At 49.2% G+C, this 135,936-nt stretch overlaps 42 protein-coding genes across 42 annotated transcripts; 19 read left to right on the plus strand and 23 right to left on the minus strand.

Annotated features, from left to right (window-relative positions):
- Positions 1-2,573: 2,573 nt before the first annotated feature.
- LMH87_000466 (uncharacterized protein) lies at positions 2,574-3,044 on the plus strand (the record flags this gene model as incomplete). The annotated part of the gene is made up of 2 exons (XM_056198378.1): positions 2,574-2,832; positions 2,893-3,044. The coding sequence occupies 2 exons, from the start codon at positions 2,574-2,576 to the stop codon at positions 3,042-3,044; spliced, it is 411 nt and encodes a 136-aa protein (XP_056055334.1).
- A 1,167-nt stretch (positions 3,045-4,211) lies between these two features.
- LMH87_000467 (uncharacterized protein) lies at positions 4,212-4,540 on the minus strand (the record flags this gene model as incomplete). Its single annotated transcript, XM_056198380.1, has 2 exons — positions 4,212-4,268; positions 4,343-4,540. The coding sequence occupies 2 exons, from the start codon at positions 4,538-4,540 to the stop codon at positions 4,212-4,214; spliced, it is 255 nt and encodes an 84-aa protein (XP_056055335.1).
- Positions 4,541-4,944: 404 nt separating this feature from the next.
- LMH87_000468 (uncharacterized protein) lies at positions 4,945-5,797 on the plus strand (the record flags this gene model as incomplete). The annotated part of the gene is made up of 3 exons (XM_056198381.1): positions 4,945-4,954; positions 5,123-5,430; positions 5,537-5,797. 3 exons carry the CDS (start codon positions 4,945-4,947, stop codon positions 5,795-5,797), a joined length of 579 nt encoding a protein of 192 aa, XP_056055336.1.
- Positions 5,798-6,534: 737 nt separating this feature from the next.
- LMH87_000469 (uncharacterized protein) lies at positions 6,535-8,959 on the plus strand (the record flags this gene model as incomplete). The annotated part of the gene is made up of 6 exons (XM_056198382.1): positions 6,535-7,059; positions 7,116-7,331; positions 7,385-8,061; positions 8,115-8,825; positions 8,877-8,891; positions 8,950-8,959. The coding sequence occupies 6 exons, from the start codon at positions 6,535-6,537 to the stop codon at positions 8,957-8,959; spliced, it is 2,154 nt and encodes a 717-aa protein (XP_056055337.1).
- A 160-nt stretch (positions 8,960-9,119) lies between these two features.
- On the minus strand, positions 9,120-10,086 carry LMH87_000470 (uncharacterized protein; the record flags this gene model as incomplete). The annotated part of the gene is made up of 2 exons (XM_056198383.1): positions 9,120-9,701; positions 9,826-10,086. The coding sequence occupies 2 exons, from the start codon at positions 10,084-10,086 to the stop codon at positions 9,120-9,122; spliced, it is 843 nt and encodes a 280-aa protein (XP_056055338.1).
- Positions 10,087-10,760: 674 nt separating this feature from the next.
- Positions 10,761-11,476, minus strand: LMH87_000471 (uncharacterized protein; the record flags this gene model as incomplete). Its single annotated transcript, XM_056198384.1, has 2 exons — positions 10,761-10,853; positions 10,928-11,476. The coding sequence occupies 2 exons, from the start codon at positions 11,474-11,476 to the stop codon at positions 10,761-10,763; spliced, it is 642 nt and encodes a 213-aa protein (XP_056055339.1).
- A 1,207-nt stretch (positions 11,477-12,683) lies between these two features.
- On the minus strand, positions 12,684-13,548 carry LMH87_000472 (uncharacterized protein; the record flags this gene model as incomplete). The annotated part of the gene is made up of 2 exons (XM_056198385.1): positions 12,684-12,764; positions 12,823-13,548. The coding sequence occupies 2 exons, from the start codon at positions 13,546-13,548 to the stop codon at positions 12,684-12,686; spliced, it is 807 nt and encodes a 268-aa protein (XP_056055340.1).
- Positions 13,549-15,746: 2,198 nt separating this feature from the next.
- On the plus strand, positions 15,747-17,163 carry LMH87_000473 (uncharacterized protein; the record flags this gene model as incomplete). The annotated part of the gene is made up of 4 exons (XM_056198386.1): positions 15,747-16,031; positions 16,101-16,286; positions 16,374-16,901; positions 16,972-17,163. 4 exons carry the CDS (start codon positions 15,747-15,749, stop codon positions 17,161-17,163), a joined length of 1,191 nt encoding a protein of 396 aa, XP_056055341.1.
- A 675-nt stretch (positions 17,164-17,838) lies between these two features.
- Positions 17,839-23,931, minus strand: LMH87_000474 (uncharacterized protein; the record flags this gene model as incomplete). Its single annotated transcript, XM_056198387.1, has 1 exon — positions 17,839-23,931. The coding sequence occupies one exon, from the start codon at positions 23,929-23,931 to the stop codon at positions 17,839-17,841; it is 6,093 nt and encodes a 2,030-aa protein (XP_056055342.1).
- A 2,213-nt stretch (positions 23,932-26,144) lies between these two features.
- LMH87_000475 (uncharacterized protein) lies at positions 26,145-26,969 on the plus strand (the record flags this gene model as incomplete). The annotated part of the gene is made up of 1 exon (XM_056198388.1): positions 26,145-26,969. One exon carries the CDS (start codon positions 26,145-26,147, stop codon positions 26,967-26,969), a length of 825 nt encoding a protein of 274 aa, XP_056055343.1.
- Positions 26,970-27,595: 626 nt separating this feature from the next.
- Positions 27,596-28,516, minus strand: LMH87_000476 (uncharacterized protein; the record flags this gene model as incomplete). The annotated part of the gene is made up of 3 exons (XM_056198389.1): positions 27,596-27,913; positions 28,069-28,252; positions 28,389-28,516. The coding sequence occupies 3 exons, from the start codon at positions 28,514-28,516 to the stop codon at positions 27,596-27,598; spliced, it is 630 nt and encodes a 209-aa protein (XP_056055344.1).
- Positions 28,517-28,842: 326 nt separating this feature from the next.
- Positions 28,843-29,286, plus strand: LMH87_000477 (uncharacterized protein; the record flags this gene model as incomplete). Its single annotated transcript, XM_056198391.1, has 3 exons — positions 28,843-28,845; positions 28,940-29,201; positions 29,267-29,286. 3 exons carry the CDS (start codon positions 28,843-28,845, stop codon positions 29,284-29,286), a joined length of 285 nt encoding a protein of 94 aa, XP_056055345.1.
- Positions 29,287-29,942: 656 nt separating this feature from the next.
- On the minus strand, positions 29,943-31,034 carry LMH87_000478 (uncharacterized protein; the record flags this gene model as incomplete). Its single annotated transcript, XM_056198392.1, has 5 exons — positions 29,943-29,972; positions 30,028-30,034; positions 30,453-30,567; positions 30,681-30,793; positions 31,012-31,034. 5 exons carry the CDS (start codon positions 31,032-31,034, stop codon positions 29,943-29,945), a joined length of 288 nt encoding a protein of 95 aa, XP_056055346.1.
- Positions 31,035-31,661: 627 nt separating this feature from the next.
- Positions 31,662-33,029, plus strand: LMH87_000479 (uncharacterized protein; the record flags this gene model as incomplete). Its single annotated transcript, XM_056198393.1, has 4 exons — positions 31,662-31,697; positions 31,966-31,987; positions 32,082-32,158; positions 32,220-33,029. 4 exons carry the CDS (start codon positions 31,662-31,664, stop codon positions 33,027-33,029), a joined length of 945 nt encoding a protein of 314 aa, XP_056055347.1.
- Positions 33,030-33,498: 469 nt separating this feature from the next.
- On the plus strand, positions 33,499-33,996 carry LMH87_000480 (uncharacterized protein; the record flags this gene model as incomplete). The annotated part of the gene is made up of 2 exons (XM_056198394.1): positions 33,499-33,879; positions 33,949-33,996. The coding sequence occupies 2 exons, from the start codon at positions 33,499-33,501 to the stop codon at positions 33,994-33,996; spliced, it is 429 nt and encodes a 142-aa protein (XP_056055348.1).
- A 2,118-nt stretch (positions 33,997-36,114) lies between these two features.
- LMH87_000481 (uncharacterized protein) lies at positions 36,115-36,893 on the plus strand (the record flags this gene model as incomplete). The annotated part of the gene is made up of 3 exons (XM_056198395.1): positions 36,115-36,166; positions 36,228-36,579; positions 36,644-36,893. The coding sequence occupies 3 exons, from the start codon at positions 36,115-36,117 to the stop codon at positions 36,891-36,893; spliced, it is 654 nt and encodes a 217-aa protein (XP_056055349.1).
- A 214-nt stretch (positions 36,894-37,107) lies between these two features.
- LMH87_000482 (uncharacterized protein) lies at positions 37,108-37,931 on the minus strand (the record flags this gene model as incomplete). The annotated part of the gene is made up of 2 exons (XM_056198396.1): positions 37,108-37,602; positions 37,677-37,931. The coding sequence occupies 2 exons, from the start codon at positions 37,929-37,931 to the stop codon at positions 37,108-37,110; spliced, it is 750 nt and encodes a 249-aa protein (XP_056055350.1).
- Positions 37,932-38,556: 625 nt separating this feature from the next.
- LMH87_000483 (uncharacterized protein) lies at positions 38,557-41,045 on the plus strand (the record flags this gene model as incomplete). The annotated part of the gene is made up of 3 exons (XM_056198397.1): positions 38,557-38,808; positions 38,860-40,815; positions 40,863-41,045. The coding sequence occupies 3 exons, from the start codon at positions 38,557-38,559 to the stop codon at positions 41,043-41,045; spliced, it is 2,391 nt and encodes a 796-aa protein (XP_056055351.1).
- An 864-nt stretch (positions 41,046-41,909) lies between these two features.
- On the plus strand, positions 41,910-43,728 carry LMH87_000484 (uncharacterized protein; the record flags this gene model as incomplete). Its single annotated transcript, XM_056198398.1, has 4 exons — positions 41,910-41,991; positions 42,078-42,294; positions 42,355-43,595; positions 43,646-43,728. The coding sequence occupies 4 exons, from the start codon at positions 41,910-41,912 to the stop codon at positions 43,726-43,728; spliced, it is 1,623 nt and encodes a 540-aa protein (XP_056055352.1).
- Positions 43,729-44,131: 403 nt separating this feature from the next.
- LMH87_000485 (uncharacterized protein) lies at positions 44,132-44,891 on the plus strand (the record flags this gene model as incomplete). Its single annotated transcript, XM_056198399.1, has 2 exons — positions 44,132-44,579; positions 44,668-44,891. The coding sequence occupies 2 exons, from the start codon at positions 44,132-44,134 to the stop codon at positions 44,889-44,891; spliced, it is 672 nt and encodes a 223-aa protein (XP_056055353.1).
- A 396-nt stretch (positions 44,892-45,287) lies between these two features.
- LMH87_000486 (uncharacterized protein) lies at positions 45,288-46,623 on the plus strand (the record flags this gene model as incomplete). The annotated part of the gene is made up of 3 exons (XM_056198400.1): positions 45,288-45,424; positions 45,513-46,153; positions 46,229-46,623. The coding sequence occupies 3 exons, from the start codon at positions 45,288-45,290 to the stop codon at positions 46,621-46,623; spliced, it is 1,173 nt and encodes a 390-aa protein (XP_056055354.1).
- Positions 46,624-46,780: 157 nt separating this feature from the next.
- On the minus strand, positions 46,781-50,586 carry LMH87_000487 (uncharacterized protein; the record flags this gene model as incomplete). The annotated part of the gene is made up of 4 exons (XM_056198402.1): positions 46,781-50,072; positions 50,360-50,372; positions 50,432-50,486; positions 50,560-50,586. 4 exons carry the CDS (start codon positions 50,584-50,586, stop codon positions 46,781-46,783), a joined length of 3,387 nt encoding a protein of 1,128 aa, XP_056055355.1.
- A 424-nt stretch (positions 50,587-51,010) lies between these two features.
- LMH87_000488 (uncharacterized protein) lies at positions 51,011-52,613 on the plus strand (the record flags this gene model as incomplete). Its single annotated transcript, XM_056198403.1, has 3 exons — positions 51,011-51,164; positions 51,243-51,452; positions 51,508-52,613. The coding sequence occupies 3 exons, from the start codon at positions 51,011-51,013 to the stop codon at positions 52,611-52,613; spliced, it is 1,470 nt and encodes a 489-aa protein (XP_056055356.1).
- Positions 52,614-52,836: 223 nt separating this feature from the next.
- Positions 52,837-53,819, minus strand: LMH87_000489 (uncharacterized protein; the record flags this gene model as incomplete). The annotated part of the gene is made up of 2 exons (XM_056198404.1): positions 52,837-53,006; positions 53,063-53,819. 2 exons carry the CDS (start codon positions 53,817-53,819, stop codon positions 52,837-52,839), a joined length of 927 nt encoding a protein of 308 aa, XP_056055357.1.
- A 1,489-nt stretch (positions 53,820-55,308) lies between these two features.
- Positions 55,309-55,929, minus strand: LMH87_000490 (uncharacterized protein; the record flags this gene model as incomplete). The annotated part of the gene is made up of 2 exons (XM_056198405.1): positions 55,309-55,704; positions 55,774-55,929. The coding sequence occupies 2 exons, from the start codon at positions 55,927-55,929 to the stop codon at positions 55,309-55,311; spliced, it is 552 nt and encodes a 183-aa protein (XP_056055358.1).
- A 603-nt stretch (positions 55,930-56,532) lies between these two features.
- LMH87_000491 (uncharacterized protein) lies at positions 56,533-57,097 on the plus strand (the record flags this gene model as incomplete). The annotated part of the gene is made up of 2 exons (XM_056198406.1): positions 56,533-56,832; positions 56,897-57,097. The coding sequence occupies 2 exons, from the start codon at positions 56,533-56,535 to the stop codon at positions 57,095-57,097; spliced, it is 501 nt and encodes a 166-aa protein (XP_056055359.1).
- A 627-nt stretch (positions 57,098-57,724) lies between these two features.
- Positions 57,725-60,196, plus strand: LMH87_000492 (uncharacterized protein; the record flags this gene model as incomplete). The annotated part of the gene is made up of 2 exons (XM_056198407.1): positions 57,725-59,946; positions 60,022-60,196. 2 exons carry the CDS (start codon positions 57,725-57,727, stop codon positions 60,194-60,196), a joined length of 2,397 nt encoding a protein of 798 aa, XP_056055360.1.
- Positions 60,197-60,483: 287 nt separating this feature from the next.
- LMH87_000493 (uncharacterized protein) lies at positions 60,484-64,990 on the minus strand (the record flags this gene model as incomplete). The annotated part of the gene is made up of 3 exons (XM_056198408.1): positions 60,484-62,093; positions 62,148-64,701; positions 64,769-64,990. 3 exons carry the CDS (start codon positions 64,988-64,990, stop codon positions 60,484-60,486), a joined length of 4,386 nt encoding a protein of 1,461 aa, XP_056055361.1.
- A 2,804-nt stretch (positions 64,991-67,794) lies between these two features.
- LMH87_000494 (uncharacterized protein) lies at positions 67,795-73,422 on the minus strand (the record flags this gene model as incomplete). The annotated part of the gene is made up of 10 exons (XM_056198409.1): positions 67,795-69,412; positions 69,517-69,600; positions 69,654-69,884; positions 70,212-70,260; positions 70,315-70,376; positions 70,431-70,481; positions 70,532-70,603; positions 70,652-70,757; positions 70,809-73,311; positions 73,369-73,422. The coding sequence occupies 10 exons, from the start codon at positions 73,420-73,422 to the stop codon at positions 67,795-67,797; spliced, it is 4,830 nt and encodes a 1,609-aa protein (XP_056055362.1).
- A 14,841-nt stretch (positions 73,423-88,263) lies between these two features.
- LMH87_000495 (uncharacterized protein) lies at positions 88,264-92,796 on the minus strand (the record flags this gene model as incomplete). The annotated part of the gene is made up of 5 exons (XM_056198410.1): positions 88,264-89,603; positions 89,656-90,297; positions 90,349-90,511; positions 90,568-92,547; positions 92,599-92,796. 5 exons carry the CDS (start codon positions 92,794-92,796, stop codon positions 88,264-88,266), a joined length of 4,323 nt encoding a protein of 1,440 aa, XP_056055363.1.
- An 810-nt stretch (positions 92,797-93,606) lies between these two features.
- On the minus strand, positions 93,607-93,906 carry LMH87_000496 (uncharacterized protein; the record flags this gene model as incomplete). Its single annotated transcript, XM_056198411.1, has 2 exons — positions 93,607-93,737; positions 93,831-93,906. 2 exons carry the CDS (start codon positions 93,904-93,906, stop codon positions 93,607-93,609), a joined length of 207 nt encoding a protein of 68 aa, XP_056055364.1.
- A 6,212-nt stretch (positions 93,907-100,118) lies between these two features.
- Positions 100,119-104,782, minus strand: LMH87_000497 (uncharacterized protein; the record flags this gene model as incomplete). The annotated part of the gene is made up of 7 exons (XM_056198413.1): positions 100,119-100,770; positions 100,841-100,930; positions 100,986-101,601; positions 101,666-102,295; positions 102,352-102,514; positions 102,567-104,534; positions 104,588-104,782. 7 exons carry the CDS (start codon positions 104,780-104,782, stop codon positions 100,119-100,121), a joined length of 4,314 nt encoding a protein of 1,437 aa, XP_056055365.1.
- A 1,137-nt stretch (positions 104,783-105,919) lies between these two features.
- Positions 105,920-107,579, plus strand: LMH87_000498 (uncharacterized protein; the record flags this gene model as incomplete). The annotated part of the gene is made up of 2 exons (XM_056198414.1): positions 105,920-106,078; positions 106,131-107,579. The coding sequence occupies 2 exons, from the start codon at positions 105,920-105,922 to the stop codon at positions 107,577-107,579; spliced, it is 1,608 nt and encodes a 535-aa protein (XP_056055366.1).
- Positions 107,580-108,854: 1,275 nt separating this feature from the next.
- Positions 108,855-110,004, plus strand: LMH87_000499 (uncharacterized protein; the record flags this gene model as incomplete). The annotated part of the gene is made up of 2 exons (XM_056198415.1): positions 108,855-109,193; positions 109,282-110,004. The coding sequence occupies 2 exons, from the start codon at positions 108,855-108,857 to the stop codon at positions 110,002-110,004; spliced, it is 1,062 nt and encodes a 353-aa protein (XP_056055367.1).
- Positions 110,005-111,034: 1,030 nt separating this feature from the next.
- On the plus strand, positions 111,035-112,444 carry LMH87_000500 (uncharacterized protein; the record flags this gene model as incomplete). Its single annotated transcript, XM_056198416.1, has 1 exon — positions 111,035-112,444. The coding sequence occupies one exon, from the start codon at positions 111,035-111,037 to the stop codon at positions 112,442-112,444; it is 1,410 nt and encodes a 469-aa protein (XP_056055368.1).
- Positions 112,445-112,915: 471 nt separating this feature from the next.
- On the minus strand, positions 112,916-114,460 carry LMH87_000501 (uncharacterized protein; the record flags this gene model as incomplete). Its single annotated transcript, XM_056198417.1, has 1 exon — positions 112,916-114,460. One exon carries the CDS (start codon positions 114,458-114,460, stop codon positions 112,916-112,918), a length of 1,545 nt encoding a protein of 514 aa, XP_056055369.1.
- A 516-nt stretch (positions 114,461-114,976) lies between these two features.
- On the minus strand, positions 114,977-115,980 carry LMH87_000502 (uncharacterized protein; the record flags this gene model as incomplete). Its single annotated transcript, XM_056198418.1, has 2 exons — positions 114,977-115,056; positions 115,122-115,980. The coding sequence occupies 2 exons, from the start codon at positions 115,978-115,980 to the stop codon at positions 114,977-114,979; spliced, it is 939 nt and encodes a 312-aa protein (XP_056055370.1).
- Positions 115,981-117,002: 1,022 nt separating this feature from the next.
- LMH87_000503 (uncharacterized protein) lies at positions 117,003-118,866 on the minus strand (the record flags this gene model as incomplete). The annotated part of the gene is made up of 2 exons (XM_056198419.1): positions 117,003-117,027; positions 117,098-118,866. 2 exons carry the CDS (start codon positions 118,864-118,866, stop codon positions 117,003-117,005), a joined length of 1,794 nt encoding a protein of 597 aa, XP_056055371.1.
- A 386-nt stretch (positions 118,867-119,252) lies between these two features.
- Positions 119,253-120,993, minus strand: LMH87_000504 (uncharacterized protein; the record flags this gene model as incomplete). The annotated part of the gene is made up of 4 exons (XM_056198420.1): positions 119,253-120,026; positions 120,094-120,237; positions 120,301-120,843; positions 120,934-120,993. 4 exons carry the CDS (start codon positions 120,991-120,993, stop codon positions 119,253-119,255), a joined length of 1,521 nt encoding a protein of 506 aa, XP_056055372.1.
- Positions 120,994-124,129: 3,136 nt separating this feature from the next.
- Positions 124,130-125,020, minus strand: LMH87_000505 (uncharacterized protein; the record flags this gene model as incomplete). Its single annotated transcript, XM_056198421.1, has 1 exon — positions 124,130-125,020. The coding sequence occupies one exon, from the start codon at positions 125,018-125,020 to the stop codon at positions 124,130-124,132; it is 891 nt and encodes a 296-aa protein (XP_056055373.1).
- Positions 125,021-126,734: 1,714 nt separating this feature from the next.
- On the minus strand, positions 126,735-127,331 carry LMH87_000506 (uncharacterized protein; the record flags this gene model as incomplete). Its single annotated transcript, XM_056198422.1, has 1 exon — positions 126,735-127,331. One exon carries the CDS (start codon positions 127,329-127,331, stop codon positions 126,735-126,737), a length of 597 nt encoding a protein of 198 aa, XP_056055374.1.
- A 5,001-nt stretch (positions 127,332-132,332) lies between these two features.
- On the minus strand, positions 132,333-135,194 carry LMH87_000507 (uncharacterized protein; the record flags this gene model as incomplete). The annotated part of the gene is made up of 1 exon (XM_056198424.1): positions 132,333-135,194. One exon carries the CDS (start codon positions 135,192-135,194, stop codon positions 132,333-132,335), a length of 2,862 nt encoding a protein of 953 aa, XP_056055375.1.
- Positions 135,195-135,936: the final 742 nt, after the last annotated feature.

The following is a 135,936-nucleotide window of genomic DNA, read 5'->3' on the forward strand; positions in this document are numbered from 1 at the left end:
GCCAGTCTTTCCCCGCTTGGATTATTTGTCGGTGGAGAGAAAAAGTCGGCAGCAAAAAAAGCCACCATGACGCTGCCAATGGAGCGACGATAAGCCACAAGTGGTGCACTTGGGGGGGGCGCTGGGGGGGTTCCGCCAACAGGTTACGACTGTGGCTGGACGCCGATCACTCGACGTCTGTCTTGTCTGCAGCACGTTGCGCGGTATCTTGCAGCAGGCTGGGTAGTGCATGATGATCCATTCTGTTGAAAATAGAGGCAATGACGCAGTGTTTCCCTGGCAGGCTGGGCACGGGCGCGGGAATAGATTGCGCTGCGGGTGCGTTATTTCTGATGTTGGAGCTGGGGGCCTGGCTTGTTATTGTTACGGCATAGCGACTTGTGCCCTTTGTAACGTAGGCATGCTGCCTGATGCTTGAAGACTATCTCGTAGCTTCTTGAAAAAGTCGCGCGGGAAGAAACCCCCTGGCTGCTGCTGCTGCAGAGAATGGCTCGACTTGAGGCTCTGCGACGATCAGCGGGCGAGTTTGTCCTGGTGGCGGCCCTCGTTGAGCTGCTGGTGGTTGTACTGGTAAACGCGGCAGATGGTGGATGATGAATAGCAGCGCAGCCGGACGCAGATCTGTGTGTTTGATGGACAATAATTAGACATGGCATGATGATGCACACGGCACATGCGCACGCACGCACACACACACTGCGCATAGTTATTTACAAGGTTGGCCATGATCGATGGTGGCGGAGCCAAGCTTTTTGGGTTGTCCGTTTGGATGTTTGGATGCCAAGACCGATTGGCCGTTGAGAGTCTCGAGGCCACGAGTCCTTGAAGGTGCTACCAGTAAAAGTTGGGGCCTTTCAGGAGGTGTGCCACGGGGGTTCTAGGGGGTGTGGGCAGCCACTGCACTGGCTCGCAATCCTCATCCTCGCTGCGACAAAACTCACAAAGGACTTGTTTCAATCCTGTCAGACACGGTGTTTCCTGAAGGGGAAGGATGCGGAATTTTATGGCATGCTTTTGTTTCAACGTTATTCGCGGGCAAGACATTTTTTTTTTTCTTATTCTCCCTCTTCTTTTTGCGCAATTCGCGAATGGCTTTTACTGGTAACAGTCGAAGCAAGTCGAGTCGTCTATCTGTGCTTTGTGACCTGGTGATTGCAACAAAGCCGAACAAGTACCTGCTCCGTACCAGTCGCAGTTTTGCAATAGCCCACCCGACATTGGATGATCGCTATTTTAGCAGGGGCAGGGAGGGTCTCCTGTGGTGTGGTACCAGGAGAAGTCGGTGGCCGGGCCGAAAAGGCGAAGGTCGACGAGGCAGAAAAACAGTGAGGTAAACTAACAAGGTACCTACTTGGTATACCGAGTGAATGCAGGCTCTGTGGCCTTTCCAAATCACCTATTTCGTGTACATGCCGACACGTATCCCGTATAGCTATTTTGCTTCTGCCATCCTCGTGACTGCTGCAATGCGACGTCCGTCGAGCTCTCTCGAAATCACCCCGATAAGCCCATCTCCCTTTTCGAACAGCACCCAGTGCACCAGGCAAGGGGGCCTCTGGCGCCTTGCCCTCTTGGAAGAAAAAAGAAGACGGAAAAAATCATCTGCTCCACCTGCACTGGCTGGCGAGTGTTCGTTTCTGGCAAGCCCCAAAAACGCCGCCTACTAAATTAGACGGACGCTAGCAGCTATCAGCCATCGGTGGTGGATAACAAGTATCTCTGCGGTGAAATTGCCATTAAAAAGGTACATGGACTGAAGCGAGCTATGAAAAAAAAACTGTCTGATTGCAGCGGACAGACCTAGCCGCATCGCCACAACCTGTCATCCCTCTCCTGGACTGCCTTTCTCTGTCTGCCTCCTGTCCTGTCCCCCAGCATTCACCTCTTGTCATGTACCTCCATCACCTCCAATTCCTACCAGAAAATAAAAAAGCCATCATTTTACAATTATCCCTCGTCCTCCACCTTTTTCTCCTTCCTTCAAATCCTGACCCAGGCCCCAGGCAAAAGGCCCCTCTGCTGGCGCCACATTTCAACGACCCCTGCTGCGGCGACATCCACCCAACAATCCACCCACATCCATCCGCACTCCTCCCACGCACCCACGCACCCACGCCAGGATACGCACGCCCCGTAGCAGCGAATGCTACGTGCTGCTTCTCGGCTCTCACAGTCCTCTTTTCTACCACCACGTCTCCTGGCCGCAATTACTTGAGATCCTCATTCTCCATTCTCCTCCCCAAATCTTCCCCATTGTCTCCTTCTTCCCTTCCTCCCTCAACACGCCCGCGCTCGCTTCTTCCCAAGCATCTTGACACCAAAACTTACATCAAAAGCTTGTTTTCCTGGCAACGCGCATTCTTCGTCCACCCACCAACAAAAAAAAAAGCTCTCGTGCGACGGCCGGCCAAGCCTTCCTTTCCGTTCGCCTGCTCTCCAACCCCGGACCTCCAATTGAGATCCTGTTCCGCTGCCAAGACCTGTGGGGGGTCCAGCTCAGACTCTTGGACATCACGACTCTGGTCAGCCTTGCAGCTTCTACTCTGCTGCTCGCTCAACCTACACACCACACCATGCGTGTCTCGCAATTCTTCGTCGCCGCCAGCCTGGCCATCGCCGTCAGCGCTGGCATCCCCGGCTCCGGCGACGGCTCGACCCCGACGTCTCTCGACCTCGTCTCCTCGCCGTCCTCGCTGCCGGTAGCTACCGCCGTCGGTGTCCACGGCAGCTCAGAGCAGCCCGCGTCCAGCAGCAATGCCACCGTCGTCGCCTCGTCGCATTCGCTCCAATCGGCTGCTGGCGCATCCAACCACTCCTCGACGCTCACTGCAGGTACGTCTTTGCGCACCACCACCGCGCTTGACCAGGACATGCCGGCTGACACACCTCCAGCGCAATCAACAGCCAGTGCTGACGCGACCTCACACGCCAATGCCACCAGCTCGAAACCTGCCGATGCCACCGGCGGTGCCATCCTGCCCCAAATGCAGGGCTCCATGGCCGGCCTCTTGGGCTTCTGCATCATGAGCCTCATGCTGCTCTAGTCGCGCCCTCTCTTTTACTGCTCGAGACTCGTGGCCGGCCATGAGACGTTGGCGCCTGGTCCTGCCGCCAGCTACTACACTATACCAACACACAAACCTACGAATAATGACCCCGTCCATTCGGGCAACAACAATCGATCCGTATATAATGCCCTTCCACCCTTTGACCATACACGACATTCGGCGCTCGCGTTAATATTTTGACCTTGTTTTTTCGTCCTTTTTTTTTTTTTTTTTTTTTTTTGCGAGCGTCAGCTACCTTGTTCGGATGCATTCACCGTCCCTGGCAGGACGTTGGCGTTTGGAGATACCAACAAACTTCATTTTTTTTCTTTTTCTAAGGGTCTTTTGATCCCTTTTTTTTTTCTTCCTTCTTTTGCCTGCGACATAGAAGATACACCACTCGCATTTAGATTGGCCCTTTTCTTTTTCAAAAGGGAGACTGCACACATACATACACGAGCACGCATCTAGGATGGGGAGAGGATGGTTTTGGTCCAACGTTGCACAATAAGCATAATACATTGGTGGCTTTTTGTGACAGCGGAGGACATGTTTTGTTCTGACTCGGCTCTTTTTTTGGAGGCGAGGTGTCGGACTGGACAGAAACTTGTCTTTGTTTAGTGATTGCGTTCCTAGGATAGATGGACTGCGAAGGCATTGCCTCGCCACTTATAAACTCTGGCATTTGCTTATCAGAGTCACATAAAATTCAAAAACTACTAAAAAAAATGATTCGTCCATGTTGTGACTATATTTGCGCCCAGCATGAATTGCATAGAAATTGGACGAGATGTGAAGAAAAAAAAGATAAACCCCATAATGATCTTTTGGTATCCCAACTCCGATGCAATGCGCCTGTGCCGCCACCAGGCATGGTTCTCTCATTACTTGTCCAAACCCATATATACTCCCCGACGAACCTCCATGCAGAGCCTATTCACTCTTGCTCTTGTCCAAAACCCCTTTGTCTTGTGTGTCCCCACCGTCGTAGCTTCATTTCATTCGTGATATTCTTTGCGACTTTTTTTTCTGTCGCCCGGCATGAGTCACCTGCCTACCGGCGCAGGCAGCAACCGCCTCCGTAATTGCATGATTAGATATTCGAAAGAGAGGAAGGGAGAAAAAATGTGTCTCGTCCTGTATTCCGCAACAATGGTCGGCCTTTTACGCAGCGACAGGAATCGGGTTGGAAGGTCCAGGTGGCGGCCCGGGTAAATCGTCCTGTCTCGTGAAAAAGCAACAAGTTAGCCGACTCGGCCAGAACAGACGAGCGCAGCGAGGCCAGAAAAACGCACCAGGTCAAAGATGACTCGGATCATCAGGCTGCAGCTCGGACACACGGCAATGTCCTGCTCGTCGCGCAGGTCGTCGAGCGCAATCTGGAAGCGGTCGCCGCACGGGCACGGGTAAAAGTACGTCTGCAGGGCGTCGTCAAAGGTCATGTCTTCGATTTCGATTTCGTCGTAGATGGACAGGTTGTCGTCGTCGGACATTTTGGCGGTTGAAATCGTCTCTCGCTCTCTTTGTTTCTGTAAAGTTTTTTGCCAAAAAATGTAGTAAAAATATAAAATGGGCACAAAAAGACAAAAGTTGGAGGGGTAAAATGTTAGATGCAGTTTTTGGAGTCGAATCGCCACAGCGAGTCGGCGGCGGCGGCGGCGCACAGCGCTCCGGGGATGAGCCGGCTCCACCGGTGCGTGGTTAGGTGCCTTGGGCTGCGTTTAATCGAGTTGAACCCTCCGAAACCTTGACCCCTCCAGATCTATCCTCCCCAGTATTTACCTGTTTTTTGTGGTGTTTGCGCATTCCCATGCCGGCGCGCTTATTTGCCAATTCCTTTCCTCGATTCATTTCCGCCCATTCATTACCTCGTCCTTTTCTTCGCAGCGCATCCACCATGGCCACTGGTACGTCTTTTTTCTTCTTCTTCTACTTCAAATCCTTTTGCCCCGCCGTGTCCCCCTGAACAGCAGCCCACCCCGCCAAAACTTTCGTCACCGCCACAATAGTTCGAACAAAGGCCGACAACATTTCCCACAGATGGCTAACTCATGTTTTTTGTGATGCTGGGGTAGACCGCCGACCCGTCGTCATCTCCGGCCCCTCGGGCGTCGGCAAGGGCACCCTCTACAACCTCCTCTTTGAGCGCCACCCGGACGCCTTTTGCCTCTCCGTCTCGCACACCACCCGCGCCCCGCGGCCCGGCGAGGAGGACGGCAAGCACTACCACTTTGTCCCGATGCAGGACTTTGAGCACCTCATCGCCAAGGACGGCTTCGTCGAGCACGCCCAGTTTGGCGGCAACCGCTACGGCACCAGCAAGATGACGATTGAGGAGCAGACGAAAAAGGGCCGCATCGTGCTGCTGGACATTGAAATGGAGGTGCGCAAAACCCCGGCGAGAGAATTGCCCTTTGCTCTTTTGCTTTCTTTTTGGTGGAGGAGGGGGAAAAGGAGAGGCTGGGAACAATGGCTAACAACTTTGGCAGGGCGTCAAGCAGATCAAAAACTCGAGCATCGCCGCCCGCTACGTCTTCATCGCGCCACCCTCGATCGAGCAGCTCGAGAAGCGCCTGCGCGGCCGCGGCACCGAGACCGAGGCCAGCGTCCAGAAGCGCCTCGCCCAGGCCAGCAAGGAGCTCGAGTACTCCCAGACCCCCGGCGTCCACGACCTCATCATTGTCAATGACGACCTCGAGACTGCCTACAAGCAGCTCGACGAGTTCATCCACAAGCCCCTCGAGCAATAGCATTCTCTATTAGAATAGACGGCACGCGCGAATAGAGGGAGAAATCAAAATAGAAATAGAGTAATTGAATATACAACAGGGCGAGCCTGGCCCGTTTACATTGCATTGGCGCGTCATTTGCCCTTTTCGTACATGATGGTAAATACAAAGAACCAGACCGAAAATTGTGCATGGTTCCCATTTAAAGAATACCAATTAATCATCATATGAGGTTACTGCATACATTCGTGACATTTATCTTGTCTTCAAGTATTTCCACTCGCCCATCTTCAATTGTGGCGTGTGGTGTGGCTGGAGGTCAAAATCACATGCTGGTTGCAGCACAAACCTGTGGCGCAGCCGTTGGTGACAAGCACTAGCCCTTCCCCAGTTTCTAGACCAGGCCGAGGGATCCAACCACATGCATTCTATCGTCAGCACTCCTCGTGATCTTTCTCTCCTCTTTTACACATTTTTGCTTCATCACCTTATTCTCGCAATAGATGTGGCGGGTTTGCTTTTTGGTTTATCAATTGCCCTTTGCCTGCCTCTGAGAGATTCGCTTCTGTTCATTCGACAGCGCCCACACATAGATCGGCCGAGGTCCCCATACCAGCAAGCAGCCCGCCGCCCGCTCCACCTGGGGTAGTTGGACCGTTCGAGCCATCTTTCTTTGAACCTTTCACCATCCTCCATCCACCACCAGAGCGCCAGTTGCCCTTGCCAGTTCAGCACCTCCCTGGACGGCTGTGTACGCCATGGCTACGCAATCCAAGTTTGCCCTCCCGGGCAACTTCAACGTCCGGGGCCTCGTCACGCAGCTCATCCAGCTCTACGTCGCCAACCGGTCGCGCATCTCCCGCGCCGTCTGGATCACCCTCTTCGTCGCCCTCGTCCACCGCATCCACAACGCTATTGCCGAGCAAAAGGCCGCCTCGGCCCGCGAGGCCACCCAGCGCGCGTCGCGCCGTGCCACCGTCTCCCAGCCTGGCGACGCCAGCGGGCCCGATGCGCCGCGCAAAAAGGTCGCCCTCGACCGCGAGTTCTTCCGCTCCCTCATGCGCCTGATCCGCATCGTCGTGCCCGGCTGGCGCAGCAAGGAGGCGCGCCTGCTCATCAGCCACAGCTTCTTCCTGGTCCTGCGCACGCTCATCAGCCTCAAGGTGGCCGAGATGGACGGCGCCATTGTAAAGGCCCTCGTGCGCGGCAACGGCAAGGAGTTCCTGACGCGCATCGCCTGGTGGATGATTATCGCGGTTCCTGCTACTTTTACAAACTCCATGGTAAGCCCGATGATGGCGAAAACGCGCAATGGTAACTTGGCGCTAACTGGACCAAGCTTTCATACCACCAAGCAGAGCTGTCGCTCAACTATAGAACACGACTGACCCAGTACATTCACGATAAATACCTCTCTAACCTCACCTTTTACGGCATCTCGGCTCTCGACGACCGTATAAAGAACCCCGATCAGCTCATTGCCGTCGACGTGTCCAAATTCTCCAACAGCTTAGCCGAGCTCTACAGCAACCTCGCCAAGCCCATACTCGACATGGTACGCCCTCCCCCGCCAAGCACACTTTTGACTCCCAGCGCTAACTGATCTAGACCATCTACACCTATTCCCTCTCCAAGAGCGTCGGTGGCGAGGGCGTCGTCTTCATGTCGCTCCTCGTCCAGCTCTCCGCCAACGTGATGCGCGTCCTCACGCCGCCCTTTGGCAAGTACGTCGCCGACGAGGCGCGCCTCGAGGGCGAGTTCCGCTTCCAGCACTCGCGCCTCATCGACTACGCCGAGGAGGTGGCGCTCTACAACGGCCACACGGCCGAAAAGGACACGCTCGACAAGGGTTACTTTACGCTCATCAAGCACGTCAACTACATTCTGCGCCGCCGCTTCTACCACGGCTTCATGGAGGACTTTGTCATCAAGTACTTTTGGGGTGCCCTCGGCCTCGTCCTGTGCTCCGTCCCCGTCTTTGTCAAGCTCCCCGGCGCCCAGCCCGGCCTGAACATGGGCGACCGCACCGAGTCGTTTGTCACCAACCGCCGCATGCTGCTCTCCGCCTCGGACGCCTTTGGCCGCATCATGTTTTCGTACAGGGAAATCATGGAGCTTGCGGGCTACACCTCGCGCGTGGACTCGCTGCTCAACGTCATGGACGATATCCAGTCAGGTCACTTTGAGAAGAACCTGGTGTCTTCGTCAGGCACCGAGAACAACGAGGCTGTCCTAAAGGGCCGTGGTACCATCCTCGAGAGCAAGGACATTACTTTTATCGACGTGTATGTATTCAATGATCCCCTTCATGTTACTCAAATAATACTAACCAGCGCAGCCCCATTGTCTCTCCCAACGGCGACGTTCTCGTCAAGGCCCTCTCCTTTTCCATCAAGCACGGCGACCATCTCCTTGTCGTCGGCCCCAACGGCTGCGGCAAGTCGTCGCTATTCCGCATTCTCGGCGGCCTGTGGCCTGTCTACGGCGGCACCGTCCACAAGCCGCCCTTTACCTCCATCTTCTACCTGCCGCAGCGGCCCTACCTCTCGCGCGGCTCGCTGCGCCAGCAGGTCATCTACCCGGACTCGCTACGGCAAATGCGCCAGCGCGGCGCCACCGACGCCGACCTCCTCGCCATCCTCAAGACGCTCGACCTGGCGCACCTCGTGGACCTGTACGACGAAGGGTGGGACGCCGAGGCCGAGTGGCGCGACGTGCTCTCAGGCGGCCTGCAGCAGCGCGTCGCCATGGCGCGCCTCTTCTACCACCGCCCCAAGTACGCCATCCTCGACGAGTGCACGAGCAGCGTCACCCTCGAGACGGAAAAGGTCATGTACGACCACGCCAAGGCCCTGGGCATCACGCTGATGACGGTCAGCCACCGCCGCAGCCTGTGGAAGTACCACACCCACATCCTGCAGTTTGACGGCCAGGGGCACTACGTGTTTACCAAGCTGGACGCGGACAAGCGGTTGAAGCTCGAGGATGAAAAGGACGATCTGGACCTCAAGCTGCGGCAGGTCCCGGAGCTGGAGAGACGCATGGCGGAGTTGACTGCGTGATCCTCCTTGGGGCTTTGGGTCGAAAACGAAATTTGAAGAAAATTACGTGGAGGGTATGTTGGGATATAAGCAGGAGATACCATATATGCTGAGACCTTTTTTTTTATTTAGATGTATATAGGCGGCAATCTGGCATTGCACGGCGAAGCGCCAGTCTCACTTTTTACGCATTGTATGATATGATGTCTAGTTTTTTTCCGGGGGGCGACACGCTTGAAATTTGGGGTAGACTAGACAACTAAAGCATTCTGCATTCTTTTTCCAGCTCCTGGGAGAGTCAGCTAGACCGTTTTGCTGCTGCTGCTGCTGTTGCTTCTTTCTCTCTCTTTCTTCTTGGCATACGCCTTGGTCATCTGCTCCTCCGCCAGGCGAAGATACTCTCCCTCCTGGTCAAGCTCTGCCGTTTTTTTGGTGAGATCCCTCATCTCGTAATTAAATTCTTCCATCTCCTTGCCAATCTTCTCACTCTCCCGCTCGAGATCGCGGAGCTTCATCTCCAAGCCCTCCGTCTCCGCGTCATACCCGTCCCTTCGCTTGACCATGTCATCCTTTCGCTTCACAAGGTCTTCCATCTTCGGGTCCGTCGCGCCAAGAGCCGCCAAGAGCTCCTCGAGGTCCTCTCTGTCCCTGATCTTGAGGCCAATAAACTTGCCGCAAACATAGTCCAACGTGTCTTCAAGGCTCGACGCCTCGGCCCCCAGAAGGTCCTCTCTCTTTGCAAGGTCCTGCCTCTGTTTATGAAGATGCTGGCGGCGCTTGGCGTGGTCCTCGGCCAGCTGGGCGTGTAGAACCCGCATCGCCACGGCCTCGGCGCCCGGCGGCAAGGGCATCACAGAGAAGCCGGCAATGAGCTTGCGGTCGGCCTAGAAACAAGGCAAACGGCAAGTTAGCACACATCACATACGCACAGACGAGAAAGAGAGAGAGAGAGAAGAAGTCGTGTTGCCACTTGTCGTGAGAAGATTTTCGGTCTCGAAAACAGCATACCTCTTTAAAACAAGCGTAGATCTTGTTCCTTTCCTCACGCGTCATTGTCGCCATCACTGCTTTCAGGTCGGCAAACTTGCCCGTCTTGACTACAGCCTGCAGCGCCTCGAGCAGCTCCATGAGCTGCTCCTCGCTCAGTCCCGAGACTTTCGAATATTGTGCAAGGTGGGACTCTGTCACAAAAATCTTGACAATCCTAAAGGTACCCGGCTCGGAGAACTTGAACAGGTCCGCCCGCTGCTGGCTAGTGTTGTCGCTCATTGTGGAACGTTTTTCCGATATTTTTATAGAAAGTGATACTGGGTTCGGTTTTATGTAGGGATTGGTGGTAAACTTGGTTGGTTTGATGGGATAGAGGATTTCTGCTTCTGCTCATTCGAACCGTCCTGTGCCTCTCCTTATATACTTTTTTCGCGGGCTCGTTGCTTGCACCGGCTCAAACAAGGCCTGGAAAAAAAAGTTTCAAAAGGTCTTCGGCTGAAAGGGCGCCGCGCATGGCCCAGGAGGACTGTTGAACAGGGTGACGAGCCTGCGCACAAGCAATGCAGTTGGCTGTCGCGAGCATTCTTTCTGCATGTGTGGCAGGCAAAACACTAAAGGCCAGTGCGGCTTTTGCGTATTGCACAAATAAAGATGATGTCTTGTTTGATCAAAGGCATGTTTGGTTTGGATAGGTGAGAGTAGGTCAAGTATATCCTTTATCATTCATTCCAACCAAGACATCCTGAGAACCGTCACTGGGTATGTCAGTGCGCCGCCCGAGAAAACAGAACAATAGCCGTAAAGAGGAAAATGGCACGGCGCGCAACCGAAGCTCTGCTTGCTCTAAAATTACACAAAGGAAACAGAGCAATTAGGAGGAAAATAGCACAGACAAAACCTGCCCCCCCCCCCCCCCTTCCCGCTCTCCCAACCCTAACTCACCTTCCCTTTTCCTAGAGACACAGCTCGTGTAACCCCGTCACAACCTGCCCGACCGCAGCCTCTGGGTCGAATCGCTCCCTGAGGATTCGAATCTCTCCACCAGGCTATGGAGAACAAACACAATCAGCAAGGGGTTCTTTTGTTTCCAGATCATTTCGGGGAGAGTCTTTGGTCTTACCTGGGTAATCTGGTCCAGCGCCTCGCGCTCCTCCAGAGTCCTCCCGCGCAGAGCCTCGCACAGCTCGTCAAACGACATGTGCGCGAGGCGTGCCCTGTCCAAGTCGCGCTGCGCATAGTTCAGCGCGACGTTTCCGCGGCGAAACTTGACGCGGATCCCGCGACCGCCGCCGCCGCCAGCACCATGCCTCCGTGCCGCCGCAGCCGCTCGCCCGCGCGCCCGCTGGTCCTCGTCCCACCGGCGGCGGACGCGCAGGTAGATGGCCTCCGCCCGTGCCCGGTGCTCCCGGCACGTCTTCTGGCACGCGCGGGCCAGGGCAAAGATGCGCTGCCGCAGCTCGTGGCGCGGGCGGCCGCGGAGATCAGGCCGAACGCCCGGTCCCGGTGCTGCTGGTTGGTCGCGCCGGCGCCGGGACCGGGACCGCCACCGCTGGCGGTGGGAAACAGCAGCCAGGCGGCGTCCCGCTCGAGGAGGCGCCGCGTCTGGCTGCTGAGGATGTGCGGGTGCTCTCGGAGCAGCTTCAGCCCGCGGGCCGGCCAGCTGTAGCATTGCACAAACTGGTGGGCCAGGTGCCGGGGGGCGGCCGTCGCCGACGAGGCGGCCGTTCCGGTGTTTCTCATGCTTGGGCTTCTAGAGAGAGATTGAAGTTCTGCAAATGCGTTGTGTGTGCGTGTCGTAGATTTGCAGGTCTCTCTTTACAAGCTGGTGAGTGAATGATGCAGAAATGATGTGGGAATCTGGCGAGCTTCCTGCTCCTTATATGAGTGTCTGAAGTTGAACAAGATCCCGTGAAGGAGCCATGCACACAGATCTCGTATCTGTCGTGGAACAGGGCACAAGGAAGGGCGATCTCAAGGCGTGAGCTCACAAAGATTGCACAGTTTCTCGTGTCTGCGGTGAAACAAGGTACGGGAGAGGCGGTCTACAGACGATCGTTCACCAGCCTTGCAGAGATCTGCCCATCTACCATGTGGGTTACAGTTGCTAGAATGACTTGTAGATAAGTCTACGGCCATAGTGCGAAGAGTTGGCCGAAAACCGGCACTGAGCGACTCGCTTCCAGCTCAGGGAGACAGTGGCTTGAAGAGATCCGATGTATAGATCTGACTTTTAGTTTTACTTGAAGAACATCGGTCAATTTAGATTTAAGTACAGAATCCGTGCCTATCTTTGACAAATTTGGATTTCAGTTGGAGCCTCATCCCACCCATGGTGTACAGGACGATGCCCGGAGCAAACAAAAACACACACGAACAGCACGAAGCAGCATTTTCTGGCGAAGGGCGCAATAATTCTAGTACCGGAAAGATATCTTAAGATACTCCTTGCCTTGGGCTTCTTGAATCTGCTACTGTTTTATCCCTTTCTCGTGTGTCTTGTGACCAAAGTCATCACCATGCTTCAAGGTGATACGCTTCGACGGTGTAACGGCGTGCGAGCCAATGCTTTGGCGCCGATCAAGGAGACGCGCTCTGTGCCACGGTAGAATCTGAACATTTTTTTGCTTTTTTCATCGCACTACTAGTCAGATGATTGGTCTTCAGATGGCCACAGTCCATACTCCTTTTGCTACTCCCACCATCAGCTTCAGCTCGGCTTAGACAGCGAGTCGGCCTAGTTCTATTTTCTACGGTCTTGTGACCAGAGTGCTTTTTAGAAAGTTTTTTTAGCGATATACTTTTCAATGTGACGTTTATCTATAAAGAAGGATGACCGCGAAGCTTTCCACGGTCCTAAAGTTGCATGCTCGCGCTCTCTATCTACAAACTAGGTAATGGTGGTTCGAGGTTTCCCATCTATGGCGTTCAGGCCACTCAAGCAACTGTATGTCACCACGCTACACACGTTTGTTTGTTGTTAATAATGAGTGCGTCGTTCGTGGGTACATGACTTACCTTGGCAATGTTTATGAGGAATGTGTAGCGCTCGTCAATGTCCCAGCTTGGCATTACCCTCCTGAGCACCGCGACATTTGCCTCGTTTGCCGCCGCATCTAGCAGAAATTGCCCGTCTGGAGTGAATCTCGCGGCCACCTGATCTCTGCGCAGCCTAGCGACCCCCAACGAACCATAGCCCACCTCCACTGTCCAGTTTGTCAAAAACAAGCCCTTTTCCGCTGACCACCTTGATATGTCTTGCGGGAGCAGTCCGCCGGCTTTTGCGTCGAGCAGCGCGTCCACAATGATGCGCAGTCTATATTCTTGAATCATTTCCTTCACCGAGTGCTGTGTTTGTGACGTCGTGTCGCTGGCCATGCGGTCGAGGGCGGCAGCTAGATTGCGACGCGTGCATGCGCCTTCGGGTATGCGCGCGGTGCAAAGGTCGAGCAGCGCACTCATTTCAACGCAGCTAATTGCCACTGTTGCGCGCTCTCGAGCGCCAGAATCGGGGTGGGTGATGAAGTTGCGCTTAGCCATGGAGAGGAGAGCTTCCGAATCCTGGGCGCCGATCATGGCGGGGTTGGCAAGTATATGCTGCTTGCGCCGCTCCCAGGCTCGTCCTCCTATAACTCGTCCGGTTTCGTCAGAGTACGTAAGGGTGAGGTGCTGAGCCGCGACTGAGGGCATCAGACCGTCAGCGATAGGAATATGGAGGTAGTGCTCGTGTGCGTGTTCTGTCATGTCGATTGTTTGGTGAGTTTTCGCTTTACTATGGCTTGGTATTGGTGCGGGACTTACAGGACAGCTTCATTAATTTATATTCTACGTTTTTTTAAACTGCTGCGCCCATCACGAACTTCATGTCAGTGAATCGGACTAGGACTGGTGCGGAAACATTTGTGATTCACTGCTAGGTCCGCCCATATTCGCAGACATGTAGAGCAAATGAGGCCTGCGCGATGAGACAGATGCAGTTTGCAAGTGATCGAATGGCGATTCATATCGATAGTATAGAGTTTGAGCTTTTTTTCCTCTTGTGGTGTAGCAGATGCAGTGATGAGAACCACGATGCAGTTCGCAACTAAATTAGAAAGACTTCAGGTGCAATCCGTGATGCTTGTATTACATGTAGACGTGATTTGGAGACTTGGGTACTTGAAACTCAAAAACATTTGCTGAAAATTTGTCACCTCTTTCTACTTTTTCCCGTTTCGTCTAATAACTGCAGTAGCTCATCAAGGCCGGCTTTTTCTTCTTTAGCTCGACAAGGTTGTTGGCCACTTGTGTCTGCACCTAATTATCGGCCGATCCGCTTTCTGTCCTCGGTTCGGACTGACCAGATTTAATTACTAAAAGAGTCTAATTCCGTGCTATCGGAGAACCCGGAGAAAGCTTGGAGAAGATCTTGGCGTTCGGTACGTATGGGCCAAGTAAGTCAGTGCTGGCGCCTGTGGGCGACCTGGCTCATCGAGTGCCTTTTTCACTCTAGTCCATCATTCCTCTTGTAGCCGAGAAGATTGATAAATGAGATGTGGTTTCCCCACGTGTGCGTTTCCACTGGCCTCACTCTAACTGCCCGTGATTGATGTCGCAGATGTCGCTGTAGTACAGCACGGCCAAGGCTTCCAAGTTACGGCGGTACAAGTGATGCATCGGTTGCCCTGCTTGCTGCCTAATGAAAAAAAACAGTTCAGCTGCAGAAGTGCGCGTCACATCCCGCTCTCCGGGAGCCGGGTGACCCAAGCTGATCCTCGCGCGTCTTACCTAATTATTAATAGTGCCGTTTACAAGGTTGTATTATCAGTGACGGCGAGCGGCCCTAGTAGAATAAGCATAATCCAACATCCATCAACCTTCTTTCACGGGCGAGTGCAAATCCTCCGGAGGCTTTTTTCCACGGAACCTTGTTCGCGCTCATGATTGTGGCCCTTGCTACATCTGGGATTGCGATGAGAGAGGGAGTGAGGCTAGAAACAACAGAGTAGGTCGCCAACCCGCTTGTGAGCTCATCCTGCCCGATCTGGTAGGTGCTTGATCAACGGCCTGGCGCGCCAAGCCTTGGCGCCATTGAAGTCCCTGCCCTCCCCCAATCACTCCGGCACCGGACTAATCTCAGAGAACCGCAACGGGGGCTATTTTTTCCCCGGTCTCTACGGCAAGTCGCGTCGCGACCATTGTGGCTTTCCACCGAGTTGGTTATGCCAGCGCTGATCCCCAGACCCGACAACGGGGCGGCGCCGGCAGCGGAGGCGCTGGGGGGTCAAGTACGATGTCGACTGGTCATTTGAGCAAGGAAGCAGTCTAATTGGAGGGGACTACGTGCTCGGACTATCGCTGTAGCTACGACCTCGACCTGTCTCGCCGACTGCCTTTTCTGGTCAAGCATCACGTAATCCGCGGCGTACCTCGGTCGTTCGCCTGCGAGAAATAGAAGAACCGGCCAGCCCTGTGCCACTTGCCAACCAGGCGATGTGGTGGCACGCAGGCAAGGGAAGTGAGGCTAATATCGCGGTTGGTCCTTGGTCACAAAAAAATGTGCCGAACTCTCACATTTACGAAAGCCAAGAGGCTAGATTCAAGAATGGATTCTTTGACCTGCCGTTGCGGGCTCTAGCTCGAGCTGGACATGAAATGCCTTCCATGATCTCAAGGTGTCTAGTGCCTAGAACACGACCCGACGGCGAGCTGTGATGTTGAGCGGCAGGCACCGATGAGTTGTAAAGTAATCGTTATCAAACGAAATGACAACTTTCTTAACAATCTTCTCGATAGCATTCTATCGAGCCTTGGCCGAGGGAAGCACGATAAATACTCGAGTTCGCCCCCGTGTAAGTTGTGAGTGATCCAGCATCAATCGCCCTCCTCGAAGCACTCAGCAATCAACTGCCCCCTTCAAAGCATCCAACGGTTTCCGGTCATCTTCTTCAAGACTCTTCACCATGCGTCTGTCATTCCTCCTCTCTCTGCTCCCGCTCGTCGCCGCCTCCCCGGCCGGCAAGCGCGCTGAGCCCGCTCCCATCCTGGCCGCCCGTGGCGAGGCCAACCAGCGCGTCGAGGACAAGTACATTGTCAAGTTCAAGGAGGGCAGCCCGCTCGCCCTCCTCGAGGAGGCTTTCAAGATGCTCGACCAGAAGCCCTCCACCGTCTACTCGGATGGTCCCTTTACCGGTTTCGCCGGCAAGATGAGCGGCCTCGCCCTCGAGGCGATCCGCCACCACCCGGATGTAAGTGCACAAGACTCAGGGGGCGGAACAATGAAGATGAATGCATCCTCTAACAACTGGCTTCTTCAGGTCGAGTACATTGAGCAGGCAGCGGTCATGTCTACTCAGGGCTACGTCACCCAGAGCAATGCCCCGTACGGCCCTGCCCGCATCTCCCACCGCCAGCGCGGCAGCAGCGAGTACGTCTACGACGAGAGCGCCGGCGAGGGCACCTGCACCTACATCATCGACACCGGTCTTGATACCAGACACCCGGTAAGTCTGCCCTTTCTTTCCGCACACACAGAAGAGGAAATATTCTAGACTCGACGCTGACTTTGCCCTTGTGCTCTGTCCGCGCAGGAGTTTGAAGGCCGCGCCACCTACCTCGGCCGCTACGGCCCCGGCCCCGACTACGACGACTGCGGCCACGGCACGCACGTCGCCGGCATCATCGGCAGCCGTACCTACGGCGTGGCCAAGAAGACCAAGATGTACTCCCTCAAGGTCCTCAGCTACGTGCCCGAAAAGAACGGCTGCTACGGCGACAACTCGTACATCATCCAGGCCGTCAACGCCGTCGCCCGCGACGCCGCCAACCGCAGCTGCCCCAAGGGCGTCTTTGTCAACATGTCCCTCGGCGGCGGCTTCTCCCAGGCCGTCAACGACGCCGTCGACGCCCTCGCCGGCCGCGGCGTCTTTGTCGGCGTCGCCTCGGGCAACGAGAACCAAAACGCCGCCAACGTGTCCCCGGCCTCGGCCAGCGGCGGCTGCTGCGTCGGCGCCACCGACATCAACGACTACCGCTACGTAGATTCCAACTACGGCGGCAATGTCGACGTCGCGGCCCCCGGTGTCGACGTCATCTCGACGTGGCCCAACGGTCGCACTGTAAGTTTTGTTTTGCTCCCTCCCTCGCTGCCGTCATGGAAAGCTAATTTTGTGTGTTTTCGCCGTCTAGCAATCACTTACTGGCACGTCCATGGCCACCCCTCACGTCGTCGGCCTCGCCGCCTACCTCGCCGCCAAGGACGGCACCTCCGGCCCTGGCCTCTGCAAGACCATCCAGCAGACGGCCACTGCCAACGCCATCCGCGACCAGATCCAAGGCACCAAGAACTTGATTGCCTTCAACGGCAACCCCCGTGGTTAAGCCAGCGGATAGACAAGGTACAAAGCTTATGAGTTACACGCAATGTTATATAAAAAGTAGAAACAAAACATACATTAGCCAGCTAGCTTGAGGATCTTAAATATGCGAGTGAGTATCTGCATGTTTTTGCGCACGTCCGCCTTCTTCACTCGCCTCTTCGTGATTGCCAAGAACTGTAGCCGATGTATTGCTAAGGATGTGGCTTCAAGATGAACTCGTCTTGGAAGCGGAGGGCAAAAAACATGTTGAGAACACATCTCACACCAAGGCTCGATAAAAGGCATACTTCATGGGTTGTGTAGTACACACGGTAATTATGTTTATATTCTTCTTGGATATAATAAGGAAAATGCCAATATCAGACGCGTGCGGGGAATAAAGAAAAAAATGGGAGTCAGTCCCATCGTACCTGACACAAAGATCCTTGTGACCAGTGGTATCCAGAACACCTAGCCGTACAGAGTAAAAGAACGAAAGAAGAAAAAAGAGTACATGTAGTTGTAAAGGCGAAGAAAAAGCAGTAACAGAAAAGAGAATGGATATGAACATCTCTTGTACAATAATTTGCGATGTAAGAAAAATGGAAAAGGCGAATGCAAAATGTGTTCGCTGATGGATTGCAAGAAAAGGCTGCAACAGTGCTGACATGCAACGGGAATTTATCGCTTTTTCTCTTTATTCTTCGTCAACGCTGCCCATGATGGCGCTGTTCTTGTTCTTGATACCCAGCTTAAGCATGCTGAATCGCTTCCGCACGCTGTTGCCGCGCTTCATCAGGCCGGACTCCTTGGCCGGCGCGTGCTGGTCGTCCTGCGACTCGCGCCTCTCCGTGCTCGTAGAGCTGCCTCGTCGCTCTGCGCTGCTGGCCTCGCTCGAGTGCGATCGAAAGATGGTCTGCCGCATGCCGTTGTCTTTGCTGAGGCTTCGCTTGTGGCCGTGGCTCTTCGGCGACTCGCTGATGCCGGTCAGGTCGGGCTGTTGATCGACACTCTTTTTCTTGCCGCCGAGGAAGCTCAAGCGCGTGCCTCGCGGCTGCTGCAGAGAGATGCGGCGAACCGATGCTTCCTCTAGCTTCGCACCACCATTAGGAGAAACCACCGTTTGCCACCTAGGGCTCTGTTCGATGGAGGGAGAAGTGCCTCTGAAAACTGTCGACGGTGTGGATATCAACTCTTTGACAGGGGCCGGGGGTGCAAAGGTGAGAATCTCGGGAGCAAATGTGCTCTCAAAGTGCCGAAGCAATTCGTCGTGCCTGCCGGCAGCAAAGGGGTCAGACTTGGTCCGCGCAAACAGCGCCAGGCACCTCTTGAGCATCATGGCGTGGTCAATCAGAGCTGTCTTGATAGCCGCATCGCTAGGGCTTAGCTCTTCTTGCTCCTCTTCCTCTTCTTCCTCGTCCTCGTCATCTTCATTCTCATTCTTCGGATTGGGAAGAAGCTTGCGATAGCAAGCTACACTCTGGTCAGAATTGGGATTCACAGAAACTGCGACAGCGTCCAAAAGAAGCTGCATGTTTTGCTCCTCGCCTTCTGAGATGCGACGCTCCAAAGTAGCCATCTCCTGCGTCTTGCGCACAATGCGCTCTAAAGCAGTCTCGTGGGCAAAGAGCTCGAGCTCGTTTACATCAATGATTTCACTTCGGCGCAGAATTGTCGGGAAGGGCTCAGCAGTCGTGAAAACCAACTTCAGAGAATGGTGATCTTGAACAGGTCCGGAAGTTGTACGCTTCGCTGTGATAGAGAAGACTTGCGGGTGAGAGGAGAGCAAGAAGTCACGAATGACCTGAGGAACACGGGTTCGCTGGTAGATCTTGTGAGTCAGATCGCGGTGTGGGGTCACAATAGAAATAACCAAGAACTGTCCTTCGACTTCGTCGCCATCCTCATTAGTGATAATCTTGGCAGATGGATATTGCTCCTGCATTCTGTCCGTGAACGCTGCAGCCCGTTCGCCTGGAGAGCCTTCATAGATGTATTGCTTGTCACGCACGGTGGTTGGGAAGCCAAGACCGCGGTATATAACCTTGAAGTATTTGGGAACGAGCTTTTCGCTTTTCGAGATGGTTTCGTAGATGGTGGCAATGGCGCGCTCGGCCCGAGCAAGCTTGGCGAAATCGTAGATGTTGGTTTCATACTGAGCTTGAAGCTCCTTGTATGCCGTCAACGCATTGCTCCAAGACTCGCCTTCTTCGAAATACTTTATCATGTCAAAGTAGATCCGCTCTTTGCGCTCAAAGTGTGTTTGGGCTGGGTACTCAGGATCAACCATCTCGCTAGTCTCTCGATTCGGATCCCACTCATAGAGCTCAGCGTGCAGCCGCAGTGCAAGACCGGCCTCAGCATGATTGCGTGATTCTGCCTGCAGGTTTGCCAACTGATGAACATATCGCACGAAAATCTCCTCCTTTTGCATGTCTCGAAGGAATTCCATGAGTCGAAGGCGGTTGATGATGTCAAAAGCTCCACTTCCATTGTCGCCGCTGTGGACCGCGACCAAAAGATCCAAGAACTCGTCCAAGGTTCCAGTGAGGTCCTGCAGAGCCTCTGTCAAGGGTTCATCGTCAGTTCCAGCAAGAGCAGCGAATCTCTCCATCAGCCCCCCAAGGAAAAGTTTTTGCAAAACGCTCTCTGTCAGCGGCTTGGTTTTGAAGTAAACGTCGAGGCAGTCAACCATCTCCGTTTGGATGACAGAGAGATCTTCGCTCAATGTCCATTCGCTGACAATCATGGTTTGCAATACTTCAACAGCCATTCTTCTCAAGCCCTCGTGGACACTCAAGCACAGCTCCACAATTGGCCCAACCAGGCCAGGAACATACTGGACTTGGTAGCCGCCCATCTTGGCCAGTCCGTATCTGGTGCGTTCTTCATTACTTGCTTCCCACCCGATAGCCTCCCACGTTCTACGTAGAAGAGCAGCACCATCCTCACGCACATCGCCGGCAATCTTCCAAACAGCTCGTCTCTTCTGCTCAGGAAAAGTCTCCAGCGCAAGCGAAGGGCTGCCGACGAGTTTCAGCAATGTCTCAAAGAACAACCTCCATAGATCGGTATTAAAGGTTTCCGCATCATCGGGGTGAGGTAGGAAGGACTCCAAAAGAATTGTGGCCAAGTATTGAAGGGTGCGCATAGCCGACTTGTGATGATAGATGTGTACACTAAGCCAGCCTTCTGGAAATGCCTCGCCCTTCAAAATGCTCATTTGTACCTGGAGCACGTTCTCCAGCATTGTCTGAACATCGCTGTCTGCCAGTTCCAATTGCATTCCCACTGGTGAGCTTGAGATGGCGGACAGAATAGCGGACAATTCAGCCAAAGCTTCGTCAAAGTCCACATTTTGTGAAGTGGGCTTTGTCGGGAACGGGTACGATGAAGGAAACAAGAGTGACAGCTTCTTTCGTGTTGGTGGGGGCGATGCCAGAATTGACAGGTAGGAGTCAATGACCCTGGGCGCGTGGTCAGGAATTTCGGGACCAATGTAGTCGAGCTGGTTGGCAAGGATAGAGCAGCATAGTCGGATCTGGCTCCTCCACTGGTCAGTCATATCGGGGCAGTGACCCCAATGGGGACTAATCCAGCGGACAGTATTGGCGCTCAGAGCAGATCTCTGGTCAGGGTGGCTGAAAATATCCAACTTGGAATAGTTGATGATGAGAACCAGCTTGTACAGAGTCAACTTGCCCTTGACATCGGTGCAAGAGTCCATAAAGTCAATGGCGATATGCAGAATTTCTTCAGCCGTGAGCATGTCCGTCAGCTCGGGAAGCCAGGTGTGGAAATGCTGCACAACAAGGGTTTGGCTGCCAACCAGAACGGGGGCCGGATTCCGCATCATTTCTTCTAGGGCTTTGAAGATTGATCGGAGCTGCTTGGTGAAGCCCTGCGCCGAGGTCTTGATACCAATCCCTGCCTCTTTGGCTCGCTGCTGGCTGCGCGCTTGTGTGATAAACTTGAGAATGTGTCTTACAATCTTGAAAGTAGATCTCAGCTTGCGAGCAGCCTCTGTTTCTGTTGGATGCTGAAGCAGACGTGTAAGAGCACGAACAAGGCAGGAAGCCGCAAAAGGGTAGTTGAACTGCTTCTCAGCGTACTGATCAACCAGGGGAACCAGGTTAAAACGTCTGTCGTGAACAATACCCAGCACTCTGACCAAGGCCGTAAACACGAGGTCCTCGTATTCATTGTTACCAGAGTGCTCGACCAAGATGCCGAACAAGCCGTCAAGAATATCGCCAAGCAGTTTCACAATCTCAATCTCGGGCACGAAATTGATTTGGCGCAGAACAGCAGCAAGATCTTCTTGTGATAGGTCTTTCCACTTCAAAAGGCCAAGGATGACACGGTCTTGCGAGAAGCGTGTGCTACATAGAAATGTTTCAATGAGCAGCAATGCAAGCGGGCCAGTCACTTCGACTGAGCGCTCGTCTCTGCCCCGTGGTGCCCAAACAGTAGAGAGATATCCACCCTTGCCTGTTGGTCCTGCCTGTGCTGTCGAGGTATGCTCATCTATCTTATAGAGCAGCAAGCCGTGCGGACCATCACGAATGAATGCTTCGCTGTCCCACAGAGGTATGTGTGCGACGGCGAAAGGAGGATTTGGCATGTCGCTCACAAACATGACAACGTGGGCTTGGGCTACTTCATCGGCGGCGAGCGACAGGCGAAGTGTTTGGTTCCATGCCTCACCACGTTCAGTAGCGACAGATTTGAAAGTCGTCACGCCACTGCTATTAGAGGAGGGGAAAATGCAGTTCTCCATCTTGGTACCGGATCGATGCCGAACTTCCAGCGTCACCTGCAAGTTCGATGCCTGCATTCCAGGCGGCATGCTGGTAGCACTTCCCCCGTATCTAGAGAGGAGGTTCTGCTTCGCGAGGGCCGCGGCGTTGATAGTCAGGTAGATGTCGGATCTGGGTCGTGTTGGTGCACCGGAGAAACCGATTCTGCGAGTTTTCAGCACCCCTGACAAGATTGTTGGCGTGGCTTTGATTAGGTCATCGGGATCCGGGTGATCAAAGGCCTTGAGCGAGACCTGGAGTCGTTCGCCACGTCTTGCTCTCTCGAATGATTCTGATGAATGGCCCATAATTTCTCGAATGACTGGATTCCACTCTTCGCCCATTTCTTTGTCGGTCATTGGTCTTGCGGAGGGCGCCCAGATGCTGATAACATGCTCAACTTCTTCCTCTTGCTTCATAATGGCGTTCAATTTCATGACACCGACGCCAACGGTGCGCTGGGCCATTTGAACTTCGTCAGCTACCATGCTAGCTTGAGAGCCGGCAGTGCTGGGTGGGCCGTACTCGCCGCGGCTTTCTGTGCGGTTCGAGTATGGTCGATCTCCCTGCGCCTGCTGCTCATTGACAGCGTCCATTTTGGCAAACGGTGAGCCTCGGGAAAACGTGGATCTCGTAGATTTGGCAGCCCACATGAAGCTTCTCCTTGAGCCTTTGCCTCCGCTAATTGGTAGTGATTTCGTATGCTCTCGAGTGTAGTAGTTGTCGCCCAAGCTGCCCGATCTCGTCTGGGGCGACATCATTTCGATTCTTTGCGGAGACAGAACTTTGACAACTAGATAAAGATCTGACTCGGCGGCAGGGACATCGCCGACATCGAGACTGGACAAGTCGGTAAACAGCGTTCGCGTGGCGCCGTCCTGCATGAGGCTACCCATAGTACGCCCTGCAGGAACGTCGATACTGAAGGGTTCCGAAAGATTGATGGGCTTGTCGTGGTGCGGCTTGCTGGCCAAGTAGGCAACGAGGCAAGTTTCCTCTGTAGAGGCACCAGCAAAACCTTTGACGTCGAGAAGTAAATGGTGCAAGCTGGCAAGCTCAAGTGCCGGCTTTGGGGGCTCGTCAAGGAGGCTCATGCTAGACTGCAGCTCAGTGAGAGCCACCACAGAGTCCTCCCCAGTCAGGATGCGGCCGCGAGCAGCAGGATCACGCACAATGACTTCGCCGCCGCAAAGCTTGTTGACCTGTACCAAGTTCCATACCGTCTTTTCTCGGAGGGCCTCGTACTCGCGCGAAGTGAGGACATTGTATAGAAACTGTTGGCGATGGAGGTTGAGTTTGGTGATGAGCTGGGAGAGCTTGTCGAGCTTGGAGTATTCTCTGGCGAGGAGAAGCTGGTGGAGGTTCTTGGAGTGCCATTCGCGCAGGCAGGATGATATTTCGTCTATTAAGGGTTCGGATGCCGATGTGGGTGTTTCGTCGCCAATTTTGAGCATTGGTACTGGTGCTGGAGGGCGCGGCATCTTTGGATCGCGCTTGATGGGGATCGAGAGCTTGGGACTGGTGCCGTTGGGCAGTTCTCGCAAAGGCGCTCGACTTTTGCGCGGGGACTTGGACTTTGTTTGCTTGTGGATGTTCTCAACGTCGATTTCCAGCCCACCCTTGGCAGAATCTTCAGATCCGTTTCCCTCCTGCCGCCGTTCATTTCTCCTCGTCTGGGTATCATGGTCATCTTCGGTGGTGTGGTCATCTCCATCTTCGGATTCGCCGAGCATTTCTCGAACTTCGACGCAGCTGCGAGGAAAGATACCGCTAAAGACTCTGGCCTCGAGCGTCTGGCCCTGGACAGAGGTGAGACCTGCAAGCAAACTGGGAGGGGCGACGAGATAGCCCCTCAGCCAGTTGCTGTCGGCGGTTTCCTCAATGATGTATAGCTCATCGCCAATTTCGAGGGGGAGGTCGGCAGGTCGTTCGGCGGTGAAGGGAAAAGTTGCAACCGCAAAGGCGATGCGCGGGAGCGGGTGCCAAGGCATGGCAAATATGCTTGCAGCGAGTGTCGACGATGCGACAACTCTGAGAGAAGCGGCTTGGACCAATTGCTGCGCACGAGGCACAAACGGGATTGGCCTGGAAGCCTAGACAGTATCAAGCTTGCCAGCCGGCGGAGACTGAGGTTGCTGGTGGCCGGGGCACAGCGCTAGCACAACATGAAGCTCCGGTAGCCTTTGGAACAGTCGCAAGGTGATTTGTCTTTTTGAAGATTAGCGACGAGGAATGTCGAAATCAGATTCGGGAAGAAAAAAAGCAGCCGCTAAGAAGCATTCGATGTTGGGGGAAAACGTGGGCGGGCAAAAAGTCTCTGGGGGGTCTTGCACACACCCCTGAGTGAGGGACGCGAAATGGGGAAGCTCTGAAGGTGGAGGTTGGTACAGCCGTGGTGGTGCAGCATGGGCATGGGCCATGGTACAGCAGTGTGCGCACATGCGATTCAGCACAATTGGTACCTGTCAAGCTCAGGTTGGCCCCGAGCATGCTACCCAAAAGGAGCACAATGGAACGACATGGAGCATTGTGTCTTGCATCACTGCTACACACAATGCGCAAGGAAAATAAATGTTCGGCATGTGGTGCACGAAGCATACCCAGACTTCAGAGTACCTTGGAGGCGTACGGATACATGAATCGACTGAGACTGTCTGCATTGTCACGACAGCCCAACACCGTCAATTGCATTACTGGTACAACACCACAGGCATCACCACCGCAAATGCTGGTCGCCCTGAAATCACCACCAAAGGTCGCATCCCGCTAAACCGTAGTGTTTTTTTGCTTCTTTGGGCGTGCACAGAGCCACTAGCTCATCGTCAGTGGAGTCCGGTAATGGGGATATCTGGAACCATCCGCGCCAGCATTACAGGGGATAGGTAATTAATAACAGTGAGTGCTGCAACAGGCAGATCAGGGGCATCAACGTCCGGAAGAGCCCTGGCATGGACCGACTGCTTCCTGGGAGACAGGCGCGTAATTATTGCAGCATATGGTACCTTATGCGTACACTGCGAACAAACTTGCAAACTTGTCTCGGGGCAGAAACTGGTAAAAACGAACAGCAAGATTTTTAGTCCCCGACAGCTAAAGACCCTTCGTTCGGTACTTGCTGCCCCTTACATGGCTTGGTATCTGGTCCTGCGAACAACTGCCGCTGTGCCACCCGCAAGCGACTTTGGCACGGGGCGCGCTACAAGTACCTCACTTATCCGGTCCGTGCAGCCACCCAGCTCCCGCATACCATCCAATGTCCATATGCCGCATATCAATACGTTGGACTAGCGCAAGACACGGATATCATTTGGGCTGCCCAAAACCCCTTCTCGATAAGGGGGAACGGCGAAGATGAGGCGACACATGCTCGCAAAGCCAACGTGCAGCCTTATGACGTAGGCAGGCCGCTCGCAACGCTGAATCGTTGCAACCCTCATTTCTGCGATGCCACTTCTACTGCACCACCACACCAAGGGTGCGCCACCTATGTGCATGTTCAACCAGACCCTTACCCACGCACGCGTGCATATATATGATACTTCTCGGCCGGATGAACCCATCACAGTCGCCAATACAACTCTTCGGTGCTTTTATCTCAATCAATGACAGCCTGTGCGATCATGGATGTGTTCCTGCCCAGCCAGGCTCATTCCAGGGTAGCCGCTTGCGACTGGCATGGAGCTAAACCAAAATGGCCGTGGAAAATAGATCGGTCCCTGGGGGGTTGACTCGCCGCAATGATGGCTGCGCCAATCTGGAGACGCAAAACACCTGTTTCAATGTAGTTGGTTTATTGATATCCATTCTGCGCTGGCAGGCGCCCGCAATCCTCACCGCCTCCCGTAGTAAACTGCTCAAGCACAAAACGAAACTCGCTCCATAACTAGCTATCTAACGTGTCTGCCTACCTAGGTACCTACTAATTCAGGTCTGGCCTGGCGCAAGGTGGCCGCCGTTGAAGTGCGCTTGGCGGGGGTCTCTGACTCAACGTCATATCAAGACACTCATTGCTGTTCTTGTCACAACCACACACCACCTCGACCCCATATACCCCCGCCTTGCATTTTGACCGACAACTGAAACTACGACAGTTGTCCATGTCTATGATAAACCCAACGAGCTACTTCGAATCTCGCCATTCTCCCCTCTCCCCTCAGCATACATCATCGGATTGCTAAACGAGCACACGCCCACTCGACCCGCCATGGGAACGCCTTTCATCTCGCTCGTCGAGCCTAGCAAGCTCGAGGGCTACAAGCCGGGCTCCCCGCGCGAGGAGCAGCCCGCCGAAATACCCTCTACCTTTCTCGACGCCACCGAGGTGCGCGAGGACGTCTTCGTCAAGGAGCAGGGCATCGCCATCGAGAACGAGTTCGACGTCGACGACCCGCGCTGCTGCCACTGGGTCGCCTACGCCAGCGTCCACACCACCCAGGAGCACGAGGTCCGCGACGAGACGGGCGCCATCGTCCAACCGCGCAAGAGCTCCACGCGCAGCACCCCCATCGGCACCATCCGTCTCGTTCCCTTTCCGCACAGCCCCCATCCCGTCAGCGGCGGCCGCTACTGGAACAACGTCCTCGAGGGCGACGAGACGGCCAGCGGCTCACCCGAGCGCAATGACAGCAGCAGCGCGCCCACCTTTGCGGCGGACCGGCCAACCACGTACCACGACGGCAGGGAGTCGTACGTCAAGCTCGGCCGGCTGGCCGTGCAAAAGGACTTTCGAGGCAACAGGATCGCGGGCCTGCTGGTCAACACCGTGCTGCAGTGGCTCAAGGAGAACCCGTCGTATTTCGACCCCAGCATCACGGAGCTGGGGCTCGAGCAGGTCGGCGCCAGGCGAGAGACTGAAATTCCATCATGGGGCGGCCTGGTCTGTGTGCATGCGCAGCAAAAGGTGCAGTCCTTCTGGGAGCGCTGCGGATTCAAGGTTGACGAAGGCATGGGAACATGGTGGGAGGAGGGCATAGTTCACGTCGGCATGTTCCAACGCTTGCCTATCGATGAGAAGAAGGTACGAATCTAACGAGCAATGACTGATGCAACCAGTTATGGAATTCTATAGAGCTTATGATTTTAAATGACCTGAATGAAAGCACATATATGACTCTACTAGAGTCGGGCAATATACTTTTTTCGTCAGTTAGAAATAGAATGGCATGGTGCTGCAGCCCAACAAGGTGATAATCTGGGATTCATAATAGTTCAAGAAGATGAAAATACGCAAATATTCACTGCGCAGAACACTTCGTTGCGGTATTCCACCTAGTTGCAGGCCCAGTCCGTAGACCATGGATGCTTTACCGTCAGCATTTGTACTTAGATACCCGGGCTACTGACGTCAATATTGGTCCTGACAAATATGCAGCGAGCGTTTGCACTTATGTGTCAATTGAGAACCAAAATACACCGTCGCAGCAAAATGACCACAATCACAACACTCAACATGCACGCAGCAGACGACTTGCTTCATCTTCATTAGGTCAACGGGCTTCTTTAGAGCCCAGTTTTATTGACTAGAGACATTTTGATAACAATCAGTAGCCGCGTTTCTAGACCCGAAACGCAAAAAATGCAATTCTGTAATATCCCAGAACCACGCAAAAGCCGCACTCCATCCAGCCGTAAATCCAGTTTTTGTGATGAAACCCTCTATCGGTTGCTCTTGGCCACACGCTCCAGCTCGTCCTTCTTCTTGATAGCGTAAGAGTTGCTGCTGCCCTTGGCGGCGTTGATCAGCTCCTCAGCAAGGCACTCGGCAATAGACTTGACGTTGCGGAAGGCAGCCTCGCGGGCACCGGTGGTGAGGAGGGCGATGGCCTGGTTGACTCTGCGGAGGGGAGAAACATCGACGGCCTGGCGACGGACGGTACCGGCGGAACCAATTCGGGTAGAGTCTTCGCGGGGACCGCAGTTGACAATGGCGTCAACGGCGACCTGGATGGGGTTCTGGTCGGTCATGAGGTGGATCTATAAAAATTCCCAAGTCAGTAAATCGACGTCTATTTGAACAAGTCCCATTCGCTGTCCAATTCGCCGTGCGGTGCGTGTCCCGTCTCTGTCGTAGTGGCGTTGTTGAATTTTCTTCGGGTGGAGCAGGGCTCGGTTGGGGAGTGGTCACTCACGATCTCGAAAGCGTGGTCGACAATGCGGACAGCCATAAGCTTCTTTCCGTTGTTGCGGCCGTGCATCATCAGAGAGTTGGTGAGACGCTCAATGATGGGGCAGCTGGCCTTGCGGAAGCGCTTCGCAGCATACTTGCCGGCGGAGTGGGTGACATAGACGGGCTTGCTCAGGTAGATGTAGTCGCTGTATGATCAAATCCGTCAGAATACTCGTTCCAATTCGTTTCCATGGCGCAGGCAAGGGAGGAATTCGTTCGCGTCGGCTCTCGTATCCCTCTCCTCTTGCCCGCGCACACGCAGCACTTCAGATATAAACGTACGTCAGGGAGATGTCGCGAACCTCGACATCGTAGTCCCACTTGTTGAACAACTTGACGTTGCCAACCTCCTTGGCGACGTCCTTGGGAAGGACGTTGGGGAGAACGTCGATATCACCGCCCTCAGACATTTTGAATATAGCAGTCGATGGTTCCGTGGATGGCGGGGGACTGCGGTTAGTATGCTCGGGTTGTCGTGAATGGGATTTTTTCGTAAAGTTGGAGGTCTGGCTCGGCAGAGGAGGGCTTTGGTAAATTTTGGTGGGTGCCATGTGGGCCAATCAGGTGTTGCAAAAATTTAGGTGCGTACCCTACACGCCACGATTGTTAGGGCAAGCCTGCCCTCCCGTGGCCGGTGGTGGGGGACCCATCGCCAAAGTGGTAGTCGACTTCGCAGCTTTGGCGAAAAATCGTTGTTCCTCCACACTCCGTCAACGTCAAATCATATCACATCAAAATGGTACGCCCACACCAGCCTACGACGACAATGCTCGCCGAAACGAACTGAATGCCCAGAGCGCAATAAACTAACATTCGATTTTTTTACGTTGTAGGCGCCTGCTGCTGGAGCTAAGAAGCAAAAGAAGAAGTGGTCGAAGGGCAAGGTCAAGGACAAGGCCCAACACGCCGTCATCCTCGACAAGTCCACCTCCGAGAAGCTCTACAAGGATGTCCAGTCCTACCGCCTGGTTACCGTCGCTGTTCTCGTCGACCGCATGAAGATCAACGGCTCTCTGGCCCGCCAGTGCATCACCGACCTCGAGGAGAAGGGCTTGATCAAGCCCATCACCACGCACAGCAAGATGAAGATCTACAGTATGCGACCCATCCCGAATGTCTGATGACCACCACAAGAACGCAAAACTGACAAACTTTGACAGCCCGTGCCATTGCTGCTTAAGCGAATTTCGATCACGATGTTTTCTGGAAGTTTGGCGTCATAATGGCCTGAATGATATATGGCCGAGGAATGGGGAAAAGATACAAGGCAAAGAACTGCCTGGTTGGGACGCTTTCCATACTCGGTTAAGCATACCTAGAAACCGAATTTGCATGAGCAAACGGCAACGGAATGAAATAAAAAAAACTCTTCATGACAATTGCTGTGGCACCTGTGCGCCGTGACTGGAACGCCGATTCGCCGTTACAACGGGACAATTGGTGACACCAACTAGAAGAAACCAGTGTATGGTCTCGGGATAGGATGCGAGTCGAAAGTGCAAGTACGTTTTTTATAGTATAATCATGCTTTGGGTGGCAAGATCTGTGCCATTACAACTGGTGTGTGCAACAGAGCAGTTGTGGGCAAAATAATGAACAAGATTATCATATTCCAGGAAATGACCGAGTCTTGGGCGTTGGAGTCATAGAGTGACGTGCTCGTACATATTCATTCATTGAGAGGCGACATCTCTGCCAACCTCAAGAGCATGTATATGACATCACGTGACACGACACGGGACCTGGCCCGGATTACCTTGAGGCCGTTGGAGAGGCTTGTAGTTCTATTAGCAGATTAGAATTGCAAGTATAATATCGCCGTCTATTGGGTCTCGACTATGGCCAAGGAAAAAAGAAGCAGTATCCCTGTTGCGCAATTAGGCATGTGATTGCTTGTGGCGGATCGGCCAGACCGGCTCACGCTCAGCCTATACCGTCACGTAGCGTGCAAGTAAAACCCAAGTTTGCTGAGCAGGATGTGGCAGAGAGCTGCAGTCTTGGACAGGTCATGCAAGACTAAAAAGACAGCTTTACAATGCACTGACGAATGGGAGCATTTGCATTTGTTGGAAGACGTTTGCTTGCTGGCGCACGTCCTACTTGGGCCTTGCAAAGCCAGCGGCATGATGTAGCGGCAGCAATCTGCACAAGACCCGGCTAGGTGGGTGCTCGGCTAGCCGGGATTTTGGCGGAATTGAAATAAACGGCCAGGTTGCGATGCGCAATTGTGATACAGACTATATCAACAGCTACGTTGCAATTGGTCTTCCCAGATCTGTCAATGGTTGCACCGTTGTAAAAAGATTTCCACGGTACGCCCTCCAATAGCAATGCCTCTGCACAAACCTCTTGGGTCTGCTCTCTCCGCGAAACAAGACACTGCGCTTGTCCTTCTGGAATTTTAGCGGCTCGCCGGGTGAAAGGGGCTGTAGGGGAGGGAGTCCAGGGACTCGTGGGACTCCTGCGCAGACAGGGGGCCAAGAGGAACCTAGCACGGCTCAACCGCTGCCTGGTGGATCCCGGCCAAAAGAAAAAAATAGCAGCGAGTCGGCGGAGGCATGTAGCTTCATGTACCTCCGATGTGGCGCAGGGAGTAAGAAATTGCGATGAAAACTGCGAAGATGACACGATGCGGAATCCCTTGTAGATATTTCTGCAAAAGATCGATTGTTCCTACGCCGAGGTTCCTAGAGCAACTGAATTGAGTGGATGCCATATTGTTCAAGGATAGTAAGGGGCTGTCTAGCAAATAATAAGAAAGTGAGAGGCGATTGACATGCAGCGGCCCGTCTCAGAAACAGGATCCCGATACAAGGGCAGCACTGGTACAAGGTCTCCTCCGTTGTTGAAAAGCAAGATCTCTCTGGGTGAGGCAAGCACTGAGTGAGGCTCACTATTGGCTTACCTCTGTGTCAGCTGTGGCCACATAGGTACCCAGCTATTACGGCAGTGGGCGGTAATAATCAAGACATCGCGGGAGAGGCTGGCGAGCAGTGCAGATGCACGGCGGCGCCGGGTGCCTGAGAGCGCCGCCCAGATACGAGACAGCGAGACTACTGGCTAAACACCAGAGTCAGCGACAGTGACATCCAGCCTCTCAGGTACCTCGAGCGCATACCAGCCAGCGAAAAGAAACCTCGGGGCGAACCGGTAACTTTGGTCCCGTAGAGACGGCGTGGGCCTTGCCATGGCCTCTCCGGGGGCCCTCCTAGGGGCTCTGGGCAGGACTCGAGAAACTTTTCAGCGCCTGTTGGCCTCAGACCTCCTTCTGGCCTCAGGCGCCAACTCCACTGTTGCCATGGAAAAGTGCATGGGAGGCGCTCAGAGCTGGCTCTAGCGCGGCCCGGAAAGACTCGCTCTAAGAAAACCTGTCCCTTTGGCTGGACCCGCAGCAATTTTTTTTTCGCTCCCCCCAACCCTGCCACCCGGCCAGCGAGCAAGAATTTATTTCACTCGACTTCCCCAGACACACTTCTCTTCCTTTCTTCTCCATCCCCAACTCTCCCCTCAGTCCTTTCTTGTCTTTTTCGGGAAAGCACCAGAACAACCGTCATCATGTCTCAAGAGAAGCCTAAGGTCCTGGGCATGCCCGTAAGTGTTTACAGCTTTTTATTAGTCGCGTCGCCGGAAATGCCGCGTTATGCCGTCGTACAGGACAAAGGGGTTGGCCATTGAAGCTGCAGCATCGTCGGGGGCCAATTGAGCCGCGATGCATTGCCAATGCCTGGCATCAAGATGCTGCGCTTCTCTTGCCTGCTCAAACTCTTTCCCGCACGACGAGCATAACGCGACCGCTTTTCCAGTGCCTCCGGCTACACGCTCGGTTACCCCTGGACACATGTGCTAACTCATATCGCAGCCCTTCGTTGCGGACTTCCTGAGTACGTTTCATCCGCTCTCAATCGCTGCTCGACTCTCGCCATCAATCGAGGCAAAATAATCATGTCCAGAATGGAATACTAACATTTTCTCCAGTGGGTGGTGTTTCCGCCGCCGTCTCGAAGACCGCCGCCGCTCCCATCGAGCGTGTCAAGCTTCTCATCCAGAACCAGGTTAGTTACATCCATCAACAACAATACGATAGTAGCGCAGCCCCCCTAACAGTGCAAACAGGATGAGATGATCAAGTCTGGCCGTCTCGACCGTCGCTACACCGGTATCGCTGAGTGCTTCCGCCGTACCGCTGCTGACGAGGGTGTTCTCGCCCTGTGGCGTGGTAACACTGCCAACGTCATCCGTTACTTCCCTACCCAGGCCCTGAACTTCGCTTTCCGTGACAAGTTCAAGAAGATGTTCGGCTTCAAGAAGGAGCGTGATGGTTACGCCTGGTGGATGGCTGGTAACCTTGCCTCCGGTGGTGCTGCTGGTGCCACTTCTATGCTTTTCGTCTACTCCCTTGACTACGCCCGTACCCGTCTGGCCAACGATGCCAAGAACGCCTCCAAGGGTGGTGAGCGCCAGTTCAACGGTCTCGTTGACGTCTACCGCAAGACCCTTGCCTCTGACGGTATTGCCGGTCTCTACCGTGGTTTCATGCCCTCTGTCGCTGGTATCATCGTCTACCGTGGTCTCTACTTCGGCATGTACGACTCCCTCAAGCCCGTCCTTCTCACCGGTTCCCTCCAGGACAACTTCCTTGCCTCTTTCATGCTCGGTTGGGGTGTCACCACCGGTGCCGGTATCGCTGCCTACCCTCTTGACACCATCCGTCGTCGCATGATGATGACCTCTGGTGAGGCCGTCAAGTACAAGAACTCCTTCGACGCTGCCCGCCAGATCATTGCCACCAACGGTGTCAAGTCTCTCTTCAACGGTGCTGGTGCCAACATTCTCCGTGGTGTTGCCGGTGCTGGTGTCCTGTCCATCTACGACAAGCTCCAGGTCCTCATGTTCGGCAAGGCCTTCTCTGGCGGCTCTGGTTAAACGCCATGGGTCCCAATACCACTGTATAGACTTTGTTTTTCGTTGGGAAAGGATCACTCTGGGGATTTAAAAATGGAGAGCAGGAAAGTTTGACGATTAGGGAAGTTGGGGTAGATACCCTGACACTCTGTCATGTGCAACAGCTGATGCGCGGATTAGATTGGCATTGGCATGGCGCATTTCTCTTTTATGGCTTCGCCAAAGACTTTCTAGTCGCTGTAATTTATACACCTACGCAATTTCCCTTGTTGTTAGATTAAACGAACTTTTGTTCTTAATAATTTCCATGTTCTTTTTGTCCACTCCTTTCATCCTGCCATGCGCCAAATATCCATTTGTAGAGTTCCTGTTTTGCCGCTGGATGACTAACAAAGTCTCTCCACCAGGACGCGGTACAAGGCGCGTATCGACCAGCTCTTCATCCGCTTCTTTGCTGTATACGCCCCGATTGTGATACACGAGAGACAAAATGCCGCCCAAGCAAGCGAGTGGTGCTCGTAGTCGCCCGCAGGCCGGCAGCAGCAGGCAAGCCGCGGCGGCCGTAGGGGAGTCGAGCGACGCTGCTGCCTCCAGTGACCCGTTCGACTCTGACGACGACGACTCGCCTCCTCGCCGCCGCGCCGCCCAGGCCGCCGCCGCGAACCGCGAAGCCAAAAGCAGCGGGGGCGACGCGACTGCCGACAAGTCGATCCCCAAGGACCTGCTCACGCGCATCCTGCACGACCTCTTTGAGAAGGACGCCACTCGGGTCTCGCGCGACGCCAACGCGGCGGTGGGCAAGTACGTCGACGTTTTTGTGCGCGAGGCGATTGCACGCACGGCGGTGGAGAAGAGGTCGGGGTTTCTCGAGGTATGTGCTCTATACGTCCTGGTCTAAATGCGGGTGAGGGTTGGTGGCTGACTTGCCGGTTGTCAATAGGTGGAGGATCTGGAAAAGATTGCGCCGCAGCTCTTGTTGGATCTCTGAGTCGGGTACTGGGCACGAATTCTACGAATGATCTATGAGGATGGGCACTTCTTGATGGCTCTCATTGGTCTTATCATCGAAGGGACATCACGAGAACGACAGCTTTTGGGCGGCAGGGACTGACTCGTGGTGCCGGGGGGCATTGAGCCAGTGACCCTAGCATGACTAGATCCATGAAAGCAAGGCCTGACAGTCCTCGATGGCCTCCTTTTCCCAGAGTCTTCGGCCCCAATACGGCGGGAAAGGGGCGGAATTGCCCTACACTGGCGGTTCAGTTGTCAAGAGGCTGCCACGTCGCGTTGGCACGTTGCGATGGAAGCAGCGCCGATCGGGTCGGCGAGAGCAAGTCTCTACAGACAGCCTCTACTGCTTGTGTAGAGCTTCTTAGTTCTGAAACAGCAGGAAGATCAGGTACTTCACCATCAAATCGAGACGACACGATTGCGAAATAGTGGCCTTGTGAGGGCTGCGCAGAACAGAAGCGCGTGTAAGCAGCCATTCCCATCATCCGCGTATACTTAGGCAAGCACCAGCTCGCATTGAGTTGGCCGGAAATAATATTCAAACTAGGCGCAGAACCGCCCAATAGCACTTGGAACTCTTAATAGCACTTAAACTGCGTGTATCTTCCTTTCCAACTTGCCGCGTCAATCGTGTGGTGTGTGTGAGGATTCGTGCTGAACTCCGGCTTACTCTGGTGCCGCCAAATTACGAATAGATACACGTCATCAGATGGCAATCGCCCAATAAACACGTCTTCGCCACCTGCCGCGGCGTTCTTCCGGGTCAGTTGAATTAATTAAAAGCTGCTGTGACGGCTCTGGGCAGTGCAAGAGACAGCGACAATATGTGCTGTCGGCGGTCCTTGGTCCGGCCGCAAGTACGGAGCTGCGGGGCCGAGTCTGAAACGGGCCCTGTCTCGTCGGCGTCGTAGAGTGCCCAAGGTGCGGCGCGATCAGTACCAGGCTTATGCACGTAGAGGCGTAGCCAGTAAAACCATGGCGTATGCCATCGAGAATTTCACAAGAAATTGTTCGGTTTCCAGCCGCGCACCCGTGCCATCGGGCTGCTGTGCTGGTCGCTACACTGGTAGGTACTGGTCGACGCCGGACTACCACGGCCAGTCCATCTACACCGTGCTGCACCATTGGGTACAACCGATAAGCTAATATTTGTGGAAAGAGAACCCCTAAAATTCCCAATTGAAAAGGATGTCTAGTAGCCCAAGGGCGAATATTGAGATGATGACGGATGTAAATTGGAGGAGACCCTCGCCACGTTTGAGCAGCTCCTCTGACGAGACCTCTAACACCGCCAATCCTCGGGATGGCAGTCCTCCCCCGAACGAACGGCGGCCGAGAGGAACCAGGCACAGGGCCATGTTTCGGGTACCCAAGCAGCCCGTGTTGGAAGAATTCACAGATCCAGGGCAACGCCACGCAAGATAGATGAGACGGCTTGCCACTCTTTCAAACCCCCACGCCCCATAGACCTGCCCCAACCACTGGCAATCTCGGATGAAGAGGGGAGGAGGGAACCGGAAAACGGCACGGCAGCTTGCAATGCAACGCTCAAAACCAATCCTCTGCTATTTTCCCGGGCGCCCTTGGCGACCCAGAGAAACAATGGGAATGCGTAAAGTGCCAAGGGGGACGAAGATGTGGTGGCTGATCCCTCCTGTTTCGACTAACACAATGCCTCGACCTGCTACGGCCGGTGGTTAATCTAGTTCGTTACAGCTCGCTGCTTGCCTTTGGGCTCCCTCTGGTATATGCCCCCCCTGCTGCTTGCTAAAAATCTTTCCCTTTATTTCAGTCATCTCTCTTCCTCTTTTCCTCGCGTCTCTCTTTTCCCTTGTTTCATTATTTCTCTCTATCCTTCTCAACACACATTCTCTCCTTCATTTGCAGAGGCTAGTTCCTTTGCTGTGTGTTATTTTCTAGTCCATCTCTTGTTGGTTAACTACTTGCCTGCAACTTTCTTTGGTCCGATCTCGTTGCCTATTTCACTCGTTTTCTCTCGGCAGCTCTGGTAGCCCTGCCCACCGTCCGGTCTTTACAACGCATTCATACACACGCACAGACATAATACCACGTCAACACAGCATCACCATTCAATATGAAGTTCACCTTTGCTGCTGCCGCTACGGCTTTGATGGGCGCTGCCCAAGGTAAGCGGCTCTGATACCTCTTGGACAAGACGTCCCTCTTCTGACAGCAGAACCCCCGCAGCCATCAACGTCCAGGTCGTCTCCGTCGGCCGCAACCCCGTCAACAACGCCACTGGCCTCAAGTTCTGGCCCGAGAAGATCAAGGCTGAGCCTGGCTCCATGGTCCAGTTCCAGTTCCTTGCTGGTAACCACACCGTCACCCAGTCCGACTTCGACCACCCGTGCAAGCCCATCAAGGAGGTCAACCCCAGCGCCCTGGGTATCTTCTCGGCGTACCAGCCCGTCGCCGCCAGTGTAGCCAAGGGCGAGGTTCCCGTCTTTACCATCATGGTCAACGACACCAAGCCGATGTGGTTCTTCTGCAGCCAAGGCCCCCACTGCGAAAAGGGCATGGCCCTGGTCATCAATGAGAAGTAAGTATATTGCTGTTCCGAGCATCACGCTAGAGCCCAAGATGCTAACGGTATAACCTTGCAGCACCAGCGCCAACTCTTCACGGTCTATTGAGAACTACAAGAAGCTCGCTGCTGAGGCTTCTCCTTCCACTGGTGGCACGACAGAGAGTGGCTCCAACACTGGCAGCGGTACCTCTCCCGAGTCCAACTCCGGCTCTTCCACGACTCCTGCCGGTGCTGCCTCGAGTACCCCGACGACGGCCGGCGCCTCCATTGCTGGCGCATCTAGCTCGATGCTACTTGCTCTTGGTGCTGTCTTTATGCTCCTGTAGAATGAATAGCACCATTTTCTTTTAGTAGTGTCGTGTCGATTTGTTATAATGATATCAAGCAGAGGTCGCTAGGGCAGGAATTTATTTTTTATTTTTGAGATGTACTATATGCAGCATAGAACAGTCCTTGGCATATATTTTGTTCGCTCTTTACAATATTCACTGCACGTGGCATGTGCAAAAGCTGTGGTGGTGCTTCTTGGCCGCTTCATTTTTAATCCCGAGGAACTCTCTTCTTGCGCTTTTGCTGATTCGATTTGCAGAGCTCAGGAACAGGGAGCTTCTCCAGCCAGTCTTCCTCGCGCTTCACGTAGCCAACCTTTTGGTACTTGGGGCTGTTGGTGAAAAAGTCAACCCAGTGCTTCAGGCCGCTGTACACTCTCTCCTTCGCTTCTGCGAGCTCTTTCTCTTTGAGCTCCTTCATCTCGGCCGAGGTCCATTTGGAATCGATTTCGGGATCGTCGATGGGGAGGTACATGTCTTCGAGGCCGCGCATGTCAGGGGTCAAGTCTTCCTGGAAGCAACCGCTGACGTAGGCACGCGACGCATCCCGACCGGCAAAAAAGTGGTAAGAACCGCCAATGCCGTACATGTTTAGGCCGTTGGAGACATCGAAGATGGTGCCATTGACAGCGAGGTACAGGGGCTTGCCCTTCTCGTAGCCGTTGTATTGTGCGAGTTCGTCCGGGGTTAGATAAATTGGTCCGCCCTGTGAACAAAAGAAGCAAGGTTAGTTAGACTGGAGAGGATCTGGTTATGTGCCCGCTTTGGGTGGTTGCATACAAACTTGGCCTTCCACCAGTCAGGCTTCAGGTAATAAGGCTTATTCTGCATGCCCCAGAAGAAGCTCTCGCCGGAGCTGATGACGTAGCTGAGACCGCATGAAGCGATGAACAAAAACGTCAAGACTCGCAGGATATCCAAGCGGAGCGAGCCTGACTCATCATCCTGCTGGGCTTTGGCGCGGAGCTTTGCATTCTCCTTTGCGTTGCCATCATCGGCCTTGGCCTTGCGCTGGCGGAGCTCGGTGTCGGCCATGATGGGTTGATGTGGGTTTCAAGAAGCGAGGCACTCGTCCAATATCGCCGGCGCGAAGCAATAAATACACAGGAATGCAGAGACACTCGCACAAGAACCAAGACAATCGAACAATTAAATATGATCGTCTGATATGCAGGTCTGAGTCTCCAATTTCCGTCCAAAACAGGTAATCAGAGCCAATGGGGTCCCTTGCAGCATAGCGGGACAGCGGGAAGTGGTAGATGCAGGCCCGCCACAAAACACTCGATCCTGGAGCGGTCACATGACCCGCCCGTCACCACAGCAACAGCGACCCAATGTGGCCCCAGTTTGCGTTACCGGCTTTTGGGGTCAGGCACCACAGTAAACAGACTTTCGTGAATATCAACGCACAATACCTCGACTCAGCCGGCGAGCGAATCCATTTTGCGACCACTTTACGACCACCATTCTTGGTGAGATAGATAGCGGTGGTTTCTTGTTGACGAGTCTCTTTTTCACGAAGCCTCAAAACACGCGGAGAAAATTCACCTTCGCCATGGATATGGACGAGAGCTTGAGCTTGAGCTTGACGCCGACAGGGCCACTTAGCCCGCTTCAGACGTCAACGCCAGATCGTATTAACCAACGACGCGAATCCCAAATGACGCCATTCAGAACCGATGGCTACGACAGTCCAGTTCTCGAAAAAATCAGCCAGTTCAACAACATGTCTGGGCAGTCGAGGCAGCAGGAGCGCAGAACGACTGACGCGCTGAGGAGAGCTGTTCTCGGGCGTGAAGAGGCTGAAGTGGAGATGGAGCGTATGAAGAATGAGATCAATCAGCTTCAAAGTGCCGTCGAGCAAGGCAAGGAACGAGAACGCAAAGTCGGCGAGCGGCTAGAAACTGTCATGGTACGCCACCAAACAGAAGCAGGATACAGATCACGGCTAACACCCAAACAGGACAGCTACGGCCGCGCAAAAGAAACACACGCACACACCCAGGCCCTCTGGGAAAAGGAAATTCGACGAGCGAGAAAAGAAAACTTCAAGTCGCAGTCTACGATAGTCAAACTGCAAGAGGAGCTCAAGACGGCTCGCACAGCAGCCAAGATCAACGAAGAGTGCTTGCAGCGCGAAAAAGAAAGAAGCCAGACGCGAGAACAAGAAGCCTTCACTGCTCGCTACCAAATAGTAGGCGTTCAAGAGCAACTCGACAAGGCCCTTGAACGCGTAAAGGTGGTCGAGCAGGAGCGTGATGCGTACAAGACTGCCGCTAAGAACGAGGAGGTTGCACGCATCGCTGCCGAGGGCCGACTACCCTTACCCATTGGTGACGAAACAGGCGAGTTCTCGTCACCAAATAATGTGCAGAAGAAACGCAAGCGTGATTCTGCCAAGGATGGTGGCCGTCTTTCTCTGTCCGCCATGGATTTGGTTGGCTCCGCTGCTACAGAAATCGAAATTGAAGAGCTTGCTTTGCAAGTTGCCTGGGAGAAACATAGAGCTGAGAGAGCCCAGGAGATGGTTGAATTTCTACAGGCCGAGTGTCGGATGCACTCCTGCGCTGGCGCAAAAGAAAGTCGCCAACTTCATCAAGTTACCCCAAGGAAGAGCGATGAGCCAACGGAATCGACTACGCCTGCAGACATCACTACTGTGGCAGCTACCGATGCAACAGATGATGTTTTTGCTGCTGCCGAGGAACTGATCAAGGAGGAAGTCTCAACTGAGCCTGTCCACCTCCCCGAGCCAACGATTGGCGAGCCTGAGCCAATGGCGGACGTTCAAATGACACCCAAGGAAGAGGAGATTCAGCACCAAAGCCCAAGCCCTGCAGCTGAGGAAGCAGCTGAAGCTATGGACGAAGATCAGCTGGATGAAGAATCAGAGGGCGAAGGTGACATGCAGCCAGGAGACATTCTCGCAATTGAATACCACGAGCCGACAATTCAAGAACCAGCTACCGAGGAGCCCCAGCAGGAGCCCCAGCAGGAGATCGTGCATGTTCCGAAGCCAGCTCAGGCACATGAGCCTATTATGGAAGCACCCAAGCCGAATATTGGAGAATGCACCGACGAGACCATTGCACCGCCTGCTGATGCCGTGCCGGAGCTTGAGCCAGAGTTTGCTGCTGGCCATCACGACGAGGGTCACCACGAGTCTGATGCGGAAGAGCGCCGAGAGTCACTTCCTGAGCCCAAGTCTCTTGGCGAGCATGAGCTGATCATTGTAAAGTCGAAGAAGGAGCGGACGAGCACAATCTTCTGCCCCAAAGAAGGGGTTTTTCGTACAGTCTCGGAGCAGGAGGCTGAAGCCGCAGCTTTGGAAGAGCGGTTCCAAACAGAATCTGTTGCTGATGAGAATGATGATAATGTTGACATCATCCTCCCCGATGCAATCGAAGAGCCGAGAAGCTCTCGCATGTATGCTAGGACACCATCAGTGGAGCCCCCAGCATTCGCCATCATGTCGAGAGAGCGTGTCGCCAGAGACCGCACTTCTCTTCAATCTCTGCTAAGCGCGCCTCACAGCGAGGAAGAGTCGTCGATCCCCAATACTTTCAATATCCCGACTGTGGAAGATACCGAGTCAAGGAATCAAGCCGCTGCTGAGTTTGTCCCCGAGGAGGCCGTCGTCGATGACGACGAGGCTGGTCAGACTCCGGAGTCGCCCACGCCTACGATGTACTCATCGACAACTCGATTCAAGGTGACAACAACGACTGTCCCAGTACGGGACGAAACCTCCCAGCACAGCGCTTCGTTCAACGAGAAGCTTCGAACTCCCTCTGCAAGCAGCAGTGCCAGCTTTGATCTCACAGACCCAGCTCTTACGCCGACCATGACGCGGGAACAGGCGCTCGCCAAAATTCGAGAGAGGAGAGGACGCGCGCGAAGCATTGCCCAAGCGACTGCGGTGCCGCCTAAGAAGCTGGCACCGACCGGTGCAAAGCGCGACATTAGCTCGTCATCTACCAAAGCACCTCTCAGCAAGACGACTCCAAAGACCATCTCCAAGACGACCACTACGGCGACGACACGCACCAGACCCGCAGCCAAGCCTGTGACGAAGCCTATCAGCAGGCCGACAAGCAGGGCTGCGAGCAGGGATACCAGCCGAACCGCAACCACCAGCCGTACCACTAGCCGCACCACGAGCAGGACACGATGAAAGCATGACAGGGAGTGATACCCTCGAGCGAGTACTGCTTTTGATGATTTGAATTTTTTACTTGCATGGAAGCCCGGAGTATTTATTTTTTGGGGACTCCAGTAACGACTGCATCTGGACATGTTACGTACATATGTTTGAGCCTGGAAGAGGCTTGTATATTGCAATTGTGGAGGTTGGTGCTGTCTTCTTTGCGGGGCAGCACAGGATGCTCGGCGCCTTGGGAGTTTTTTTTATTTATACATTTGTTTCATTGGGCCATTGCGGGTTTCTTTTCGCATTGGATAATAATAATACTGATTTCTTGAAGACTTTCCGCGAAGCGACTCTTTGTTGAACGCTTATGTGATGTCCCCCTGCATAGGTACCTAGGTAGGTATGATGTCAAGGGGTTCAAAAGGGCTGTGGAAGCCGCTACATCGCCGTTGCCCCTGCCCACTGGACTCGGCCTGGAATAGCGCCCAATAGCTAGCTAAACAAGTGCAGGCGGCCAGCTGCCCCGGAAACTGCCCCCACCATGCAGATGCCAGGCACAAGGACCCGAGGTCCTCCGCTTTCAATCTCTGTGACAGAACTCCATACATTTGCCAATTCATAATCCATTCGTCGCCCGAGGCGCAAGGCTCTGGCCAATCCACTCCTTTCAGTGCTCTTTTGCTTTTCTCGCCCATTGTGCCCATTTCCGCTCCTCAGTTGCCTTTCTTGCCAGGGCTCCATCATCGTCCGAGAGCCCTCTCCTTGGCTTGTTTTGTTTGCGACGGTTATACAGGTAATTTTTGCCGCGAGCGAAACCCCGCCCACCAGCAAGAAACGCGCGAGACTACAACACGCTTAATGCCATGGGTGGAAGCACGCGAAGCCCCGGTGCGTCGCACGAGAACGGCAATGCACCTGACGCTGGGCTGAGGAGCTTGGATCATTGTAAGCAAAACCGCAGCCCCCCTATTCTGTCGTGGTTTTGCGCCCAGAAGGCTAACAACACGGCCCGCCGCTGTCGCGCAAACCAGACAAGAGAGCTCTTCCGCCATGGCGATACCGACTACGACAGCAGGCGCTGCCCTTGATTCGATGGGAAACGCCGTACCTTGCGTGGATGCAGGAGAAGCTGCGCACGCCGGCGCTGGATAGCTACTTTGCCATTACGGCGAACCTGGGCACGCATACCTTTTTCATGGTCTTTCTGCCCATGTGCTTCTGGTGCGGCCAGGCTTGGTTTGGGAAAGGGTAAGAATAATGATGGGAGCCGTGGTGAGATTTTGGGGATAGGGTGCTGATGCATTGTAGGCTTGTGCATATCCTCGCCCTCGGCGTCTTCTGGACCGGCTTCATCAAGGACTTTTACTCGCTGCCCCGACCGCTCTCCCCGCCGCTGCATCGCATCACCATGTCCGGATCGGCCGCGCTCGAATACGGGTTTCCCTCGACACATAGCGCGAATGCAGTCTCCGTCGCCGTGTACGGCCTCCTGCTTCTGAAGAGCCCGGAGAATACGCTACCGCCCACCATGAAGCTGTTTTTGGAATGCTTGTCCTACTTTTATGCCGTGTCCATTGTCTTTGGACGGCTGTACTGTGGAATGCATGGATTTCTCGACGTCATTGTCGGTTCCGTCACTGGTGTGGCGATTGGGATGCTCGAATTTTACTACGGCCCCGCGTTTGACGCTTACATGCATTCGAGTTCTTGGGTCGCGCCTGTGGTTGCGTGCTTGGTCGTTGTCGTCCTTGTGCGCATTCACCCGGAGCCTGCCGATGATTGCCCCTGCTTCGACGACAGCGTTGCGTTTGCAGGCGTCGTTATTGGTCTCGAGTTTGGATCCTGGACATATGGCAAGATTCCCTGGGACCCCTGGGTGTCCAACGCCTACTCTGGAGACGGCACCGTCGACGTTACTCCTCTTGGCTGGGGTTTGAATATTGTACGAATTGTCTTCGGCGTGCTCATTGTCTTTGCCTGGCGCGAGACCATGAAGCCGCTTCTTCTCAAGGGCCTGCCTCACCTGTTCCGTCTCATCGAGTCGTGCGGATTTACTCTGCCGCGTCGCTTCTTCACCCCTGCCAGCGAATACAAGTCGGTGCCTCCCGGATCCCGCATCGATACCTTGTTCCCTACCGCATCCGACTTTCCTCGCATGGTGGCGGGTATTCGTCACCCAACCACGCGTGGTCGCTCCGTATCCATTGGTCCGCAGAGTGCCGCGGACGCGTACGAGACGCTGGCCTACCGCGAGCGTCAGCGCCGAGAGAGCATCAGTAGCAACCACAGCCTCAAGAGCAAGTCCAGTAACCTTGACATCCTCGGCAAGTCGGAAGACCAGGCCGGCAGAGCGCTGGCTTCGGGGGCCCAAAAGCCGTCCGCGACAGGATATGAAAACATCATTGCTGATAATGAAGCTGTGGTCGCTGGAGACGAGCCTACGGAGCAGCAGAGCCGAGCGGTCGACGAGAAGGAAGTTTTCGCGCTACTCGTCAAGCCGCGTGTACGGTACGATGTTGAGGTTGTAACAAAACTAATTGTCTATACGGGTAAGACTCGAAATATTATGGACGCTCGGGCGGACGCTAACTTGGGACAGGAATTGCATGGTTTGCTGTCGCATTGATTCCCATCATTTTTGAGGTGGTTGGACTGGGGACAAATCATTTACGAACGCATTAAACAAGGAACTGGTGGGAGCAGAAAAGGGCAGACCCTTTCCACAGCATTAGACATTATGCGGTACATTTGAAAGCATCACGGCGTTATGATGATGGATATTGAGTAACACGGTGCGATCGAAGCGTGCGACAATGACATATCGTTCGTTTTGTACATATGTGAATTATAGTTTATCATTTGAAGCAAGGAGTGTCAGGCTCAGCCATTCCGCGAAAGCAGAAGCATCTAAAGGCGCACCTGAAGTAGACGGAGCCTTGAATGAAGCGACACGTCAGCCTTACTTGGTAGTGGCGCTACTCAGTGGAGAGGTATTCCCAAGTAGCCTTTTTGCCTCAATATACAGACTTGTTTCTTTCATCTTTCTACCGTTGTCAAATTTCAGCACTCAAGAAACATTGCAGAAATGCCGCTTTCCATTCGCCCTGCCACCGAGGCAGATGTGCCCCGCATCGCCGAGATTTCCATGGCGGCCTTTGACCCGGCCACCGACGCCGTCTCGCGGAACCTCTTGCCGGCCGCTAGGCGCGAGGACGGCAGCCTGGGCGATGACTTTCGCAACTGGAGCGTCATGCGCAAGTCGGCGCGGCTCAAGGCCGCCCGGAGCGTCATGCTGGTTGCCGTAGAAGATGCCGCCGCGGAGAGGTCGGAGCAGCGAGAGGGTCAGGAGGTTGTCGGATATGCGCTCTGGTTTCGGCCGCTGGAGGAGGGCGAGGAGGAGGACGGCCAAGGGCCGACGAAGAATAAGGCGCCGGTGGCCGGGCTGGATCCGGACGCTGTGGCGGCTCTGCGCGAGGTCATGATGAAGGAGGAGCGGGCGTCCTTTGGCGACAAGGGAGCGAGGGATGTATGGTGTAAGTATGCTTTTTTTCCTGATTTGAGATTTATCTTCTCGGTCATGTTTGGGGACTTTTTCTTTTCTCTAACTCCTTGATACGAAAGCGTTGGACTCGCTTGGTGTTGATCCGAAACAACAGAGGAGGGGTATTGGAAGGATGCTCGTCAACTGGGGCATACAAAAGGCCGAGCAGCAGCAGAGGGATTGTTATCTGGTTTCTACGCCGTCCGGGCTGCCGTTGTATGAGTCGGTTGGGTTTGAGACGCAAAGAGAGGTATTGATGTTTGGCGTGCCGCACATGTCCATGATGAAGTGGCACACAAAATAGTGTGTGCGCACCAGCATGATGGTGCGGACATTACTGATCGGCACCCGTGATGAGCGGGTTTTAAAATAAAAGAAGACGAGACAAGACTCCAGCAGACACGAATTTAAAAGCAAGAACTCGTAACAAGGAAAACAAAGCCCTAATGACGAACTTACCAAGTTTGAAAGCCCGTATAAGTCATACAGGGTATGCTGCGATGCCAGGCTGCAAAGTGGAGGCAGTTTAATGGGTTCACGTCGCCGGCGCGTGGCGGCGCGTCTTCCCAGCTTCACATCCTGACGGCAGATTTTCGACGCACTGGCCAAACTGCTGCAGCACCCTCCAAACGCCACTCAATTGCTGCATACAAACCAACTGAACGAAAGCATCGATACTATAGCATAAAAAACCGCCACAATGTCCGACTTTGAAGACGAAATGGACGTGGACTCTGCGCCCGCCCAGAGCAAGGATATCGTCTTTTCCGCCGAGGCCAGCAAAGGCAAGCGAAGCACAGCAAACCTGCCCGTCGAGGCCGAAGACACCCTACCATGGTTAGAATTGCCTTTTCTCTTTATAAAAACAAACAAACGAACATCTCTCCTTTGAAATGTCCAGCCACTGACGCAAGTCCCTCTGCAGGATCGAAAAGTACCGACCAGAGTCCCTCGACGACGTCGAAGGCCACCAGGACATCCTCGCCACCATTAACAAGTTTGTCGACTCCAACCGCCTGCCGCACCTGCTCCTATACGGCCCGCCCGGCACGGGCAAGACCTCGACCATCCTGGCCCTCGCGCGGCGCATCTACGGCGCCTCCCAGGTGCGGCAGATGGTGCTGGAGCTCAACGCGTCCGACGACCGCGGCATCGACGTGGTGCGCGAGCAGATCAAGACGTTTGCCTCCACCAAGCAGATCTTCAGCATGGGCGGCGGCTCCAAAACATCCATGGCGGGGTACAAGCTGATTATCCTCGACGAGGCCGACGCCATGACCAACACGGCGCAGATGGCGCTGCGCCGCATCATGGAAAAGTACACGGCCAACACGCGCTTCTGCATCATTGCCAATTACGCGCACAAGCTCAGCCCCGCGCTGCTGAGCCGCTGCACGCGCTTCCGCTTCAGCCCGCTAAAGGAGGCCGACATCCGGCAGCTGGTGGTCAAGATTGTCGACGAGGAGAATGTGCAGATTGGCGCCGAGGCGGTGGACGCGCTGGTCCGGCTGAGCAAGGGCGACATGCGCCGTGCTCTGAATGTCCTCCAAGCATGCCATGCATCTAGTAAGTTTCTTATTCTTCTTCCTCTTACCTACAATCTCGTTTCGTTTTGCATGCTAAGAGGGAAAAAAAAAACAGGCACCCCTCTGCGAGCCCCCGGCGCCGCCAAGGTCCCCGACGGCGAGATCCAGCGCGAGACCATCACGACCGAGACCATCTACACCTGCATCGCCGCGCCCGCGCCCGACGCCATCCAGCAGATCATGGCGACGCTGCTCGGCACCGCCGACGTCACCAGCTGCCTCACCACGATAAACTCCATCAAGCGCCTGCAGGGCCTCGCCCTCGCCGACGTCATCACCGCGCTGGCCGAGGAGCTCGCCAAGCTCGACGTCGCGCCCGAGGTCATGATCACCTGGCTCGAGGGGCTGGCCGAGATTGAGCACCGCGTCGCGGGCGGCGGCAGCGAGGTGCTGCAGACGGGCGCCGTGGTCGGCGTGGTGCGCAACGGCGTGGAGCTGATGAGTCGGTGAAAGGGAGCTTGACATACTGTATGAAAATAATGAAACGAAAACAATTTAATGATGAATAACACCGAATTCAAAAGATCGTATCGCACTGTGTAAAGGATAAATGTAGAATGGAATGAATCGTAATTGTATTTGGGGTATCATGGTATTTGCTAGCCTTCTAAAGCTCATCATCGTCATCGTCGTCTATCAAAAAGATGGACACTCTCTTGCTTTCGCCTTCCGTCTTGGCATCTGTCATTTTTACGTCTTCAAGTTCTGCCTTTGCGCAAGTTTCGTGCTTGACGCCAACAGGTTCTCTCTTCATCTCCTCTTTGACTCTGTCTTTGGACTCGTCTTTGACCTCATGCTTAACCTCGGGTTTGACTTCACCTTTGACCTCGGGTTTGACTTCGGCCTTGACCCCAGGTTTGACCTCAGACTTGATCTCATGCTTGATCTCGTGCTGAAGTCTAGGCTTGGTTTCATCCTTGACTCCACCCTTAACCTCATTCTTGACTTCGCCCTTGACTTCAGACTTGACTTCGCCCTTGACTTCACGCTTCATAGATTCCCGCTTGACGCCTGGCTCTGTCTTGACGATCTCACTCTTCACCTCGACGCTGGGCAATATCGACCCATCACCAGCCTCTTGCTTTTTTACCTCGACACCCCCCTCGTCCAGAATTCTCTCCGTCTTCTGTGCAATCTTTCCCTGGCGCCTCTTGTAGAAAGTCTCCAGGCAGTTGCGTCGCTCCTCCTGCGTCCACCCCTCCACGACGAGCGCAAAGTCCTGGGCATTGGCAAAACCAAACTCGCGCGCCATTTCGCAAAATTGCCGCAGCCGAACATCCGCGGGAGGATTATACACACTGTGCAGGGCCTCCAGGTCTTGGATATCGTCCTGGCTCCCGGCAAACAGTGCGCTTTGACCATGCGCGTCGTCTTGCCAGGAAGTCATGGCGGCGCGGCGTGACAACTGCTCCTCAATCTTCGAGGTACCAACGACTTCGGCATTGTCGTGTGTATACTCTACGCCTGCGGATGCGAGAATGGCCTGGATGGCGTCGCTCTTACGCGGTGTCCCACTCTGACCATCTGGCTTGGGCTTCTTGTCCTCCGCTGTGAGAAGCGCCGCCAACTGGCCAACGCCGTTGTCGTCATCGCCGTGCTCGGCCTTTACAGGGACCAAATCGTCGTCTTCTTTCGCTGCTTGGTCCACGTTTACTTCCGCGAGCGTCACACCGACTTTGGCTTCTGCAATGTTGGTCTTGTTGACAATGTCACGCAGCAGGCCACTATCGCTATGGAACGTGAAAATGTTGGAGAGACCAAAGATTTCGCCCTTGCGATCCGCGTCTTGCTGTACGCCACGAAAGTAACGACGCTCTGATGACGCAGTGTAGCCAATATTGGCCTGCTGCTGCTTGTAGACTTGGCGTGCGTAGACAATTTCTTCCACGGTGCCGAGAGAAATGAGCCGAAATACTTCGACATCGCGGGTCTGACCGATGCGGTATGCCCTGTCTTGCGCTTGCAGATCGTAGGAGGGATTCCAGTGCGGGTCGACAATGACAACCTTGTTGGCTGATGTAATGTTGAGACCAACACCGCCCGCCCTGGTTGAGATGAGGAAAACAAACTGCGTTGGGTCGGAATTGAACGTGTCGACGACTTCCTGTCGCTGCTCGTAGCTCAAGCTACCATCGAGATAGCTCACCGTGTAGCTAGTGTTGGTAAAGAGATGTTGCAAAATCCGCAAAAGACGGACGCTATGAGAAAAGACGAGCACCTTGTCACCACTGCTGTGCCAAAACTTGAGCAGCTTCTTCATGACCTTCCATTTTCCGCAGAACTCGGGGTTAACGAGATTGCCAATCTGGTCGCGGTGCGCATACAGGCTCTGCCATCTATCTGGCACGCAGATTTTGAGCGTATTAAGCTCTGAATCTTGCTTGCCATCGAGGTCAGTCGCCGAGGGCACGAGAAGCGTCATGTGGTTGGAGAGCTTTTGCAGAGACATCATGCTGGGGAATACGGCGCTCTGCCAGGCCCGGCCGTTGCTGAGATATCGCCCGCAGCACCAGCCCCGTTTCTTCTCATGCTGACACGTCTCTGAAATGTTACGTATCACAGAAATATCATCGCTCCCCAAAAAGTTATCGTATGCCTGCTTCTGAAGGTCAGTCAATGGACAGAAGACGACGCGGTCCGTCTTTTTGGGTAGCTGGTCGGCAATGAGGCTCTTCATTCGCCGTAGAAAGTAGCGAGGAAGTAAATTATTGACGAGCTTCTGCGCCGTCTGTCTTGCGAGACTCAGCTGGGCCAAGGTGGCTTCGTGAGATTGACCGACGGTGAGTGGCTTGCTGATTGTCTGGCTCCATTCTGCTCTGGTGCCGAAATTGCCCGGGTTGGTCCAGTCAAGCAATGTCCAAAGCTCTTCGTACTTATTCTGGATGGCCGTGCCAGTTAGTCCGATGCGACATAGCGCATTGATCTCGTTCATGGCCTTGGTCGTTTCTGAATTGTGTCCCTTGAGCCTGTGGCATTCATCGGCGATAACGGCGTCCCACTGGACCATGTTGACGGCGCTGCGGCTATTCTTGTATGTATCGTATGTTGTAATCATGATTTCTGACATGCCCCCTCTCATGGTACCGAGGATGTCGTCCTTGTTTGGCCCATGGTAAATCTCTGCTTGCCACCAGCCCCATCGGTCCAGTTCATTCCTCCAGTTCACGAGCAGCGACCCTGGACAAATGATCAGAATGCGCGGATACCACCGATCGGTGCTATACCAGCGCATCTGTCGGAGCCTTCGCTTATCTCGCTCATCGCCTGTCTTGCCAAATGCTGCGGTCAGAAAGGCGACTACCTGTACTGTTTTGCCGAGGCCCATGTCGTCACCAAGAATGCCGCCCTCTTGGTAGACAAACTTGCGATGTAAAAACTTGACGCCTTCGATTTGATAGTCGCGCAAATACTGGGCGATGGAGGCTGGGATGAGGCCTGCGGATTGCGGCAGCTCAATATCCTCGTACGCTCGTACAGGGCGAATACCGCTACTAGGAGGGAAAGTAGGGCGCTCGCTGAGATTTTCAATGCCATTGCCGTCAACGAGATCTACGCCAGTGTAGTCTGGTGGCAGCATGAGTGCAGCTTCATGATGTCTCTTCCTGTTGGCGTCAAATTCCTCTCGCCGCTGAATCAAATAATCGGGCAGTTCAGGCTGCCAGTCATCTTCGAGGACAACATCGTCGGCATCCGTTGCTGGCCCATCGGCGCCAGTGCTTCTTCTTTTTGGCGCTGATTTTCTCTTGGGGCGCTTCTTTTTTGGTTTGGCGACTGGCACAAAGTCGGATTCATCCGTCCATTCTACCTTTTCGGAGAATGTGGGTTCAGCCTTTCGTTTTTTATCTTCTCCTTTGAGTTGAATATCTGGATTCACATGACTCTCTGGATCGTCATCGTCACTGTCTAATATTACAATGGGTGGTGCGTCGCCGGTCGGGGCCATTGTCGCTGGCCTGCATCCTTGATGCGCTGGTGGTGGAGTTCATAGACGACGCGCACTGGAGCGCGTAAGGTGGAATGGCTGAGGAGCGTCGCCACGTGATACAGTTTTTAGGCAGCACCGCACTCAATTTAATCGCGTGTAGAGCAACCTTTGATGACGGCTGACGGTTTCTGAATTTCTTCTTTTCAGTTTCAAGCTTCTAGCCTTGGGCTAGATTTAATGTCTCGTAGGCCCTTGCCTTACCGGTCGGTACGCACTAATGGATCGGTGCACTGGTCAGCAATAAAACTCCGCCGAGCGGCGCGGATTCCGCACAATTTCCCATGAATCTTGATCCCAGGATATCAAAGCCAAACTCTGTACAAGATACCTGGAAATCTTGAGTAGAAACTCGAGTACTGACGGCGGAGACGTGCTTGAGCGGAGGACATCAATGCACTTACAAGCCGCTTTACTATCGTCGGGGCCATGATTTATGTCAAGAGACTTTTTGGACCAGAAGCTCACAAAACAGATACGCAAGTCTTTCCATAATCTTTCTCGGACTCATTATTCTAGTTTTTCTCTCAGTCCCTGTATTTTGTCGGTCGAAGGGAATTGATCAAATGAAGCCTGATGGGGTCCCGGGTTAAATTGCGGTGGTGTATAACTAGTAATGCACAGTCCGGCCGTACCCCCGGATTTGTGATGCCCCACCACAGCTCAGTCAGGATCCGGGCTATGCGAACGCAATAGAGCCGAACTTGCGACCGCCAACACAAAAGTTCTTCCTCTTTTTAGCGAAAGTTTAGCGACAAAACTACACTCCAACAAGCAACGATTCTTTTTGGTCTTTGATCTTCAGATCCTGTGCCGACAAACCCCGAGGCAGGCCACGCTGTACGAGCGGGCATCATGGCTTCCTCGACTCCAGCCGCTGCGAGCGACAGAAGCCAAACCGAGTCGACAATACACAAGATACCCGACATCCTTCCTCGCGAGCGAGTGTTTCCGATACAGATTGGCGGCGAGCTGTTCAAGCTCTCTGGCGCGTCCATCTCGTCCGACGGTGAGTAGGAGTCGTGGCGCATTGCGCAGGGTGATTGCTGGCAAAGCAACGTGCCACTAATATGAGCTCGGACGACAGCGCCGTCATACTTTTCGCAATACTTTTTATGCCAAATAAAAAAGGCAGAAAGAGATGGCGAAGACATTTCCTCGGGCATCCGCACGCTGTACATCGATCGCGACCCCGTCACCTTTGGCGACATAGCGCTGCACTTGCAAGGCTACCATATCCAGCCGCGCGACGGCACCCATTTTGTCCGCCTCTTTTCTGACGCGCAATTCTACAACTGTAGGTCGATGAATGGCGCTGAAAACGGTTGCAAGTGGCTGACCCCGGATACTAGTGCCCAGGCTCATGTCCCAGTTATACGAGGAGAGCATCTTTATTTCCATCGGCCATCGCGAATTCCAGATTCCGCGCGACGTTCTTACCGACCCCGGCAACTCTCCAAATTACTTTTCGCTAGGCTTTGGGCTCGTGTTTGGTCGACGCGACGAAGCATATCCTGGGCTCGACCGCGAAGGGCTGATTAGGCCGCCGTCCATTCTCCCGCCATGCGTCCCAACCCGAAGCGCCGATACCTTCGCTGAATTGCTGCGCTTGCTCCATGGATATCCAGTCAACATCCGAGACGAGACTCATCGCGATGAGCTGCTGCGGGACGCCCGATACTTCCATTTCAAGGGTCTCGAACAGAAGCTGCTTCCCCACTCCATCAGCTTCAACTCGCTGAGGCAGCGCAACGAAATCGTTCTCCGGCTAGAGAATGTGCAAAAAAGCGGAATACACATTGTTCACGACCGACCCGAAGAGGCCATCGGGGACCACGGCATGGCCGAATTCGAGACAACCCTATCAGGCTGGGTCAACTACGCGCGGCCCTATGTAGACGACCTTCCTGCAGAGCTTGTTCTTGAGATTGGAGGGGAAGCAGCGCGCATTCATTTTACGGCCGACGGACCGCGGGCAGAATTCTTTGGCGACACACGCACCAGAGTGGCCAAGCTCTTTGAAGTCATCGCGACGAAGCTCGGCTTGCCGCCGACGACGCAGCCTTTGGGCTTGCTCATGGCGTCGGGCGGCGCCCGGTCCATGCCAGCTGTGCCGGGCAACACACCGCTGAGCGAGGACCTTGTCATTGTCAAGTTTGGACCGGAGGCTGCGGTGACGCTGGACGGGAAAGACTATGAATATCCTCAACCGCAATCGGCTGACAACGCAGACTCTGCTGTCGCAAACTCGCGCAAACGCCGGCGCACAGACACGACATCTTCTGACGAGTCGCCAGAGGTAGAAAACTGGACGATAAAACGAGGGCAGTGGAGGCTGCGTATTCAGCGCGGCACGCATGGAAAGAGTAACCATGAGTGCGCCATGGAGGTGGTGTGTCTGGATGCCCTCAGCTCTGAGTTGGGGCGAAACAAGACGAGGGGCTTTTTGAGGAATTAAAACTAAACAAGAAGGCATTTTGGTAGATTGGAGCTTTGGCGCATCTTGGATTGCGAAATTACGTTGGACACACGCGTACTTGGGTTTAATGTTTAAATCGTTGTTAGCGTAAATGACACTTATTGTGCTCTGTACTCCTGAAAGACGCTATTGCCTCGTCAATTTTACAACCTCGACACTCCGACGCCACTGCTCAGATAATTCTCCAATCGACTGTCTCCTATTACTTCTTGAGGACACCCATGACCCAGGGAATCACCTCATATGGGGTATCGTCTGCAGCGGAGCTGACATTGACCTCGGAGAACGGCCCCGCAGCCAGGATATTCTTGAGTGTAGGGCGACAAAGTTGACAGCCTCCCATTACCAGACCGTGGAAGAATCCAACATAAGCTATAGAGACGAGAATCAGCATTTGGGACTGCTCAAATGTGCGCTAGAATACTTACCCTGATAGAGACGCAGCAGCATTCCACCACGTGTGGCCTTGACGTGCTCATGGATATACCAGCGGCCGCCGGGCTTGAGAAGCTTGTACAGGTACTGAAGGTTCTTTTCCTGGTCGGGGATACTACAGAGACAGCAAATGCAAACGATGCAGTCGAGGCTGCCTTCTGGGATCTCGCCGTCCCAGGCCGTCGAGTCAGTCACCTGCTCGATGCCGACGGGGACGACCTCGTAGGTGCCAGTGAGGCCGATCTCGTCGACGCGCTTGCGCAGGGATGCCGCGGAAATCGCATTGGGCTCGACGCCATAAATCTTGGTGACGACACCGCCGCCGCCAGAGGCACCATCCGTCTTGCGTTTGCGCAGGTTTGAGGCGGGGCCGTCGGCACCTGAGCCGGCGGCGGCGGTAAAGGAGGCAAGGACATCCATCCACATGCCGCTTCCCGCGCCAATCTCCATGATGACGCCAGAGACGGGCTCATAGACGGGCTCCTCGACGACCTTGCCGTCGCGGACGCGGCCTTCCAGGACAGGGACGACGCGGGGCTTAAAGTCCTCCTTGATGTTGGGGCCGACGGTGGCCCAAAATTTGCCAAAGGCGACGGCGAGGAACTCGGAGGGGAAGAAGAGCTTGGAGTACTGGCCAGAGGAGACAATGGACGTGAAGGCTTGCGGGAAGTGAGCCACTGCCATGCCGATGAACATCCAAGGCCCAATCATCTTCATGGCAAAGTTGCCCACATCCTCTTTGAGACCCATGGTGGGAAATGACGACAGCAGAGAGGCAGAGATAAAACGGGACAGCTGCTATCTGACAACGGCGAAGAGGAGGAGGAGAGGGGGATGGTATTGTAGAGATTTGGTGCTGTGAGGATGTTAGAGATGCAACATGCGAGGGAGTGGGTGAGTGACATGACTTACATGAGAAGGCAATGGGACCGAATGTCTGCGAAAACGGACAGAGGTATGGGAAAAGGATCACAGAGTGTGGGAATGACACGAGAGGTGTAAGAGGGCTACGGCCTCCCTTTTATATCAGCGGCGGCCAGAACTGGGTGTGTGGCTAGTATAACAAGGCGGGCAAGCAACGCACAAAAAGACCTGGGCGAGAGACAGACAACAGGAGGCCCGGAGCTGGGGCGGCCAGTCGCCGACAGCCTCGGGGGGCCTGTGGGGGGGGCGCAGGAAAGCTGTTCAGGTAGCGCACGCTACGCCTGAGGCGTGAAAATGTAGCCTGGTGTGCTGGTTGGCTGGCAGCTTGGCTGTGCTGGCTTTTTAAGTGGCTGCGCGTCCGCTGAAGCGGGCGCCCGCCCCCCCTCCGTCACACTCTCCCGGGCTCTGCGCTCAACCGGGGCCGGTTGAAAGAAAGCACACGGGCCACGACGCGTGCATGAATTGATTATAAACAAAGCTGTGCCTACCAAATACGTTGTATTCATGAACCCGACTGTACGTGATTTATGCTACTGCGCTTGCTGTTTCACAACGAACCAAAAGCTCCCAATGTCGTTGTCCACCTCCGTGCCACACGGCTGAGAAAACGCCCCCATTAACTGCCGAAAGAAACGAGCCCAAAGTAAAAGCTTCCCAGCTCTGACGCCGCAAAAACACGGTACATGCCGTGAAGCCGGCGGCAACTTTACTTGCTCAGCCTATCCGACTCATGAGCACGATCCTGGGCAGGCTACAATCGCGGGCTCCGGGTGTGTATGTGTGCGTGTGTGTGTTTGGGAGCGTTCTGGCTGACACGCCCACTTACCTACCACCAGATGGAACCCCTCCGAAGCGGTGCCAACGCAAACCGCGCCTTTCCACATGTAAGCTTGCCGAGCGAGCACCTATGAGCCAGAATATGAGCCTTGTTCTTCGTAAACATGTTTTTCACTATGCTCACGCCCTCTGCATTCACGTAGCTAGGCCAGACTTAGGCCCTCCTCGGGCTCAGAGAACTAAATGCCATTTTCCCGCGATTGTGCCTTGGATCTGTCTTTCCCGTCATAGAATGTCTTCATTTCTTGCCCTATAGAAATTGCAAGGAGCTCCAGAATAGCCTCATCTCCAAACTACTGCGTCCCTCTTCAACACTACCACCCTGCTTCCACCATTCGTAAAAAGTCCAATCGACACCATAACGCCTTGAAAATGCTCAAAACCACAAAATAAAACGGTCAATCTCGACAGCTCTATACGCCAACGGTATATCCTCGTCGCCTCGCCTTTTCTTCTCACCACCTTCTCCGCCCCTGCCTTACAGCAACTCAAAGTCGTCCAGCTGGTCGCGGTACTTCATAATGTTGCGCTTGATCTTGCTGCCGACCGACCACGTCACAAAGTCCTCGGTCGAGCGCGTCACCAGATACGCCGGGTCCGTGATGGTCTCGACGCCCACGCGCACGTGCCCTTGCTCGATGAGCTTGGTCGCCGCCTGCACCGTCTCGGCCATGCGCAGCCGCGTCATGACGACGGGCAGCCGCCGCCGCGCAAACGCGCTGACGGTCGCGCCGTGCTCCACGGCCGAGAGCTTCGACGCCGACGACAGGACGCCCATGTCGTACAGCTTGTTGAGCAGCAGCTCCTCGTGCTTGCGACGCACGGCGTTGTCGGGCGGGAGGAGCGAGAGGCGGTGGGCGAGTTGGCGGAGAGACTGGAGACAGGGTCAGCATGTGTTTCGATGAGGAGCATATTAGGCGCTGCGCCAGGAGAAAATACATACACCGCAGATGCGATTGTATTTTTGGTAGTCTTCGGGCTTTTGGATATTGTACCGGCGAACAACTTCCTTGTCGCGGTGGCCGTTGTCCTGCTTGTAGGTGATAAAGTCCGTCTTCCGCAGGAGCTTTTGCTCGTGATACTTGAGTTTTCGCACCATCTTGGCAGATTTGCTGGTAGTTCGTGTTGAGCTGCAGGAATTGCGAAGATGGCCACCTCGAAATCTCCAACAAAGTTGCTGAAAAAATATTATGGGGCTTCTCCGATCGGACGGAGGACCAGCCGCCGACTCGCCGATGCGCGCGCAAGACTGATGAGGACTTGATAAGCACCCGAAACATATAATCCGACTGAGTTCGAATACAATTGGAACTCAAGAATCTCAATTTCTCATGTTGCGACCAATGCATCAGCGCATCACACCTGATCTTCAGTATAAGTGATTGCGGGTCTCATCTTCGCGCTCTGATTGGCCAACGTATCAGCCGCCAGAATTTCCAGTCCAAAATCCTCCCCTAGTATGAGGTAGAGCTTCAGTCCTGCGACTGGTTTCCTCAATCCCGATCAACGCGACAAGATGCCAATGCGACTACCAGGGGTGAGCGCCGCACGCGCTCCATCCACCTTTCTCTCCTTCCTCCGCCCATTCTCGTCCACGGCCGCAGTCGCGCAGCCGCCGCGCGAGAATCGCCCGCCGCCGCCGCCCGCTCGCGCACCCACGCCGTCGTCGACGAGCAGACTCCAGTCCATCAACAAGGACCGCATGTCCGTCGGCGGAGCCAACGGCCGAAGCCCCGGCACCAGCTCCATGCACCGCATCGGCCAGGCCTACAAGGACCGCGCGGCCGAGAGCCTCCGCGTCAAGCAGGAGCACATCGACTTCCTCAAGAACCGCAAGGTGTCCAACGACTACCTCCGACAGATGCCCCGCCGATGGGTGCCCGGTGATGTCTACTCGCCGCACGACCTGAGCCCTCGCGAAATGGACAAGTGGCGCAGAAGAAACCAGCGCCAGGTTGATGTCGTGGATATCCTGGGCCTTCGCCCACTGGACATGTACAAGGTATGATGGCGGTCTTCCCACAAGGGCAGTGAAGGGAACCACAGGAAACTGACAGAAAATACAGAACTTTTCTCTGATCCAAGAGTTCACGACCAGCTCCGGCCAGATTAAGCACTCCAAGGAGACAGCTCTGCGGCCCGTCAACCAGCGCAAGGTTGCCAAGATGATTCGCAGAATTCAAGGTATGGGCCTGTACCCGACCATCCACGACCACCCCGAACTTATTCGCTCGGAATTCTACCCTTCTGAGCAGCGTAGAGGTTAAAACACTACGCTGGATGTGTAAGTTTCTGGGGTCAAGCTTGCCGAGTGCAGCTGTATATTAAAAGCGGGAGAACCAATTACCCAATCTTCTTTGTCAAACAATCTAGCATATCCATGTATTATAGCATACTCAAGCTTTAAAGACATAAAGAGCTTGTAAATGGGACAGTATTCTGACCCATTGGCTTCGTTATTATACCTGGGTGGGATTCCGGCATGTCTTGAAGCCTCATTCTCGCTTCACCACCACGCAGCCACGGAGAATGCAGCAGAAAATGTTGATTGAAACGTGGATCAATGCATCATATACGTATTTTCAGCATAATTGAAGACTAACAACGACGGAGATGACCTGTAGTCTGCGCCGGTGAAACCACGGTTAATCGCGGTCGCGCCCCTGTACTGCGTAGCTCCACCAGAAATGTTGGCGATGCCCAGCAGCTTCGGCGTTTTGGAGCTGCTCTAGCTGACCATCATTGCCACGAATTTTGCGATTGACACTCTCGTTATGATGCTAATGTGAGAATATAACCTCTACAACCGGTCGAATTCCCGAATGCGCTAACGATTTATTCAACCACAGAAGAACCCTCGTGAACGCATCATAAAAACTCCCACGCAGCAGACGATGAGGGCCAATTTCGCCCGTCATGGGCGGCGCCTCCTGGTCTATCGCACGAGAGCGCCAACCTGCTCTCTCCTGACCCCTTCGCCTTCTGCGAGACGCTTGCCGCAAGCAGTGCCGACGGTGTGCCCGCGATTCGAGCGAACCTTTTTCAACGTCCTCTTCAAAAAGCCGCCCCGCGAGATTCGACAGCCCGAGTACGAGCCCGGATGGATGCAGATCATGGTCTGGCGCAGCCGCATGCTCGACAACCTGCGGCCGCAGCCGCGGCGCGAGCTCATGGAAGCCTGGCGCCGCCTCATGCAGGCCAAGCTCAAGTCGCGCGTGCCGCTCAACAGCACGCAGGCCCTGCAGTGCCGCCGCCTGCTCGACTACCTCTGCGACCAGCGCATCAGCCTCCAGGAAGACCAGAACGTCAAGCCCCTGTCGGCGGCCGACCTCGCCATGGCGCGCCAGGTGCTTCTCGAGATTGAGCCGAGCGAAACGACGCAGCACCATGTCGACTTTGCGCGCGCTCTGTACAAGGCGTGGATGGAGGGCGACTTTGCGCAGAAGCCGCGCGCGGTGGAGCTGCAGTGGACATATCTCGTCCGGGCGCTTTCACTGTACGGCGGCGGAGTCGAGGCCAAGGAGATGCTGTATGAGAAGTGGGACATGACTGAGTACGCCATCTACCTGACGCAGGACGATCAATTACTCGAAGCCGTGGCGCGCGCCCTAGCTAGAGAGGGTAGGGAAGCCGAGCTTTTGGAGCTGGCTGACCATGCGCAAACTTACGGCATCGCTCTCGATGCTAGTCTACAGTCGGTCATTGTACAATACTTTGCCGGCCGCGACCGAATCGAGGAAACAAAGGCCTGGTTCGCCAAACGCATTGAGCAACCACAGTGCCACCCAGATACCTACCGCGCCGTCGCTTCTTTTGCGAGGCGCAACAAGCTACAAGAATGGGCAATGCCCTACTTTATAGAGCTGGGCGAGTCTGCTCCCAGAAAACGCTACTGGGATGTCTTGCTGCAGTCGATGCTGCTGATGGGCCGCAGCCTATCCCAGGTCGGGACCATGATGGACCACATGGTCGACCGCGGCGGTGACATCAAGCCTACTATCAACACAATCAACGGCCTCCTCTACGTGGCTGTCGAGCTCAAAGACTATCAGCTTGGCCAGGAGGTTCTGCAGCTTGGCGACGACAAAGGTATCAAGATGAATGGCGAGAGCTACATCCACATGCTGCGTCTCTGCATCGAAGCCAAGGACTTTGACCGGGCACACCATGCCTACGAGCAAGTCAAATATCTCGAGCCCTGGGGCAGCGACTCCAAATCCGACCTGCAGCCTCAATTCGGGCGGCTCGTGAACCACTACCTCATCACACTCGCAAAGCAAACACCTCCCAGCTTCCCCCTCATCCTCTCCATCCTCAACTCGGTCGAGGAGCTCGGCCTCCGCCTCGAGCCCGCCACCGTCTCCGCCCTGTGCCTGCGCTTCCTCGAAAACGACCAGCACTTTGACGTCATGGACATTCTCTCCATCAACACCTTTCTCTTCAGCGAGGCCGAGCGCGCCGTCGTGCAATCGGCCTTTGTCCAGTTCTGCCTAGACCCCAGGACGAGCACGTCGCGTGCCTGGGGCGGCTACCAGCTGCTGCAGCAGTTCTTCGAGGACACGAGCCCCGAGCGGCGCACGCAGCTAATGGCGGCCTTTTTCGCGCGCAAGCGACCCGACATGGCGGCGCACGTGTTTGGCCACATGCGCCAGCACCGCAGCAAGTCGATGCACCCGCGCATGGAGACGTACATTGCCTGCCTCGAGGGGCTGACGCGCTGCCCGGACCTCGCCGGGCTCGAGATGGTGCACAACATGCTCAAGATGGACACGACGGTGCAGACCAACACGGCGCTGCAGACGGGCCTCATGATGGCCTTTGCGGCGTGCGACAAGCCGCTCCGGGCGCTTGACTTTTGGACGCAGATTACGCAGTCGCGCGAGGGCCCGTCGTACGCGACGCTGGAAGCCGTGTTTTGGACCCTGGAGCGCAAGCCCGGCGGCTACAAGATGGCGCGCGAGATCTGGGACCGCATAGAGCGCATGGACCTCGAGGTCTCGCCGCGGGTGTACAATGCGTACATTGGCGCCGTCGCGGGCGCCGGCTCCGAGACGGAGATTCGCGCGCTGATTGTGAAGATGCCCTCTGTGGTCGGGGTCGAGCCCGAGCCGATGACGTGAGTTTGTCAAATCCATCGCGGACGTGACCAGAAAAGGAAAAAAAAACGTTGCTAACAGGAGACCTTTTGCAGGATTGGCATCGCGTACAACGCCCTCCCTGGACGTGAACTGCAAAACGAGTTCCAGACTTGGGCGAAGCTGCGGTACAAGCAGCAGTGGGAGGAGATTATGAAGGTCGGCCGCAAGATGAATGAGTATTCCATGTGCCAGTTCAAAATCGACCGCAACATGCGAGCAGAGGTTTGAATTCCGAGGTGTGGTGGGGAAAAAAAGAGGGAAAGAAGCTGCATAATAAAGCGAATGCATTCTCATTTTGTTGGAAAAAGACGTGGTAAACGCCACTTCTTTTGTTGTACTTGTAACATTGGCACGAGGGCAAAGGGGAAAGCGAGATTGTATCGCATGTACATAACATTTACAAAAGATGAGATGGAGATTGTATAAAGATTCCAAATACAGGAGAAGTTTATTAAAGTAGTTCTTTCAGGAGTGGTGTTTTTCTCGGGAGCCACTATACCACCCGAGGCTACTCATCAGACGTCTCTACGGGCGGCATGCATAATGACGCCTTGAGACATTTCCAGAATCACACTGACGTCCAGAATCGATTCCTCTCGGCGCGCCGCCACGAGCATTGTGCAGCCAAGAAACGACTCCCGCATTATATCCTGCACGAAGCCCTGCCTCCAAAAGTCAACACTGCTCGTCACTTCGTCCACCAGCACAACCTTGCTGCGCGTCTCGCGCTGTCGCAGTATCGCTCGGGCGATGCAGACAAGCTGCATCTCGGCTGGCGAATAGCCTGCGTCGTCGAGCAAAGTATTCAGGCCGTCTTTTCTGTGCAGCTGCGGCCATATGCCAAAGCGCCTCAGCATCTCCTCCAGTATCTCATCTTGCTGCTGAGCCTCTTCTTGTTCGATTTGTAGCTGCACGGGATCCATGCTCTCCGCTTTGTTCATGGTGAACGGCAGGAGGTTGACTCGGATTGAAGCATCAAGACGGACTTGGTCTTCCGATATTGTAATCAGGCGCGACCGAATTTCGTCCCTGGAAAGGGTGGCTAGATCGACTCCGTCAATCTTGATTGTCCCGGTGTATTCGACGAATCCCAGAATAGCATTGAGGACCGACGTCTTGCCGCTACCAGTACGGCCAATCAAGCCGACCCGCTGGCCAGGCTCAATGAAAAGTGACAGACGCTGCAAGGCAGGAGGTGTGTCGGAATCTGGCTCATAATTGGCCGTAACGTCGACAATCTCAATAGTTCCCGCCGAGGGCCACAGTGGCGGTGCGGCTGTGACCTCGCGCTCTGGCTCCTGGGGTGTTCTTTGCAGAAAAGTACGTAGTCTTTCAAGCGCACCTGTGGATGTTTCGAGAAGCGTGGAAACCTCAAAGAGTCTCTCAAGAGTCCAGCTCAACTGAGACAGGGTTAGGAGTGACAGACCGATAGCTGCTTTTGTCGTGCTTTGGGGAAAGAACAACACATAGGAGACGAAAGAAACGGCAATACTGCTGGTCAATAGGCCAATTACCACGACCAGCCATTGCTGGAAGTAGTACAGATAGTAAAACGCTCTTTGGCTAATGTTTAGAAGACCAAAACTGATCCTGGTGTCGGCCTTGAGCCAACGGAAAGCACGCATGTATAGGATGCCGTCAGCCGTTTCTTCAAATCGCTTGAATAAAGGCGTCTTGGCTTCCACATCCAATTTTCGTAGCTGACGGGAAGTTTTGAAATAGAAGCGCTGAAGACGATACAGCACCAACATGATGAGTGGGAGGATGGCAACAAAATAGGCGGCGCCAGACAAGATGATGTGAATCTTGATGATGATGGAAAACACAGTGTATGCGGTTCGCATGGAATAAAACGGCAACTGTCGTGAGAGCATGCCCGCATCTTGGTCAAACAGGGTCAGAACTGACCCCATGTTGACAACTCCCAGATAGGTGAGCGTTGAGCCAGCGACGGTATTCACAAGCTTCTTGTGCAACTCGAGCGATGCGCGTGGCGCAAGTTTAACATACAGTAGCCAGTACGAGAACGTGCCGAGCAAGCATGTAGCACCGGCCACAGAAGCATACCCTGTGAAGAAGCGGTTGTCGTTAACACCAGAATTGAACCAACTTCGGAGGTATATGTCTAGACCAATCGTGAGCTTCGTGAAAACATGGTTAACGCTAGTTAGTATCTTACTGGGAAAGTGCTCTCCGAAAGAGAGGCAAAACACGAGCAATGCGTATAGTGCGACTGAAACGTAGCCGACGGGCTTGATGTAGAGTGTGGACAGCCACACTGGCGGTGGTTGAGTAGTGACTGCTCCTCCAATGGTAAGTCGAGATGACTGCCTTTCAAACTCCAAGGATCGGCGAATCGCTTCCTTTTCCGCATCTTCCACTTCTTCAGAAGGGCCATCCGGCACAGAACCAAATACATTCTTCACCGACGTTGCAAAGGCGGGAGTCTGAAAGGGCTGGTCCTCAAGCGAGGCGTAGCCACGGCCATCGAGAAGAAGGACTCTGTCAGAGACGTCAAGGCTCTCGCGCAAATACGAGACCAGAGCAACTGTGATGCCCATTTCGCGCAAAAGGCCACTTGCTCCGAATAGGTGAAAGATGATGGACACGGCCGTTTTCCGATCGAGGGCGCCGAAGGGGTCATCAAACAGCATGACGGCAGTGCGTGCGTACACGGTCCTTGCAATTCCAATTCTCTGGCGCTGGCCGGCACTCAGGTTTCTGCCACCAGGGCCAACAATGTAGTCGGCTCTGCCGGGGAGACGACTCAGATCATTCTGAAGCAAGCAGCAGCTGATGACCCTTTGGAAGAAATCGGCGTTATAAGGCAAAGGTCCAATGATATTGTCCAGGATCGAAACATCTTGCAACCAGGTCACCTGGCCGCAAATTGCCATGTCTTCGTTTTGGACACAAATCGCCCCTTCCACGAGAGAAGCCTCCCCGAGCATGCCCTGCAGTAGTGTGCTTTTTCCCGTTCCGGGGGATCCAACAATTGCCGTGATTGATCCTTGAACTAGAGAGAAGTCGACGCGGAAGAGGACGGGCTGCCGCACTCCAGGAGGTGCAATGTCTACATCGGCCATTTCGACAGGGTGGACAAACAGCTCGTGCCTGGGCGGCACGCGGCGATGCTTGGGAGCGTGTTTATCCTTGATATAGCGATATTCGTCTCTTTCAGGCAGACACAAGAATTTCTGGATTCCTTCGAAGCGGCTACTCATAGATGTCATGGTAGAGTGCATGTCCAGAAGTCGTCCAAGAGGGCCCTGGATTGCTGCGACAAGAGCGAGGATAGGGAAAATCACATTGGCGGGGACTGCTTCTGCATATTCCTCTCGTAAAAGTGCCTGGTGAACCACCCAGACAGGTGTCACGAGGTTTGCAAATTGAACCAAGGGCATCCTTACTGTTTCGAGAGCTCGATAGGTCTTTGATAGGCTGATCTCTTCTTCTCGAAGGCGTTGAAGAAGCTGGACAATGGCAGGACCGAGCCCCATCATCTTGATTGCGCCAAGCTGATAGAGAATGGACGAAGTCTTTGCTACCCGCGCTCCAGCACTCTCGTTGCATGTAGCAAGCGCGGGTTCCGTTGCAAAGCCCCAAAACCACGAAAAGACGTTGGAGACCAAAACTGGAACGACCACTAGGAAGCTCGAATTGCCGACAAACGATGACAGTGCGTATATGCCAAAGTAGGTTTCCAAGCATGTAATTGGGAGCTCCACGACTCTGGGCAGCGCAACGGCAATGCCGTCAATCGATGTGCTCATCAAGGAGACGGTGGCAGACTCATGCGCGTCCTTGTACGAAATACGATGAGTTTTTTCGATGATTTGTGTAATGATACTGCCTCGGAATCGTGTGACCATGAGATAGTTCATGTGCGCATATGACGACTTGCCGATAGTCATGCCAACAAAGGCTACGAGGGTGGCAGCGATTAGGCAGGCTTTGCGCAAAATGGAAACCTGATCTTGGCCTACAACATCGATGACTGCTTTTAAAATGAATGGCTGGCTGAATGTGCACATGGCGAAGACGAGCCGCGGCACCAACATGCGTCGGAACTCCGTCTCCCAAACTGAATAACACGTCATTGCCAGGCTCTCGAGTTCGAGATGTGGCGGTGGTTTGCCATCGATTTGTGCCTTGCGTCGCCGTTTCTCCAACTCGTCCACGACCTCGCCATCCAGCTGCCAGTATTTCTTGAGCTTGTCGTATAAACGGTCGGACGCAAACTCGTCCGCAATGGGCATGAGATTGCCGTTTTCGATTGAGATGCGAAGCTGTCTGGAAATAGAAAAGCTTGGGAACACAAAGTAGGCCCGGCGGCGCCGTCTCTCTTGTCGAAGAGCCTCTTGATCGACTGCCGCCGACGAATTTTCATTAACCACAAACAGCTTTGTCGTAAATATTTCCAGGCTTAGGAGAAGGAATCGAAAAAATCCGGCTGAAGCAGCAATGGCTAAAGCAGAGGACGGCCCGCCGCCAATGTAAAAAAGATGGCATTTGGCAGCGTCAATGACACAACCGAAAAATAGGTATAGTCGAAGAAGAGAGGATGCGCAAATTGCGTGGCGCTGCTCGATATAGAGAATGATGCCTATGGTGAGCGCAGCGACAAGATCGATCAGTGCTGCGGCGACCATGGTATCGGCTTGCGGGTCGAGTCGCATGCGGCGGAGAAGAACGTTGGAGAATTCAAGGCATATGAGAGAACCGGTGGCGAACTGAGAAGAAAAACAAGTTAGCAGAAGCTTGGGAGACAAATAGCGAGATCAGTGGAACGGTGCTCACCAGTTTGAGGCGTGGGAATGGGATGTGCCGCAAGTACACCGGCGATTTGGAGTAGTGTCGCAAGAAAAAGGGCGATAGCGCCAGTACCAAGCTCAACGGCGAAATCTGGAGGACCAATTCTTCGTATGTAAAGGTCGCATTGGCGGCGGCGACGACCCTCCCCAAGAGGCTTCCCCAGAAGGTCTCGTCCGCCATCGTGTCCGCCCAGCTGGTTGAGGCCATGGTGCTCGGCGGCGGCTGCTGCGTGCGGATGCCCGAGGTGCAGCGACTCTCGTGTCACAATGAGCAAGCAGCGGGCTCATTAAGCGTCGAAATAGGATCACAATCCCGGTGCGCAAGGACTGCCACCTTTTCCTTTTTCGTTTTCTTCGCAACTGGGTGTGTTTAACGGTGACAGGGTGGGAAGAAGCGGCCGCTCTCGACAGGAAGCTGGCCCTGTAGCATCGAGAAGGGCAGTGGGGTTGCCAGTCCGCCTAGTTTTACGTGGGCAGATTCCTACCAGCGGCACGAGCTGCATCCAGCCCGGCCAGGGCCACGCTTATTAGCTCCAAAGAGTTGGGGCGCCGCGGCGGACACTAGCGAGTGACACGGAGGGGATGGATGGATGGAGGGTGGGAGGGCAAGATGGCGGATGGGTAGTGAACCCGAGAGAGCTGCGACAAGGCTCCCAAGCCTACTGGTAGCCCAATTATCATCGTCGACCGCTACTTGGCGTCCGCTGGGCGGCTTGAGCTATCCGCTGCTGTTATCCGCTCACGGGCAGTTGCTGAATACAAAAGTCTCTACTTGGACGGCGTGTAGCGGCTGTCGACAGAGGTGGGCAAGCGCTCTACCATTTGCCCTCTGGTAATTGAAGATGCTCCTTCTTGATCATTCCTCGTCTGCGTTTTACCGGTGCAACCTCAACCTGCGACAAGGGCTCGGATGACAGTCGCTGAGAGGCGCCATTTGACTTTCGCGCCGAACCCCGCCCGCCGTCTCACTACAAATCCTGGAGTTAACGCGGGAACTGTGCGCTCTTTTGTCCCAGTCTCTTCTCTCCCCCTCTCTCTACACTGATGAACAGAGTAGAAGAACAAATGGTGAACTCCTGCCGCTGTACGGAGTCCCCTGGCAGCACATATTGAACCACACCAACAATGTAGCAAGTTCCGCCTCACTCGATTGCTATCCGCTAGGATGCAACCTGCAGCGAAAGGCCTCGTCTGCACTTATGCACGCGGCGCAATTCTGGCCCGGTTCTCTGTGGCGCGCGATTGCAGCCAATCTTAGGTGTGTGCCACACGATACCCTGCTAGAATATATCGTCACCCTTGTGCCTGCCCACTCACACAACGCAGCGGCTTGCAGCTCGCAGCCTGCTGACAGGGTTTTTGACGGAGAATCGTCCCGCGCTATCGACGCCGCCCTCCACCCGTTTCTCCAGAGCAATCCCAAGCGCCTAACCGTAGCCAGCCACTGGCCCGCTCCTGCTCTCGCGACTCCTCTTTCATGCTCTCGTTTTCCGTCTCCTGTTGCAACGCTCGTGGAGCATCTGCAATCGATATTGGATTCTGCGGCCTTGGCTCCCTTTTCTCAAGGCCTTTCAGTGCACAGAAAAAGGTTTGGCCACCACCTCGAGACATGTGCTTTATCCTTTTTGCTGTAGTGTGGCACTGTGGCGCTTGACTCGGGCAGGAGTCTGCTACTATTGACCAGCCATGCTGCATGCGCAGGGAAGGATTTTTCGTCATCTCTTCTTTCGAAGTACTGGTACATTGATTATTAGCCTAATAAGCTCTGTTAACAAAATGCAGCCCGTAATAACGCTGCTGAGTGATTCATGGCCACTGCTTCGGGCTCATTAGTCGCACATTTGTCCACGACACGTAGTGCTACAGCTGCTAGAAAATCGCTTGCAATGATGCGCACAAGAAGCTCACAGCTGCGCCCGTCTGGGGCAATTGCGGCCAGCTCCAGCTCTAGCTCGGTCTCTCCCCCTCTCTTCATAGCTATGCGTGAGGCGGCTGAGTGCTGGAAATGTCTCCACGGCCACCCTCCTCCGTAGAGTTAATGTACGTCCAACGAAGCTGATCTTGCATAGTTCTGTGGATACTTCGAAGGCAATCTTGTGACGAATCTGTGCGCGCTGCGATGCCAGCAGAAGACTCATCTGCTGGAGACCGAGAGTTCAGCGCGGTAGTGCGCAATTAGCGTTGTAGTATAATATTCTATTCCAGTACCTACTGGATGTATTATTACCTTATCTCACTGCAAGTAAGAAAGTTGGCTTGCCTCTGTTGCAAATTTGTCCGATTGGTACCACTTTCTGTCATTTCCGATCCTGCACACTAATATCAATTGGTGGCCAGCGGCTTCTAGCATTTCGTGCACTACATATTGCAATCGAGGATGCATCAAACGCAAGCCTTTCCGTGATTACCAGTCGCAGTCGCACTCGAAGTGCTGTATAATCTTGCTATCACCTCAGCGGCTGTTAAAGGTCTTCGTACGATGCGGCTAGACGACACTGTATCGCCATGGGCTGGTGCGGCGCTATTGGCAGGATATGGCTGGTCCCAGCTTTGTTATTAGTCTCAGTTACTAATCAACTTGTTCCTTCCAAACCAAATGTAAGTCGCACCTCAGCACACAAACACGCGCAGCCATAAGGCTTGTTTTTACTCCAGGTCTCAGCAGCTTGTTGCGGTGCAAGCGGACATGCTATGATATGCCGATAAAATAAATGACGAGGGGATAGTAAGTCATCTCAAGCGTTTGCTTGGCTGGATGGGCCACATTTACAACGCAGCTAAGACATGAAAAGTTGACGCAGCCATGGCCGTCTCCACTATCGTGCAAAAGATACATTGTCAATATCTCCTGGAATCAATTGGACAAATACAAGACGAACTGCAAGAATAAAAGCCACCACAGAAGAATGCTGCAAGTACCACTCAGAACAGGCAATCTATATATAAGAAGAACGGCTGACGGCCATTTTGTCGTGATCGCAGGGCATAATATGATATGACATGACCACAAACCTAGTGAACCATTGGAGCGCTATTCCGGGAACCATTGTCATAGCTGGAGCCGCTATAGTGCGAAATGGAATCATAGCCCGACGTGACGGCAGACTCTGAGCGAAGATCGTAATGCAATGGGCGACTGTAATTCATGGCCGAGTCATAATTCATCACTGGCTCAATGGCAGGCATCATGCCATTCGGGTTACCATAGCCCAGCAGCAAGTGATAATCTGGCACCTGTGTCGAGTCGAGCCCATCTATAGGATAAGTTGTTTGCATCTGGCCAGAGTGATTATTTGCTGCTTGTTGTTGATTCTGTGGCAGATAATTCGCCTCTGGATCAAAAGTATGCGGTGGGGCAGAGTTGAGCGTCGCCATGTGGTCCAACACGGACACCTGATCGTACTGATCGTGCATTACCTGTTGTGAAGATTGCTGCACTTGGAAGTAAGGCAAATTCATTTGATAGCCCGGCACATGGTCGAGGTTCGAGGCTAGATCAGGTTGTGGTAGCGGGTGATCGGATGATACCGTATTTCGATGAAATGTGTTTTCCGTTGGTCCAGTATAACGCTCTCGGAAGCTCGCTTCGGAGTCATAATGTGATGCTGGGTCATACACCGAGTCACCATAGCCAGTCGATGCATCGCGATAATACGGCGATTTATCAATCGGCTCGCCATTACCAAAATGCGCATCGTCTGAAGATGACGTAGAACGGTACGTGGATGTCACCATGTGGCCGCCAGGGGGGATCATGTCGCCCTCTAGCGGCACCTCTCGTCTCGGTGATAGCATCCGATCGCGCAATGTAATCATATGATCATCTGGACAAAGAATCTGACCAGATAGCGGCTCCATGGCTGGTATTTGAGATAAAGTGTGTCGATCCAGGAAGATAGAGTGATTCTGGGCCGGAATCGCTTGCTCCTCGGGCGACGCGGCGCGACTAGAGCTTGCTCTTTCATCCCCGACCGACGATATCATACTTTCGGGAGAAAGCATCTCACGACTGCGAGACACAACACCAGGGAGCTGTTTCGGGCCTCGCTGTGTGTGAGCAATCCGCCCCTCAGCAATCTCCACGCTTAACTCCGAATCTTCAGTGCTCGCTTCAAGATGAGCAACTTGCAAGATAGTACAACCCTCGAAAAACTCCCATATGGACCTCTGAACAGCCGTATCTTGTTCTACATTTAGGCCGTTCGTGGCTTCGTCCAGGAGAACAAGTTGTCCGTGTGAGCGATGGTAGCGCACGACCGCACGGGCGAAGCAGAGTATCCGCATTGCAGCTTTTGAAAGCTCCGCATCCTGCAGGTTTGCGTAAAGTCCCCCTTTATCATTTATCTCTTGCCATATACCAATAGCTGTTAGCATTTCTTTAAGCTCGTCATCCAGATCAAGTGCTGCGGCTTGGATCTCCGCTTCTGTTTCGTGAAGACCAGGAGCTGGCTCGTAAGGCAGTAGATTCGATCGAATGGTACCGTCGAGTTCAACCGGATCTTGGGAAATGGCCAGGACTCGAGAACGCAATAAGTCACGGGGAACTGTAGCAACTTCAATATCATCGATTTTGATGCTTCCAGTATAGTCGAGAAATCCTAGAAGCGCAAGCAGAAGAGTTGTTTTCCCACTATATTCATTATCAATCAGTAACATTCAACGAAATGAAAAGCGAAGGGGGGGCAAAATATCAATTTGGGGGGGGGGGGGGGGGGGGGGCGGGGGGCCACTCACCTGCCAGTGCGCCCAAATACAGACGCTTTCTCGCCTGCCACAACTGAGAGAGAAACATCCCGGAGAATGTACGGCATGTCGGCACTATTGTAGATTGTTAGGACCGCAAAAATCCCGCTCAGACTTGGCATGCTTACCCGTAACGGGCCGATACTCCCCTAAACTCAATTTTCCCGGAAGTAGGCCAGTTGTCGGGAAGCTCACATTCAGCGGGCTCTGCCTCGCGGGGTGTATTGCGCATGAACAGGAGCAAATTGGATAGGATATTCCAGGACTTGTCCAGGGAAGCTGAAGATTTGACCAAATTAAAGATGATTTGGTGTAAAATGCCTATAAGGTATAAACGAAGGCCTATGACAGCCGGCGTGCTGTCATGGTTAGTGAGGAGGCTGGCTCCGGAAAAAAAAGCAGCCACTGAGCCTGATAGAAGCGCAATGACACATTCTAGCCATGCATCCTTATGTTTCTCGTAAAAGAAAACTTTTTGAGACATATCAATAAGATGCAGGCCTTGCTCGAAGTGATATGATTGCCGACGGAGAGCCCGAAGGTGCGACATGCCTCCAGTGGTTTCTTGAAACAGCATCTGAAGTGGCAATGCGGAGGTTGCGTCGAGCTGGCATAGTTGGCGGCACGTCTGAATGTACGAGCGACGAATCAAAAAGACCGAGATGAGAAACGCTATCAGCGCATACTTCGAATCCTGAAAAATGATCCGGCATTGCATTGCGAGTGACAACCCGTCTTACACAGGCCAGTTAGCAGACTGTCCCCGAAGTGGAGCTTCATATTCCTCACAGTATAAGATACCAAACAACGAAACAGCCAAGAGCCGATCAAGTTGTTGCAAAGACTTAAATCTGCCGCAAACGTTAGCAATAGTTCTTCAAGTCCGAGGGCGTCTTCTGACAGACTTTCTGAGGATGCAAGTCGAATTTGTAGCGCCAAGGAACCCGAGAGTTGAGCTACAAGATGTTCAGATGTTGTTAGGTATAAATAATTCAATTCTACTGACTGCATGAGCGTGTTTATGAGTTGCCCATGGAAATATTCAAGCACTCTTGGTGAAAGCCAAGCGTGAGTCGACCTAAGAAGCATTAAACAGTAGACCATTAACCTTAGATGCAGGTCTTACCAGAATATAACGGGCGAAGTAAGGGATGCCAAGACAGCGGTAGCCACGTATGCCATATAACTGCTGTTGCTGCTGGTGGAGTCAATCCAGCTGCACAGTAGGAAATCTGTGAACTTTTCATCAGCTACTTGTCCTTAGTTGCCGAAGTGATGCTTACTTGGCAGTACTTCTCCGACAGAGCTCAGAGAAACGACCGTGCACCAAACGACAACGTTGATGATTCCCAGAGGCTTGAGAATAAAAGAGAGTATGCTCCACTTCCCAGGCCGAGAAAGTTGTTTCCTTCTCTTAGCATCCGACTTGGAAAATCTCTGTTCAAAAATTGTTCTTTGGATAAGTTCTTGCTGTCTTTGCTCCAATGATTCGCATCCGCTGACGTAGTTTGATTGTAAGAGATTGATAATACTTCTTTGTTGAGTATTCCGCTCGAGCTTGACATCCTTCTGGGTTACGTCGAGCGTAAGAAAGCGATCGGCAACATCTGCAGCTTCAGGCAAATATGTCGTGAATATGACTGTACAGTGATTTCTTCGTAGGAGTCCGTCACTTCCACACAGTCTAAACAAGATTGACACGGCCGTTTTGCGGTCTAACGAAGCAAAGAGATCGTCTAGAAGTACAACAGATGGGTCGGCGTATAGAGCACGGGCCAGCGCCACCTTTTGACGCTGGCACCCACTGAGATTGTCACCGCCAACACCTACAACGTATCCATCCCCGCCAGGTAGTCGCTTCAAATCTTCTTGCAGGAGGCAGCAATGTGTAACTGTTTTAAAGCGTGCAGGGTCAAACGGTAGAGGGCCAGTGACGTTGGCTCGGATGGACACATTTTGCAGGTATGTGGTCTGGCCACAGAAACCCACCAAGTCATCATCAATATAGATAACGCCGTCGGTGACTTCGGTCTCACCCAAGATCGCCTCCAGCAAGGTTGTCTTACCAGAGCCCCTCTGGCCAATCAAGGCAGTAATAGTGCCAGGGTACAAAGATATATTGATATCGTTGTAAACGGCATTCTGGGAACCGTGTGGACGGACTGTAACGCCTTGAAATTGAATGGATGGGAAACGATTTTCCGAAGAGACTTCCTCCTCGTCATCGAAAAGAGACGGGCGAGGTTGCAGTGGAGTCGACACCAGCTCATATGGCAGCATTCGCGGTTCGATTCTCTCCTGAAGACTCAAAAATCTTTGTAACTGGCCGAAAGAGTTCAGTAATGCCAGAATATCGGGATATTCTTGCATGAGGTCTGCAAATGGACTTGAATTCAGGGCAATCAGACTCAGTGCAGGAAAAATGCCTGCCGCAGATAGCTCGTCATTCAGAATCTTCCGGAACAAAGCCACAGAAATGATGACGACTGGAGTTATAAAGCTAGATAATGACTTTGCAAGAATTGAAAGAGATTGAATAAGACGCAAGTGCCTGAGGTCGTCTAGCTCAATGCTTCGTAATGCAGTGACAGAATCCGTGAGCGAGGGGCTCATGCCGATCATTTTCATAGAAATTATTTGAGGGAGTATCCTTGAAATTTTATCCACTCGTCTTGTGAGACTGCTGTTCCAGGTGGCGAGAGCGCGTGACATGCGTGAACCGAATAAGGCAGTAAAACCACCAAAGGAGAACAGAGGCAACAGCATAGCCAGAGACGCAGAGCCAACAAAGAATGATAGGAAATAAATGCCAAGCAAAGTTTCCAGAGACGTGAAGAGTGCCTTTAGCAACTCAGGTATTCCAGAGGAAACATTGTCAACATCATTCTGCAGAGTTGACAAACCAGCTGACACTGTGGCTCCTTGTGGACGAAGATTTTGGTATTTGGCAAAAACCACAGTAGTCAATCCACCCCGAACTGCAACTGACAGACGGTTCGTGGTATAGCTAGAAACAGCTTGCAATGCAATTTTTGCGCAGAAAACAAGCACATTCATGAGTAAAAGTATAGTGCTGCGACGTGAAGACAGTGTTTCTAGCCCCGCTGCTACGATCAAATCGCGTAACAAGAACGACTGAGCCAGAGACAAGACAGCAACGACTGCGCGTGAGAGGATGGCTGCGGTGAAGTAGCCATCCCATACACTCATGCAGCATCTGGCCAGACTGTGGCGCTCAGACGAATCGGCAGTCTCCCACGCACGCGTCAGCTTCATGTATAAAACCTTTGACGACATTTCAGGTCCAAGACTGAAGAGGTCATTTAGAGAGAATCTAGAGCGGGTGGCGACGAAAAACAAGGGACTCAAGAATGCGAAAGCCGATTGCCGTATGTGCCCCTTGGCGAGCTCCTCTTCAATGACCCGACAAATATCATCGTCGTCCTCATCAAATAACTTTCGCTTACACAGTTCCTCAATGACAAGCAAGATAGACCGGACGGCACCTGCGGCGGCAGCAAGTTGGCCTAGCGAAAGTCGTCCTCGATGGAAGAAGCAGATGCTGTTTGTTGTATTGAGAACAATTCCGAGAACAAAGTAGAGGTTCAAGAAGCCAGGGGCACGTATAGCGTGGTGGCTCTCGGCGCGAGCCATTGCCAGTATCATAACAGCCACGAACACATCTGGCGACGCGGCAGAGATCGCCTCTTCCGCCCTCGGTGCGGAAATGAACGCTCGAAGCACGAGACTTGTAAGCTCGATTCCGACAAGAATACAGGAAATAAACTATGATGAGGATTAATTTGGATCCCGGAAGTCTGGCGAGAACATGCGCACACTTACAAGCTTGACATCAGTTCTGGGAATGGTTCCAGATGTGATCGGCCGTTGTGCCATCGGCCGTTGTGCGTAGTGATACAAAGTGGGGGGGAAGAGCCCTAGAATAAGGAGAAAAGGCACATAATTGATGATTACAGCCTCGTGTGCCACAAAGAAACGGGCGATTAAAGATGTTGCCAACCAGGATGTCGGATCCGGAATCTTCGGCGCCATTTTATTCAGATGGAGACAATCGGCCAGGAATCAGCTCTCAGTTGGCGATAGAGTAGTAATGAAAAGCAAGAATGAAGTAAGCAAATCTTCGCCTTGATGGTTGTTTATGTATTTGGCGAGGTTACTAGCGAAGACAGCAAACTGAGTGAAGACAAATGTTGGGTCGTTGCTTGCGAATAAGAGCCTTGCTGGAGTCAAGTAGTAAGGCTCCGTCGAAGGCGGGGTGTAAGGTGTTTTCCGAGCATTGCTAGGTGGCGTACGATACCCGAATGGGCGTGAATCGGTTGGCAGAGGGCCTGCCACTGTGCCATATTACGGGTGTACAAAAGTGCCTAGGACTATGGACCATGAGCGGCATGCGCAAAAGGTCGTTGGTAGCCAGTAAATAGATGAGGGTCACCTGCCTTGCAAGGATGGGTGGCCGGGGTTGCAGGTCTATGGCATTTCGGCAAGTACAGTCGGTCGACAAAAGTTCCGCTCGGTCCGCTTTTTTGAGAGGTCACGCCAGACAGCACACAATTTACACCACATCACAACTTGGTTAATATAGGTCTAAATTAATTAAAAAATTAGTTATAGGTTCTTATTTACATAAATTATGTGCTGTTAAAATCAATACTTTGTATACTAACCCTTAGCGTCGATAACAGCTTGAAGGCGCCGGACTATAGACGTAGCGAGCTTTTCTAATAGCTCGTCTTTAAACTCCTCCCACGCCTCCTCTGATGCTCTAATTAATCTTTCTATAGTATAAGCGTTTAAAGGCATCTCTGCTAATGCTGGATCTTTTTTTAAAATCTGTTCTTTGAGTAGTTTCTATAGATTTTCGATCGGGTTAAGATTAGGCGAGTACGGCGGCTAATCCACTAAGTTGATCCTATGTACTCCTGCCTACTCACGCAGCTAATTTTTGACTATTCGAGCTGTGTGAGTTGGAGCATTATCTTAAATGAAGAAATAACTAGGTTCTGTAATTGTAGGCAAATTTTCTTATAGATAGGCGAGTATTTAGCGGCTAGTAACGCCGCCTCGCTTTGAGTTAGGGTCGCCGGGAAGGGCCACTAAGTTTGTCCGCCTTCCGCAGACAAATCCGGCCTAAAACATTTGAGAATGACGAGTTGGCTTATTTCGAGGCTGGACATTCTTTTTGTCTTTTTTATTTGTCTATACGACGTTAGGTTGTGGAGTTATCGCGTGTTGAAGTTCGTACTATTTTACAGAACACCCACTCTCTCCGAGCCCCGTCACCGCGCGTGATTGTGGTCTTGTCTGAGAAGATCCAGCGATCCCAAACTCTAGGTTCTTGATTAATGTATCTTAGAGTAAATCTTAGTCGTTTTGACGTAATTAATTCGCTTATTTTAGGGCGTGTAATGGCGAGTGTGTGCATAATACCCTGCTTTTTAAGCCACCTCGTAAGAGTGGCCGTATAACACTGAAGACCAGCCTCCTGGAGTAAATCAGTATTCTTGATGAATGGATTATTGGCCACTATATGTAGTATAAGCCTTTTATTGTGCTCTGTAAATGTGGTTGGGCGCCTAGAGCGCTTTATTGATGTTGCACTCTTTTGGACCCGATAGCGCTTTGCGATGCCTTGGATGCTGTTGACTGGAACTCCCTCCTTAGCCGTGATGATTGAAGGTTTAATACCCGCATTATACTTTATAACAATCCTCGTCCGTTTATGAGGCGAATGGTGTTTTTTAATCTCGTTTTCCTCTATTGTGGAATAAGTTATCGCGGCTATAAAAAGGTGTGTTGATTGTGGTATGACGCGTGGTACGGGGTCGCGTTAGGAATCGAGCGGAACTTTTGTAGCCCCACTGTACCTGTACCTACCTACCAACAGCACCCTAAGCAGGGTCGTATTTTTTAGCGGCGTGCCAAAACAGTGTTGTGGCTTGCAGCGTCAGAGCATTGGGAGGGTCGGCATTCCCACCTGTTACCGTCGGCCACCCACTCGGGAACACCCCCACTTGGGAACACCCCTTTTACACTAAAACACTACCTTTTCAACTAGAGATAAGACAGTACTACTAGACGTTAAAAAGTTAAAAAAATTATTAATAGATAGATAATTAGCAAACTAAGCTATATATCCTTAGTTTTTATTAATAGTAAGTTTAACGTAGTTTATAAGTAAGTAGGCCACCTAAGCGAGTAGGCCACCTTCTAGGACCTTATAATAAAAAATATACTTTAATAAACCGAAATAAAATCTAGTTAATAAAAATTAATTATAATTATCTAAAAAAGTGATTTCTATCACCTTTTTATATATCCTAGAATTATAGCTAATTTTACTATAATTATTATAGCGCTAATAGTATAGTTTAGGCTATATTAATAGACCTAGACTTTTAGACTTATTATATCTTTTTTTACCTTTCCCTTATAACTAAGTAGCTAAATTTTTACTAGCCTTTAGAGTAAGAGATCCTTTAGTCTATAAGCGTTTTTATATATATATTAGTATTAAGAAAGTTATATATTTATTACCTTTAACTTATTAATTTATTCTTATATTAGTACTAATATAGTTTATAAGTAAGTAAGCTACCTAAATAAGTAGGCTACCTTTTAGGACCTTATAATAAAAAATATACTTTAATAAACTAAAATAAAATCTAGTTAATAAAAATTAATTATAATTATCTAAAAAAGTGATTTCTATTACCTTTTTATATATCTTAAAATTATAGCTAATTTTACTATAATTATTATAGTACTAATAGTATAGTTTAAGTTATATTAATAGACCTAGACTTTTAGACTTATTATATCTTCTTTTACCCTTTCTTTATAACTAAGTAGTTAAATTTTTACTAGCTTTTAGAGTAAGAGATCTTCTAGTCTATAAGTGTTTTTTTTATATATATTAGTATTAGGAAAGTTATATATTTACTACCTTTAGCTTATTAATTTATTCTTATATTAGTACTATTTATTATATTACTTTTATTATATACTTTAATAACTAAAAGATATTTATAATTATTTTACTTAAAGAGTTACTTTAATAGATTCTTATCCTTTTTTTAATATATTCTATTTAAGATAGAGCCTCTATTAGGTTATTAGGGGTTTTTAGAAGTTAGGGAAGTTCTTAACTATTAGTAGTACTAAGAGGTAATAAAGTCTATAACTTTATATTAAGCTATAAAATAATATATTCTAGATTAAAAAGATAAATCTTAATATCTTAAAAACTATTAAGAATATTTAATTTAGTTATAAAAGCTTTATATATTAAATAAACTATAAGAAAAAATTTATCTTTAATAATATAGGTAATCTTAGTATATATTAGATTATTAATTAGATTATTATATATATATTTAAATAGCTAAAAATAGATAATATCTAATAGTTAAAGTATATATAATAAATAAATAGGTATATATAATATAATTATATTATTTATCTTATAATATAGCTTAAAATCTATAAAGTAATAGCTTTTATAATATAGTTAATAAGTAAGTAGGCTAGATAAGTAAGTAAGCTACTTTACTTAACCTTTTACCCTTTAACTTTTAATAATTTAATTATAATATAAAAAAACACTTAAAACTAATTAAAATCCTCTTCCTTACTAGTTTTTATATCTATAATATAAGTATATATATTATATCCTATCTAGCTATATATATATAAGGTACTATTAGTAAAGAGTTTTAGTTACTAGATAATCCTTAGGTTTTTAGAATAATAGTAGAATTATTACTACCTCCTCGCTACTCCCTTATTAGCAGCCTATAGCTATATAGTAGCTTCTCTATATATAATACCTCTAGTTACCTATAACCTCCTACTAACTAATATACCCTATAAGTACCCTAATAGGCTGCCCTTCCTTCTTATATACCGTCCTAATATAAAGCCTTCTCTCCTTCTACTTCCTTATATATATATAGCTAGTATATTATTACTCTATATTACTTCTATCTTAAAGGTTCGCCTTTTATATAGTTATAAAGCTAGGGTTTACTTTATAATTCACTTTTCTCTTAATAATATTATTATTACCTATATATTACTACTTATATATTATAAAGTTAAAGCTTCTTTATAATAAGCTTATTATTTATTTAACTTAATTTTAATACCTTTTAGCTTCCTTTATAATAAGCTTTATTTTATTCTTATATTATATACTATTTATCTTATATTATAGTGTTAGCTTATACCTCTATTATATACTTTATATATATATATAATAACTTATCTTTTTATTATTACTTCCTTTTTATTCTTAAGTTTAGCTACTTTTTACCTTTATTCTTATCTTTTTAACTACCTTACTAACCCTAATAAGCTCTTATAATAATAAATAACTACTAAAAACTTAATTTCTTACTTTTTCTTTCTTTTTTCCTTTAATAACCTTAAATTATATATTTTAGTATTATCTTTATATTTACTTTATATATTATTATCTTATTTACTACTAACTTAATTTCTAAATTACTAAGTTTAGCTACCTTATTACTACTATTTTTTTTTATATATTTACTTATTATTTAGTTTAGTAAAATTATAGCTAATTTATATATAAAATTAAATAACTTTTTTTTTTAAAAGAAATTATTATATAGGTTTACTACTTTCTTACTAAGTCCTTACTAACTTTTTATAAGTCTACTATTCTTATTATAACCCCCTTCTTACTTATATAAGTCTATATAAGTTTAAAGTAGGTTTATAACTAACTTACTACTTAGTACTATATAGCTTTATATAAGTAAGAATAAGAAAGGTCTATATATTATTAGCTTATAAGTACTTCCTTATTATATTATTTTTACTACTAACTTATATTAAAGTTAGGATATTAAGTACTACTATTATTTTAGGTAGCTTATTAATAAAGGTGCCCTTTATTAATATCTATAAACTAATAGTAAGTACCCTTTTCCCTACTAGTTCCTTATAACCTAACTATAAGTTAGATAAGTTATAAAAGTATTTTTACTATTAAGATAATAATAAACCTTATATTATACTTACTATAAGTAAATAGTAAGTTTTTAACTTACTCTAAGCTACCTATTATTATAATAATTTAGTAAGTAGTTCCTTTTCTCTTTTTACCTTTACTATTAACTTACTACTAAGGCCCTATTCTTAAAGGTCTTTTAACCTAAACTTAAAAGGTATTAAGTTATACTAATAAGGTTATTATAACCTTATAGGGTCTAAAACGCTATACTAACACTACTATAAACTAGGGCGTTTATACTAATACTACTATATATATATAAATTTTCTATATAAAAATAGCTTACTATTAGGGTATTATTATTACTATTATAACTATAAGTTTACTACTTTCTTATAGTGTTTTTAAAGCTAATTTATATATAAATAGATCTTAATATTAAGGTCCTACTAATACTAGCCTTACTAAATTTTAGTTAAGATAATAAAGAGAAAGAGGAAGAGTAAGTATTATACCTTTATTATATTATTATTAGCTTTTAGGTAAAAATGTTTTTAAGAAAAGTAGAGTTTTAGTACTATAAGTTTAATTTAAGCTTAAACTATCTTTATAGTATATTTATAGTAATAAATATATTAATAAAAGTTACTATTTTTTTTATTTTTTTTATACTTCTCTTTTATATCTTCTACTTTATAAACTTAATTTATAGTTAAGGTTATAGTTTTAGCTTATACTTTTTAGGTAGTATTAGATCTATAAAGTTACTATATTTAACCTAAGAGTTTTCTATATTACTATAACCCTTCTATTTTACTTTAAAGAGCCTTTATTTACTATTATATTTATACCTTATAATTTCTTTAACTATATACTTATTATTATTCTTAAATAAGGCTTATATATCTAATACTATACTCTTATAGTAATTATATAGTTTAAAGCTAGACATATTAAATATATTATAAATTCTTAAGCCTTAAGGTAAGTCTAGTTTATATACTTATTTAGCTATCTTAATTACTAAGATAATCTAAAAAGGCCTTATATACTTCTTTATAAGTTTATAAGTAGGTTATATTAGTTTTAGATTTTTTATTAATAGTAATACCTAGTCTCTTACCTTATATTCTTTAAACTAGTTTTTATTATTATAGTATCTTATATACTACTTATTAACTTTTTATATATATTTTATAGCGTTTTTATATATAATAAGTATTTCTTTTATATATTCCTAAGTTTATATATTACCTATATCTAAAATAGGTACTAAAAGGTAAGTAGGCGTATAGCCTAATAGTAACTTTATAGGTATATTATAGATTACTACTTATTAACTTATATTATAAGTAAATTATATTATAAATAGTTTTTTAACCTAATTAGTCTATTTAGTATTATAAAATATATATAGGTAATATTTTAGTACCTAATTTATATATTCTATTAAGCTATCTATTTATAGGTAGAATATAATACTAAGTTATTACTTATATACTATAAGGTAATAAAAGCTTCTCTAAAAGCTAGATATTAAGATACTATTTTAGTTTAAAATAATACCTTTAAGTACTCTATATACTATAATAATTTTCTTATAAAAGATTTCTATAAGTTTATTACTAGATAGGTATATATTTATAATAATATAAATATTATATTATATTACCCTATCTACTATTACTAGTATTATATTATATTTACTATATTACCCCTATTATTCTAATAATCTAGTAATAAGGTCTATTAATATTTCTTTAAATAAGTAAGATAATAATAATAATAATATAAAGAGACTATAAAGTTAATATATTTTAGGTTTTATTATTTAATATATATAATAGTATTTTATATATATATTAATATTATATTTTATTCCCTATTAGAAAAAAGATATAACTACTTTATATAGTATCTAATAAGTTCCCTAATATTCTATAATAAAGTTATTATAGTATAGTTATAAAATCTCTACCCTCTCTTTAAGTAGTATATAGATTCTCCCCTTATTTACTAAAAGACTTATTATATTTATTATCTAATAGACTCCTTAGATTTTTAGGTCTTCCTTACTACTATTATATAGTACTTTTTTAGTTTACTTAATAAAGATATCTCTTTATTAGGCTACTAGTAGTTACTCTTATAGTGTTTTCTTACTTAGTATATTATTTATATTATTACTACTTCTTTATAGTATATTCTCTAGCTACTTATTACTCTTAGCTATTTAAGTACTCCTCTAACTTACCCTAATATAGTAAATTTTTATATTATACCTATTATTCCTTATTTATATAAAATAGTTTAAAAATTATAGTAATAGTTATTCTATATATAGCTTATTTATATCTATTTTATAATCTACTTAATATAATAAAATATCTATAAGGTTATACATATCTAGTCTAAAAATAATTTTAAAGTTATATAAAGATAGTTTATCTATTACTACTACTTACCTATATAATAGTGTCTTTTTCTCTATAAGATAACTATAATTTAGGTAGTTTATAATAATATTAATAGTTACTACTAAATAGACTAAATAGTATCTCTACTAGTAGAATACTATTAAAATTACTAGTATTTTTATATCTAGTATTTAGTAATTTAGTTTAGCTCTTTATAACTTCCTTAATAAAAACACTATAAGATACTAATAAGTTCCTTATAATTATAATAGTATTACTTTAATTATAAAGTCTAATATATTTATTTCTATATATATATAGGCTTTTAGATTAAACTATATAAGTATAGGCGCTTTCTTAAATAATAGCTTAAAGTATTAAAACGCCTATAATTTATAAATATTTAGTATAAATTTTACTAGTATACTTCCCTTTATTTTTTCTATTAGAGGTACTATAATCTTACTAAAGTTCTTAATAAATTACTTATAGAAATTTATAAACCCTATAGATACCTAAATTTCTTTAATAGTAATAAGTTATAGCTAGTTTACTACTCTTTTAATATATTCTAAATTTATTTTAATTTTACCTAGTTCAATAATAAAGCTAAGAAATTTAACTATATTTATATTAAACTTACACTTTTCTAAGTTTAAAAATAGTCTAGCCTTATATAGCTTTATAAGGACCTAATAAATATACTATAAATAGTCTATAAAGTCCCTACTAAAAACTAAAATATTATCTAAGTATATAATATAAATATAATTAATATCTTTATATAAGATAGTATTAATATATTCTTAAAATAATATAGGCGCTCTAGCTAGCCTAAATAGTAATACTAAGTACTTAAAGTGTCTAAATTAATAGCGAAATACTATCTTTTACTTATCGCCTTTATAGATTCTTAGCCGCCTATATACGTCTTTTATATCTAGCTTAGTATAGAACTTAACGCCCTATAATTAATTAATTATTTCTATAATTAGGGGTAGTAACACTAAACGGAGTTTTCCCCCCTTCTTTAGTATAAATAAGATAGGAGCTCCTACTAAGCTAGTAGATCTTCTAATCTATCCTTATTTTAGCCTTTTATTAATAAAGTTATATAGTTTATATAGCTCTCTTACTATAAGAGGGTAGATAGGTCCTTATAGTAGTATCTTACTATTTTTTAGTTTAATAGTATATATAAGCCTATATAATAGTAATAACTTTATAGCTTTTTTAGGTAAAAAGAGCTCTATAAATTCCTAGTATTCTTATAATAACCTTATATATATTCCTTTTATAGTTATAATAGGTAGGTCTAGCTAGCTTCTTACTAGTATTATCCTAAATTTAGTATTCTTTATAGCCTTTTAAGCTCCTTTTAAGTTTAATACTATCTTAATATCTTTTATATTAATACTATAATTCTAATAGTTTAGGCTATTATAGATTAAAATATTTTATTCTCTAATTTATTACTAACTAAAAATAAAGTCCTTTAAAGATATTATAACTAAAAAAGAAACTTATATCTCTTTTTTATACTTAAAGTTATCTATAACTTATAGTATTTTTATAACTTCCCTATTTACCTAGACTTTTTCTTTAATTAAAGAATATATTAGTATAGTTAGTTTAAAGAAGTTATAGACTTTTAATTCTTTAACTATATACTTATAAATAATATTTAGATTACTCTTTATATTAATTATTACTATTATTTCTTTCTAGCTATATTTTATTTATATCTTTACTATAACTTTATATTAAGGGTAGATTTAATAGTAAACCTTATCTTATTATATCTCCTCTATATAATAGTTTTTAATTAGGCTATTATTTAAGTATATTACTATATCCTTACTTTAAACTACCTATTTTACCTTAATAATTTTTAGCTAATTTTTATACTTATTAATAATATAACTTCCTCTTTTATAGATAGTATAATTATCTATAAAGTAATTTCTTTATAAGTAATTACCTTTATATTTAAAATATCTTATAAAGAAGTCCTTACTAATATATAATATATTTATAGCGTTTTAATTACTTTATAGCTTATTTTTATCTAATATAGTAGGTTAAAGTCTTAGGATTATCTTAGCTTATAAGGTTATACTTACTACTTTTTTAGTATTCTCTATATAAAACTCTAACTCCTTTTATATTATAAGATTATTATTACTACTTATTACTACTTAAAGCTAATAGCTAAGTCCCTTTAAGGCTATTATAATTTAGAAGCTAAAAGGTAGAAGATCTAATAGCTTTATTATAGTATTCTCTATATAATATAGATATTTCCTTACTAGCTTATTAGTATTATACTTATACTTTAAAAGGTTATAAGTTACTTACTATACCCTAATATTCTTATCCCCTAGTTCTTCCTTATACTATAAGTTAAAGTCTTTTTAAGTAACTCCTTTATAAGTTCCCTATAAAGTTATAATAAAGTAGTAAGCCTATTATATCTATATATCTCTTTAAAAGCACTATATTATATATATTACCCTATTATAGTTATCTATATAGTCTTCTATATATACCTAAAAGTGTATCTATAAGGTAACTATAAAACTTATATACTCTTAGAATAATTATCTAATAAATACTATACTAAAAAGCTTTATTATTACTATACGTTTCTTATAAATTAGTTCCTTTAAGAGGTTTTCTAATTTTAGAGTTACTATAATTAGATACCCTTTTACTAGCTACTTATAATATACTACTAGCTATACTTACTTTTATTCCTTTATTACTTTTTAGATACTAACTTATATCTCCTTTACTATTATTAAGCTAATAGCTATACTTATTATACTATCTAATAAGTTAGACTAAATTAGTAATATTATTTATTATATACTTATAGTAGTCTCTTTACTTACTTATAGTAAGGTAATAATTTATTTAGTTATAGTACTATAAGTAGTTTAGTATCTTATATACTAGATAGTAATAATAATTCTATAAGGTACTATTAGTAAAGAGCTTTAATTACTAGATAATTTTTAGGTTTTTAGAATAATAGTAGAATTATTACTACCTCCTTACTACTCCCTTATTAGCAGCTTATAGCTATATAGTAGCTTCTTTACACGTAATACCTCTAGTTGCCTATAACCTCCTACTAACTAACATGCCCTATAGGTGCCCTGATAATAAGTGAGTCGCCTAGATAAGCAAGTCGCCCACTCTACCTAGTTTTTAGTACCCTTTATTTTAGCACTTTTATTACTTAATAATAATTTATAGAAATCCCTTTAAAAGAGATAAGTATTATTCTTACCCTTTAAGCCCTTAAAAAAGACTTAAAACTAAGTTATAAAGAAACTATATTAATCTATAATATACTTTAAATAACTATCTATAACTAATATAATAACTAAGTTATATAATATAACTTTATACTTAATTTAAAAAAACTTACTAATTTAAAAGAGAGAGTTATAATAAAATTTATTCTTTAACTAGATTTATAAAGACTTCCCTTTTAGTATATAAATATAAAAAATATAGTAAATTAACTACTTACTAAGTATAATAATAAATATATTAAAGTATATTAGGTAAAAAACCTTATATAATAATAATTAGAGCTTATTATATATTTTTAATAGAGATATAATTATTAAAGAGCTAAATATAAAAATCTAATTATTATTTATAATTAGTTTATATTTTTAAAGAATATAATTATAAAATATAGTATTATAGAGTTTAATATTTATAACTTTAATAAGATTAGGTTTCTAATAGGCTTTATTATAATAGGAATAGTTATTATAAGCTCTAATTAGGTTAAAAAAAAAAGTAATATAGTCTAATAATAAGGAATAAGTTACTATAATTTAGATAGTAAATTCTTAAAGCTTAATAGTACTACTATATATTATAGTAAAAAGTTAAAAATACCTTATATCTTAGTATAAAGATAAACGCTTACTTTTAGATTAGTATATTAATATAAGCTTAAATAGTTAAATAATAAATAAAATTAGTATAGATTAGATTTAGTATTTTAATAAATATATAAAAGATTAAAAAGAGGGTAGTTATTACCTCCTAATTTTAAATAGCTATAAAAGTTATTACTTAACTACCTTTAAGCTTTTCTATTAAAAGAAGAATATTATTACCCTCTATATATCTAATATAGTTTATAAGCGAGTAAGCTACCTAAGTAAGTAGGCTATCTTTTAGGACCTTATAATAAAAAATATACTTTAATAAACTAAAATAAAATCTAGTTAATAAAAATTAATTATAATTATCTAAAAAAGTAATTTCTATTACCTTTTTATATATCTTAAAATTATAGCTAATTTTATTATAATTACTATAATAGTAATAGTATAGCTTAGACTATATTAATAGACCTAGACTTTTAGACTTATTATATCTTCTTTTATCCTTCTTTTATAACTAAATAGTTAAATTTTTACTAGCCTTTAAAATAAAAGATCTTTTAGTCTATAAGTGTTTTTTTTTATATATTAGTACTAAGAAAGTTATATATTTACTACCTTTAGCTTATTAATTTATTCTTATATTAATATTATTTATTATATTACTTTTATTATATACTTTAATAACTAAAAGATATTTATAATAATTTTATTTAAAGAGTTACTTTAATAGATCTTTATCCTTTTTTTAATATATTCTATTTAAGATAGAGCTTCTATTAGGTTATTAAGGGTTTTTAAAAGCTAAGAAAGTTCTTAACTATTAGTAGTACTAAAAGGTAATAAAGTTTATAACTTTATATTAAGCTATAAAATAATATATTTTAAATTAAAAGGATAAATCTTAGTGTTTTAAAAACTACTAAGAATATTTAATTTAGTTATAAAAGCTTTATATACTAAGTAAACTATAAAGAAAAATTCTTCCTTAATAATATAAGTAACCTTAATATATATTAGATTATTAATTATATTACTATATATATATTTTAATAGCTAAAAATAAATAATATCTAATAGTTAGAGTATATATAATAAATAAGTAAGTATATATAATATAATTATATTATTTACCTTATAATATAACTTAAAATCTATAAAGTAATAGCTTTTATACCTATTAAGGATTAATAGCCTATATTTACTAATTCTTTTAGTCTTTATATATAGATTAAAATACTTAAACTATTCTAAATACTTTTTATTTATAGTTTATCTATTTTTAGTAATAGAAATAGCCTAGTTATAAAGTAAAAGGCTATTTTTATACTAAAAAAAGAGGTAGGTTTTACCTATAATAATAATAAATAAAGGAATAATAATACTAGTTATATTAATATACTCTATTATTATCGCCTAAATATAATTTCCTTATTATATTTTCTAACCTTTTTAATATCTTTTTATACCTATAATAACCGTTTTAAATAATATTTAGCCTATTATAAAGCCTATCTTATTAAAGTTATAAATCTCCCCTCTTTATATATTATATTTTATAATAGTATTTTCTATAAGCTAAAACTAGTCTTAATATTACTTTAAATCTTTATATTAGACTCTTTAATAGTTAATTTAATATAATAAATATATAATAAGTTCTAAGTATTACCTAATAAAGTTTATAAGCTAATACCTTCTAACTAGAATATTATATTTAAGCTTTAATAGGTAGTTAGTTATAACTTTTATATTATATAAGTAAGGTAACTAAGATTATATATTTAGATTAAGAATATACTAAATAAGGAGATCTTCTTTTTTATTTATTAATTTTTAAAAATATATTATTATATTAGCTTAACTTAATTATTCTTATTAATAATATATTAGTATTATTTATAGTATATTATAGATATAAGCTATACTTTAAAGTAATAGTATAAAGTCTTTTTTTAAAGCCTTAAAAGTATTAATAATATCTTTTTTATTTAAAGTTAAAACTATTTTATCTTATTAAGTTAATAGAGTTTAAATATAGTTAATTAAAAAATAATATAAAGTAACCTACTTACTTAAATAGCCTACTTACTTATAAACTATATTAAGTTTTAAGAATTTACTACCTAAATTATAATAACCTATTTTTTATTATTAAACTATATTATTTTTACTTTTTTAACTTAATTAAAGCTTATAATAACTATTTCTATTATAATAAAGCCTATTAGAAACCTAGTCTTATTAAAGTTATAAATATTAAACTTTATAATATTATATTTTATAATTATATTCTCTAAGAATATAAATTAACTATAAATAATAATTAGATCTTTATATTTAGCCTTTTAGTAATTATATCTTTATTAAAAATATATAGTAAGTTCTAGTTATTATTATATAAGGTTTTTTACTTAATATACTTTAATATATTTACTATTATATCTAAATAGTAGTTAGTTTATTATATCTTTTATATTTATATACTAAAAGAGAAGGCCTTATAAATCTAACTAGAGAATATATTTTATTATAACTCTCTTTTTTAAATTAGTAAGCTTTTTTAAGTTAGTAGTATAATTATATTATAAGTTTTAGTTATTATATTAGTATTAGATAGTTATTATAAAGATATTATAAATTTTTATTACTTTATAAATACTTAATTTAGGTGACTTTTTAATAGTAGATAAGGTAAGAATTATATTACCTTCTATAAAAGTGTTATCTATAAGTTATTATTAAGTAATTATAATATAAAAATAAAAGTTAGTGTTTATAGTAGAGGCGCGCCACTCGCTTATCTGCGCCGCTCGTCTATTAACCACGTTAATAGATATAATAATAAAATTTAAGGCGATAATAGTAATCATAGCTAGAGAAAACACGTGACTAGTAATAAAGGTTTACTGGTGTTATAGCGGGCGTGACGCGACCCGTATCTGGGGGTGACCCGAAAGTGGGTGGCCGACGTTAGTGCTTGCAACACAAACAATTAATGAGCTGAGCAAGAAAATCACACGTTTGAACTTTTGATCTTGTCAGCCTACCAGAGGCTCTGTATTTTGAGGCCGATGGAAAGCTTCATCCCATGGCGACACCTCATGCATATCAGCTGCGCCCTCACAATTGCTAAGCCTTTCAAAAAGAGGGCGCCTTCTTCTGCTGGCGAAGTTCCATGACTGAAGCATTGTGTGTGACTGATCGAGAAAGAAGATCCATTATGCTAATGACGAAACGCTCCACACGGCTCTTCTGTTATAGGATCGCCCTCAATAATCCTTTATGAGTGTTCAGCCACCGCCGAGGTAACAGTCGCTGGTACGAATATACGATAGAGACTAGTGAAGCAAAATAAAATGAAATTTAAAAAATAAGAATAATCAGCAAAATACAGTCCTCATGGGGCTTATGGCGACCTACGGCCAGGCCCGCCGTCATCCGAGTCGGGTGCCGTTGGGTCAACATGTGCAACTTCGCCCTGCGACAACTCCACTGTGTAGTCGACGCCTCTGATGCTTGACCTTCTGTGCCCAATCACTAGTGTCGTACAATGCTGGAAGTACTCTCTCATGACACTCTGGGCGACTTTTTCTCTCTCGTACTCCACGCTACTCGTTGCCTCATCAATCAGAACAACTTTACTGCTAGTGTCCTCGTACCGTAAGACAGCACGGGCTAAGCAGAATAGCTGCATTTCGCCATGAGAATATCCCACGTCTTCTAAATTAGCATCAAGTCCACCCTTGTCCTTGAGCTGCGACCAAATTCCGAGCCGAATAAGTAGTTCTTGAAGTATTATATCCTTTCTCTCGACTTGCTCCCTTTGCTTTTCATCATGCTCTAGGGGTAAATTGTTGAGGGTAAATGGTAGAAGGTTCGTTCGAATGGTAGCGTCTAGTTTGATCTGATCCTGCGAAATAGTCACAATTCGGGACCGTAACACATCTAAAGAGATAGAGGATATGTCTATCCCATCGATCCTTATTATGCCCTCGTACTTGAGGAATCCGAGAAGAGTAAGAAAAAGCGAGCTCTTACCACTTCCAGTGCGCCCGATGATGCCGACTTTCTGCCCTGCTTCAATAGAAAGGGAGATATTTTTGAGGATCTTCTTCTCTTGTTTGTCGTCTCTGTACTGAGCAGACACATTAGACAGCTCGATGTTTCCCATGGAAGGCCAATTCTCAGGAACCTCGACCAAATCCTCGCTTTGTTCCTGTGGGGTTTCCTCCATGAACTCGCGCAAACGTTCTAGTGCCGTGATGCATGTTTCCATTCCTGTCCATGCTGTAACGAGGGCTTCTAGAGTTTTTGCGAAGAGTATCAAATTGAGGAACGAAAGCCCAATTGCAGTTTTTGAGCTGGAGTCACTCAAGAAAAGCGAAAAGGACACTAAGATAGTAGCGACAGCCGCGACAAGTAGTCCTAAGACTATCCCGAGCCATTGCTGGATGCAGTACTGGTAGTAATATGCCTTCTGGGAGGTGTCTAGCAGTATGAATGCGTTGTGTAAATTCCTTTGCTCCCAACCAAAGGCTCGAATGTGTAGTAGGCCTTCAGCCGTCTCTTGGAAGTGAGTGTAAAGTGGCGATTTTGCTTCTAGGTCTAGCGCGCGAACCTGTCGAGAGGTGCGGAGATAGAACCGTTGTATTAGAAAGACAGCCAGCGCAATGAACGGAAGACCGACCGCCATGTATGATGCGCCTGAGGCAATAACGCCGGTCTGAATGGTAGCCTGGAAAAACACTGTGAAGATCTAATCAGTCTTGCTAGCGTTAGGCTATTAATTTAATCTTACCCGAGACAGTTCGAACAAAAAAGAGCGGTAGCCTTTGAGCGACTAGAGACATATCTTGACTGAATCGGTTCAAAATAACACCATTATCAGTCGACCCTAAGAAGCCAATAGTTGCCTTTAAAACTGTGTCAACCACTTGCTGATGCAAGCCATTGGCTGATAGAGGAATGAAGCCGACAAACAGTATAGCACCACATATGCCAAAAAGAAAGCAGGTGGTGACGGCGATCGCAGCATATCCGATGAAATAGAATTTGTTGTTTGCATAGCGTTCGATCCAAGCTCTTATGTAAATATCGGGCAATGCCTCCCCAGAAGAGGCTGAAAACATCAGCAGTAGCCAGGAAAATAATTTGAGCTTTCCAACAGGGCCAAGAAATAGGCCATAAAGGCTCCAGTCGCCGAAATGGCGAGTAGACTTGTAACGCTCAGCTTCCGTCATTGTCGGAGGTTGGTTCTCCAGTGATCGGCGGATGTCTTCCTGTTCTTTTGTCTCCTGGTCTTCGGACCTGAGACTTGCAGGTGTGTTGAAAGCACGGAGAATCTTGCGACGAGTCTGCTCATCGTTCACATTCGTTTCAAGCTGTGCATGTCCGTTGCCGTCAAGGACAATCACCTGGTCAACAACATCGAGGCATTCAGCTGTAAATTTCATGTCAGTAGACGAGTTGTTAATCGTTCCAAAGTACTCACGGAAAAATGTTGAAATAATCACAGTAGAGTTCAGCTCTTTCAGAAGGCCATCCTCACCACAGAGACGAAAGAGTATAGAAATAGCAGTCCTGCGATCCAGCGAGCTAAACACATCATCCAATACTATGATGGACAATTGCGCGTATAATGCTCGAGCAATCCCCTGCGTAGAAGTTAGCAAATACTCGTATCCGACTCAGATACTTGACTCCAACTCACCACGCGCTGGCGTTGACCACCACTTAGCTTACATCCACCGCTTCCAACGATGTATTCAGTACCACCAGCCAGGGTTGCAAGGTCTTCTTCCAAAAGACAGCATTCCACAACTCTTCGGAAGAGTCTTTCGTCGAAGGAACGTGGCCCGATAATGTTGTTCTTTATCGAGGTGTTCTGTAGCCATACCATTTGTGCGCAGAATGCAACGGATGATTGTCCAAGTTCGATAGTGCCATCTATCAGCTCACTTTCTCCAAGAATACTTTGAAGAAGTAAAGACTTTCCAGCGCCATTGGGCCCTGCTACTCCTGTCATTGATCCGGGGTCAAGAGCGAAGTTCAGATCCCGCAAAATAGGTATCTTCGTCCCAAGAGGTCCGACCTTGGCTTTGTTAAACACCACCATCGGCAGCTCTTGGGCCCCAGCTGATTGCAGGGATGCTTCTCCATCCACGGCGTCAAAATCTCGTCTGATTGTTCTTGGGTCTCGTCTCTCCTCCAGGCGAAGGAAGTTCTCAACTCGGTGAAAGCAACCAACCATGGTTGTGAGAGATGGATAAGAGTGTAAGAGAACTGCAAGGGGGTCCTTGATAAGAACGATGAGAGATAGGCTAGGAAAGACCGCAGAAGCGGATAACCCTCCATCAAAACTCTTCCAGAATAAGGCAGCGGCGACGACAATGACAGGAGTTATGAGCTCAGCGCAAACGATAGGCACAGACGACGCTGCCTCCAGTCCACGATATTTCTTGGAGATATTGATCTCTGCAACACGGAGCCGTTGGAGATATAGGCTAATGGTAGGACCAAGGCCGAACATTTTAATCGCTTTGATCTGACCTAGTACCTTTGAAGTCTTTGCCACTCTGGACTGGATACTAACATTCCAGGCTGTGAACCTGACAGCGATCCATTTGCCGAAGAAGTAAGCGCCGATAGTTGACAGAGTCAAAGGCACCAACACAACAAAACAAGAGCGTCCCACGAAAAGTGATAGTAGGAAAATGCCAAAGCCAACTTCAATGAAGGTTACAATAACGTCATAGCATCGCGATAAACCACGAGCGATACCATCAACATCATTACTCATAAGAGTAACAGCGGCAAACTTCTTAGCCTCAGACTGAGATATCCGAAGATTCTTGTCGAATATCAACGCAATCAGACCACCACGCATACGGGTTGCTTGACGGTTGTTCATGTGTGCCGAGGTCATCCTAGCCACGGCACAGCCGACGAAAGATAGAGCAGTCGCGCCGACCAGAAGCCATTTCTCCTGTGTAGATACTTTTGGGTTTCCAACAGCTTCTATCACCAGGTAGAGAAGGAGAGGCTGTGCGAAGGAGAAACCAGATACACATAAGCGAGGGAGGAAGGCCGCGAGAAAGAGAGATTTCCAAGCTTTGAAGCATACCATCGTCAGGTTGCTCTTTGAATGGTTTTGCGCCTTGTTCCAATAGGCTTGAAGTTGGTGGTATAGTCGCTCAGACGAGAACGATGGCCCTAAGTTGCTCAAATTTTCCATCACCAGCAAAGTTCGATAGCCACTTAGAAACAGCGGATTGAGAAAGACGAAAAAAGTTCTGCTTAAATAACCACTGGTAGCCTCGGCTCCAATACTGTCTCGTAAGCGTTGGTCGACCAGCCATCTTGTTTTGGGTATTTCCTCAAGTAGAACGAGAATGAACCGGATGGCAGAAGCAGCGGCGGCAAGAGCGCCGACAGTAGTAAGATGAGACCGAATGAAGAAGGAGCGACTCTTCATAGCATCTGTAAAGACTCCAAGCAGTAGGTAGAGGCTCAAAAGTGCCGACGCGCGAATGGCGTGGCGATGTTCGACAAAGAGAACAACGGCGATTGTTACAGCAGCAACAAGGTCGAGGGAAGCCGCAGGCAGAGTGGTTTCGGTACGCAGTTCAGTGTAAATAGCACGAAGTGCCAAGCTTGTCAATTCGACACCAACTAGAGCGAGGGAGACGGACTGTTGGCGTTAGCTGGAGTTCCAGTCTCGGCTATAAGGTTCAAGACCTACGAGCTTGATCCATAGTAACGGACTTTGTCGAACGTAGACCGGCTGTTTGACATAGTGAAAAAGAATCACAGGTGACAATAGTGCAATCGCAGCAGAGGGAACAATGTTGGTTATCGTTTCCTCGAATTTGAGCGTGACATCGTAGATCCTTCGAAGTGGCGGCCAAAAGGCACTGTCTGCGCTTGCCTCGGTCGCCATGCTGTATCTCAGCTGTGCGGCCTGTCGCGTTCAGTCCGGCGAGATTCTATCAGGCCAACAAATGCAGGATGGGCTTTCTGGCCAAGGAACTGGGAGTGTGACCAGAAACAAAATGTCCGTATGCCGAGGATGACGGGTTGTTTATTCTCCTGCTCTGGAGCTAAATATGTTGGACCTGCACTATGGAAGTGGTGACACGCCTGGTTTGGTAAAATGAGATCCTGGCGCAGCCACCCCGCTCTGACTGACTGTCAAGGTGGGCCAGAAATCAATCCGCTGCCCGTCGAGATGAGCTAGCCCACCTGTGACAATCAGGCTGCGTTAGGGCGCCACTTGTAAGTAAACACCCCTCGGATTATCAAGTATATGTACTTTCCAAAAGTACTTATGATTACCCCATTTGCAGCTGGTCGCACTTAGCACCCACTTCTCCACAAGCAGAGCTAGAGCTAGGTTCATGGGCAACACCCCCGTTCTGTCTTTCAGCTCTCTCAATGCAACCCCAGGGGCATGTCGCTGGTAATGCATGCATCTCTGTGAGCAGGGCGTCCTCGCAGAGACTGACAAAAAGATGGGCGATATGCAACTCCCTTGATGAATTTAAAGGGCTATTCAGCGCTAATATACGGCATTTGACCTCCGAAGAGAGCTCAGTCTGCAATGCGGTTCAATTACCGGCATCCCATACAACGTGATGAGGCACGCGAAATGTCAATTTTTCTTGAAGTTCTATTAGGCTATGCGGCTGGCTATGCATGATATTCATCTATTTGTATACCTCTCATAATTCAGAAGACTGCCCGTCCATCATTAATGGTCCTTTGACTTCGGCATATGGCCCAAGACCTCTTCAGGATCGATCTTCGCGGCCGCTTCTTTATATGCAATGGAATTTGCGCCTGGATCCCAAATAACCGTGAGCACTGTGATAGGATGGATTACTGAACACCTGTCAGCTTGTTTTGCAACCTTCTGTTCCCCTATCCCCGTCTCGTCTTTATAGTCCTCGAGATCCTCCCTTGGTCGGTACATACTAGGGGCTGCCAGCAGACACTCGCTTAGCAGGAATAATACAATAAGGCTAGCAATGTTTGGCCTTGTAGGTAGCATCGCTTCAATTAATTTGATTTCGCTGGAAGTCGTTTGTAGCTGTGGGAAAAAAGAATCGAGATCATGCAGGCGTTCTAAAGGCTCAAGTCGACAGTGCATGTTAAAGGTGCGATATGCTGACTGAGGCAAAGACGCTACCAGTAATGCTCCGCCCCATATAATAACGTCGGCCACCCACTCGGGAACACCCCCACCTGGGAACACCCTTAATAGCTTATAAAGCTATAAATAAAAAGCCTTATAGTAACTATAGATAAATATAATTAATTATTAAATAATTATACCTTAATAGCCTTATTATTAGAGATCTTAACATCTAATAAATTAATAGTACCTTACTCTTTTATATTAAGTAATTATTAATTAAGCTAATAATATATATTATTAACCTTAATGACTATTATAAATAATCTATTTAGATCTAGTTGAACTTTTATATACTTTTTAGTATAGGAATTAATAACCTCCTATTAAAAATAACTAATATTAGTCTATATTATAATAATAATACTATTATATATATTAATTCCCTTTTAGAGCTTTTATAGTATTAGGTGGCTTATTAGTAAGGTCTTTAATATATATTTAAGGCTAGAAAATAACCTTTTAATACTAAGGCTATTTAATAGTATAATAATAATAATAAGAGGTAGCTTTTTTAAAGGCTTTTTTAGTATAATTAGATATTATTAAGGCTTTATTATAAGTAGGGGACTTATTAAGGGTTTTATAATATTAATAAGCTAAAGTCCTAATATTTATTAACTAGTAAGAATATTCTTTTTAGTTATTTTAAAGTTTTATATTTTAAGATAATATTATAAAAAGAGCTCTTTACTTAATAATAATAAGTTAGTAATAATAAGGTATCTTCTAAGATATAACTTATAATAGCTCTTTATAAGCTAAAAGATAGCTATATTAAGAGGCTAAAAGATATAAAAGCTATATACTAATAAGAATAAAATATAAATATTATTATTATAATATTCTTATAGAAATTAGATTATATAATAACTTTTATAACTAATATAGTTTATAAGTGAGTAAGCTATTTAAGTAAGTAGGCTACCTTTTAGGACCTTATAATAAAAAATATACTTTAATAAACTAAAATAGAATCTAGTTAATAAAAATTAATTATAATTATCTAAAAAAGTGATTTTTATTACCTTTTTATATATCCTAGAATTATAGCTAATTTTATTATAATTATTATAGTACTAATAGTATAGCTTAAACTATATTAATAGACTTAGACTTTTAGACTTATTATATCTTCTTTTACCCTTCCCTTATAACTAAATAGCTAAATTTTTACTAGCTTTTAGAGTAAGAGATCTTCTAGTTTATAAGTGCTTTTTTTATATATAATATAGTTTATAAGCGAGTAGGCTATTTAAGTAAGTAAGCTACCTTTTAGGACCTTATAATAAAAAATATACTTTAATAAACTAAAATAAAATCTAGTTAATAAAAATTAATTATAATTATCTAAAAAAGTAATTTCTATTACCTTTTTATATATCCTAAAATTATAGCTAGTTTTATTATAATTATTATAATACTAATAGTATAGTTTAGGTTATATTAATAAACTTAGACTTTTAGACTTATTATATCTTTTTTTACCCTTCTTTTATAACTAAATAGCTAAATTTTTACTAGCTTTTAGAGTAAGAGATCTTCTAGTCTATAAGCGTTTTTTTTATATATATTAGTATTAAGAAAGTTATATATTTACTACTTTTAGCTTATTAATTTATTCTTATATTAATACTATCTATTATATTATTTTTATTATATACTTTAATAACTAAGAGATATTTATAATAATTTTACTTAGAGAGCTACTCTAATAGATCCTTATCCTTTTTTTAATATATTCTATTTAAAATAAAGCCTCTATTAGATTATTAAGGGTTTTTAGAAGCTAAGGAAGTTCTTAACTATTAGTAGTATTAAGAAATAATAAAGTTTATAACTTTATATTAAGCTATAAAATAATATATTCTAAATTAAAAAGATAAATCTTAATATTTTAAAAACTACTAAGAATATTTAATTTAGTTATAAAAGCTTTATATATTAAGTAAACTATAAGGAAAAATTCTTTTTTAGTAATATAGGTAATCTTAGTATATATTAGATTATTAATTATATTACTATATATACGTTTTAATAGCTAAAAATAGGTAATATCTAATAGTTAAAGTATATATAATAAATAAATAGGTATATATAATATAATTATATTATTTACCTTATAATATAATTTAAAATCTATAAAGTAATAGCTTTTATATCTATTAAGGATTAATAGTTTATATTTACTAATTCTTTTAGTTTTTATATATAGATTAAAATATTTAAACTATTTTAAGTACTTTTTATTTATAGTCTATTTATTTTTAATAATAAAAATAGCCTAATTATAAAATAAAAACCTATTTTTATATTAAAAAGAGAGATAGGTTTTATTTATAATAATAATAAATAAAAGAATAATAATACTAGCTATATTAATACACTTTATTATTATTACCTAAATATAATTTCCTTATTATATTTTTTAACCTTTTTAATATCTTTTTATATTTATAATAACTATTTTAAATAATATTTAGTCTATTATAAAGCCTATCTTATTAAAGTTATAAATCTCCCCTTTTTATATATTATATTTTATAATAGTATTTTCTATTAATTAAAACTAGTCTTAATATTACTTTAAATCTTTATATTAGACTTTTTAATAGTTAATTTAATATAATAAATATATAATAAGTTCTAAGTATTACTTAATAAAGTTTATAGACTAGTACCTTTTAACTAGAATATTATATTTAAGCTCTAATAGGTAGTTAGTTATAGCTTCTATATTATATAAGTAAGATAGTTAAGATTATATATCTAGATTAAGAATATACTAAATAAGGAGATCTTTTTATTTATTTATTAATTTTTAAAAGTATATTATTATATTAGTTTAACTTAGTTATTCTTATTAATAATATATTAGTATTATTTATAGTATATTATAGATATAAGCTATACTTTAAAGTAATAATATAAGGTCTTTTTTTAAAGTCTTAAAAGTATTAATAATATCTTTTTTATTTAAAGTTAAAACTATTTTATCTTAATAAGTTAATAGAGTTTAAATATAGTTAATTAAAAAATAATATAAAGTGGCCTACTTACTTAGATAGCCTACTCACTTATAAATTATATTATTAATAACTAATAATTAATAACTTAAAAATAATAGCTTTATCTTAAAAATAAAGATTATTTATTACTAATAAATAATATTATTATTATTATTTATCTAGTCTTTTTTTATAATATTAAAATACTAATAGGTATAATATAGTTAATAAGTAAGTCGCCTAGATAAGCGAGTTGCCCGTTTTGCCCCACTTATTTACTAAAGTTAAAATAACTCTATAAGAGTAAAGCTAAAATAGCTAGGCTTTTAAATATAGTATATTAAGTTATTAAACTATTTATAGTAAAATAGTAATAATTATAGATAAGTAGTAATTATATATTATATTAAATAATATATATTAGATTTAATTCTTTTCTAAATTCTTTTTAAATTTAATAATTTTATAGTCTTTATATATATAACTATAAAACTTAATAGAGAGCTTTAATAATAGTATATATAGCTAATAAGACTTAATAAATAAATATAATTAAGCCTTTTAATAAGTTATATTAAAAATAAGAAATTTTCTTTTATTTTTTTATTTTTCTTATTTAACTTAGTTATTAAAAAGATTAACTATATTTTTTTTAAGCCTTTATATCTATTCTTATTATTATAGTATACTATATATTAAAAAGATATTCTATTTTTAAAGAGACTAAGATATAATTAATTTTAAAAAGAGTTTAAAAAAGAATTAAATCTAATTACTATTAAATTAGTTATTTAAATTTAAATAATTAATATAAAGTATTATTCTTAACTTTATAGGTAATTTAATGGTTATATATCTAATATAAAAAAAGACTAGCTATTTTAGCCCCACTATAATAGAGTTATTCTAGATTTAGGAAATAAGTGGGGAAACCCGGGCGACTCGCTTATCTAGGCGACTCGCTTATCAACCACGTTAAAGCTTTAAGTTATTAAGAAAGTACTATTATTAAATACTATTATCTTAGAAGATAATTAGTTAATTAAACTTTTTACTTATAATTAATATATACTTAATAATTATACTCTAAAAGTACTATCTAAATTACCTCTTTAAAGCTATTTACTTTTCTAATTATCCTATTACTAGACTACTCTCTTAGAGGCCTATTATAAGTATCTTATTTATATTATATTAGTATTTTAAAGGGATATTATATAGTATTGGAATCTTAAAGGCTGCTCGACCAATCATGGGCTACAAAACTGGCGACCTGCCCAGTTCGTGACAGCAAACAGTTTGCAAGATAGACCTGCGCAAAGCTTTCTCCCTGTTAAATTCAGTCCCCGAAGAGTGCGGGCTTGGCTCAACCAGTCAATGGTATCGCAAGGGTTTAAATTTGGCGGACTGACACAAAGTGTACTTGACGGAAACGGCTCGGAGTATCATACTCAAATCTGGGCGTGGACAATCCTCTTCTAAAGTCTTTCATTCATTGCTTATCATCTCTGGCAGTCTATTGCTTCCATGCCCTTTCGTCTGTGATGCCTTAGTTGAGCATTCATGGGAAGCCACCTGTCGACGTGTCAGCTGGGTGGCGTGCACTCAACTTCGTTTAATATTACTTGGGCGTGGCGCATACATGTATACTGCGCTCCCACATGTGTCCCCAGCCTGCATGCGTCCAGGACGGGCGCGGTCTGGTCTCAGGCTATCACCCTTGGGACTGCCCTGTTTTGCTCAATGAACAGTTCGGAGCATTACCAGCAAGTCCTTGTACCCCTCCCTGATTTATTTGTCGCGGACCTGCTCATGAGCCCGTCGATATTGTTCTAGCCCTTACCGGGCTTGCGAGTGGTTTCCGGCGGCGTGAAATGCACTAGTTAAAGCACGCGCACAGAGAAATAAGCGATTCATTTCAAAACGCAAAGGCACAATTAGGCATTTAGGCACAAACCCGAGAGCGGGCTCCGTCACTAGGTCCCCGGCTCCGACATTAAATTAGCACTGTCGCAAAATTCACAAGCTAGCTGCCCGAATGTGTGGTGGGGCGGACGTGTGACCTTTTTGGGACTGCTTTTCGTGACGAGTATTTACCATGCGGGAAACAAGTACTGGTACATCGCCCCTCCCAATAGAAAGATCCTCCGGGTTAGTTCCATCTGTTGACCTGCCTCTTACGGAAAGTTTGGGGTGATTCTGATAGCGGTCTCCTGAAGGATGCAATCCGTAGCCTACAATTGGATGATATAGCCTCTGATGAGCGCCATCGTGGAGCCGAGGCTGAACCAGGACACGAATCCTTTCTTTCCTCATAAAAGTATTTTCCTGCTAGCAGAGGTCTGCATGACATAACTTTGACTATTGAAAATGCAGGAGTAACGTGGGGGCCAAGGACTCGCATTGTGGCGCGCTGCCTTTTGCTGGACACCAGCAGATCCTACCCGAGAGTGGCGGGTGCATCTCGTGGGGGCCGGCGACCCGTTAATAATTGACGCTATTCTTTGTCTTAGCTCCCGGTCGCACGTTCGTTGCCCATAGCTATCCCGCTGCTCCAGCGGAAGCTAGTAGTAGTGGGAAGATCTGAGCTGGCTTCTGGGCGACTAGAAAGCCACGCTTCGCAGATTGGTAGCTTATCGCTTCATAGCTTCCGCCAAATATTTGCTTGTGCGGAACTCTACACAGAGAGCTAGCGGTTACGACCGTCCACATTTGCTGCTAACTTGAGACTTTTGCCAGAGGTGAGGTTCTACAAAACAAAAAAGTCTCCCGAACACGGCGTGCGACGTTTCTGGCACAGCTATTTCTCAAACTTTCTACGCCGTCAAGCGGATGAATAACGTACTCTTTACAAATTGCTAGAGCGCTCAGCCGAGAAATGTGGCGCTCATGAGATATAACATAATACTACCATACAATGCATGCTCAGAAGCTTGCGCGCTAGGCGTATTGCATTCTCATGGTAACCCAGACACCAAGTGAACAACACCATGCAGTTCTTATCTTGACTTGAAAGGCACCCCATCTCTTCTGCTCTTTGGAGCGTTCTTCAGCTGAACATCAAGTCCATGACAAGCGCGGCCATGACCAATAGTCCGAGTCCACCTCCTCGTCTGAACGAGGCCGGGTCGGCTCAGTGCGTACAATCTCACCCTGCGAAAGTTCCAATGTCGACTCGACGCCTCTAATACTAGATTCGCGATGCCCAATGACCAGCACCGTGCAGTTTGCAAAGTACTCGTTCATGACCTCCTGGGCCGTCTTCTCCATCCCCCGCTCCACGCTGCTCGTCGCCTCGTCAATGAGCACCACCCTGCTGCCCGTGTCTTGACAGCGCACGATGCCCCGCGCCAGGCAGAGTAGCTGCATCTGACCATGCGAGTACCTAACATCGTCAAGCATGGCATCTAGCCCTCCCTGTTCCAGCGGGCCCCAGATGCCGAGACGTGTCAGCAGCTCCTTGAGCCTCAGGTCCTGTCGCTCGGCTTCTTGTGACCTTTTTTCGTCGGTCGCTGCCGTCGGCGTGTTGAGCGTGAATGGCAGCAAATTAATGCGAACAGAAGCATCTAGCTTAATCTGGTCCTGCGAAATGGTTACGACGCGGGAGCGTAGCTCGTCCAGCGGGACCTGCGAAATGTCGATACCGTCAATCTTGATAGTACCGTCATATTGAAGGAAGCCGAGAAGGGCCAAAAACAGAGAACTTTTGCCGCTAAAGTGTGCAATGAATTAGTAGAAGCCCCTTGCGAACTTTGTTGGAAGAGCCCGTGGCTAAAACTCACCTTCCAGTACGGCCAACGACTCCTACTTTTTGCCCTGCGCCGATAGAGAGCGAAATATTCTTGAGGATTGGCGGAAGGTGCGGATCATCACTAAAGATCGAATTAGCTTCGTCTTGGAAGTATCTTTGTAGGCTGTTGAAGGTACCTGTATCGAGCGGTAACATCGGTCAGCTCAATAGCGCCGTGCGATGGCCAGTTGCTCGGCACGGCCTTGTGCCTGTCATTCGGTTCTTCCGGTGTGCTCTTCATAAAATCTCGTAGCCTAGCCAGAGCTCCCACGGAAGTCTCCAACCCAGTCCAAGCACTAATGAGCTGCTCCATCGTCTTCCCAAACAAGATCAAGTTGAGAAAAGCGAGGCCCACTGCCGTTTCCGACGTAGATTTAGTGACAAAGAGCGTCAGAGTCATCAAGACGGCAGCGATCACTGTGCTTAGCAGACCCAAGATGAGTTGGAGCCATTGCTGGATAGAATCCATGTAGTAGACGCCCTTTTGGGAGTCGTCTAAAAACTTGAAGGCTTCTTCAAGGTTTGCCTTCTGCCAACCGAATGCCCGGATATGTACCAGGCCATCGGTTGTTTCCTGGAAATGAGTGTACAGCGGCGATTTGGTCTCTAAATCATTGGCACGTACTTGTCGCGACGTGCGAAGGTAAAAGCGCTGAATGAAGTAGACGGCAATGGCAATGAATGGTAGAATGATGGCCATGTATGAGGAGCCGGACGCGATAATGCCAGCCTGAATTGTTGTCGTGAAGAACACTAGACGCATAGTCAGTAAATGCTGCCCTCCAGAAGAGACAACTTTAATTTGTATGTTTCATACTAGTGGTTGTTCGAACAAAGGTAATGACAAGGGCGCGGATGATCAATGTCATGTCCTGGCTAAAGCGGTTGATCATAACACCGTTGTCGGTAGTACCCAGAAATCCGAGAGTCGCGCGTAGAACGGTGTCAACAAGTTGTTGGTGTAAGCTGAGCGAGGCACGTGGCATAAGTTTGATCAAAAACACAGAGACCGCGCCAATAAAGATGAAAACAGCAACCACTGCAATCAATGCATACCCGATAAAAAAGAGGTTATTCTCAGGGGCATGTTCGATCCATAACCGCATGTACACATCAGGGGCCAGCTCGAAAATCGACCCAATGCACATCACAGCGGCCCAGAGAAGCAACTTGTATCTGCCAATAGGGTCGATAAAAAGCCAATAAAGACTCATGTCCCCCTTCTGAACAGCTTCGTTTTTCTCCTCCGAACTGGTAGCGGATTTAAGCTGTACCTTTTCCGGCTCTTGCTTCTGGGCGGCATCGTTTTCTGCTTCAGTAATCTTTTCAGGGTTTAAAGAGCGAATCGTTTGCATGCGAGCATCCTTTTCCGAAGAATTGACCTCCAGCTTTGCGTGTCCTTCGCCGTCGAACACGATTAGTTGATCAACAACATCAAGACACTCGGCTTTTCAACATTTAGTATTGGTCGATTTTCCGTCGAAATAGTGATAAAGTACTCACGCAAAAATGTGCAAAATACGACAGTGGACTGGGACTCTCTGAGGTTGCCCTCTGCGCCGCACAGCCTGAATAAAATAGAGACGGCGGTCCTGTGATCGAGCGAGCTAAAAACATCGTCTAGTAAGACTAAAGCTTTACGAGCATATAGTGCCCGAGCAAGTCCCTAAAACAGCTGTCAGTCGGAAACCATTAACTAAGGATATAGAAGCACGAACCACGCGCTGCCTCTGGCCACCGCTCAGGCGGGACCCTCCGCTACCGACAACGTAATCGGCGCCTTGAGGCAACAACTCGAGGTCTTGGTCCAGGAGACAGCAGTGCATCACTTTTCTGAAAAGTACATCGTCATATGGCAATGGTCCAACGACATTTTCCTTGACGGTGGCGTTTCGTAGCCAGACTGTTTGCCCACACACTGCAACATCAGTCTCGCTGAGACAAATGTTTCCGTGCGGAATCTCGGCCTCGCCCAAGATACTTTGCAGCATCAAAGACTTTCCACAGCCATTGATTCCCACTGCCCCAGTAACGGAGCCGGGCAGCAGTGCGAAATTGAGGTCTTTGAGGACGGGTGTTTGGGTTCCGACTGGCGCGACGCTCGCGCCGGAAAATTCGACGACCGGGTAAGAGGAGCGTTTTGGCTCCGAGCCCTGGTTCTCGGGCACTGAGCTCCTGATTATTCGAGGGTCTTTTCGTTCTTCCAGTTTCAGAAAATCCTGTATGCGCTCGAAGCAGCTGAACATGGCCTTCATTGAAGGATACCCACCTAGCAACAAAGATAGCGGATCTTTGATCAGAGCTACGATGGAAAGACTGGGAAACACCGTAGCAGCGGAGAGCCTCCCGCTGAAGGTGTTCCAGAAGAGGGCTGCGGCAATCACCACTACGGGCGTGACAAACTCTGCGCAAAGGACTGCCACGACCGAGACTGATTGTAGGGCACGAAACTTGTTGGAAGAGGCTGTCTCTACCTCGCGCAGTTTCTGAAGATATATGCTGATTGTCGGGCCCAATCCAAACATTTTGATTGCCTTGAGCTGATCGATCACTTTTGACGTTTTTGACACCCTGACTTCGATACTCTTATTCCACGCCGCGAATGCCGTAGCCATCCAATTCCCGATGAAATAGGTGCCAATGGCCGATGCCACCAATGGTGCAAGAACGACAAAGCATGAGTGCCCGACAAAGAGCGATAGGATATAGACGCCTAGGCCGAGCTCCACGAGTGTCATGATGAGTTCATATATCTGCGGCAGGCCAGACGCAATTCCTTCTATATCCGCGCTCATTAAAGTGATTGCGGCCGACTTTTTGGCTTCCGATTGTGAGATTCGAAGGCTCTTGTCGAACATTTGGGAAATGAGGGCACCACGAATGCGAGTATTGAGGCGAGTGCTCAAATGAGCTGTCATCGTCTTGCATACAACGGCGCCGCCGAATGATAGTATTGTTGCAATGAGGAGAAGGCCTCTTTCGACATTTCCCACAGTCTCGTCGCCAATCACAAGGATGGTCCGATGTAGGATAAAGGGCTGGGCGAGGGTGCACCCGCTCTGACCGAGGCGGGGAAGGGCGATGGACGCAAAAAGAAGCTTCCAGCTGCAAATGCAGGAGAAGAAGAGGGCTTTACCGGATAGTCGATCTGCTTTGCCCCAGTGATACTTGAGCTGGGGATACAGCGTACTCGCAGCAAAATCCGGCCCCAAGGGATTCAGGTCAGACAAGACAAGAGCGCCGCGGAAACCCTTGGCCAACAGTGGGTACAGATAGACAAAGAAAGATCGACTCCAAAAGCCACTGATCACTTCATATCCAATCATCTCTTGCAGCTGAGGGTCAACGAGCAGGTTCCTCTTTGAGAGTTCTTGGAGCCCCAGAAGAACAGCTCGAAGAGCGGCGGCGGCGGCAGCCAGCGCACCGAGGGTGGTCAAGCCAGGACGAATAAAGAACGAGCGGCTTCTGATGATGTCCGTAACAATACTGAGGAAGAGATAGACGCTAGAAAAGGCCGACGTGCCAATGGCGCGTCGGTGTTCCACATGGACAATAGTGCCGACGGCGATGACAGCCAGGAGATCCAGCGCCGCTGCAGGCAGAGCAGTCCCAGGACGGAATTGGCTGGACGTCACCCGGAAACCGAGACTTGCAATGAGTATTGCAACCAAGGCGACAGTCACAGTCTAAAGGTCTCGTTAGTCGGGAGATGTGCATTGCACAACGGCCAAGGACGTACCAGCTTGGTCCATAGTAGCGGACTCGATCGAACAAAAAGAGGGTTGCCTAGAAAATGCCGAGCGACGAGAGGGGAGATGGCAACAAAAATGCCAGAGACAAGAATCTTGAGAATGACATCTTCAAAGGCCAGAGTGAGATCCAAGATTGCTTCTTGTGGTGGCCAGAATGCTTGATCAGTGAGTGCAGAAGCCATGTTGCTCTGGTGTAGATATATGAGTTGGGTGGCTGCAGTTGCAGATGCTCTTCAGCAGCGTCGTGTGTGTGTTTCGTAGAGGAATGACTATTGCAAGACGAGAAGAAGAAGAGGAGAAGGAGGAGGGGAAAAAGCTGCGCCGCCGTGCGGTTGGTTGGTTGGGCCTGCAATTTGGAAAATGAGATGCATATGCAGCCCGCCACACCCAGAGTGTGTTAGTCGATTCGCCCAAAACGGAGGCGCTGAATGCTCGAATGCTACGGTCGCACATTAGTAATTAGATCCGGTCAACCCAGAGCGCGAAATGGGGGGTTTTTTTTTTTTTGGTGTGTGTGCGTGTGTGCACTCTCATATACGCACACTCGTATAAGCCAGCAAGCAGAGGGGGGGCACATTAGAAAGGTAGGCAGCGAGAAGCCACCTAGCAGTTATCCTCTCCCCTATCAACAAGCTGGTGAAGCAGGCAGTTAACCCTCTCGTTGGCTGCTCGACTGACTGTTTGCGCCCGAGTAGAAAGAAGATTGCTATCCGCCCGGGATACCTCAATTTTGCAGGCCACCCAGCCCTGATTTAGATACCTTTATCCTAGTGAGAAAACCACCTCAACAGGCTCTCAAATACCTATGGAAACACTATAGTAGAAGACTATATAACTAATGTAATTCTTTCCTTTCTCAAGTCTACTACAAGCTATTTACTTGGAAACTTTTATTCTTCTTGTTTCTTCATCTTTTCATTAGTTAAGGCTTAATCACTATAGAATAATAGATAGCTAGAGTAAAGAAGCCTAGGAAGGCACTTCCTCTATGGTGGGGTGGCCTACAAATTTCAAGTACTAAACCGCTGCGGAGAGCAATACTACACCACTCTACGACGATTATGTACTCGAGTAAACTATTGAATTGTGGTTTCGCACTAAATATGAGTCTCGGAAGAAAGGTGTTTCTGTCTCATGGCAACAGTACCCATGTCCACGTCACAGCCACGCGTGAGCGTCGCAAGGCTGCGATGGCGTTTGTCGGCAGCCTTATGCCTATATAAATGAGCGGGGGACGGATACCAGTTCTCAACTCCAGCATTTCAAGCCAGGCAGCGCATAGCCTTTTAGATCCTCACTCGTTTCTAATCCTAGTGAATATGCAAGACCAGGTAGAAAGTACAGCGAACGAGGCTACCAGCCCAGTCGCAGACCCGTTTACACCACAGATTAGAAGCTACATTGAGCATCTCATTGAGCGCTTCCACGTGCCGAGCATCTCTATTGGTATTATTCAAAATGGGCAGACTCATCTTACAGTACGGTTACATCCATCTTCGAATACTAGTCTTCCCTGTTAATGGTGTGTAGTCATTTGGCGATGCGCAGTTAGGCGAGAATAAAGCTACGCCCGACTCACTCTACTACATTGCCTCGCTCACAAAGTCCCAAACAGCCACCGCACTCCTCTCTGTTCTCGAGGGCCTCGACACCGGCAAGCGCCTTAAGGCTTGCCCTTCCCTGCCTGACAGCATCACGCTCAAAACGAAGCTGCAGGCGCTCATGCCTGAGGATTTCGCGCTTGCGGACGAATACGCCACAGCGCATGCCACCCTCGAAGACGCGCTGGGCCACCGCCTCGGCGTGGGTGCCAACGACTCTGTCTACGGCGGGGAGGGCTACACAGTACGTGATGCTGTGAGAGCGCTACGACATTTGCCGATGGTGGCGGAGCTGCGGGAGAAGCAGGAATATCTCAACATGGGCTACATGGCCATCCAGCATGTTATTGAGACGCTGACAGGGAAGCCGATTGAGGAATCGCATCGCGAGTATATATGGGGTCCACTGGGGATGGACTCAACGTATCCGTCACTCCAAGAGGCCAAAGCTTCCGGAAAGCAGCTATGTACTGGATATATTTATGATCCTTTGGCGAAAAAGATCAAGGAGACGGCACACGTGAATGACTATCCGCTCATCGGCGGCGGAGGCTTGATTTCCTCAATCCGCGACATGGCAGCCTACTTGCATGGCGTCATGCACAGCACGCTACCACTCGGAAAGGACTACCAGGAGAAGCTCCTCACGCCACTGTCTCTAGATGATCCCAGTACGCCCCAGGAGCACTGGTCCCACGGGCTGTACTGCCTCGGCTGGTCGCAGCAGACGTATCGCGGACGGCGCGTCGTCTCGCACAATGGCGGCATCAACGGCTTCAATTCGCAGCTGCTGTACCTGCCGGATGCAAAATGGGGCATGGCTGTTCTCTCCAACAGCAGCCAGGGGTTTGTCGCATGGCAGTCGCTAAAACTGCGCCTCCTGGACGACGTGCTGCGCGTGCCGCCTGCCGAGCGACAGCCGAGTCCCGAGAACGAACTCAGCGACAAGCTGGAGGGCAGCGGGAAGCATCTCTACAAGGCGCGCGAGACCATCTACCCACACATTCCCAACCCACCGCTCCCTCTGACGCTGCCTCTGTCTTGCTACGCAGGGAGTTACACCGGCAACGGCCACAAGACGCTAAAGCTCATCGTGGCGAGCCCGCGGGCGACGACACCGGTGCGGAGCGGGGTGACAGAGGTGCTGCGGACTGAGTTTACCGCGCTCGGGGATTTTGTGTACGAGATGGAGCACGTGTCGGGAGATTTCTTCGTGGGGTGGGAGGATCTCGCGGTACCAGCGGCGGCGGCGAGGGCGGCACGGCGCGTCCAGTTTGTGCTGGGTGCGGAGGGGAGCGTGGTGAGAGTCGGGATTAATTTTGCGCCGGCGACGGAGACGGGCGATGATTTGAAAATGACTTGGTTTGACAAGGCATAGTAAATAAGATCAAGTTTACCTCCATATGTCGTGCCGCAGAAGAGATAGCCGGCCGGCTTCTGGTGTCCCATGGGATAGAACCAAACTGTAGATACATTTTGAAGCACTTTCGTTGGAAGTAATCCCGTAACAAAAGGTACCGAGCAACGGACCTGGGAGCTGGTGTCCATCTGGTAACAACCAAAGTGCCGCCCCACAGCCGTGGTCTAAGAGCAATACTCAGTAGAAACCCATAATAGCGTCAGGCACCACTGCTGAAAACAATATCCCTTTTTTACAATAGAATTTGGGCTAAAGTACTTGTTACATGACGATTGGCGGCATCCGTGACGACTCTGATAGACTTTGGATTTTTCCAAGTAACATTGTTCTTGGCTGATCAATCACGTAGTAAATAGATCTAGGCGCCAATCTCAGAGCTCATCACGCAAAGGTGAATTCTGTATGTGATCTTGGCGGACCACTCTGCTTAGACTCTGGTATCCCTTTGACTGCGGTAAAGGAGCAAGTAGGCATTTTGTAGGGGCAACAGCCAATTATGTGTAAAAAAAAAAAAAAAAAAACTAGGTACTTTGTATTAGTAGTAAAAGGCCACTTAGGGGGAAGTACTGAGACGTAGGTAAGAACCAGGGTCTACCTTAAATAACACTAATTAAGCCTGACAATAAGACCTTATCTCGTAGCGCTTAGTTCTTTTCTTAGTGGGTTTCGCGACCTGCTTGCTCCTTTACCGCAGTCAAAGGGAGAGTGCTGAGATGACGCCGCCACGACAGCGGCTTTGGTACAGCGAGCGTTACCAGATCTCTTCAGCTCTAGATACTGGGCCATGATTCGCGCGGGTGTTATGGCAAAGAGTGATTGTGCTCTCATTACGAATTCACCGATCATATCTTGCATGATGCATTTCACAACTTGACGTGGCATCTATTGCGCGATACTCGCTTCCAAGAGCTAGCCTGGAGCCCACGATTTCGCCCATCACAGACCAAATGCTCAAGGAACTACGATTTATAAGCAAAGCTAGTAGTGCACTATCAAGGTGGCACAATCATGATCTTGTGCCTACTTCCAAGCCAGCTACAGCAGGCCATTACTTCATAATGAAAGTGGAGGAGGGGCCGGCGCCGTCGCGGCGGAACAGCACCAATGCCGACATCGCGGGGCAGGCAAGCTCCCCGCACCGGGAAGAGAGCTAGTCCTGGGCAGCTCGCCACCAGCAACCTACGCAATTACAACAAAAACTCGGCATCTATTGAAGAAAAAGAGAAAAGCAACATGCCTCTCATCGTCCCGACTCGCACCAAGCCCAGGGTCATCCTGGGTCTCATGACCTTTGGCCCCAGCAAGGAAGCCGGCGCGCGCATCACCGACGTGGCGACGTTGGGCAAAGCGCTCGACACGCTGCAGGCGCGGGGCTACGACGAGGTCGACACGGCCCGCATCTACGTCGACGGCAAGCAAGAGGCCTTTACGCGCGAGGCCCGGTGGAAGGACCGCGGCTTCACGCTGGCGACCAAGGTCGAGTACCCGTCCAAGCCGGGCGGCAACAACGCGCAGGCCGTCAAGGCGTCCGTGGAAAAGAGCCTGGCTGAGCTGGGCACCGACTGTGTGGATGTAAGTGAAGCCTACATCATCATTATGATTATCATCATCGCATCACCACCACTGCTGGATGAATTTTACTGACACATCAGCGCGACAGATCCTCTACCTCCACTGCCCCGACCGCGGCACCCCCTTTGCCGAGACGCTCGAGGCCGTCAACGAGCTGCACAAGGCCGGCAAGTTTGTGCACCTAGGGCTGAGCAACTTTGCCGCGCACGAGGTGGCCGAGGTGGCGCTGACGTGCAAGTACAACGGCTGGGTGCGGCCGACCGTGTACCAGGGCATGTACAACTGCATCACGCGCAACATTGAGCAGGAGCTGTTTGTCGCGTGCCGGCGCTACGGGCTCGACATTGTCGTCTACAACCCGCTCGCCGGCGGGCTCTTCTCCGGCAAGATCAAGTCCAAGGACGTCGTGCCCGAGAGCGGCCGCTTCTCCAACGAGGCGGCCACGCTGGGCGACCGCTACCGCGAGCGCTACTTCAAGGACGGCGTGTTCCGCGCGCTGCAGATTGCCGAGCGGGCCGTCGCGGCGCACGACGGCCTGACGCTGATTGAGACGGCGCTGCGGTGGATGGTGCACCACTCGGGCCTGCGGGTCGTCGGCGGCAACGACGGCATCATTGTCGGCGTGTCGAGCGTCGAGCAGCTCGAGAACAACCTGGACAATGTCGAAAAGGGCCCGCTGCCCGAGGACGTCGTCGAGGCGCTCGACCGTGCGTGGGAGGCGGCCAAGGAGGATGCGGTGCCGTACTGGCACGGCAAGCTCGAGTACTCGTACAACCCGCAGCAGGTGCTCTTTACGCCGGGCGCGAAATAGATAGAGGGCCGTATTTCAGAGAGTTGCGTCTTCTGGCGTGGTTTGCCGTGTTTTGTCGTGGTGGATGGATCATGCTTCACTGCACTTGGGTACGGCTGACTATGGCGCTATGCACACGTAGCATGCGCTCCAGGCGCTCGGAGCATGCAGAAAATTTATACATGACCTTGTCCAGATATGTAAGAAAAAGAGTAAAGGCGGCCCGTCTCGTTATGCTTAATTCAACCCCGGCGTCGTGCAGATGACTCGGTGCGTGTGACCTGAGACGACCAGTGACCAGCATGTGCTGCGCTCAGCAATGCAGCTCCAGAGGGGCGCGCTGGAAGCAGCCCAAGCAAGCACTGTGCCCTTTTAACTTTCAGCGGGGGCTCGAAGAAAAGGGTTTGCGTGGGCGAATCCAAATTTCAGGGGCGCCAGCATGGCCTTTTCTTGCCTGAATTCGCCCTCTGAACCCCCTAAACTTTCCCCGCTGTTTTTCTCCAGACCCTCCACGTCAGCGGTCATGTCCAGTGTGAGTGGCTTTGCTCAGTGACGCTGCAGTGGATTCAGCTGGCCTCAGCCGCCCTCCAAAACGGCCACATCCATACCAGGTTGAGGAGGATACGAGCCGACTTTCGCCAAAGCCTTTTTTTTCCTCTTCCGCAATTTTCCCCTTCTCCCTCCTTTGTGACAATTCAATTCCACCGACCGGCCCCAAGAACATCTGTCGAACCCCCCCAACGACATCGTGCAGTCGATACATTGATCCATCCTCGAAAACCGGAACCGTCATCTCAAACCAATACATGCCAGGCGAACGGCTTCCTCCGTGTCGACAACAAAACGACGATCCCTTTCGTGCGGGAACTCCTCTTCAATCAACATTTCACCAACTGGCTCGTGAAGCAGTCTCTACAATAACCTTCGGTGCCTCGCTCTCTTGCTCGCCTGCTTCCATGCCCTGATCCGCCGGCCATCTTGACCCCATCCCTGCCTTCCTCCGACACTCGTTTTCTCAAACATCATCTTGACACACAGCCCTCCGATAACCATGCCGCGACCCAACGAGGGCGTCTACGCCACGCCGCTGCTCGCCAAGCCCGAAAACGACCATGGCCACGAGCACCACGACGCCGCCGAGCGCGGCCGCTCCAACGGCACCCTCACCCCCAACGGCCGCGCCGTGCCCGCCATCACGCCCCGCCCGGCTCTATCCCGTCGCTCGACGGCGATGCGCTCGCGGAGCCCGCGCGGGTACGCCGCCGAGCAGGCCGCGCGCAAAAAGTACACCTACGCCGCCTTCTTCCTCGCCGTGTCGCTCGTGTCCTTTTGCATCCAGACGGAGCTGAGCGCGTACATCCAGCACGACCTCGGCTGGGACAAGGCCTACTGCATGATGTACTTTACGCACAGCTCGTGGATCGTGCTCTGGCCCGCGCAGCTGCTCATCCTGCGCCTGCAGAAGCTCGACCAGCCGTGGCCCGTCTTCTGGCGGCGCCACACGCAGCTGCTCAAGTCCACGGCCCTCATGGTCGAGATGCAGACGCTCGACGTGTTTGGCGCCACGCTCCAGTACAGCGCGCGCTCCGTCCGCTACATGCTCCGCATCACGGCCCTCGTCACCACGGCCCTCACCGTCGCCGGCCTCAGCTGGTACATTGCTGTCAGCATGACGACGCCCTCGGACCTAACGGCCATCTACAACTGCTCCGCCTTTTTCGCCTACGCCTTTTCCGTGCCCATCCTGCGCGAGCCCCTGCGCCTCGACAAGTCCGTCGCCGTGCTCATTGCCATCTTTGGCGTCCTCGTCGTCGCGTACGGCGACACGGGCGGTTCCACCACCGAAGGCGAGGTCGGCAAGGCGACGACCAGAAGCTCCGGGCCCAACGCCGACACGGCCGAGAACCGCTTCCTCGGCAACATGGTCATTGGCTTCGGCTCCGTGCTCTACGGCCTGTACGAGGTCATGTACAAGCGCTTCGCCTGTCCGCCCGACGGCGTGTCGCCCGGGCGCGGCATGATCTTTGCCAACACGTTTGGCTCGCTCATCGGCCTCTTCACGCTGACGGTGCTGTGGATCCCGCTCCCGCTGCTCAACGCGGCCGGCCTGGAGAAGTTTGCGCTGCCCGACGCCGCGACGGCGCGCCTCGTGCTCATGGCCGTGCTGTGCAACGCCATCTTCAGCGGCTCCTTTCTCGTCCTCATCTCGCTCACGTCGCCCGTGCTGTCGTCGGTCGCCGCGCTGCTCACCATCTTCATCGTCGCCCTCGCCGACTGGGCCCTCACGGGGCAGCCCCTCAGCGGCGCCGCCATGCTCGGCGGCTCCATGATCATCGTCGCCTTTCTGGCGCTCAGCTGGAGCACGTACCGCGAGATGACGGAGCACGAGGCGCAGAAGCTGGCCGTCGACCTGACGGACAGCGACGACGAGGACGGCAACCTGAGCGGAAGCGATGCATGAGTGGGCACTTGAATATTCCACTCCTTGACTTTTTCTACTTTGTTTTACTCTCTGCACTTTGTTTACACAGGCGGTGTTTCTCATGTTTTTTTTTTCATCACCATTATTCACTACATGTCTGTCGGGTACAACGTACGTTTCTTTATTTGGATCAAATCTTGCATATCTGGGGTTCTGTTTGGGAAACACACGGCGTATCACAGTAGACGGCCCGTCGAGGCTGGATCAGCTTTATAGATACCGGGACGGAAGAGCAGCCGTACTTGAATGCATGCGGCGCACACACGCACTGTGCCCGATTTACTTGTTTGACATGTACAATCTATTCCAAAAGTCTGGTCGTAGAGAGGGGCATACCTCCTTGTGCGACATGAGAAAAAAAAAAGCCCAATCCCATTGCCATGCCCAAACGCCGAGCACCCACCCCACTGCCTCGTGAGCCAAGGATCTATTCCAATAACAACCCCCCCTCTACAGCGGCGGCGGTGACAAACTCTGCATCGGCAGATCCGCGTTCTTGTTCCTCCGCCTGCCCTGTTCCCTCGCCAGATTCCTCACGAAGCGCCCGCGCCTATCGACGTCCCACCACGAGGTGCTCGCCTGCACCGTCTCGACGGCCTCGGCCCACGCCACCTCGTCCCCCTCGGCGTCGCCCGTCTCAAACACGCGCAGCGCCTCCCACTGGCGCTGCGGGCCGGGGATGAAGATGCACGCAAACAGCAGGCCGTACACCGAGTCGCGCTCCATGACGAGGTCCTCCATGTCCAGGCCCTCGAAGCGGCCGTAGGCCCCGTGGCCGTCGTGGGCAATGTCGACCCCGGGCGGCATGACTTGGATGAACAGCTCCTCGAGGCGCAGCGCGGGGCACGCGACGAGCAGCGCCGACTGGACGTGCGTCGCCATGGGCATGACGGCGATGTAAGCAAGGCGTCGCAGGGAGCGTCGCAGGAAGCGCCGCGTGCGGGGGTCGCGCGACGCGAGCAGGCTGAGGAGTGGCGAGGGCGGGACGGCGCCGTAGGCGTCCGACTTGTAGATGGAGACGGAGGAGCTCTCGTTGGCGAGGAGCGCGGTCCAGCGGCGGCGGCGGGCGAAGAGCTCGCAGGGGAGGTTGTCGCACAGCGGGGCGAGAAGAGACCGTGTCGTCGCCGTCGAGTCTTGGGGCGACGCATCGTCATCATCTTCTTCCTCCTCCTCCGAGTCGTCGTCGTCGTCGTCTTCTGGCGGTGGCGGACTGCGGTCCGGGCGCGAGACGGAGAGGAGATGGTACCGCGTCATCATGAGCGGCTGGCACTGGGTGTACACTTTGCGGCTCAGCATGGTGGCGAGCACGACGGGCGCGGCGAGGATGCTGACGCGCAAGGGGTCGACGACGGCAAATAGCATGTCCCAGAACCAGGTGTTGGCCCATGTGGCGTGGCCGTTGCCCTCGGCGAGGACCAGGCTTGCCGTCTCGGACAGCACCACGCTCTCCGCATCCTCCTCGCCCTCGTCCTCGCGCTGCTGCACCACCGTGCTCGGCACCAGGCCATACCGCCCCACGAGCTCCGTCGGGTCGTCAATCAGATGCTCCGGGCACGGCACGTGCAGCATGATGCTCTCCACGCCGCGCAGGCCGTGCCTCTGCAGAAAGGCCAGCACCTCGAACCCCTCCCCGTGGACGCTCGGCGACGACGAGGACGAGGGCTCTTCCAGACGGCGCAGCGTCCAGAGCACGTGCCGAAAGAGCCGCGGTAGCACGGCGGCGCGCCATCGACGACACACGAGCGACGCCGACTTGAGCGGGTGCCCGCGAGAGGGGTGGTGGTGGTGGCGGCGGCGGCAGTGAGGGCCGCGCGCGGCGTAGTAGGCGTCCATGAGCGTCGAGGCGTCATCGCGGAAGCGCGGCTCCAGCGAGGACGAGGCGTCGAGGTGGGAGAAGACGGCGACGAGCAGCTCGTTGGGGAGGGCGCTGACCGAGGTGGTGGCGGCTCTCGGTGTACCTGCATCGTCGGTGGTGCATGGCGGGGTTGCCGACATGGGTGTGATGTTCTGACAAGAGAGGGCAAGATGGAATGTTTGTTGAATCAAGTAATTAGAATAATGCAATGGATGGATATTAAAAAAGGTCAAAAGATATTGGACTGGAAGCGGGAAAGAGAAAGAAAAAAAAAAAGGCGTCATATATTGATACATCTTGGGCTGACTGGTGCTGCAGCGCAAAGAGGAGGGGTCATGGCTTTTCGCTTGCTTGCTTGTTGCCTGCCTTTTGCCTGCCGCCAAATTTCTAGTTGGGATCGGTCGGCCACCCGTCCATTGTCCCAGGCCCATCCATCTCAACCATTCTGTCACAGGCGCTTACGCCGCATCCGTTTCGAAAAGCAATACTTTGGAGCAGCTTTGGCCAATGATTTTTGCATTCCAATCTCACCATGAACCCATTCAGCCATAATCTGCAAATCGCGCGGCCACTAAAGCTAGCTGGGCAACCCACTCTACCACCATCTACCCTACCCAGATCGCGATCTAAACGCTCGGGATTTTTTCGACGGCCAACTAAAACGCGCCGACCGCACCGATAATATTACCCCTGGTGCTGCTTGGCAACTCCTTCGACAGGCGCAGTCGTCGCCGAACTGCATCACATACTGTTAGCAAAGAGCTCAATTCTTTTCTTTTTCTCTTTCTTCTTAAAACGCACCCTTTTCCATGCCGCCCTCGTGCACTTGCGGCTGCGCCTCCGCGGCCTCGGCCCAGATCCAGCAGCACCACATGGCCACCAGCGCGTCCACGACGCTGCTCTCCATCCTCTTCACCGTTCGCAGCCTCATCCTGCCTCCCTCCTCGTCCTCTGCATCGTCCTCGTCCACCGCCAGCACCACGCCGTCCGCGTCCATCCACTCGTACGCGCCGCCGCTCTTCCCCTTGGCGACCTGAAACAGCGGCCGGCCCTTGTCCTCGAACCTGGGCTCCCCGTCCTTGGCCTTTTCCCGCACCTGCAGGACCTTCCACTCGTCCGCGCGCAGAGTGTGCGACTTCTTCTTGAGCCCGTACGTGCCCGCGTGCGTCGTCTTGGTCAGCGGCTTCATGTAGTACCCGACGGCCGCCTCGGCCGCCGCCGTCGTCGTGCCGGTCGGGTGCACGAGGTTGAAGATGTGGCGCCTGCGAAGCTTGATGCGCGGAGCGGCCGCATCGCTGCTAGCCGGCCCTTTTCCTGCTTCTTTTTCGTCTGCTTCGCCGAGCGCCGCCTTGGTATCATCTCCGGTGAGAGTCTGCGCCGTCGTCGTCGTGCTCTGGACGGTGCGCTCAATCCGCGTCAGCTCGACTGTGGTCGTCGCGTGCCCGAGGTTGGCGACGCCCCGGTCCGTCTCGTACAGCGCCGGTGCGTCCGCAGACTGGCCGCCACGGATGCTCTGCCCGTCCAGGAACAGCGTCATGGGCTCCTGCAGCAGCGTAGGATCGTGCTGCTGCGGCGCGGCGGTGCTATCATCGTAGCTCGGCGCAGCGGTGCTCGCATCGTAGCTCGGCGGCTGGTCGACGTTATCTGTTTCCGTGTTCATAATAATGGGCGTGATGGATGACTTGATTCTTCTTTGCTAGATTCGATTTCGAGCACACAGTCCCAAGCTTCCCCTCTTGCTCCTTTTTATACACAGCAATCGAACGCACCTCCCCACCGATCATCGTCAGCCTAGCCAACCGTTGCGCCCTGACCTTATGTCCCTGCCTGTTAAGCTTAACCACAGCGTCATAAAAGCCCACATGGTGCGTCATTGGCGATCCACCTACAGCCTTGTCGGGCACTGCGCCACCCAACGGGCAGATCGACCCGACAAAGAGAGTTGCAGCGACTAACGTTAGTGATACGGTGATGGCGCTAAAAGCAGTGCAGCAGCCAAGTTTTTTGGTCTTCTCACCTCTTTACCAAGCACAAGAGCGCCCGCGCGTAAATGATACGACTATTTCTTCAGCCTATTACGTGCCCCCACGTGCGTCGTCTTGGTCTTCATGTCGCAGGCTGTCACCCCGGGGGCTGTCTCAGCCACGTCGTCGTGCAGGGGGTTAAAGGTGTGGCGCGCCTGCGAATCTTTGATGCGAGAGGTCGCGCCGCTGCTGATCGGCACACCTTTTCCTGCTTTTTTTTCTTCTTTTTTTTTTACGCCGAGTGTCTCGGTGTTGTCCTCGGTGAGGGTCCTGGTGCTCTGGACAGTGCGTTAATCGCGCGCCAGGCTCGACTTTGAATCAATGTCTCTGTACCAGCTGGGCCAGTGTGCCGTCTGGGTGCGATTACTCGCAAATTAGCCCGCAGAGGTTCAACAACGGCTGATCGGTACCTTCTCTTAGACCACGGTAAGTTTCCATGGACGACAAACTCGGTTGACACATTTCGTCACTTGCGTCTTTGCGAGAGTCGGGAAAAATCAACATCACGACTAGCACGACTGAAAAAGCGCAGTAGAAAAAGACACAACTAAACATGTGTAGATACAGATCTCTGCAGTAAAGCTCGAAAATAATTATACATGTGCTGAAGCTCCGTCCCGGTTCAGCGAGGTGCATCCTCCAGCCTCTGATAGACGGCCTACTGATAGCAAGAGTAGAATGGGCTATTAAATTTGTTAGCAGGCTTGTCATCTCACTCGCATTCGCTAAATTCTCCTTGCGCCATTCACTTACTCGTTCTCGCCCCTCCAGCCGACGCATTTATAGCAGTCAAATAAGTGAGTCGGGTCATACTTCGACTTGACGGCGGCCAGTCGATCATGGAATGCGCCGAAAAACGTCTGCTTCCAATCCGGCTCCAGGTAGTTGGCCTCGTTGAGATAGGCGCCGCCGCCGGGACTCAGCTTCTTCAAGGGCTCGACGAGCTTCAGGAAGCCCGGGCCGACCACATCCTGCAGCCGACGCTCGGGCAGTGGCGCGTCCCACTCGCCGACGTGGATAACGTGCCAGAGAGCGTCGCGCCACGCCGGATGGGCCGACGTCGACTGGTCCACGTCCAGATTTGTGAGGGGCGTCTCGGAAACGACTTGCGTGCCGGTGCGGTTGACCAGTTTTCGCGCATCGAGGATACCCTGCGCGACACCCTCGACGAGTTCTTCCAGGGTCTCTGGCTTGGCAAAGACGCTGCGCGGAATTAGACGAGACGCGAGAATGGAAAAGATGCCAGACGGCTCCGTAATCTTGGCGTCTGCGGCGGTCACGGAGAGATATGCTGCATAGTTGGCGTATGAAGTATAGCCTTTGGCAATAACCTGCAGATCGGTCCTGTTGTTGAGATACTCGTAAAACGGCTGCATCGCGGATCTGAGCTTCGCCCCGTCATCACCATACGGCACGACCTGTTTGATGGAGAAGCGCTCCGGAAAGTACTCAATCTGCCCCGTGAGCAGCTGCGCAGACCAAGCCGGCTGGCTCCTCGCGTGCTCGTGCAGAATCTCGCGAAGGGCCCGGTTCTTGCTCCCGTCGCGGCTCGGCCCGGCGTCGGTAAAGTTGGCGGTAAACTCAAACGCGTGGATCGGCAGCGAAGGGTAGACCTGCACGCGGTACTTTGCGAGCACCGCGTACGTGCCGCCGCCGCCGCCCCGCATGGCCCAGAACAGCGCCGGGTCGTTGCACTGGTTGACGGTGCGCAGCCGGCCGTCCGCCGTCACCACCTCGAACTCGACGGCGTTGTCGGCCATGAGGCCGTAGGTGGTGGTGAAGGACCCGACGCCGCCGCCCTGGGCGAAGCCGCCGGCCACGCCGACGGACTGCTCGTAGCCGCCCGTGACGTCCATGCCATGACGGGCAAAGTAGCGGTAGGCGTCGCCGGCGATGACGCCGGCGCCGAGCTCCCCCACGTTTGGCCCGTCGGCGGCGCGGCAGTCGTGCGCGGTAAAGTTGGCGTGGTACCGCATCGTGGCGAGGTTCTTGGTCCATATGGCGAGGGTGTTGGGGACCGACGACCGCCCGTAAAAGTCATGGCCGGTGTTCTTGATGCTGATGCGGATATTGTGCTTCTTGGCGAACTGCAGGGCCGCGGAGATGTGCGACGGCTCGCGGACGTCCACGTAGTAGGCCGCAAGGCGCCCAAGCGAGCAGCTCGAGTACAGAGACTCGGTCGGGTCCGACTCGAGGAGGCCGCAGCCGGTGTTGTGGCAAGTCTCCCAGTTCAGCCAATACGTCTGGCCGAAAAACTCGCCTCGGCTTGTGCTGTTTCCGTAGAGCTCTTGAATCGAATGGCAGGCGTTTTCGTCGTAATAAGGTGAGCTCTTGTAGCAGGCGGCGGCGAGCGGCACAGTTTTGTATACATGGCCGCCGACGCTGCTGTTGAACTGCGTCCACTCCTCGATGGATGGCCAGCAACCTTGGCCAGGCCGGCAGTTGTATCCAGGATCCGAGTTGGAGGACACAGCTTCAGTAGCAAAAGCCAGCGGCAGCAGTAGCAAAATGAGAAATGACATTTGGACAGCTTTTTGATGGTGTCGCACCGTTGTTGAAAGATCTGAAGGGAAGTTGGTGAGCAGAACCACTGGTTGAACTCGGACTCTTTATATAGTTGAGTGTGGTTTACTCTTTTCTCTTCTTCTTCTTCTTTTTTCCCCCTCAGTTGAATTAGCTATAAATTGTCGACAGCCAAGGGTCGAGATTTCTGGAGCGAAAGCCGCGGATGCCTTGGCTTTCGGGTTTCAAAATTATGCACGAATTACTTTCCCTTTTCGGAAGGAGTCTCAGTAAGCATGCGAATTTAATCTATTAAGTTGCAGATCAAACCCGATTCCGTGAGCATTTGTGTGGAAAAAATAATTGGGCGGACATCATTGACAGGGCTGAAAATGGTACATCTGATTTAGCTTGCTAACAATGAACGAGTCGTCTTTCTCTCTCGCAGTAGCTTCGCCATGGAGAATGCTTGGTTATGGCCCATAATGTGCCCAATTTTGTCTAAACAAACGGCAATCCACTCTTGGTGCTCTTTCGAAGCTATTCCCGAGTTTGCAGCTACAAGCAGAGGCCACATAAGCGCCAGACCAATGGACCCTGTTCCTTCTGTCAAGCCTCCGTCGCCATTTTCCGCATCATTTGAGGATGAATGCAATCCAAAATAAAATGGCACACTAGCACATATATCTTCGATAAGTTGCTTCATAGTATGCCGGCATTGATTTGCCACGGAAGAATACTGGGCATCTGCCGACGAGCCACGACCTTCGACGGTGTCAATAATTAATTCCTGAATGACAATCCTGGCGCAACGGTAATTATTCCACATTTTTGCGGCTTCCAGACTCTCGTATTCGTGGTAGTCGCGGCCCCAAAAGCCCGTCATGATCGGTCTCCCATCTTGGAGCGGAACCTTGAGGCTGTTGTAGCGCCACCGCTTTGGAGTGTCAAGAAGTACCAGTACAAGCTCGGAATCTAGTCTCATGGCTAGTGATATAATACTTTTGTGGCCATGCGCTTGATTCATCTTCGCATCGGCGCATAGATCTGCGAGCTGCATAACGGCAGATGCCAGTCGGTCAAAGACTTGGTAGTCGGGATCTCGGTAGGCAGCGGCCTGTTCAGTAAGCTGCGCGAGTATAGGCGGATTGGGCTTCTCTTGAAATATTCTACTCAGAGACTGTAAACAACAGATTAGCCCGACGCATATACTTGGCCGACGAATTTCTTAGGGAGGAGTGACGAACAATCTGTGCTCGTAGGTGTCTGAATAAGCTCAGGCCGTCGCGTTTGGTGAGCTGATCCGGGCCGCGCAGCTCTATCAAAAGGGTCGCACCCTCTAAATGAGCCATCCAGCGGTCCATAAATGCATCGTCACTGCAGACTATGACCTATAGTAGTATTTAGTAAAGGGGGAGGGGGCAGGCAGAGAACCATGCCGGGCAGGGACCGACCTCGTAAATACTAAGGAGAACAACCAAAGCCAGCGTTTCGTCTTTTTTGCACCCTTCAGTACTTCTCAGGGCCTTGTTTGTTTCCGCTAGCGCAATGGTGTATTCGCTCTGTGCTTTGAGCATTGCCTTGGGCGACAGCCGAATGTTTGCCCAGGCAGCCATGGCGACGGCATTGAGCGCCGCATCAATCGCGGAATGCCTGTGGCCCGTTTCTACGAGCGGTAGGAGATATGACAGCTCGCCATTCCTTTGAGAGCTTGATTGCATGTAGTTGGAGACGAGGTAGCATCTCGCCGTCTCTTTTACGGAGTAGGGGATACAGGGTGGCACAGCAGTGACGACGACCTTGGTGTTCTGGCGTACTCCAGGCTGCGGAGCGGAGCGTTTCGTCAGTTGCTGTTTCTTTCCTGCTACCTTGCGATGTGCACGAGCTGCCGCGAGAGCATTTTCGTCTCGAAAGCTCAAGTCTAGCAGGTTGCGATAGCCGGGGCACCGCACGCCAGCTCTGATGCAGGAGCTGCAGCAGGGCATAGCATGATTGCACTGAAGAGAGATGGGCAGTAAGCACCTAGACTCAAACAGCAGCCATACGTAATGCTACGCAGCTGTGTGCGTCATTCGAGAAACACCTACATTGAGGCGGCGCTGGCGACAGCGCCCGCAAGCGGTGCTGGGCCGGCCACGAAAGGGCATGACTGCAATTGCTAAGCTGGTAGGTAAATCGGCGTGCCAGTAATGCGGCGATCCCTGAAAACGGAACGCAATGTGGTAATCTGGCACTCCACTGAGATGTGAAGGCCTAGGACATGCAAAGTATGGATGTGCATGGGGAGAAGGTCTTGGCAGAAATGACACTTGCAAAAATAAAAGGATGCGAAAAAGGGAATATTAGCGGCTGAAATGCAACTCGGTACTTCGGCAACTAGCGAGTGCAAACTGGATACAGACCGAAGTATATACCTTTTTGGGACAATGGCGCGCCACTGTTGCAGCGCCAGCTTTATTAGCGTGAAATTAAGCATTCTGTTCGCCTCTTTATTGGTGGACTGATTACGCCCGTTACCAACACAGTCAGTAAGACGTGGCTGTGGGTTTACTTCGTTCGGCAAGTCGGCACAGGGCTGAACACTCTGCAGCTAATCATAGGCACCAGTTTCCATGGACAATGTAAATTATTTCATGAGAGGCTTCGATTGAAGTGGCGTAATAGGCACGGCTGTTCAAGTATGAGTCGACTCCTGCTCAAACTCATGTTGCATAAAATCCTGGGTGCCCATCCACCTTTTCACTAAATGAGAAAAATATAATTTACAGTCAAGACAAATTATGCAACAGGAAATGGTTTCACACTTATGAACTCTCATGGTAATATTTTCCCATTGAATCTGATCTCATGGCAGACTTGCTCTAGAATGTTCTGCACATGCGCGAAGAGCTGGCGTTGCGCCCTGAGTGGCAGATAGATTGGGAGAATTGACGGGATTTGTTTGACCGGCTGATGCAAGGTTGGCGGATTTTCGTCTTCTGCTGCTTCAGCTGTGAGGTCGACTTCGCTCTCTGCATCTCAAGTGGCAATTCCAATCACACATTGACTACATCATGGTGGTAAAAATCACTCACTGCTTCCTCCATGAATGCCTAGCAGCCTGGTAGTAGACTGAATTTCTCCAAAGCCGGTTTGTGACGCATGCCGGATTGCATCTGCCTCATACCGAGCTGCTTCTGCCTCCGAAGCTTCCTTTTCCGCACTCTGTGTGGGAGATGGATCAAAAAGTTCAGGAAATCGTAGCTTTGCCTTCAAAGTAGTGTCGAATATCTCAGCGCCTAACAGATTTGAAGTTAAGCTGCAGATATTGTCGAAGTTATATTCCTGGAGTAGATTGGCTACACTCTCCTGCGTCTTGTGCTGTCTGATCAACTTTGAAACAGTCTTGCTCTTGCGCACTTGAGCATTTTGACCCTTGAATATGTCTTTAGGAGCCAGATAAACGACTCTCTCATCTGGTGGCGGATTCTTGCTTCCCATAATGCTTGCGAATGTGCGACCATAAAACCGTTTGTTTTTTCTACAATTTCGCCGACCGTAGCGGATACTGTGGAAGGTGGGCTAGGCTACCGCCTCCTAGAGTTCTTTACTCATCTAAACGCGTCTGTATGTCTGGGCAGTATACAGCCAAACGACTATAGGAAGAATGTCTTGGAGAGGCATGGAGTAGTGTGAGTGGGTAGTGTGCAGTGTGCAGTGTCCAACGTTTACTGATGAGTGGTCTCCCTGTTGTTGCCAGCACTCTCGAGCCAAGATTCTAATCTTGCTAATACATATCGGAATATTGTGCTGCTTGTCGCACTACTTTGGTCGTTTGCTGTACTATCGCCGTCCCAAAGACAATAATGTTATACTTGGAAGATGAACTTGATTCAGCCCATTACTGAAACGGCAGGTCGCCATCTGAACTACCGAATCGTGGCGATACACGACCTATGCATATCCTTATACGCATGTCTGGGTATTAGAGCAAGAAAACATGAGATCTATGTCGTCGCCTGCCGGTTAGGCACTAGCAGGACGGCTAGGCTTGTAGTTTTAGCTACCCCGCACTCCAGAGTCACTAATGCCATGAGGTGGCTCGTATGTACCGCCAACGCATCAACCAAACATGCATTAATTGTCGTCACCAGCCGGCACCTGCCCAATCACGGCCAGACACGAACTCGCAGTTTCAGCTGACCGTAGATCCTTTAAGAAATGCTCGGTATTCGCCCGCAATCTTATCATATAGTGAACGAAAGGATATTACTAGTGTGTGCGGCTTGTGAGAAAACGTTATTACTTGACCATGATCGAGATCTAGCGTATCTGGATCTTAGGTGTCATTGTCCGCACGCCTGTACCATATGTGTCAGTCCTTCACATCCTGTACTGTGGTAATATTGCCATATTATCTGTTGAGCCGTCATCTTCTTCAGTCTCACTATGTCCACGTGCCGCACATGCTGGCGCACATTCGCTGCTGGCCGCGGAAGCAACACATGGATGGAACTGGTCACCGTGCTGCGGCGCGCCACGACTCCGTAGCTCAGCGGCTGGTCGGCGTCGTAAGGCTCTATACTCATATTGACAGCGTAACAAAGAACTTAATCTTCTACTAAATTCGATTCCATTGCACAGCCTAGGTTCCCCTCTTATTTCTTTATATACAACAACGACGAATCAGACGCACCCTCCGGATCATTGTCGGCCTAATCGTTGCACCCACAGCCTTGCTGGAACTTACGCCACGGGCAAATCGATCAGCGAAAGTGTTGTAGTGGTCCGATTACAGCGCCAAGAGCGCGCAGTAGACCAAGTTTCCCTCCTCCCACCTGTTTGCCAAGTATGAAAGTGTCCGACAGTGGACCCTCCCTAGCTTCCTACCGCATTTGCTACACCATTTCCGTCAAAGTTTACGTTTTTAGCCTAGGGACTTCCTTCTTTGTTCCACTTAGTTACAGCTAGCATCCGAAATCAGTGTTGTGTATAGTGTCTCATAAACTGAACCTGCTGACTGGTCGTGAAGCAAATGAGCTTTTGAACAATGCAACGGCTTTCCCGCGAAATATATTGACAACTGGCTGCGCGGCCACTACGGGTACGTAAAAACAATAAGAAAAGTGGCCAGGGAGAGAAATCGATGGCAATGACGCTCTGCCGCCGTCAGTACGTAAAGCCCGTACCACTATGGTGATCTACGAGAAGAATCGAGACTACAATAAATGCGTGTATAAAATATGAAGAATTCTTTTTAATTATTATAAATTAGAGATTAATCTAAAGCTTAATACACCCACTCTACAGGAGAGCGGCGGCGGCCACAACCGCAGCGACAAGACCGCCCTGCACCTTGCCGGCCGCGCCAGTGACGACAGGTACGGAAGAGGCAGTCGTCGAGCTGCCGCCGTTCTTGACAATGGCCTTGCCGTCCGCGCCGACGAGCAGGGGGCAGCCGTCAATGGTCTTGCAGCTCTGGCCGTTGGGGTACTGGTGCGCCGGGTTGCACGAGTAGCGGCCCTGGGCGTCGTACTCGCCCGGGGCGGCGCAGCTGCCGGTGCTGCCGGTGGGCTTCGGGCTGCCGGTGCCGGTGGCCGGCGGGATGACGGTGGCCGTGGTGGTGATGGGCTTGTTACCACCCTCGCAGAGGACGTAGCAGCCGTCGAGCTGGACGCAGCTCTGGCCGTTGGGGTACTGGTGCGCCGGATTGCACGAGTAGCGGCCCTTGGCGTCGTAGGCGCCAGGGGCGGCGCAGGTGCTAGTAGGCGCCGGTCCAGAAGAGGTGGTCGCGCTGCCGGTCTGGCCCTTGACGATCGGCGTGCCGCTGGCGTCGGTCAGCAGCGGGCAGCCATCAACGTCCTTGCACTGCTGGCCATTGGGGTACTGGTGCGCCGGGTTGCAAGAGTAGCGGCCCTGGGTGTCGTAGTCGCCAGGGGCGGCGCAGGTGCTAGTAGGCGCCGGTCCAGAAGAGGTGGTCGCGCTGCCGGTCTGGCTCTTGACGATCGGCTTGCCGCTGGCGTCGGTCAGCAGTGGGCAGCCATCAACGTCCTTGCACTGCTGGCCGTTGGGGTACTGGTGCGCCGGGTTGCACGAATAGCGACCCTGAGCATCGTAGGCGCCTGGGGCGGCGCAGTCGGCGGCTGCGATGGCCACGACGGAGGTAGCGAGGGTGAGGAGAGTGCTGGTTCTCATGATGATTGATTGAAACGAAGAAATGATTCAGATAGATGGAGAGAGAAGTGTACTTGGCTTTGATGTATAGGTTGCGGTCAGAGGGTTATATACATCGAGACAGGTCCCGACGGGATGAAAGAGAACCCATCTACTCCGTATTGAGCCTCAGCCCTCTATCCGCAGGGCGAGACAAAAGCTGGTATGCTTCATTAGCTCCGCCGTTCCACACGAGGCCTCTTGTTATGGTGCTATTAATTGAATCGTATAATAAGCCGGGCCGCTGAGACTGGGAACCCGCAGCTGGAACCCCATACATTCGGTACAATTGCAACCGGTTGTGATGTCATTCAATAGGGTGATCGACCCATCGAATCAAATCAGGCGCTTTTGAAAACCCACACTCGTATTCCCAAGCCTCGGGCTCCATAGCACCAGGAACCATTGTTTTTTGCCCCCCATCCATTCGTGCGCTTGAATCAAGTTGCCGCTCAGCCCTGATTTCGATGCGCGGCATGTGGGAGTACGGATACACCGAGCTCATTCCTCGTGTGTGCTCGGTGGCGCTCGAACACCATGCCCGGCGTGCATTGTTAGTGCCCGGCCCGCCGCGCCAAGCCCTCAAGGTGAAGATCGATTAATTTCACGGGCCACTAGCGCAAAGAGCATTCCTTTCAGCCCCGAGTATCCGCCCATCGACCAGTCGCAGGCAAAGCACTAACGAACGATGAGTGTGAGCCATGCGTGTCGGTTGGAGAGCGGCTGAAATGCCATCATGGTTGAATCTAACAGCTTCCCAAAGATTTTCGGATGCCAATCAATCGCCCCTGGCCATTGTGGCGCTCGTAAAAAGTAGGGGGCATTGGCCGGGAGAGTTGGAGAAATACGCAAAAGAAAGTAGCTTGCCTGAATACGAGCTTTTGCACAGACTCACAAAGCCATGCCAGCACAGAGGATCTGCTCGGCGAGTGACCTGCTAAATGCAGTTAGTCGTGAAGTAATGTTACTTGTATGAACTTGAGCAAGACACGGTTTTGGAGCCACTAAATCGAAGTACTGAGTAAAGGCCAAGGAACTTGAGCAAGGCGTCAAATATGCATTCAATCAATTCGCGCCGAGCAAAGGGAAGCAGGGAGGAACACAAACAGGGGAGGACATGTAGTCTTTGGTGGCCTCAATAAAAATTGATAAATAAAAAAGTGTGTGTATGTGTGTAGGTTTTTTTGTTAGCCCGATGTTGTCACAGCTTTGGACTCTGAAGCCAGGGCGGAATTGGCGCGGCTAAAAAGCTTGGTCCTTGGTTGTGACCAAGCAAGAAATCTGTTATCAATTAATTCATGAATCCACAGAGATATATGTAATGCGTTTATCTTTTGTCCTGGCGTCGGAATTATATTGATATGCGGAATTATATTGATATGCTGTTGGAATTGTTATTTGGCAAGACTTAAGCCAGTTCAAACTCCACACAATGAGCGTTTGTACTCCTTCATAATGTTGTTCTGCCGGCAAAGTCAACGCTAAACGACTTCTAATCAATTGTGATGCTATATTCCGAAAGTTAGAATACTAAATCAAGACTTAGAATGAATGCAGCAATACATTTATACGAGACATCCTATAGTTGCGCAAATGGCACTCAAATACAGTCTATATACGCTCTCAGCCACGGGGAACAAACATAACGAAAAGTCGCTATTTTGATCTAAGTAGTTCTCCCTGTATCTGTCGCCGCTTAGATAATTCGCCACTTAGCCTCCATACAAGCTGTGATGAGGCTCCAATCGAAGTTTGGTTTCGCGCCTTCTTCAAACACGCACTGCGCAACCTGCGTGCGGCACTCAGCTTTAGTCAGGCTAAAATCGGCATCCGAATTTGCGCAGAGTTTATCCTCCCTCTCTCTAGGGGTTGTTGGCTCGGCCGGCGCATCAGACGTCAGAGCGCTGAGAGGGAACTTGCCATCCCATCCGACCGGACCTCCATTCTTCTCCATAAATTCAATGGCATACCCCTCCAGCGACTTCTCGTTGAACTTGGCCAAGTTTGCCTCGTCTCCAGCAAGCTGCGGCTGTCCGGGGCTTGCAGACAGGTTGTCGTATTTGGCATTGTAGTCCGGGTTGGTCGTGAAGTTCAAGGCGGGTAGCTCGCCCTCGATTGGCTGCATATCCACCAGGTTTTGGAAATCAAACTTGCTCAGCCCGGCACCGATCAAGCCAGTATACGTAACCTCCGCCCAAGCTTCGATTTGGTCGTATCGGATGCCGCCTAGGGCCGAGAACTCTTCTTCTCTCTTGAAGCGGATTTCAAATCCCGAGTCGTTCAAGTCAATCATGTTTGGCGTCGGGTGAATTCTGTAAACCCAGCTGCTTTTTTCGCTTTGCAGGGCAAAGGTCACGCCCATAACAAGGTCTCTCGTCGTAGAGGTATAAATCGTTCGCTTTTCTCCGATATGATGGCTCTGGAGACCGAACGTTGTGTTGCTTATAGGTTCACTCTCATCCCGAGCCCGAGGGATGAAACCTCCCCGCTCTTCAACAGACTCGGGAGAACTTCCGCTGCCTCTGAAGATTACGGCAGGAAGTGCCTGCTGCCTTCCGTGTAGATGGCCGTTCAGGTCAGAGTGCTCGCCTTTTGCTCGCGCTGAGCGAAGCGGCCTGGTCTCGCCGAGTGCAACAGGCAAGGTAGCACCTTGCACTGAAACGGCGACAAATGCAAGAGCCGCCGTGGTCCAATGCCATGGATTCATCATCTTGATCGACCTGAAAATGATACAAGAGTTGGTCTTGGTAGTATGAGAGCCGCTTTGATGAAAGTTGATGAGTGGTAGAATGATAATTTTTCTCCAAGCTGTGGACCGAAAGCAACGAGCTCTTATAGCCCGTGGCTTCAAATTCAATCATACGGGCGGAAATTTCCGAGTCCTTTCCGATTGCAGTTGTTTTAATAGAGTCATTGTCTCCAGCATCTTGCAAATAACTAGATGCTATGTTTGACCATGAGTAGTTCACTGAGTGCGTCCCTCTAGTAACGTAGGGGCAGGCCTGTGTCGAGTCGGAAATGCAAGCGTTGATGGAGCTACTTTATTTTGCTCGAAGCCGCGTGGCAGTATTGGATCACCAGGACCAGAGAGGTTTGCTTGGTTTTTCTTGTTAATTGGTGGGAGTGCCGACTATGTATCCGTAGCGGTGGACAATGCATGGAGTACTACAATAGTCAACACAATCCGTTAATCTCAGACAAACGCCAAGTGCCTCATGTCAAGGGCACACATCTCCACGCACTTATCCCTTCTACATGATTCTCAGTCAACAATCTCAAGGAGACTTCCATTTAAGCCCTAATATCGAGTCGCTGACTCGATACTACTCACTTGGCAGGTTTACATCACTCATACCATTCTACATGAATATTTCAACCCTGTTCTATCCTTGTACTGCATATGACACAGCTAGCTAGGACCCTGATGAATTCCCCCTTTGGGTCTCTAACCCTGGTGGGTAAGGAGCGTTTCTAGGGACTGATCCACCTAACTGGCCCTGACCGAACTACCTGGTAACCTACGAAATACTGGGATAGGATTTTGTCCCAAGTCTAGTCCACAGTTATAGCAAGAAACTGGGCCTTATTAATTATCCTGCCTTGATCTCCCGGAGGATGCAGGGTGCTCCTTTGGCCGTGTTTCTAGTCACCTGGACCGGCCGTGGCCGATAAAAGCCCCTATCCACTCCGGCCGAGCCTCATCGACACGCCAGCAAATCGCCGACTTTTGACTGATCATTAGCTGACTCGGATTATTGGGCCAAAGTCAGAACTTAACGTTAGCTAGCGGGTCTGCATCAGGACATATAAGATGGAGCAAGGTAAAGACGGCGCAGCCAACACAGCTCATGTGAATTAATAGAATGCGAATATATCATTCGAAATAGTCTCGCTGGAGTGTAAGGAAATGGACGCTCTATAAAATGCTCCAACAACGGCGCCCAAAACGTCACTTATCCTGTTCCTGCAATTCATCGCGGCTAGACTGCGCGCTTTTAGACCAAACCCATTCCGGAAGACGTGTCCATGATGCTTCCACGTATGCCCTGAATGAGTCTTTCCTCTCACTCTGAGACTCACTCACTCACTCACTCACTCACTCGGTACATCTTGTTGGCGTGAAAGTGCCGTATTATTCCTACTTCCATATCAGCCAAGTAAATTATATCGTACGTGTTAGTATAAAAAGGACTTTAAGCCAAGTCTGCTTTAAAACTCAACTAGTATTATTGGCAGTATAATAAAAGCTCTTTAGCACACGCTGCAGCTGTTGCTGCGGCATAGTGCTGCCAAGCGTCGTTCTTGTGGGAGTCAGCGTAGTCAGAAATGCCACGAAGTACAATACATGGATACTGAGTCATGATACCGGCAGCTTCCATTTCAAAACACAGAATATCGTTGCCGCCGACCCTCTTGCTGATCTCGGTCGCATTCGCGGCGCTTCGTATGACTTGATCCCCCGAGGCAACCAGTCCATAATGGATCTCGGGGCCAGCTTCACGTGTCGGTCGATTAGCAACTTTCGTCTTGCCGTCCAGCTCAAAAAGTTCATCGAGCTCTGGCGCAGGTGACTGGTAAAATTTCTGAAGACGGCTGCTCTTCTCAAACATGGCTGACAGGAACTGGGGGATCTTGTTTTGTGCGACCCGGTGGTCGCCCCTCATCAAACCCACGGCGCTTCTCAGAATATCCGGCGGTGGCGAAAGGAATCCCTTGAGAAAGAAGCCATCCACGGTACTCTTGACCAAATCGTACTGGACCACACCGCCGTGATAGCCATCGGGCATACTCACCACCACATCGCCCAGGCGAATATCGTTCTTTGGACTCGGCACGCCTCCTCCAATACCGACCATCAGCCGCAATTCAATCGATGGGAATGTGCGCGCCATGTCCTTTGCGACGAGCGCCGCCGCACCTTTCCCCTGTGTGCCTGGAAGGCAGGCCAATACAACATTGTGCCCACTGAGCTCCCCAAGAAAATACATTGTCGAATCGCCTTTCTGTCTTTTCAAACGCCTGTGTTCTTTGTCCAGCATGTAACGAACAGCGCTCATCTCAAATTCAATGGCGCATATTACACCTACAGTGTAGTCTTCATATCCTGGAGATTTCTCGGGTTCTTCGCCTTTCCTTAGCACATCACTTTTTTAGCGGGCGGGAGTATCTTGGGCATACCTTTCATGGTCATTGTCTTATGAGAGAAATCTCTATCAATATTCTTCTCATTCTCTGCGGGAATGACTTGTAGAAGATCTTTTGCGTATGCAGCTGCAGCCCTTGCCGAATATTCCTTCCATGAAGCCATTGACGAATATCCGTTCCACTCGTAGGGGTCATGACCGTCTACGTAGTGAAATATGCCGCAAATCACGAGGCAGGGGAAGTCGTTCACAATGCCGGCAGCTGCCCTTTCAAAACACAAAACATTCTCTTTGCTTGACAGTTCATCCCGGAAAGCTGCGTCAATGACAATTTGGCTTCCTGAAGCAATCCTTCCATAGTGAATTACTGGATCATCCTTTTGCTCGGTCCGCGCAGGTCGCATTATGGCGTTTTTCGACATGCCGCAGCTGGGGAATAGCCGATCGCTGCCAGGATCCGGTCGCCGGCACGCTCGCAATATCGGGTCCTTATCAATGATGCTGTTAATAGAGTCATCAAGACGATTGCCATTACTTTTATAATGTTCTTTGAGCCGATTTACCGCCAGGACAAAAAGTGTTGGTATGATCGTTGGTACTGAGTATGGGCTAAAACTTATGTGGTTCCATGCTATTCCATAGTCAAGCTGGAACACAGCATCGTTATGATGAGATTCACTGACCACGATGTCCCCAAGACGGATATCATGGCGTTCACTTGGTGCGCCTCCCCCCATGGTTAACAACAGAAAACCTTTAATATTAGGAAAGCTGCGTATCATATTGGTAGCAACCCTTGTTGTGTCGCTTGTCAATGAAAGCCTGTCAAGCTTGCGCCAAGCTCCAATAACGACGTTGTGTTTCCCGATTTTGCCTGGCGCGTATTTATTGCTGTCATTGCGACTCAAAACCGGCTCGACGTGATTTTCGTCCAGGAATGCCGTCGCTGCGTTGAAAATCATACCGTTCGAGCAAATCCAGCCAAAATAGTATTCATCGACGCCAGGCATGTTAGCTTCTGTGTCAGGTATGACAGAAAGGTCAGCCTATATGGAGCTCAGGAGATAGATTCGGTGGTGTCGGTTGTAGTTTTGCGTCTCTGTCCTCGATTCGAGGTGAGCCTTTGAGAAGCAGCCCCTGAAAAATAATGATAAAGGGTCAGGCTGATACAGAACTGCAAAACTCGTTTTTCTTCAAAGAATTCGAGTGAGGGGCGACAAATTTCGGCACGGCTCTGGTCTTCCAAGGCTGTCAAAGGGGCTACCTCACAAGCTGTCACGGGGCAAGAGTGGCTGCATTTCAGGCCGCAGTAGCTGCATTTTAAGTCGCATAGAAAATGCACATTGTCCCATTGAACCACCAATTAGATTAGGTATGCAGCCGCTGAAGCAAAACGTGTAAGCATCCACAACGCTCGCCTGGTGATTATCGGTCACTGAGATCAGCTCCGAGTCAGATGATAAAAAGCGAAAGGCGAAAGGGCCACCATATTTCGCCACGCAGACGTGTATGTCGACGCAGTGGACCAATAGCCGTCGGCTGCCTTGCAAACCACACAGTCACTATGAGCTCAATAAAAGAGAGTGCCAGAGTAGGGGGGGTTTTTTTTAATAGAAAAAAAAAAAAGGTCGAACGGCTAATACCTTTGTATAAGGAACGACTACACCTGGCCCACTATCTATGAACACCGGAAGATGCTGATTTTAGTTGCATATGACTTTAGTAGACCAGGAGTCAACCTAGACCAAGATTTTTTTTAAATTTATCGCAAGCAGTAGGCTTGTCTCGTCTATCGTGCAGACATGCAAAACTTTAATCCATTTATTCCATTTATTCCAGGACTCCATGTCCACACAGTATCACGGAAAGGCCTTGCGCTGGTGTACAACAGCGCCCGTTGTAGCTGAGTGCCTATAGCCTGTGAGAGTACCAGAATGTGCTCCATAATCCTGGTAGATTATCTATTTCATCGTTTCGTTCGCTCTTTAAGATACGCAAATGCAGTACAGCTGGAAATCTTCAACCTCCTCCATCTCCACCGTCAGAGATCGCCTCTATAAATCTATAAATGCAGCCCACGGATCACTTGACCCCTGCCAGCCCACTCATCCCCCAGTATGCCTACAACGAGGCGGACAGCACGGCCTTGCTTAGGCAGCCGCAGCAGCTTGGCCCTCCTCAGGAAGGGTTGAGTTGTTGTTTTCTTGCCTTTCGACAAAGAGCTCCTTTGCCTTTTCCAGCATGGCCATGATCAGCTTCTCGTCGGTGCCCAGGTCCTTAAACCCAACCACCTCCTTGAACCGGGGCAGACCCGTGATGCGCTCCTCGCTCAGGTCCAGGATCAGACCCATGTACGCCATCGACTCCGACTCAATCTTCAGCGGCGGAACGCTCGGGTGCGTCATGAACCTGATCTCCTGCGGGGTCGCGAATTGGCCCGCGAGCTGCGCCGCCGCCGCCATCTTTTGCGAGTCAAAGGTTCGGCCAAACTTGAGCGCGAGGAGCAGCTGCAGCTCCTGCACCGTCTTGTCGTCGCCGTCGGACGGCCAGAGCTTGGACAGCTTCTCCTCGGTGGTGGTGCCGCGCAGCAGCATGGAGATCTGCAGCGCGTGGTGCAGCGCGTAAAAGTCGACGTCATCCTGGGACATGTCGGGCGCGCGCGACTTGATAAAGGCGCTCGGGTTCAGCGTCTGCGGATCAACGTCCAGCATGCCCTTGGATTGCCCGAGAACGTACGCAACGTCAAACAGCTTCGGCAGGGGCAGCGGCGTCTTCTCCAGATGCGCGGCGAGGGCGCCGAGCTCGCCGCGAACCTGCGGCTCCAGATCGACACCAGGGTCGCCCTCCACCACAGGTACAAACGGCGTGTATTTCTTGACCATGGCGTTTGATGTGAGCTGTGTCATGGTCTCCTTGTTGAACTGCTCCGCCATCTTTTGGACTGAGAGATCTGTCCCCTCCTTGATGCGCTGCGGCAGCTGCAGCAGGAACTCTCGCTGCCTGGAGACGATCTTGGGCGAAATTCCTGTCTTGATCTGGTCGGTGACGTTCAAGACCACGGCGTTGATCTGCTCCTTGTCCACATTGGGACCCTTCGCAGAAGCCTGCATGGTTGCGTTCGCGGCCGCAATAAGGTCTGCGGCGTCAGACACAATGGCCATGGTGTCCGCATACATAGTACCGTTCAACTTGTCCCGGAACTTCCTGTTGCGAGACAGCGAGTCGTCCGAGTAATAGTATGTATAGACTTTGTCGTCGAGAATCGTACTCCATGCCTTGTCGCGAGTCTCCTGCACCTCCTCCGCCTTGGGCATCGACGGTGTCTTGAACATGCCAGCGATTACCCGAAAGACTTGGATCGCAAAGGCAAAGGGGGCGAGGGGCGTGAACAGCAAGATGTCGGCCGTGATACATAGCATCTGGTCTATGACGTCTATGCCTCCCTTGGTCTCGGACTCGGCAATGGCATTGAATCCGCACCCGACAAAGGGGATAAGGGCAGTCACGGCTGCGGCCTTTTCCCAGCCCGTCGAGTTGGAAGTAAAAGCTTGCGCCATTCCGACACCCCAGGCGACAAGAGCAGCACCCTCAAGAGCCAGCCCGGCTTTAGACATCGAGAAGTGCGGGGACTGTTCCGTGAGTGGCTTGTAGCCTACTAGCTGGGTACGTGCATCTTGGACCTTCAAACCCCACTCGGAGGCCTTTTCACTTAGCTTGCGAGAGGTGAAGAGGTCCTCAAACACTTCATTTGAAGTCTTTTGGGCCAAGTCTACTTTCTCACTCTCGCTGAGTCCTGTCTCTGGTGTCTCCCCGCCGAGACCTTCCTCTGCCGGTTCAGTATTCTCGGTCCCTTCGGGCTCAGTGTCGTTGGAAGGCTCTGTGCCTTCTTCCTCGTCTGGAGCATCATCTGGCAGGACGCATGCCCCCTCTCCATCTCTTTTCTTGAGATCAGTCTCCTTGCATGGGGGGTCCACGTCCTTGTATGGATCCGGCACTCCGGCCTCACCGGCCTTGGAAGTCAGCTGTCCCGCGACGCAAGCTTCCTCCTTGGCGCATACCGTTTCACTCAGAAATTCCTTGAGGCTCTCCGAAACCTTTTTGTTCTGGAACGGCTTCCAACGCTCATCCTGCCACGCCGGGCTATCCTTGGGAAATCCGGCCAGTTCCGGACGTCCCCCGCTCGCTCGAGTCTTGTCATACTTCGCGGCATCGTATTTCGTGTTCGGGGTGTACGCGTCGGCCAGTGTTTTGCCAAGCTGCTGCCGGAGCTCCTCCGTGAGCGGCTCCCCGCTCAGTTTTGGGCCAAGATCCCGCAGCTTAAGCCAATCGCCAGGTCGGAGTGCGGTGTTTTTCTTAATCCAGCCTCTAACTTGTTCAAATGGAATCTTGCCTACCGCCGCGAGTTCCGACTCTTTTGCGAATTCAGACGGCAGGAACTCTCCAAGGGTCTCCGGAACATTGACCATCTTCTGGTCTGGAGCTACCACATAGACGTATCCCGTGGACTTGCCAAAGTCGCTGGCGGCGCCCGGGTCCATGGACGTCGACACATACTTTGTGTACTCCTTGGCGACCTTTACTGCGACGTGAGAGAATATGCTGCTGCCAGCCTCCGTCTCCGCTTCGGTCAGGGCTCGAGTAGGTTCTCGTGGGAAAAATCCTTCTGCGGCTTCAATGGCACCAGGATCTCGCGTCTCGCCACGGTAGGTGACCAGGGGCTCCTTTGGCAGTTCGAATTTGGGAAGTCTGTCTATGTTCTTCTTGAATCCGACTTTTTTCCCTTTTGAAGGTGCGGTCGCAGGGGGCGGTCCGGACGGCTCGCCGCCCTTGGGGCCCTTCGGCGGCTTTGGAGTCTTCGGTTTCGAGTCGCTATTGCCTCGACGGCTCAGTTGGTGCAAGTTTCCGCCAGGAGATGGGTGACCATGACTGAGTCCAATAAACAGGAAGAATGCTGCTAATACAGTCAAAGACAGCCAGGTAATCCTGGACTGTCGAGTCGTAAAGATTCTCATTTTATAGATGATCGATTGTGAAAGAGCGTGATGTAGAATGACTTGGTGCGTCTGATGTCTCTCGTGTCAAGCACAAGGCTCAAGTAGGACTCGTTATCTTATAAGTAACGAGTCTGGTTTAAACGCGAATGACCGAGGATGAGGCGCGCCTTATATATGTGTTTCTGACGCAAAGCTTCTAGCCCGTCAATGTAAAGTCACCGTAGATGCACTTGGAACTGCCCAGGATGACGACTATGCCAAATAGTTTGTCAACTACCGGAGCATGAATGATGACGGCAACTACATTGGAGCATGGTAGCTCGTCCTATGCTCTGCCTTGTTGCGTGCGGAAAGTTATGCCGAGAATACAAGCTCCAGCCTCTCAATGTCTGCAATGCTTACACGACAAGACCAAGGATACACGACTACTTCGGTGCATTTTTCAAGCTACGCCTATTCCGCGTTTATGCCATATCTCTCCGCGCGTCAGCACACGCCTGCATTTCCGAGGATGATCTGAACTAGCGTGTTCCAAATTAAGCTTGTTCCTGCCTCTCGCATGGAAGCTTTCGGCCGGCTTGTCGTGTATAAGTCAATGCAGCACCGGTTTTGGACTGCAGCGATGCATCTCTGTGGCCTTGATGGCTGCGCTTGACTCGGGCATGGGAAGTGCGATGCTGCCCCGAGGACAGCCTTCTAGTTCGGCAATTCGACCGCATCTGTCTGAGCGCGCTCAAGTGGGCGCTCAAGGAACAATGGC

Source organism: Akanthomyces muscarius, chromosome 6 (assembly GCF_028009165.1).
Source record: "Akanthomyces muscarius strain Ve6 chromosome 6, whole genome shotgun sequence".
NCBI lineage: Eukaryota > Fungi > Ascomycota > Sordariomycetes > Hypocreales > Cordycipitaceae > Akanthomyces > Akanthomyces muscarius.